We start from the raw sequence: 144,179 nt of genomic DNA on the forward strand, positions 1-144,179 counted from the left end.
GGGTGGGGTGATACAGAGCAGGCAGAGATCACGCCTCAAGCAGGGGACAGCGTTTCTTGGCCAGTTGGCAGTCTGCAGCACATGGTTGATTTCATGCTGCAGTGCCTGAGAAACGACCACCGCATCGCCCACATTCTCAGCACGGCTGATTATTGGGTGTCCACCTTCCTAGATCTTCGCTACCGGGACAACTTACAAAGCCTCATAACACCGTTGAACCGGGAGCGTAAAATGCGGGAGTACCAAGACGCACTGGTGCATTCCATCATGTTCTCCATTCCAACCGAGAGCAGTGCTGCTAGTGCTTTACAAAGCAGCTCAGTGCGTCGAGGCAGTGGAGGAAGCTCTGCACAAAGAGGGAGCAGAAGCAGCGCCTCAGCACAAGGCAAGACCAGTATGGCCGAAATGTGGCAAAGTTTTGTGTCCCCGCCGCCACAAATGTCTACACCATCACAGACGGCTCCAGTCAGCAGGAGGCAACGTTTCCGTCCGATGGTGACAGACTACATGTCTTGCCCTCTTAGTGTACTCCCAGACAGCTCTTCTCCCTTCAAGTTTTGGGTCTGTAAGCTGGATACATGGCCAGAGCTTAGTCAGTATGCATTGGAGGTGCTAGCTTGCCCTGCTGCTAGTGTATTATCGGAACGCGTCTTTAGTGCCGCAGGTGGTGTACTAACAGACTGTCGCATGCGACTATCCTCCGATAACGTTGACCGGCTTACTTTTCTCAAAATGAACAAGGCCTGGATCTCTCATGAATTTGCCAGTCCTCTTCCAGAATAAATAATTGGTTGGCAACAGTATCCAGGTCTCCTGTTGTGTTCATGTTTCTACCACCTGAACTGTAATCCTGAGCTCCAACACCACCAGTTGGCGCTCGGAAGTGCCGTCTGCACAGTCAACACTTGCTGCCGTGTTATTGGGGTTCAGTAACGTCAGCTGTTCCCCTGCTGTGCGGATGGCAATTTCTCCTGCTCTGTCCACCTTCTCACTACTACAGATTTTAAAGTTGCTCCAATTACACCTCTGGCTCCTCTGTTTTCAGTATTATCCCTGAGCTCCAACACCGCCAGTTGGCGCTCGGAAGTGCCGTCTGCACAGTCAACACTTGTGGCCATGTTATTGGGGTTCAGTAACGTCAGCTGATCCCCAGCTGTGTGTCCGGCAAATTCTCCTGTTTTGTCCACATCCACTGTACTACTGATTTAAAACCTCCTCCAAATACACCTCTGGCTCTTCTGTTTTTAGTATTTACCCTGGGCTCCAATACCGCTAGTTGCTGCTCAGAAGTGCCGTCTGCACAGTCAACGCTTGCTCCAGTGTTATTGGGGTTCAGTAACGTCAGCTGATCTCCAGCTGTGTGTCCGGCAAATTCTCCTGCTTTGTCTACATCCACTGTACTACTGATTTAAAACCTCCTCCAAATACACCTCTGGCTCCTCTGTTTTTAGTATTTTCCCTGGGCTCCAATACCGCTACTTGCTGCTCAGAAGTGCCGTCTGCACAGTCAACGCTTGCTCCAGTGTTATTGGGGTTCAGTAACATCAGCTGATCCCCAGCTGTGTGTCCGGCAAATTCTCCTGCTTTGTCCACATCCACTCTACTACTGATTTAAAACCTCCTCCAAATACACCTCTGGCTCCTCTGTTTTTAGTATTTACCCTGGGCTCCAATACCGCTAGTTGCTGCTCAGAAGTGCCGTCTGCACAGTCAACACTTGCTCCAGTGTTATTGGGGTTCAGTAACGTCAGCTGATCCCCAGCTGTGTGTCTGGCAAATTCTCCTGCTTTGTCCACATCTGCTGTACTACTGATTTAAAACCTCCTCCAAATACACCTCTGGCTCCTCTGTTTTTAGTATTTACCCTGGGCTCCAATACCGCTAGTTGCTGCTCAGAAGTGCCGTCTGCACAGTCAACGCTTGCTCCAGTGTTATTGGGGTTCAGTAACGTCAGCTGATCCCCAGCTGTGTGTCCGGCAAATTCTCCTGCTTTGTCCACATCCACTGTACTACTGATTTAAAACCTCCTCCAAATACACCTCTGGCTCCTCTGTTTTTAGTATTAACCCTGGGTTCCAGCACCGCCAGCTGTTTCCCAGCAGTGTCTTTGGCACGGGTACTCCCTCCTGCCCAGCCTGGTTCCAGCACGCCAGCTGTTTCCGGGTAGTGTCAACGTCACTTTGCCTCCAATGCGTTGTCCTGTCGTGTTGCGGTCGGGTTAGCCGACTCTATGGTGCCTGCAGTTTAGGTGACTCCTATGTGGGCTGCGGGATCTGGCAATGAAGGCTGGTTCCATAGTGCCAATAGGACAAGCACCCCCTGTAGGACTGTGGGTTTTGGTAACTGCGGCCGGCTCGCGGCCTTGAAACTTTTTTTTACATGGGTACCTTCTGCTACGCATCCGGGTTCCAGTACCGTCAGCTGGTTCTCGGCAGTGCCTTTGGATTAGGTGCCTCCTTCTCGGTATCCAAGTTCCACCAACGTCTGCTGGTCCTTGGTAGTGCTTTCTGGCACAGGTACCTCCTGCTTAGTAACCGAGTTCCAGTACCGTCAGCTGGTCCTCGTTAGTTCCATTGGCTCTTGTACCTTCTGCTACCCATCCGGGTTCCAGTACCGTCAGCTGGTCCTCGGAAGTTCCATTTGCTCTTGTACCTTCTACTACCCATCCGGTTTCCAGTACCGTCAGCTGGTTCTCGGCAGTGTCTTTGGCACGGGTACTCCCTCCTGCCCAGCCTGGTTCCAGCACGCCAGCTGTTTCCGGGTAGTGTCAATGTCACTTTGCCTCCAATGCGTTGTCCTGTCGTGTTGCGGTCCGGTTAGCCGACTCTATGGTGCCTGCAGTTTAGGTGACTCCTATGTGGGCTGCGGGATCTGGCAATGAAGGCTGGTTCCATAGTGCCAATAGGACAAGCACCCCCTGTAGGACTGTGGGTTTTGGTAACTGCGGCCGGCTCGCGGCCTTGAAACTTTTTTTTACATGGGTACCTTGTGCTACGCATCCGGGTTCCAGTACCGTCAGCTGGTTCTCGGCAGTGCCTTTGGATTAGATGCCTCCTTCTCGGTATCCAAGTTCCACCAACGTCTGCTGGTCCTTGGTAGTGCTTTCTGGCACAGGTACCTCCTGCTTAGTAACCGAGTTCCAGTACCGTCAGCTGGTACTCGGTAGTTCCATTGGCTCTTGTACCTTCTGCTACCCATCCGGGTTCCAGTACCGTCAGCTGGTCCTCGGTAGTTCCATTTGTTTTTGTACCTTCTACTACCCATCTGGGTTCCAGTACTGTCAGCTGGTTCTCGGCAGTGTCTTTGGCATTTGTACTCCCTCCTGCCCAGCCTGGTTCCAGCACGCCAGCTGTTTCCGGGTAGTGTCAACGTCACTTTGCCTCCAATGCGTTGTCCTGTCGTGTTGCGGTCGGGTTAGCCGACTCTATGGTGCCTGCAGTTTAGGTGACTCCTATGTGGGCTGCGGGATCTGGCAATGAAGGCTGGTTCCATAGTGCCAATAGGACAAGCACCCCCTGTAGGACTGTGGGTTTTGGTAACTGCGGCCGGCTCGCAGCCTTGAAACTTTTTTTTACATGGGTACCTTCTGCTACCCATCCGGGTTCCAGTACCGTCAGCTGGTTCTCTTCAGTGCCTTTGGATTAGGTTCCTCCTTCTCGGTATCCAAGTTCCACCAACGTCTGCTGGTCCTTGGTAGTGCTTTCTGGCACAGGTACCTCCTGCTTAGTAACCGAGTTCCAGTACCGTCAGCTGGTCCTCGGTAGTCCCATTGGCTCTTGTACCTTCTGCTACCCATCCGGGTTCCAGTACCGTCAGCTGGTCCTCGGTAGTTCCATTTGCTCTTGTACCTTCTACTACCCATCCGGGTTCCAGTACCGTCAGCTGGTTCTCGGCAGTGTCTTTGGCATGGGTACTCCCTCCTGCCCAGCCTGGTTCCAGCACGCCAGCTGTTTCCGGGTAGTGTCAACGTCACTTTGCCTCCAATGCGTTGTCCTGTCGTGTTGCGGTCGGGTTAGCCGACTCTATGGTGCCTGCAGTTTAGGTGACTCCTATGTGGGCTGCGGGATCTGGCAATGAAGGCTGGTTCCATTGTGCCAATAGGACAAGCACCCCCTGTAGGACTGTGGGTTTTGGTAACTGCGGCCGGCTCGCGGCCTTGAAACTTTCTTTTACATGGGTACCTTCTGCTACCCATCCGGGTTCCAGTACCGTCAGCTGGTTCTCGGCAGTGCCTTTGGATTAGATGCCTCCTTCTCGGTATCCAAGTTCCACCAATGTCTGCTGGTCCTTGGTAGTGCTTTCTGGCACAGGTACCTCCTGCTTAGTAACCGAGTTCCAGTACCATCAACTGGTCCTCGGTAGTTCCATTGGCTCTTGTACCTTCTGCTACCCATCCGGGTTCCAGTACCGTCAGCTGGTCCTCGGTAGTTCCTCAGCCTTCTTGTACCTTCTGCTACATTTCCAAGTTCAAGCTTTTTGAAATGGCTCTTGGTAATCACTCTGGATCTCCCTGACGAGGACCCTGAAGACGAGGACCGTGAAGACCAACCCGAAGAAGACGAGGACCCCGAAGACGATGACCCAGAAGACGAGGACCCTGAAGACCACCCCGAAGAAGACGAGGACCCTGAAGACCACCCCGAAGAAGACAAGGACCCTGAAGACCACCCCGAAGAAGACGAGGACCCCGAAGATGAGGACCCCCGAAGACGAGGACCCCCGAAGAACAACCCGAAGAAGACGAGGACCCCGAAGAAGACGAGGACCCCGAAGACGAGGACCCCCGAAGACGACGACCCTGAAGACTGAAGACCACCCCGAAGAAGACCAAGAAGATGACCCTGAAGAAGTTGATCAAGAGGACAAAGAAGAGAAGACAACCACCAAGATACAGAAGAACAAGAGACAGAAAACCAAGAAGCAGAAGCTGCAGAACAAAAAGCGGAAGAACATTAAGCATAAGACTAAAAATCAGAGCAAAAGATAATATCTAAATTATAAGCAGAAGATGACTAAGCAGTGAATGGGGTTGAGTCCGTTCCTCCTCGTGTTGCCCCTGGAAAAGACCTGCTGCTGCAGGCCAAACTGAACGCGGACAAATCCTGTTGTAAATCTTTTGTGACGGGCAGAACGAAAGGTGTAATGTCCAAACTTTTAAAGATAACAACTACAGGAATGTCTGTCACAAATAAGAATATGATGAAGAAGAAGAATGTGAAGAAGATGAAGAAGTAGAATATGAAGAATGTGAAAAAAAAGAATAATACGAAGAAGTGAAGAAGAAGAAGATGAAGAAGGTGAAGAAGAAGTGGATGAAAAAGATGCTGATGCTGAGGATGATGAAGGAGAAAGTGTGGGAGAAGTAAAAAAGAAGGTGAAGAGCATGGAAGTAGTGAAACATAAATATCTGACAAAATCTAAAAATACTTAACATAGTCAATATTTCCGTAACTCAGAACGTCTTAAAAAAAATATTAATTCCTGCTATTCCATTTGATTGGGCTAAACCTCTATGCCTTTATTGTCTCCCCCACCTCCCCCAATACATTCTACATTATTCTTAGTTGTTTTCCTTCATGTAGAATTAACCTACAAGGAAAGAAAGGGTTTATTTTCATTCCGATATTTCTGTCCCATTGACTTGCATTGGTTTCCGGTATCGGAATCGGCGATATCCGATACTTTTTCGGTATCGGTCCGATCCAATCCGATCCGATATTTCCCGATATCGGAAGGTATCGCTCAACACTAGTAATAGGTGAAAATGGACCCCATAATGTGTTACACAATTTCTCATGAATACAGTGATACCCCAAATGTGGTCAAAAAATAATATTTGAGCACATTGCAACACTCAGAAAGAAAAGAGTGTTAATTCATTTTTGGAATGCCAATTTATATACAATGCTGAATTTGCAGAGCCCCTGAGGTGCCATGAATAGAGAAACATCCACAAACTAAACCCCATAAGGAATTCATCTATTGGTGTGCTGAGCATTTTTAACCCACAAACTACATCACAGGATTTTAGAAGATTGGGTCATGAAAAAGAAAAATGCAGTCTTTTCCACTAAAATGCTACTTTAGCCTAAAAAGTTTTAATTCACGCGAGGGGTAACAGTTGGAAATGGAAATATAACATTTCAAGAAGTAGTTGTCCTGAAGAAGGAGTCGGAGCGTAGACATTTAACCAGCATTCCTTTATCCCATCTTGGTTCATCCTTTGTTCAGCAGCAACAGATACTTTCATCGCCTTTGGCATAATTCAGCATGTGGTCATAACACTGAGGACAGATGCTCACGTCAAGATGTGGCTCAAAATAGTAGGTGCAAGACAATTAATCATAAAGAGCATACTTAAAGGCAATACAGAGGGGTCACATAACAGGCAGAAGAGCAAAATGGCGTCAAAGAGACCTCACCTATCTTAGAAAAAGCATCTGACGCGCGTTTCGCATCAAACTTCATCAAGGGTGTTGGAAAATGTGCAAACAAGGGTTTTTACAAGCTTGAACACCAATCAGGGTATGGATCACACAAGTGGAAATGCTAACGAAATTACAAAATTCACTTGACGGTATGTATTGCCAGTAACGGTATACATCACAGCGCTGTCTGAAAGTCACGTCAGATGCCAAAACCGGTGCATCGCCATCCATATCCTGGTAAGTGGAGGTGGCCGCATGATGGATAAACAACCTCCTGCAGATCAGTCGTGACTGATAACATGATACGGCTGCACAGTAGTCACAAAGGGGCTGGCAGTAGTTAAGAAGACTGCCGAGTCAGATGACTAGGGCGGCCACATCAGTGAGTACCCAGTGATGGGTAGTAATCATGTGTCAATGCATAGGTGGTCATGTGATCAGTGAATGAGAGACCACATAACTTCTGCTCCAGGATGGACTGACCACATGTGATATATGAATGTAAATGAATAAGCCATCATGTGATAAAAACAACATATGTATAAAATACCTACAAGAGGTCATGTGCAAAACGAAAGAGAAATACCCAGAGGTGACCAACATAGATGAACTGAGCACGTTGTCCCAGAAAGGGGGATCAGTCCGAGGAAAACGCAGGTGTTGCGAGGGTACAACATGAATGAAGGAATGTCAAATGGCGTGCCCATTAAATAGTTGAAGACCAACATTACTACTGTATACTGAGCTTTCTTCCTCTGGGAGGGGACAGAACAGGAGGCATTATGAATTGAATCCTCGAGGAACTTTGGGTAGAACAAAGCGACCAAGAACGTAGTTAGTATCCACATACGCTACGTCCCAGATTTACTAAATTTCCTCAACTCTCAAGTTGTACAACCATTGAGATGTACATAAAATTGGTCTATGAAGACCTTAGCCAGATATCAGAGGTGATGACTCATGGTGATCTTACAAAGATTGGCCTTAAATCAAACAAGAGCCTCAAGGGAATAACCATCAAGCCTTCAGACAAAGGAGGCAATGTGGTCATTTTGCCCACTACCATGTATGAATTAGAAATGTACAAACAGCTTAAAGATCAAATGTGTTATAAGAAGCTTCCATATCATCCTCTGTCACAAAATAGGACACAACCGATTGATTTTCTTGAGAAATCCAGAAATTTAATTCTGACTGTTTCCCTAACAAAGTGTGTGCGTCGCAAACATTTCTTTTTCATACCTGTTTTACTAGTCAAATTCTGCATCCATACAAGGCACATCAATAAAATAGAAAAATCTTCACACTCACCTCATTGCTCACCTCTCTGTCCCCTCCGCTACTCCTCACCCAACTGTCTGGACCTCCCTGCGTTTTCTAATCTGCAGAAATCCCCAGGAACCTGTGAGAGTGCGAGAATAGCCTCAGCATCATGACATCCCGATGTGCACGCTGGTCTTAGAGGGCACAGAATCCGCCCGGGGATTCTAACGAAGCAGCGGGGAATCAGAAGATGTAGCGGACTGGACCGTTGGTGGCGAGAAGCAGAGGGGCTGGAGAAATGAGTCGGGAAATTAATATAAGGATTTTTCTTTCTTTTTATGCTTATAATGTTCTTGAGATTCCCAAGAGAAAAATAAGGGACATTAAATTCTCCGCAAATCAAATTTTGCAGGAAAATCTTTGACAACAGTTTACATTGAATTGTGCCTGACCCTCGCGTTTCTACATGCAATGCTTGATTAGAGGGCTGTTTACTAAGGCTGATGCAACTGACCCTATTAAAATTAGGGCTCACGGAGTAGCTAAACCTGAGCACCTGGCAGATGACACCCAAGACAGGATTCATTTATTTCACATGAAGTAAGTCAAGATGGAACCTGTCAACAAGAGGAAATCTCTTTGGGTAAGATTCCTATGGAAACTTGTGTCTGGCTATGCATCACATCAACAGCAGGTCATAACAGCTGGAGCATCTTTACTAAGTACTAATGATGCTTTCTTGAATGGCTGCATCTGCTTCACGGCCGCAGTTGTACAGCACTTTACTATCTGGAGGATTATCCAATGTTATATAGCTTTCTAACCTTATCTATAATGCTGAGTTGTGAGCTCTGACAAGACTTTCACTCTCCTAAAATCGCTCAAAAATGGCTGCTGCATTCCCTGCCTCAGGTTTTATACAGGCTATAGTAATCCCTCTTGATTGGCTGCATTATATCATGTGATAGTATAGCTGTAAGACATCATGGGGAAGCCCACGTGGTCATGTCTGAGGTCATCAAGCATCAGAGGCCCAAGGAAATGGGACCTACATTTACCTCCAAAGCAGCAAGGGCCTTCTATTATAGCAGAGCTATTGGACTGCAAAGAACCCATTAACTCTTGTTACACAGGGGCCATTTTCTGTCTGCATCCGTCACTGGTCACGTCAGTCTTTTGTGAATGATACAATACTCTGCAATGTGTAAAAAGGAGGCATTTTTTAATAACTCACATGCTTTGAATCATGAATTGTTGTCATTTTCAGGGACCTGCTAATTTTTCATAAAATTCAATGAAAATTTGATTTGCATTGAGTTAATTCATTCATCACTAAAATATGTCCTTTGACAGACAGCCATGATATAAGTAATCGAGATTTAGTTACATAATTAATCACCCGAGAACTCGGACAGTTACTGTGCTCCCAAACAAGTGCCTCATTCCTGGTTACCAAATTCTGTAGACTCTTGGATCTGAATAAATGACTTCCCATGATGTCTTCCCATAAGGTCTCATGTGTGGTTGAGTGTTTCCCCAGACAAGGATTTGGGATTCATCAGTACAGTGAATGATTCTTTGAAAAAGTTTTTTTGTGTTTTCCAAGCTTTTTTACAGATGGTTGTAGTCGCACAACCACTAGTCCAGCAGATCTTCACCCAAACATCTAATTTTTTTTACTGCTAACTAAGAGTTCTCGACTATTCCTCTCCGGCCTCAGAAGTATGATGTAACATTTGGGGAGGAAGATGCAGCTCAGAAGTCCAGCGCCGGAAGCCAAGATGGCAAACACCTGCACGGCTACAGTATATTTACCACTGGTGCTCAGATAAGCCGGGATGAACGAGATCCAGACACAGCAGAAGACCAACATGCTGAAAGTGATTAGTTTGGCCTCATTGTAGGTTCCCGGAAGGTTTTTTGCTAAAAAGGCAACAAAGAAACTTATGAAGGCCAAGAAGCCCATAAACCCCAAAGTCATGTAGAAGAACAACTTATGTCCTTCATTACACTCAAATATCATCTTATGATTTTCTATCTCAGTGTTCAGTGAAGGAAAAGGAGGAGACTTGTAAAGCCAAACAGAGCAAATTATAATCTGTAACCCGGAACAAAGTCCTACAACGTGACGTGGGATTACTGGTCCTAACCATTTCCTCAGAGGACTGTTAAGTCTGGTGGCTTTAAATGCCAAGATCACCATAAGGGTCTTTGCCAGGACTGTGGAGATGCTGATGGAGAAGACCACACTAAAGAAAGTTTGCCTCAGTAGGCAGGTGACCTTTGATGGTTGACCTATGAAGACCAAGGAGCAGAGGAAGCAGAGGATGAGAGACCCCAACAAGATGTAGCTGAGCTCCCGGTTGGTGGCTTTGATGATTGGTGTTTCCTGGTGTTTAGCAAACAATATTAAGATGCAGATAGTAAGAGATGAGAAGATGATGACCATGATGACCAACATAATTCCCAATGGTTCCTCATACGTAAGAAATTCTATCACTTTTGGGATGCATTTGTCTTTCTCTTCACCGGACCACTGATCAGGAGGACACTTAACACACTCACTGGCATCTGAAATAAAGTAAGATGCACTTTGAAATGTATGCAAAAATGGCTTCACGGGCTTCATAAATCTAAAAGCTGTTTATGTGGTTGGGTTATCTATGAAAGAACATAAGGGGAAAAATGGATTTTCCTGAAGAGACCCAGCGGTCTAAGAAAATGTATTTGCAGATAATAAATGATGGGAAACAGTATGAAATGTAACTTATCAGCCAAATCAGAGACCACCACAAAACATAGAGATACTGGTACCATGCTCTGTGCCGACAAGGAGCAAGACCTCAAAACATTGTTTTTTTCATTTGGAGTAGTCTTTGGCTTTGCTGATTTACTTTTTTCTCCCTTTAAACATCAATTGTAAATAATTCGCCATTCAGTGCTGGTTATTTTAAGTAAGAGCTACTAATCCCCACCCCGGTTGAGTCTAAAGATGCCATATTAATGCTTTAGCTGTTGACTAAATGCTTCTTCACCCAACGGCAATTTTTCTTCACTATTATAAACCAATGAAACTTTGTTATAACTGAGCTTTCTTCTGTCTGAATCAAGAGTGTGAAGATAGCAGCTGTCAGACACCCGGGTGGTGGAATATCTTCAAGAAAACAAAAATGTTGGACCTTTGATTTAAGATTCATCAACCTGTATTTACTTCTACATCATCTGTTGTGAAGGGTTCGGAGAGACAGAAATTAGATGGACGTCGAACCTGTTAACACCATGTATGGGACCTTTCATCCAACCAGTATCTTTACAAATGAAGGGCAACAACCCTGAAAAATTGCTGTTTGGAGCCTCTAGTTTATCTATTATGGCTTAGTTTGCATACAAGAAGGACATACAACAATTATTTAATTATATCGCTGAATGTCTTCTATTGTTAATATATGCATTTATGCAGTACAGACCAAAAGTTTGGACACACCTTCTCATTTAAAGATTTTTCTGTATTTTCATGACTATGAAAATTGTACATTCCCACTGAAGGCATCAAAATTATGAATTAACACATGTGGAATTATATACTTAACAAAAAAGTGTGAAACAACTGAAAATATGTCTTATATTCTAGGTTCTTCAAAGTAGCCACCTTTTGCTTTGATGACTGCTTTGCACACTCTTGGCATTCTCTTGATGAGCTTCAAGAGGTAGTCACCGGAAATGGTCTTCCAACAATCTTGAAGGAGTTCCCAGAGATGCTTAGCACTTGTTGGCCCTTTTGCCTTCACTCTGCGGTCCAGCTCACTCCAAACCATCTCGACTGGGTTCAGGTCTGGTGACTGTGGAGGCCAGGTCATCTGGCGTAGCCCCCCATCACTCTCCTTTTTGGTCAAATAGCCCTTACACAGCCTGGAGGTGTGTTTGGGGTCATTGTCCTGTTGAAAAATAAATGATGGTCCAACTAAACGCAAACTGGATGGAATAGCATGCCGCTGAAAGATGCTGTTGTAGCCATGCTGGTTCAGTATGCCTTCAATTTTGAATAAATCCCCACTTGTGTCACCAGCAAAGCCCCCCCACACCATCACACCTCCTCCTCCATGCTTCACAGTGGGAACCAGGCATGTAGAGTCCATCCGTTCACCTTTTCTGCGTCGCACAAAGACACGGTGGTTGGAACCAAAGATCTCAAATTTGGACTCATCAGACCAAAGCACAGATTTCCACTGGTCTAATGTCCATTCCTTGTGTTCTTTAGTCCAAACAAGTCTCTTCTGCTTGTTGCCTGTCCTTAGCAGTGGTTTCCTAGCAGCTATTTTACCATGAAGGCCTGCTGCACAAAGTCTCCTCTTAACAATTGTTGTAGAGATGTGTCTGCTGCTAGAACTCTGTGTGGTATTGACCTGGTCTCTAATCTGAGCTGCTGTTAACCTGCGATTTCTGAGGCTGGTGACTCAGATAAACTTATCCTCAGAAGCAGAGGTGACTCTTGGTCTTCCTTTCCTGGGGCGGTCCTCATGTGTGCCAGTTTCTTTGTAGCGCTTGATGGTTTTTGCAACTGCACTTGGGGACACTTTCAAAGTTTGCCCAATTTTTCGGACTGACTGACCTTCATTTCTTAAAGTAATGATGGCCACTCATTTTTCTTTACTTAGCTGCTTTTTTCTTCCCATAATACAAATTCTAACAGTCTATTCAGTAGGACTATCAGCTGTGTATCCACCTGACTTCTGCACAACGCAACTGATGGTCCCAACCCCATTTATAAGGCAAGAAATCTCACTTATTAAACCTGACAGGGCACACCTGTGAAGTGAAGACCATTTCCGGTGACTACCTCTTGAAGCTCATCAAGAGAATGCCAAGAGTGTGCAAAGCAGTCATCAAAGCAAAAGGTGGCTACTGTGAAGACCCTAGAATATAAGACATATTTTCAGTTGTTTCACACTTTTTTGGTAAGTATATAATTCCACATGTGGTAATTCATAGTTTTGATGCCTTCAGTGTGAATGTACAATTTTCATAGTCTTGAAAATACAGAAAAATCTTTAAATGAGAAGGTGTGTCCAAACTTTTGGTCTGTACTGTATATACAGTAATTGAGTGGATAATCTTACCAGTGTCGTTGGACACCTCACCCACAGAACAGGGCAGGCAGTCGTAGCAGCAGACAGGTTGTCCTTGTCGTGGGACCTTCCTGTGCCCAGGAAGACACTGGATGCTGCAGACAGAACTGGGCACCTAGAAACATTAAATCCAACGGGATGATTGGCAGGTACATTTGTCATTTTAAAAGTCAAGATTATGTGGAATCTAGCCAAGAGGCTGTGGAGCTACCAATCAGATCTACAAAAGAGTCACAGGATCTAGAGATCAGATCAACACAAGAGCCTGTGGAGCTACAGATCAGATCTACACAAAAGTCTGTGAAGCTACAGGTCAAATCTGCAGAAGACTCTGAAGATCTATAGATCAGATCTACACAAGAGTCTGGAGCTACCGATCAGATCTACAGAAGAGTCACAGGATCTAGAGATCAGATCAGCACAAGAGTCTATGGAGCTACCGATCAGATTTACATAAGAGTCTGAGGATCTAGACATCAGATCTCACACGAGTATGTGGAGCTACTGATGAGAACTTCACTGTCCTTTACCTACACAATTTGTGAGCTCAACACCTAGCATAATCACAATGGAGGCAATGGTGTCCATTATATTGGAAAGATTAGGATAACACATGGTGGCCATCATCTTGAACTTCACTTTCTATATTGTTAGATTTTTCTGATGCAAAAGCTAAAAACCCAGATTCATATATATATACTATATATAATTAACCTACAAACATACAGCACATATACAATGCACATATAAAAAGCATTACATGCATTACAGACATATACTGTACATACATAACTCATACACATACATACAACGCCTATATACACTAATGAGCAAAAAGGTAATAATGTTTGGAACTTTTGACTTTCAGGCTCCATATCTCACCATCCACCACTGCTTAGAACATGAGACGACCATCATTATGAAGACAATCATCTTGGCTATCTCATACATAAATTTGATTTAGCATATGATTAGTTACGCAGTTTCTTATCATGTCTCTGCATTGTTACTGTTTTGCTCCTAAAAATCTAACTTTTAATTTTTATTATTTTGTTACTATTTTTTAAATCCACCTTTGACATTCAACAAATCTGATCCCAGGTCTCTTCTCCACGTTCCCACAGTTGGTGCATACTGGTCGACTCATCTGTGTATGTATATAGTTTTTTCTTCACCTCTCCCCACAAGTGTTGGATTGGTTTGAGGTCTGGGGACTGTGGGGCCGATCTATCACCTTTACTTCATTGTCATTGAACCATTTCTTTGCCAATCTCGACGTATGCTTTGGGTCGTTGTCCTGCTGGAACATTATGTCGTCCTTTTCATACCCATAGTACTCGAGTGTATGAAGTATCCCATCTTGTAGGATACTCACATATAGTTCACCATTGAGATCACCATCGATAGGGTCAAGTATCCAACGCCTCTGGCTGTGAAACAACCCCATATCATCAGGTTTCCTCCACCAAACTTGACAGTTTCTTAAATTTTTCGATCCATTAGCTCCTTTTTCCCTTGTTTCTTCCAGGCCCATTTGCACCCATCAGAGCCTAGTCTATTGACTTTTGTCTCATTGCTCCAAATCACCCGTTTCCAATCTTCTACTGTCCTCTTTTTCCACCTTTTTGCAAACTTGAGCCGATGCGTCTTATGACGATATTGAAGTCGAGGCTTCTTCACCTTTTTTTCAGGCCAGCATTCCAGACATGTGTAACATGCGTCGCACGGTGCTTGCATGGACGTCTGTGATCTCACTATTACGAAGCATACGAGTCACCTCCACCACCATGTTTGTCGCACCAGAACTGATAGACCTTGTGATGAGCCCATTTGTTGACTCCAATATTTTGCCTGGACGTCCACCTCTTGGCTTTTGAATGGATGGACAGACTTCATTTCATATTCTTCCAACTGTCATGGCTGTCACATGATGCAGTTTGGCAATTTTCTTGGCTGAGAGACCGCTATCAATGAGCTGGATGCTGCTGGGAAATCTTCTTCATGGCAGCTCCACCGAACCCGTGACCTTTGCTTGGTGAATCAGTCTAATAACACACTGAGCTATAAGGGAATGTGAGATCAGGTTGTATTTTCTAGTATACAGGAAGAAAATGATTTCTCCACCACCAGGAGCAAAACGGTAACAATGCAATGACAAGACGAGAATCTGTATAACTAATCATATGCTAAATAGCTGCAAATCAAATTTATTTATGAGATAGCCAAGATGATTGTCTATGAAATGATGGGAGTCTCATGTTTGAAGCAGTGGTGGATGGTGAGATATGGAGCCCGAAAGTCAAAAGTTTTAAACATTGTTACCTTTTGCTCGTCAAAGTACCTACTTACAGTACAAGCATACTTGATGCCCAAACATACAGCGCATATACAATACACACATTATTTACAACCATTCAAGAAATATATTAATAAATACATAAATGAAATGTTCATGGTTCTGTCAGTCAGTAATGATGTTTGCAGTTTTTTTCTGAGCGGATTTGGTGTTAGATCCTAGAATTTCCTGATTTCGGGATCAGGGTGCGGAGGTTAGGCCACCTCTTCATCAGGACAGTATTCGGCAGTCAGTCAGGTGGAATTAACAAGGAGATGTATTCCAGGATGATTAGTGTGAGTCATTGAGAAGCCGCTCTTCGGAGGTGGCGGCTGTGGACTGCGTTTCACATTTACCTGCTGCCTTGTGACCATCGATCCCAGGAGACTCTAATCCTTCTGTCCATGGTGATACCTGCACATTGTAGCTTCTTCTGTAAAGCATATTATTATCTATAAGTCCCAGTCATCCCTCTGTACTCACGTGTGAAAACTGCTCGTTCCACAGAATGGAGCTGATATTCAATGTGATTTTGTCTCCATCCTTTGACTCTGGGTCGACTTTTCCCACTTTCACAAAATTAAATGTGTTCTGGAGAACCTGAACGTTTATGATGTCATAGGAAGCTGTTAGGTCACCATCAGCATTAAATGTTAACTCCTCCCCTGACAAGGTACGGAAACTTGATTTCTTGAGATGATGAAGAACCTGTAGAAGTGGTACATGGTCAGAAAATATCAAAGAATTCACCATAAGACCTTCAGTCCTCACACTGACCACAATGTAAATGTGTTCCATACTCTAAACCGGCCATTCTAGCGCCATGGTCAACATTTGGCCAGGGGCTGACTCATCAAACCGGAACCAATCAAATGGATGGAATCAAATAAATAAAGTTTCAATCATTTGGGCCATATCTGGAGGATTTATAGATCAGGATTCAGAAATTTGTTTTGAATGTTGTGTGACATGCAGAAGTAGTGCTGTTGCAGAGTGTGACATGCAGAAGTAGTGCTGTTGCAGAGTGTGACATGCAGAAGTAGTGCTGTTGTTTTAAAAGCATTCAGCAACTGTCACAAATAACACAAGCACAGCACAGGAGACATGAATTGATGTGCTTCAGAAGCATCCAGCAACTAGAGGGGTTAATACAGTCACAGGAGAAGGGGAGTGTTTTAGCAGAGCCCCAGGGGGATTGTGGGGAAGTTGTTTACTGTCTGGCTGGAGCTGAAGAGAAATGTGGTGTGTGTGTTCTGTATCTCACAGAAGCCCACAGAAGCTCAAGGAACATCAGTGTCAGATTGCACCATCCGTCGTTGTTTGATCCAAAGTGGACTTCATGAGAGACGACCAAGGAGAACATCATTGTTGAAAAAAAAATCATAAAAAAGCCAAACTACATGTTGACAAGCCACAAAGCTTCTGGGAGAATGTCCTATGGACAGATGAGACAAAAATGGAAGTTTTTGGCAAGGCACATCAGCTCTATGTTCACAGACGGAAAAATGAAGCATATTAAGAAAAGAACACTGTCCCTACTGTGAAACATGGAGGAGGCTCTGTCATGTTCTGGGGCTGCTTTGCTGCATCTGGCACAGGGTGTCTTGAATCTGTGCAGAGTACAATGAAATCTCAAGACTATCAACGGATTCTAGAGAGAAATGTGCTGCCCAGTGTCAGAAAGCTTGGTCTCAGTCGCCGGTCATGGGTCTTGCAACTGGATAATGACCCAAAACACACAGCTAAAATCACCCAAGAATGGCTAAGAGGAAAACAGTGGACTATTCTGAAGTGGCCTCCTATGAGCCCTGATCTAAATCCTATTGAGCATCTTTGGAAATTGATGAAACATGCCGTCTGGAAAAGGCAACCTTCACACACGAGACAAGTGGAGCAATTTGCTCATGAGGAGTGGCCAAAATACCTGTCGAGAGATGCAGAAGTCTCATTGATAGTTACAGGAATCGTTTGATTGCAGTGATTGCCTCAAAAGGTTCTTCAACAAAATATTAAGTTAAGAAGAACCATCATTTCTGTCCAGGCCTATTTCATGAGTTTATTTTTTTTTAAATTCTGTGGAAGCAGAAAAGCAATGTCTGACTTTCACTAGTTCATTTTCATAGATTTTAAATTTATCATTACTTTTGTCAGATTCAAGTTATTTCTGTGACCATTGTGGATTTTTCTTTCATTAAACGAGGGGTACCAACAATTTTGACCACGTGTGTATATTTAGAATTGACATAAATGGGTACAATGGCTATACAGAAAGAAGAACATCAAATACGTTGTGCAAAGCTGAGACAAAGACTGATGTGACCTAATCTTACTGAATACCAAGACACAACAGTCCTAACAGAACACGGCGACATGGCATGATTCAAAGTAGATAGAGGCGTCAGACAAGGCTGCATCCTGTCATCATTTTTCTTCAATTCATAAGCAGAAGCTATTTTCAGGAAGGCTGGACTTGCCAAAAAAGAAGGAATCAAAATTGCAAAAAACAATCTTAAATACTCAGATGATACAACAATGATAGCAACAAGCGTATATTGAATGAAGGACTTATTACAGAGTGTCAAAGAGGAAAGCTCGAACATGGGGCAGCTACTCAACTCGAAGAAGATGAAGATATTGACTACTGCCAGGTATGACCGAGACACATTTGAGATGGGCAGAGACAAACTGGAAGTTGTAAAGGACTTCAAACTTCTGAGATTAATGATCAAGGTGAAGCAATGACACCTTAAGTCAATGGGAGAATAGTTATGGTCAAATCAACAATGAAGTCAATGGACAAGGTCTTCAAATTGAGGAACATTTCACTGGCAATGAAGACACGGCTCGTACATAGTTTGGTCTTTCAATGTCTTTGAAATGTTGCACTGGACAAGGATGTTATCAATACCATGGATGGCAATTAGAACAAATAAATCAATTTTGGACCAAATCAAGCCAGATATGTCACTCGAAGCAAGGATCACCAAGCTATGACTGGCCTACTTTGAACACATCATTTGAAGACAGCAATCACCGGAAAAGGACATCATCAAGAATATAAGGAACAAGGCAAAGAGGAAGACCAGCAACCAGATGACGTGATACTATCACTTGATACTATCAAGATAAAGGTGGACATATCTAGGCTTGTACAACATCAATCTTTCTCCAGATTGTTCATCTATCAAGTTCCATTGGCTGGAGATTGAGCAGAAGACAGTAAAAAAAACTAAAGAAAACATTATACATATCATCACGTACCTTCCAAGGTTTTACATCCCTAAATTCATCACAGATTCCATCATAGCATCCAAGAAGCCAGTGCAATGCATGAGCATAGGCATAAACCGCTAAGTATGCATGGTAGGTGTAACTTAGGTCATTGGTCTCGAATAAGAAGGGCATTTTTTCCCCAAGCTCCTCTTTCCCTGTGCAGTGCGCTGTGTCATTTGTATCAAGGAAAGCTGAGCTTTGCAGGTTCCTGTCCTCATCATTCCACTTGCAGTTGAATGCTTTCTCCCAGAAAACTTTGATAAATGGATACGAAGAATGATCAGATGGACATAAGTTGAGAAGAAAGTACTCAAAGCCAGGCATAACTCCTGTTTTTGGAATCAACCCAATGGTGCCATTCAAAACCTTCCAGGTATTTTTAGAATAAAGGCCTGGAGTGATTGCAAAAGAAGCTGAAGTTATGAATATCTTCCCAGTCACACCATCAGCAAACATAGCATCTAGCAGAGCTTTCGTGTGGACCTCAGGACTGTGCAGAACAATCACATTGACCGTGCTTTTCGTAATGACTTGGACCACACTAGAAATTTGTCTGGCTGAATAACTCAGGTGGATTTTCTCCAGGAAGGCTACACAAACTCCAATTCTCTCCATACCGGCTTGGATGACTTGTGCTCCTTGAAGCCCCACATCATTGTCCACCACAAGCATTCCCACCCATGTCCAGCCAAAATGACCAACCAACTGAGAAAGAGCAATGTTCTGAAATGCATTGCTAGGTACAGTGCGGAAGAAGGATGGGAAGTTAATCTTATTACTAAGGCTGGACAGGGTGGCCCCATGGCTAATCTGGAAAAGACACATAATCCATTTCAGAATCAATGAAATTTCCAATGAAATTATATAATAATATAATACAATACATTTACCCTCTGTCAGTCCCTTCACTTACTCCCCATTACCCAAAGACACCTTTTCAAAACCCTAACCATGGCATACAAAGCCATCCACAACCTGTCTCCTCCATACATCTGTGACCTAGTCTCCCGGTACTTACCTGCACACAACCTCCTATCCTCACAAGATCTCCTTCTCTACTCCCCTCTTTTCTCCTCTTCCCACAAGATTTCTCCGGTGCATCCGCTCTACTGTGGAACTCTGTACCCCAACACATCAGACTCTAGCCTACCGTGGAAACCTTCAGAAGGAACCTGAAGATCCACCTCTTCCGACAAGCCTACAACCCGCAGTAACCACCGCTCCATCATATCACTGCGCGACCAGCTCTACCCTCACCTACTGCATCCCCTGTAGATTGTGAGTCCTCGAGGGCAGGGTCCTCTCTCCTCTTGTACTAGTCAATCAATTCTACTGTCTAAGATTATTATACTTGTTTTATTATTTATATACCTTTTCACATGTAAAGCGCCATGGTATAAATGGCGCTATAATAATAAATAATAATAATACAGTTACTGAAATTTGTAACTTTACATAATGAAAGCAAGTGGCAGCTCAATGCATCATAACATGTGAGATGTCTGTACAAATGCATTACCTGGGGGTAATGGAGGACACCAAGGATTCGAGCAATTGGAAGAGACAAAGCTGAGAAAACATCCCCAATGATCCCAGCTTTGACAGACTGGAGATAACAATCATAATCTGGAATGGGGTTAGCAGTTCCGGATAACAAGGACATCACTCCCCTGACTGCTCTCAGTTCAGACATACAAGTATCTATGAGACTGAAGCCCAATGTGATATTAGGCAGGAGGTTCGGAGACCGATTAACTTCATTTAGTGCAAACATGAGGCCAAGAACATCTCGGTAATAACGGATGTGAAACCTGTGAGAACAAGAAGATAATGGAAGATTTATAGTTTATTTTATAATAATCACTCATTAGTCTGCAATATACAGAAGCTACAAGAAACATGAAGAAGACCTCGTCAAGAAACATCAATAAATGGCCAACACGATCTGGAGCAATATGGTCACATCTAATTTCACTTTGACCTATGTGCTTTCTAGTCACCTTTAGGCTTGGCAAAAGCTCAAATTTATTGAGCCGGAACATTGTCACCTGTTAACATGAGGCATTAAAACATTTTTTTCACCAAATTTACCTAGACTGCTGCCTATCTGTAGCATTGGCGTCTCTGCCTCCTGCCAGGCAGAGACGCCGCCCCTCTCACCTCCTCTCTCCCCGCGATCCCCGCTCTCCTTCTCTTCCTGCTGTCGGCACGCGCAGTCCCCCGGGCACTGTGCTTAGGGCGCGCGCGCGCGCTCCCCCCCTCTTAAAGGGGCCACGTGCGCCGTCCTAAGGAGTCCCCGGCCAATAGCCGAGGGTCCTCCCATATATAGGGCACCTCCTCCAAAATGGAGGTGCCCGAGCAAAGTTGTTGCACAGTGTTACTTATCTCTGCTTCAGCCCTCAGGTTCCGCTGCTAGCCTGACTTCTTGTCCTGCCTGCCAGCCTGTTATCTGCTCGTTACCTGCCGAGTCTGCCAGCCCACTCACCTGGGAGCGCTCGCCTGTTACCTGCCTATTACCTTACGTGTCTGTCAGCCCGCTCACCTGGGAGCGCTCGCCTGTTACCTGCCTGATACCTGCCGTGTCTGTCAGCCCGCTCACCTGGGAGCACCCGCCTGTTACCTGCCGTGTCTGTCAGCCCTCTCACCTGGGAGCACCCGCCTGTTACCTTCCGTGTCTGTCAGCCCGCTCACCTGAGAGCGCTCGCCTGTTACCTGCCTGTTACCTTCCGTGTCTGTCAGCCCGCTCACCTGGGAGCGCTCGCCTGTTACCTGCCTGTTACCAGACCGTCCATCTAGAGACTTCTGCCTGTCACTTGCCGTGACCACCTGACAGCCTACCCGGAGGCTCCCGCCTGTCACCTACCGTGTCTACCAGTCCATCCTCCAGGACCACTCGTCAGCCTGCCTGCTGTGTCATCTGCTATACCGGTCAGTCCCAGCCATCTGACCTGTGGGAGTCACCTGCTCTCTTACAAGGTCGTCCCCAGAGTAGCACCTGGTCCCTCTGCTCGGTCCCTCCCTGGTCACGAAATCGTTAGCCGCCGTACGACCAGGGTCGGTCCGGGTTGATACTTTGTCACGCCCCTCTGGGGCCCTCCTTGCACGACAGCACAGAGGTTCCACCACCCGGACCCGTAACAGTTTGCTCGGGCCATGGAACCCGGTGGCAACCAAGCTCCCTCGCTCTCTGACCTATTCCAGGAGGTGTCCCGTCAGAGATCCCAACAGGAAACCATCCTAAACTACCTGCAGAGTGTCAACTCCCGCCTGGACACACTGAATGTTCCACCTGCGTCTGCCGCGAGTCGTACGACTCCCGCTCTGGCAGCGCCGCTGCCCACAAGTGCCATGGCATCCAGCCCTGGTCCCCGGCTTTCTGCACCTCCTCGTTTCGGAGGCGACCCCGCACTAGCTCGGGGTTTCATAAATCAGTGCACCCTGCACTTTGAACTTTTGGCACACCAGTTTCCCTCCGATCGTGCCAAGGTGGCCTTCATCATGTCCCACCTCTCTGGAGAAGCACTGGCATGGCTGAATCCCCTGTGGGAGAGAGGGGATCCCCTGGTGTCCGATCTGTCGTCTTTCCTCGTTGCTTTCCGGAGAGTCTTCGAAGAACCTGGACGTAAATCCTCTTCAGCCTCCTCTCTGCATCGTATCTGCCAAGGGAGTCTCACCGTGGGCCAATATGCCATACGGTTCCGTACCCTCGCTTCTGAGCTTGCCTGGGACAATGAGGCCCTGGTGTCCATCTTCTGGGAGGGCCTTTCCGGTCGGATTAAGGACGCGTTAGCCGGACGGGACATTCCTACCACCCTGGATGACCTGGTGTCGCTAGCTACCCGGATTGATATCCATTTCCTCGAGCGTGCTAAAGAGACTACCCAGGAGTGAAGATTTCCCCGTCTGGCTCCTACCTTCCAGAGACCTGTCTCTCAATCAGCCACTTCCCGGGCACGCTCGCCCGAACCTATGTAGGTCGACTAGACCAAGATGGTCGAATCTCGCCAAGAGTCTCGCCGAGCCGAGGGGAGCTGTTTCTACTGTGACAGTAAGGAGCACTTCATCCGTTCCTGCCCGGTGAGGCCGGGAAACTCCAGTGTCTAGGACCGCTCGGAGAGGTCATCCTAGGCAAAAGTAAATCCTCTGCTTCCCTGACTTTGTCTGTCTCTATCCCCTGGGGAGAGAACCGCTGTTTTGAACTTGCACACCTAGATTCCGGAGCTGATGGGAACCTCATCTCCCAGTCCCTGATAGAGAGATATCACATCCCCACCAAACCTCTGGCTGAACCATTGGCTGTCGCCGCCGTGGATGGAAGACTTCTTCCGGTATCCATCCTGCTCGTCACTGAGCCTATAACCCTGCAGGTGGGAATGCTGCACTCTGAGAGGATCTCCTTCCATGTACTTTCCAGTCTCTCTCACTCCCTATTGCTGGGTCTACCCTGGCTGCAGAGACATGAACCCGTGCTGAATTGGCAATCCGGCGAGGTTCTCTGTTGGGGGCAGGAGTGCCATGGGACCTGCCTGGTCCCAGTCCGCCCGATTCGCCCTCCGCTCACCCCGCCTAATCTACCCAGTTTACCGGCACCTTACTGGTCCTATGCAGATGTCTTCGATAAAAAGGAAGCAGAGACACTGCCACCTCTAGGTCATATGATTGCCCGATCGACCTGGTACCCGGAGCCACTCCGCCCCGTGGGCGTATTTACCCGTTGTCATCGGCCGAAACCCGGGCCATGTCGGAGTACATCGAGGAGAATCTGGCTAGGGGATTCATCCAGAAATCTACCTCCCTGGCCGGAGCCGGATTCTTCTTTGTCAAAAAGAAGGATGGCTCGCTACGTCCCTGTATAGACTATAGAGGACTCAATCAGATCACGGTCAAAAATAAATACCCCCTGCGCTCATCTCCGAGTTGTTTGACCGCCTTAAGGGCGCTAGGATCTTTTCCAAGCTGGATCTACGTGGGGCGTATAACCTGGTCCGAATCCGTCAAGGAGATGAGTGGAAGACGGCATTCAATACCCGGGACGGTCACTACGAATACCGTGTGATGCCCTTCGGTCTCTGCAATGCTCCCGCCATCTTCCCAGAATTGGTCAACGACATCTTCCGTGATCTTCTTTACTCCTGCGTGGTGGTGTACCTGGACGATATCTTGGTCTTCTCTCCGGATCTTCCCACACACCAGAGGGATGTTCGTCAGGTCCTGCTTAGGCTCAGGCAGAATCACCTCTATGCAAAATACGAGAAGTGCCTCTTCAAAGCAGACCTCTCTTCCATTCCTGGGCTATGTTATCTCCCAGACAGGCTTGCGAATGGATACCGAGAAACTCTCTGCTGTCCTAAAGTGGCTCCGTCCGGAGGGGTTGAAGGCGATTCAGCGATTCCTAGGCTTTGCCAACTACTATCGTCTCTTCATCCCGCACTTCTCTTCCCGGTCAGCTCCCATATCTGCGCTCACCCGTAAAGGAGCAAATCCCAAGGTATGGTCGCCCGAAGCTGAGGAGGCCTTCCTTTCCTTAAAGCAAGCCTTCTCCTCTGCCCCAGTACTGCACCGTCCGGACTGCAACAAACAATTCTACCTGGAGGTTGATGCTTCCTCCTCCGGAGCCGGAGCGGTGCTCACTCAAAAGTCTTCATCCGGGAGAATGGTAACCTGCGGTTTCTTCTCCAAACTCTTCTCCTCGTCTGAGCGCAACTACTCCATTGGAGATCGAGAACTGTTAGCCATTAAATTGGCGCTGGAGGAGTGGCGCTATCTGCTTGAAGGGGCTCTATACCCGGTGATCATCTATACGGATCACAAAAATCTGGCATATCTCCAAAATGCCCAAAGACTCAATCCGCGTCAGGCCCGGTGGTCTTTGTTCTTCGCCCGCTTCGACTTCGTCCTACATTTCCGCCTGGCGGACAAGAATGTCAAACCCGACGCCTTGTCCCGATCCTTCCTGTCCTCCGATCAAGAGGAGGAGCCTATGCACATCATTGACCCCTCCAAAGTGATGCATGTGGCCCCCTTGGATCTTACTCGTCTTCCGCCCGGTAAGACGTTTGTAGCAGTACCAGATCGTGAGAAGGTTCTTCACTGGGGTCATTCATCTAAACTAGCCGGCCATGCAGGGCAAAAGAAGACCTTCCTGCTCATTACCAGGCATTACTGGTGGCCTACCCTGCGCAAGGATGTGGTAGACTTTGTCTCGGCCTGTTCATCCTGTGCCCGCAACAAAGTTCCCAGACATCTTTCAGCCGGTCGCCTCCTGCCTCTTCCTGTTCCTGCTGCCCCGTGGCAGCACATTGCCATGGACTTTATTACTGATCTACCAGCTTCTGCCGGTTGTACAGTCATTTGGGTGGTTGCCGACCGCTTCTCTAAAATGGCCCACTTCATCCCTCTACCTGGTCTCCCGTCTGCATCTCAGTTGGCCAAGGATTTCTTCTGTCATATCTTCCGTCTCCATGGTCTACCTCTCCACATTGTGTCGGATCGAGGGGTTCAGTTCACCTCACGTTTCTGGAGAGCTACCTGTAAGTTACTGGTTGTCACCCTGGATTTCTCCTCCGCCTACCATCCACAGTCCAATGGCCAAGTGGAGCGAATCAACCAAATCCTTACGAGCTACCTCCGGCACTTTGTTAATGCTCACCATACCGACTGGGTGGAGCTCCTACCATGGGCCGAATTCTCCTACAACAACCATGAGAGAGAATCCACTTCGAAATCCCCGTTCTTCGTGGTCTACGGTCAACTTCCTCGGATTACATTTCCCATCTCCGCCTCGGTGGACAACCCTGCCGCGGAGGCTCTTGTCAGCGAATTCTCCACCATTTGGGAGAATACCAGAACCGCACTTCTTCAGTCATCCGAGCGGATGAAGAAACATGCTGACAAGAGACGTCTGGAGCCGCCTCAATTCCGCCTGGGAGATAAGGTCTGGCTCTCTTCCAAACATGTCCGACTCAAAATACCCTCCTATAAGTTGGGCCCTCGGTTCATCGGTCCATTCAAAATTCTCAAACAGATCAATCCAGTGGCATACAAGTTAAAACTCCCGGCCACCTTATGGATTCCCAACTCCTTCCATGTATCTCTCCTCAAACCAGTTGTGTTTAACTCTTTTTCCAACAATCCAGGTACTCCTCCTGCTCCGGTTTCCGCTGAGGACATTTTTGAGGTAGAGAACATTCTGGCCACTAAGAGTGTAAGAGGAAAGACCTTTTTTCTTGTGGATTGGAAGGGGTTTGGCCCAGAGGAGAGAACTTGGGAACCCAGGGAGAACATTCATGCCCCGCTTCTCCTTGAAAAATTCCTTTCTGGCCTAAAAAAGAGGGGCCGTATAGGGGGGGTACTGTAGTATCGGTGTCTCTGCCTCCTGCCAGGCAGAGACGCCGTCCCTCTCACCTCCTCTCTCCCCGCGCTCCCCGCTCTCCTTCTCTTCCTGCTGTCGGCGCGTGCAGTCCCCCGGGCACTGTGCTTAGGGCGCGTGTGCTCCCACCCTCTTAAAGGGGCCGTGCGCGCCGTCCTAAGGAGTCCCCGGCCAATAGCCAAGGGTCCTCCCATATATAGGGCACCACCTCCAAAATGGAGGTGCCCGAGCAAAGTTGTTGCACAGTGTTACTTATCTCTGCTTCAGCCCTCAGGTTCCGCTGCTAGCCTGACTTCTCGTCCTGCCTGCCAGCCTGTTATCTGCCCGTTACCTGCCGAGTCTGCCAGCCTGCTCACCTGGGAGCGCTTGCCTGTTACCTGCCTGTTACCTTACGTGTCTGTCAGCTCGCTCACCTGGGAGCGCTCGCCTGTTACCTGCCTGATACCTGCCGTGTCTGTCAGCTCGCTCACCTGGGAGCGCTCGCCTGTTACCTGCCTGATACCTGCCGTGTCTGTCAGCCCGCTCTCCTGGGAGCACCCGCCTGTTACCTTCCGTGTCTGTCAGCCCGCTCACCTGGGAGCGCTCACCAGTTACTTGCCTGTTACCTTCCCTGTCTGTCAGCCCGCTCACCTGGGAGTGCTCGCTTGTTACCTGCCTGTTACCAGACCGTCCATCTAGAGACTTCTGCCTGTCACTTGCCGTGACCACCTGACAGCCTACCTGGAGGCTCCCGCCTGTCACCTACCGTGTCTACCAGTCCATCCTCCAGGACCACTCGTCAGCCTGCCTGCTGTGTCATCTGCTATACCGGTCAGTCCCAGACTTCTGACCCGTGGGAGTCACCTGCTCTCTTACAAGGTCGTCCCCAGGATAGCACCTGGTCCCTCTGCTCGGTCCCTCCCTGGTCAAGGAGTCGTTAGCCGCCGTACGACCAGGGTCGGTCCGGGTTGATACTTAGTCACGCCCCTCTGGGGCCCTCCTTGCACCACAGCACAGAGGTTCCACCACCCGGACCCGTAACACTATCTTCTTTAGGTTTGTAGAAAAAGTGGATGATGGGTGACAACCAGCCGGTTGACATCCACCTTTGTAATAGACTTACACTACTTTATTTTATTCTGTTAACCTGTGGGACCAGACACCATTCTTGCAGAAATAAAAGAAGCATCGAAAGAAGAAAGGATTAGCTCACCCTTACCTGGTGCACGAGACTGGTTTTGGCAGCTCATGGAAAGTTGGTGGTTTGAAGTCAAAGCCAGAGTGAACAACGAAGGTTCCTCCAATTAGAATATCTCCAGTCTGGAGGAAGGAATCCATTGCCCATCCCTGAAGGTTGCAGCCAATCTGGGACTGTTCTTCACTCAGTGAAGACAGAAGAAGTAGGAGTATTTGAAGAATTCTTCTCATGGAGGCGGAATAGTCGTTTAAGATGTATCGAGACTGTATGCCAAGTCAAGCAACTGGAACTGAAGCAAAATTATGCAAAGTTTGCTAAACCATCATTTTTAAGCTAACTTTGATGTTAAATCATAATTATATATTTAATATGTTTAAAAAAAAAGCTCATAGATGGGAAAGGTTAAAATGAGGAACTATGTACACCTACAATGCATGATCCAGTCCGAACCAAAAAGCTCATCTTTTCCTCCTGGTCCCAGTTGTGGATCCACTGAAATAACCACTCAGAAAAGACCTTAACACATGAACATGATATATTATTTACTTCTAAAAAAGCATCCAAACCTTTTTTGAAACCATCAATGGTTCCCACTGTGAGCAGCTCCTGAGGTAGATTATTCCACATATTAATAATTCCTGTGGTGAAAAAACCTTTATTTCTCCAGGCAGAGGCTGTGCCCCCTTGTCTTTTCTGGGGGTTTTATATGAAACTACTTTTTACCACAATTTTTTTAAGGGTCATTTCTGTACTTGTATAAACAATCATGACACCCTTAGACATCTCATCTCAACTACATTTTAATCCTGTATTCTTTCCTCATAACTAGACTCCTCCTCCTCAAGACTGCTGACTTGACAGATGTCCAGAAGGCAGTCATTGACACGCTCCACAAGGTCCCAGAGTCTGGAGGAAGAGTGGAGAGGCCACAATCCAAGCTGCTGGAGGTCTAGTGTGAAGTCTCCAAAATCAGTGATGGTTTGGGGGGCCATGTCATCTGCTGGTGTAGGCCCACTGTGTTTTATCAACACCAAAGTCAGCGCAGCCGTCTATCAGGACATTTTACAGCACTTCATGATTCCCTCTGACGACAAGCTTTATGGAGATGAAAATGTCCTTCTTCAGCAGGACTTGGCCCCTGTCCACACGGCCAAAAGTACCAATACCTGGTTTACACACAACAGGATCACTGTGCTTGATTGGCAGCAAACTCGCCTGACCTTAACCCCATAGAGAATCTATTATAGAGAATCTATGGGGTATTGTCAAGAGGAAGATGAGAGACCCCAGAGCCAACAATGCAGACGAGCTGAAGGCGGCTATCAAAGCCACCTGGCTTCCATAACACCTCAGCAGGGCCACAGGCTGATCCCTCCATGCCACAGGCTGATCCCTCCATGCCACAGGCTGATCACCTCCATGCCACATTGCCGCATTGATGCAGGAATTGATGCAAAAGGAGCCCGACCAAGTATTGAGGGCTTTTACTGAACAGACATTTCAGATTTTAAAAACATTGTTCAAGCCGTTGTTATAAAGTATTCTAATTTACTGAGATAATGACTTTTGTGTTTTCATTGGCTGTAATCCATAATCATCAACATTAACAGAAATAAACCCGTGAAATAGATCCCTCTGTGTGTAATGACTCTATATAATAGATCCCTCTGTGTGTAATGACTCTATATAATAGATCCCTCTGTGTGTAATGACTCTATATAATAGATCCCTCTGTGTGTAATGACTCTATATAATATATGAGCTTCACTTTTTGTGTTGAAAAACTGAAATAAATTAACTTTTTGATGATATTCTAATTTTGTGAGAAGCACCTGTATGTGGCAGATTGCAATGCATATAGTGCAAGAGGGTCCATTGCACATTCTGACTGCTGCTGCTGCGACAGATATTTGTAGACATAGTCCCAGGTATCAGGGGCCAGGGCCAATTTTTTTTTTTTTATCGTAATCATGGTTATTTGCTTGAAAACCAATCCAGAGTACACCGTTTATCTGCGCCATTTGCTTGTTGGCACTGCAGAATAAAACAGCCAGATCTGTTCCATATTACAATGATAAAAAGACAGAAATTTGTAGTGAACGTGGAAAATATTGGCCTCCATTTCTATTTTGTTGCAGTGTGTCAGTGAAGCTATTCACATGAGGTTGCTGTGAAGAATAGTATTAGTAAACTGCAGGACTGCATATTAAAACCGTGGTTCTCCTTCAGACGTATCACATATAATTGCGTTCCAAATTCAGCCATTTCTGGTTTCCAGTTACATTTTGCTGCAGTGTGTCAGTGAAGCTATTCACACGTGGTCGCTGTGAAGAATAGTAACCTACAGGCCCACTATTTAAAACCGTGATTTTCCGTCAGACATATCACATATAACTGCGTTTGAAATCCAGGCATTTGTACTGAACGTGGAAAATATTTAAAATGGGCAAGGTGCGTGGCAAGGGACAGGAAAGTGGACATGATAATGGTGGTGCATGCAGAGGATGAAGCCAAGGCCGTGGGCAAGCTGAAATTGTGCCACAACAAACACCGACATCTTGTCGCTCGGCCTTCCTGTCCCAATTACTATGGGATCACGGAAAACCACTATTTAACACAGAGCGGTGTCAAAAGGTTGTTGGTTGGATAGCAGATAATGTTTCCAGTCATTTAGCCACCAGCACCACCCTGTCTTCCACACGGTCAAGTCTCAGTAGCCGTAAGTCTGGACTGCATATTCCTCACCCTGATCCTCCTTCCTCCCACCATGCCGAGTGCCCGGAGACAACTGATCCCACACTTGGACATTCAGACGAGCTGTTCACTTTTCCATTTGTAGATTCGGGCCTCTCGCCCAGCCACCTTCAAGTGAGTCAAGAGGAGAACGTGTGTAGCGATGCCCAAATATTTGAGCAGCCACGGTCTCACGAAGGCAATGATGGGAAAGTGCAATAGGTGGATGATGATGAGACACAATTGCCAGAAAGTCAGGAGGAGGACAAGACTGCGGAAGTGGAAGATGAGGTGGTGAATGATATAGTAACTGACCCAAACTGGCAGGGGGACATACAGAGCGAGGACAGCAGCACACAGGAGGAGGGAGGCATAGCACCATAATAGGCAGGATGAAGCAGTGTGGTGGCCGCAGACACAAGGCGGGAATGCGTTTCCCATAACGCAAACACAACGGAAGTTGCAAGTACACCTCTTAGGTCTTCCCGAGTCTGCTTTTTTTTATTAAAGACTCTGCAGATAACCTCAAAAAGGCCATTTGCACCACCTGCCATGCCAGCATCAGCAGGAGTAGCAAAACTAGCAGCCTGACAATCACCAGCATGATCAGGCACATGGCAGCAAAGCACCTGACTTAGTGGGCTGAACTCTAGGGTCCAGAAACAGTGTCTGTGGGTGACACCACAGTTTCTTCTGCTGTTGTGCATGCACACCAATCCCACATCCATGGCGCATGCGATGATGCCTCCCGCCCTGCACCTGTCATTGCACACTTCAACTAGCACCATCGGCAAGCACGTCCACGTACTTATCCCAGTGCAGCATTCAATTGTCCCTACCACAGTCCTTGGAACGCAAGCGCAAATACGCAGCCAACGCCCCACAGGCCACACTACTAAATTCAGATATTTTGCGAATGCTTGCGTTCAAAATGTTGCTTTTTAGGCTCGTGGAGACGGAAGCTTTCCGCAACCCGATGGCAGCAGCCGTCCCTTGGTACTCGGTCCCCAGCCGCTACTATTTCTCCCGGTGTGCCGTCCCCGCATTACATGAGCACGTGTCCCACAACATTAGTCGTGCCCTCAACAGCACAGTTACTGGGAAAATCCAGCTAACCACGGACACATGGACAAGTGCTTGTGGGCAGGGAGGGTACATCTCGCTGACAGCATACTGGGTTAATATTGTGGAAGCCGGGACCCAGTCGGACCTTGGGACGGAATACATCCTCACGACGCCGAGGATTGCGGGCCCTGGGTCAATCACGGTTTCCCCCACATTCTACAGCTCCTGCACCTCCTCCTCCTCTTCAGCTTCCATCTCCGAAATTACCACATAAGACAGAAGCTGGAAGCACTGCAGCACTGCCTCGGCCAAGCAGCAACAGGCTGTGCTGAAGCTAATATGCTTAGGTGACAATCCACACAATGCTGAAGAGTTGTGGACAGCTCTGAAAGAGCAGGCAGATCTGTGGCTGACATCGCTGACCCTAAAGCCAGGCATGGTCATGTGTGACATTGGCCGGAACCTGGTGGCGGCTCTGAAGCAAGGCGAGCTCACACACGTACCATGCCTGGCCCATGTGCTTAACCAGGTGGTTCAGTGGTTTCTCAAAACCTACCCAGATCTGCTTGTCAAAGTACATCACGTGTGTGCCCATTTTAGAAAGTCAGGTACAGTTTCCTCTGCACTTGCCGTGCTTCAGCAGCATTTGCAGCTTTCAGCTCACCGACTGATCTGCGATGTCCCCACACGCTGGAACTCTACATTGCAGATGTTTGGAAGGATTTGTGAGCAGAAGAGGGCAGTTGTTGACTACCACCATCAACATGGCAGTCTGTATTCAGGTCAGACTCCGCACATAAGACCTCAGGAGTGGACATGGATGTCAGCCATCTGTATCATTCTCCAAAACTTTGAGGACTCCACCAAGATGATGAGCGGCAATGACGCCATAATTAGCATCACCATCCCATTTCTCTGTCTTCTGAAATGCTCTCTGCTCGCAATCAAAGAGGATGCATTGCAGGCAGAGCACGATGAGATGGAGCAAGGAACCATACAGGGTCATTCCACACAGCCCAGCCTCATCTCAACTTGGATTGGGTGACAATGAGGAAGATGAGGAGGAAGAACAGGGACTAGTTTCCTGCACTATAGACGGTACTACCTGCACAACTGTCATACAATCTGTTCAGCGTGGATGGCCTGAGGACAGGGAGGAGGATGAGGAGGAGAGCATGGTCAGTCGTCCTCTTGATGAGGACACGAAATTCTTGCCTGTCAGCAATCTGGCATGCATGGCTGAGTTTATGTTACACTAATTGGTGACATTTCTAGACCCACGCCATAAGAAGAACTTTCTGTCTCTTATTCCCATGCCGGACAGGCCTAATAAAATGGTGCAGTACCAGAAGGCCTTTTTGAGGAATTATTAAAAAAATTCCCATCTGAAAATGCTAGCAACAGAGATCACAGTTTGTTGGACAACCAAGGAGTACAGGCGAGAAAGACACAAATCCAATTTAGCAGAGGATGGGGAACACTGTCAAAGTTCTGGGACAGTTTTCTCAGACCCTCCCATCACACAGTCCCTGAAGAGCGGGGTACTCTTACAATAAGGGAAAAGTTTCGGAAGATGTTGAGGGAGTACCTTGCCGACCATACCAAAGTCCTCCGTGATTCCTCTGTGCTTTATAATTATTGGGTATCCAAGCTGGACACGTTGCATGAACTGGCTCTCTACGCCTTGGAGGTCCTGGCCTGCTTTGCCGCTAGAGTTTTGTCAGAGTGGGTTTTCAGTGCCGCTGGTGGAATTATAAGCAATAGGCGCATCCGCCTGTCAGCTGAAAATGCTGACAAGCTGACTCTTAGAAAAATGAACAAGGGCTGGATTAGGCCAGACTTCTCAACATCACCGAAGGATAGCAGCGTAACATAAACTCCAATCCAGTGTCTTTTTTTGGGAGGTCTAACTCTATTCCCATGCACCTCTGTCTTCACACCCAGACATGGGTATATGCTTCCTGATTTCGTCTATTTATTCTTGTCCTCCTCCTCCTCATCCTCATCCTCCACCACCATATCACCACCATAACTTCCATATCACCATATCTACGTCTCTTGCAAGGGGTATTGGAGTGCCTCCAAATTTTTGGTAGCCGTTGCATTCACTCCATAGGCAAGAACAGTATGGGAGACCCGCTCTTTTCTAATGTGAACATGTCCTTACTGTGGCCCTGCTCTGTGTGTCTTTAAATTGTTATTGGGGTTTTTCCTAAATTTTGGCAGCCGTTGGACTCACTGCCTACCCTCTAACTGTACAGCAAACCCACTCCTTTCTAATGGGAACATGTCGTTACTGTGGCCCACCTCTATGTGTCTTTTTTTTGTTTTTGTATGTTTTATTGTGAGTCCGTAAAAGTGGCGTAATATTCTGACAACTTTATTGACAGCAGTGACCTGGGAGTCAGAAATGCTTCCCGGGGTCTTCCCCATGCTGTTCCCATGTCATTTGAGCACTGTTCCCATCGATTTGGGCAATTTTTAGGCCCTCTGCAGACCACCGGGGGGAGCCGCCGTAAAAATGCTCGAGTTTCCCATAGACTAACATTGGGCTCGTTACTTGGACTGAGCAGTCGAGTATTCTAATTTGCTCAACCCGAGCAATGAGTACCCGAGCATTTTCGTGCTCGCTCATCACTAATTATCTCATTTAATTAGAATACTTTATAACACCAGCTTGAAAAATGTTTTTAAAATCCGAAATAATGGCCTACTGAAATGTCTGTTCAGTAAACGCCCTCAATACTTGGTCGGACTCCTTTTGCATCAATTACTGCATCAATGCGGCAATGTGGCATGGAGTCGATCAGCCTGTGGCCCTGCTGAGGTGTTATGGAAGCCCAGGTGGCTTTGATAGAAGCCTTCAGCTCGTCTGCATTGTTGGGTCTGGGGTCTCATCTTGACAATACCCATAGATTCTCTATAATAGATCCTCTATGGGGTTAAGGTCAGGCGAGTTTGCTTCCAATCAAGCACAGTGATACTGTTGTGTGTAAACCAGGTATTGGTTCTTTTGGCCGTGTGGACAGGGGCCAAGTCCTGCTGGAGAAGGACATTTCCATCTCCAAAAAGCTTGTCGGCAGAGGGAAGCATGAAGTGCTGTAAAATGTCCTGGTAGACGGCTGCGCTGACTTTGGTCTTGATAAAACACACTGGACCTACACCAGCAGATGACATGGCTCCCCAAACCATCACTTATTGTGGAAACGTCACACTAGACCTCCAGCAGCTTGGATTGTGGCCTCTCCACTCCTCCTCCAGACTCTGGGTCCTTGTGGAGCGTGTCAATGACTGCCTTCTGGACATCTGTCAAGTCAGCCGTCTTCTCCTTGATTGTGGAGCCTACTCAAACAGACTAAGGGACCGTTTTAGACTCTTCGGAAGCCTTTGGGGGTGTTTTTTGCTAATTATTTTAATTTAATGACTTTTGTGTTTTCATTGGCTGTAAGCCATAATCATCAACATTGCCAGAAATAAACACGTGAAATAGATCCCTCTGTGTGTAATGACTCTATATAATATAGGAGCTTCACTTTTTGTATTGAAGAACTGAAATAAATTAACTTTTTGATGATATTTTAATTTTGTGAAAAGCACCTGTATATTGTTGCATCTTGTTATTGACCATGTGCTTAGCATTACAACCCCTGAAGAAGGCAGCGCCAAAATGTGAATTGGGGCTTACACCATTGTTGAGATACTGGTGCATTCTGGTATAAGTTCAGCACCATACACTTTATCTTCCTCTGATTTGGATTTGATTCTACACTCTTATAATATAATATAAATACTGTTGTTCCTATATTGATTCGCAGCACTATATAAGAAATATTTTATTGCTTCCCACTAGAGATTAGCGAATCTTTTGACACTTTAGTTTTCCTGACTCCTTCAATTTTTGAGGCAAATTGACTTGTCACGAATCGGAAGTACTGCGAAGCCATCAATTCTGGGTTGCCAATTGTCCATAAATTTACAGACAGCATGCAAAAAATATTGTTTTTTTCTACTGTCCATAGTGTCCATGATTTTTTTACAGCCCTGAAGTTGAGCCAAAACTGGGAGCAGCTCAGGGGAAGGGAGAACAGAGCTCCATTGGGAGTGTAGAGATGGAGTCATGTGTCCGCTCTTTCTGCAGTCCTTGCAGGAAAGGATGAGAATGTCAACTCACCCAACCCTGGCTGAGCATCCCCCTTAAAGTTTCCTCCAGCCGGCCAGTAGCATCTCCGGGAGGACAGACAGTATGTGCAAGCTCGCCATCTGTCACCATCTGTCTTTTTCTTGGGACCTACATGAGCTGATGTGGCACCCTGCTGCGCATTGGTGCCACAGATCCCAGAGGGATGCATGGACAGATTTATCCACAAGAGGCCCTCATAGCATTCACACACCTCCACCCTACCATCTCAGACCACCAGAGGGAGCCTGGATAGGGATATATATACTGGAGGGTGGAGTTAGGCAATGAGTCTGGAGTCTTCAGTCTGTGAGAAGGTAAGTCTGTTGAGAGGAACTCCTGCAGAAGCTAGCCTGCAGTGGAGCTCAGTCAGTTCAGTCCAGACTCAGAGATCTCGAGTTAGTGAGCCTAGGGCGTGCCGACGTCAAAAGAGCGGTGAAGAGTAGCGAGGCCTACTACCCGTGTGGAGACTAGTGATGGCCCGAGCGTGGCCGAAGGCGAGTGGAGTAAGTAAGCAACCAAAAGGGGGCAGAGGAGCTTAACCAGCTCACCCCAGAGCATATACCAGACACCGGGTCCGCGTCTGCAGGGATCCCTTACACACAGCAGAAACAACCGGAACCCCTGGCGAACTAAATGTCCCAGGAACACCAAAAGCTGACTGTTATACCAGGGTCAGGAGTCACAGAGGCCCAAGAGACCAGGGAGTGTGATCTCCAACAGAAGGCCCTACCACCAGGTCAGCCGGTGCAAGACAGAGACCAAGTTAGGCCTAGTTCCAGGCAGGTCAGAAACTTATCAAGGAAAGGCAAAGAACAGGAGGCCCCACAACCGCTCACTGGGGAGAGTCCTGATATGCACCCTTCACCCTGAAGTACCCTGGACAGTGCCAGAAACACCACCAGTAAAGGTACTGAAGTGAACTGTTGTATGTGTGCCTATCCTTTCTCTGACCCGGCTGGGTCCCCTCTGTCCTGCATCCCTACACTTACGCTGCTCTGAGGCCCCACTCCACCTGTGGGGAGCCGCACCAACTAAGCTGCCTGAACACCGGCCTTAGAGGACTGTCGCAGCGCTGATGATCTTCACCAGACACAACAGGTGGCGTCACAAACATTCCCTATCCCATATAACTTCCCCCCTTTCCTTTTAAGAGTGACCCCAGGGTACGGACCCAGGAGCCGACCACCGCGACATCCCCCAAGGTCAGGCAACAAAAAGGCCCTGGCGCCGAGTCATCCCCATCCCCTGGGCGCGTCACTGACATCGATCAAGAACAGAAGATTCAGAGGAATCTTAAAGTTGTGTGCAATGAAAACATAGGAGTAAGAATGAGATAAAAGAGAACAGAGGATTTAGATTCTCAAAAGATTTGCTCATCTCTACTGTCTCTGCTCGCCTAACAGTTTACATCTTTCCCCATAAGATATGACTCAGAAACAGGTCACACCAGAAAGGTCCATCTAGAGACAGCTGTTTCTCCAGGTCAGTACAGACTTCGGTTCTGGATGGACATGAAGCCATAATATCCACATATAGACACAAGTATCAGGTTTTTGGGCTTGTAGCATCGGAGTCTGGCCAGTGTGTATCACCAATTTAGCTTTAAAATAAATAGACTCTTAACCAAGCACTGGGTATTGAATCTGTTCTTTGACCCGGAGGAGTGCGGAATCATTGGCACTTTCTTGCATCCAAAACTTATGGTACTCGGACCCTTGAGGTTTGGTGTCTCCTGCAGCACTCCACTATACCATCATATGAGTTGTGCATTTCACAACTCACCAAGGTGAGCATCCTTTTTCCTTTATACCACTACTTGTCTGGGTAACAGCGCTATTGGCGCCCCCTCTCCATCTTATTGTGCATCTTGAAACAGCCACACCGCTAGTTTTCAGAGTCCTGAATTTCAGCTGATGTTATTTGTGGGTTTTTCTTTGCATCTCGAACAATTTTCCTTGCAGTTGTGGCCGAAAACTTTGTTGGTATACCTGACCATGGTTTGGTTTTTACGGAGCCCCTGATTTTCCATTTGTTAATCACAGTTTGAATGCTGCTGACTGGCATTATCAATTCCATGCATATCTTTTTGTATCCCTTTCCTGTGTTATACAGTTCAACAACCTTTTCCAGTAGATCCATTGACAATTCTTTTGCTTTCCCCATGACTCACAATCCAGAAACGTCAGTAGCTGGATGAAAGATGCAAGAGTCTGTCTGGATGCCAGAAACTCACTCAGCTTTTATGCACACACACTGATTACATGCAAACAGGTCACAGGTGAGGATGTTACCTTTCATAGCCATTCAAACCCATTTGTTTCAAATTCTGTGATTGTTATCAGGCCAAAATCACCAGGATATGTGAACTTTTGATCAGGGTCATTTGGATGTTTTTGGTTGTCATTAAGATTTAAAAAGAGAAAATACAGTAGTTTGACAATAAATGTCTTCACCCAACCAATAACCATGAGTGGAGGAAAAGGTTTTTGTTATCATTCATATTATCTGAAACAAGGCCAAGAAAGGAAAAATTCTGCCGGGGTATGTAAACTTTTGAGCACAACTGTATATTGTGAAGTCTAAGTCTGGTGATGTAGTCTGACCAGTGTGTATCACAAGTGTGGATCTACAAGTGTGGCATTAAATTAATCCTGAATTTAATACTATGTATGCTGTCTGCATTTTGTCATCTATGATAATCACACTCTAATGAGCATGTCCATTTGTTTATTCTTTTTGCTGGTACGACACCCATCTTTCCATATGTGTGACCTATCTTGCCATTCCTATCTGCACTAACCTGGCATGTCTGTAAGCTGACCACAGCACGACCCCCTGTTCAACACTTTTCTTTTCTTTATGTCCAGCCTGTTTTACTTTGCTTGTGTTATATCCTGCTGTGGCCCAATTTGTAATTCTCTGATAAACCTGGGTCAGAGGCCTCTCCCCTCCATTTAACAGATGAATGCATTTTCTAGCATATATATTGTGAAGACTAAGTCGGGTGACATAGTCTGGCCAGTGTGTATCACCAAGTATGGATCTACAAGTGTGGCATTAAATTAATCCAGAATTGAACTTGAAGGGAACAGAAGGTAACTGGATACCCAGGAAAAGTAAACAATGTTTCTGTTTGTTTTCACTCTTTCCCCTATAGTCTTTCACTTTCTACTAACCCCCCTAATCCCTACACCAAGTAAGGAACTCTTCATCTCTCCCTCCATCCTCCCTATTCATCTCACCTCCTCCTCAGAACTATTCCTCAATATTCACTCCTTTGTCTCCAAACACAAATAGCCACATCACGGCCTCTCCTGTTCCCACTTGCTAACACTTTCCCTGCTCCTTCTGACTGCTGGCAATATCTCTCCAAATCCTGGGCTTCCTCACCACAATCACTTCCACCTCCTATTCACGATCTGTCACAAACTCCCGCAACCTTTCTAACCTTATACCCATAAGCCCAGCCCCCATCTCCCCAGCCCCACTAACAGGAGCTCTATGTGCGACAAACTTTCCTACATCCATGATCTATTCATTATCAACAAACTCTCCTTCCTCAGCATCACTGAAACCTGGCTCACTCCCTCTGACACTGCCTCCTCAGTGGCATTTTTGTACCATTGATTCCGTCTTTTTCACACCCCTCGCTGCAATGGCAAGCATGGTGGAGGAGTAGGTTTTCTCCTGTCAGGCAACTGCTCCTTCACCCATGTCCCACTGCCACCCTCCATTACTCTCCCCTCTTTTAAAATGCACTGTGTGCACATCTACTCCCCCCTCCAACTTCCAACTGGCCATTGTTTACCTCCCCCAAGGACCTGCCAGCACCTTCTTTGACCACTTCATCACCTGGCTGCTTCATTTCCTTTTTGCTGACATCCCCACTATCATCATGGGTGACTTCAACATCCCCATTGACACTTCCCATTCATCTTTCTCCAAGCTTCTATCCCTCACTACCTTCTTCAGCCCTGCTCAATGGTCTTCTGCCCAGACTCACAAAGATGGCCACACACTCGACCTCATCTTCACCCACCTCTGTTCCCTATCTAACCTCTTGCTCACCTCTCCCTCTTTCTGACCACAACCTACTCACATTTGTTTCCCTCTCCTCTCAAGGTGCACAAGCACCACTCCACAAACTTGCACACCCTAGCAAAAATTTCAAGCACCGTGACCTACACTCACTCTCTGAATCCCTTCTACCTCTCACAGGCATAAGTTCATGATGCAAATGCTGTTGCCACTTTATATAACACCACAACAGCTGCAACTCTCAATTCGGTCACCCCCCTCACACATATCAAACACGCCCACTCAACAGGCAACCCTGGCACACCAACCTGACTAAAGAACTGAGACACTCCTCAAGGGTTGCAGAGTGGAAATGGAAAAGATCCCACTCCAACGAGCACTTCATCGCATTCAAACAGTCGCTCACTACCTTCAAGTCCACACTTACTGCAGCAAAACAAACATACTTCTCATCTCTCATATCCTCCCTGTCTCACAACCCTAAGCAGCTATTCAAAACTTTCAATTCTCTTCTCCGTCCCCCAGGGCCTCCTCCCTCTCCTCTCATCTCAGCCAAAGACTTTGCCTCATTCTTCAAGCAGAAGATTGACACCATCAGACAAAGCTTTTGCCTAAAGTCCCCACAACCCCTCCTCATAACTACTCAACCATCCTCCTCTAAAACCAGCTTCTTTACCATTACAGATGATCATCTCTCCTCTTTACTTTCCAAATCACACCTCACCACCTGCGAACTTGACCCAATTCCGTCCCACCTCATCCCTAACCTCATCTGGCTTCCGACCACACCACTCCACTGAAACTGCCCTGATTAAAGTCACCAACGACCTAACTGCCAAATCCAAGCGACACTACTCTGTACTTCTCCTCCTGGACCTGTCATATGCCTTTGAAATAGTGGACAATTCCCTCTTACTACAGACCCTCTCTTTTCTTGGCATCAAAGACTTGGCCCTATCTTGGATCACCTCATTCTTAACAGACAGGACATTCAGCGTCTCCCACTCACCTCCTCAACTCGCCCCCTATCTGTTGGTGTCCCCCAAGGTTCAGTCCTAGGACCACTGCTCTTCTCCATTTACACCTTCGGCCTGGGACAGCTCGCAGAGTCCCATGGCTTTCAGTATCACCTCTATGCTGATGACACACAGATCTACCTCTCTGGACTCGATATCTCCTCCCTACTAACCAAAATCCCACAATGTCTATCTCATCCTTCTTCTCGGACAGATTTCTAAAACTTACAGTGGGTACGGAAAGTACTCAGACCCCTTGAAATTTTTCACTCTTTGTTTCATTGCAGCAATTTGGTAAATTCTAAAAAGTTCATTTTTTTTCTCATTAAGGTACACTCTGCACCCCATCTTAACTGAAAAAAAAACAGAATTGTAGAAATTTTTGCAAATTTATTAAAAAAGAAAAACTGAAATATCACATGATCATAAGTATTCAAACCCTTTGCTCAGACACTCATATTTAAGTCACATGCTGTCCATTTCCATATGATCCTCCTTGATATGGTTCTACTCCTTCATTGGAGTCCAGCTGTGCTTAATTAAACTGATAGGACTTGATTTGGAAAGGCACACACCTGTCTATATAAGACCTCACAGCTCACAGTGCATGTCAGACAAAATGAGAATCATGAGCTAAAAGGAACTGCCCAAGGAGCTCAGAGACAGAATTGTGGCAAGGCACAGATCTGGCCAAGGTTATAAAAGAATTTCTGCATTACTCAAGGTTCCTAAGAGCACAGTTGCCTCCATAATCCTAAAATGGAAGAAGTTTGGGACCACCAAAAGCCTTCCTAGACCTGGCCGTCCAGCCAAACTGAGCAATCGTGGGAGAAGAGCCTTGGTGAGAGAGGTAAAGAAGAACCCCAAGATCACTGCAGCTGAGCTCCAGAGATGCAGTAGGGCGATGGGAGAAAGTTCCATAAAGCCTTTATGACAGAGTGGCCCGACGGAAGCCTCTCCTCAGTGCAAGACATATGAAAGCCCACATAGAGTTTGCTCAAAAACACATGAAAGACTCCCAGACTATGAGAAATAAGATTCTTTGGTCTAATTAGATTAAGATAGAACTTTTTGGTGATAATTCTAAGTGTTATGTGTGGAGAAAACCAGGCACTGCTCATCACCTGCCCAATACAATCCCAACAGTGAAACATGGTGGTGGCAGCAGTATGCTATGGGGATGTTTTTCAGCTGCAGGGACAGGACATCTGGTTGCAAATGAAGGAAACATAAATGCGGTCAAGTACAGAGATATCCTGGATGAAAACCTCTTCCAGAGTGCTCTGGACCTCAGACTTGGCCGAAGGTTCAGCTTCCAACAAGACAATGACCCAGAGCACACAGCTACAATAACAAAGTAGTGGCTTCAGAACAACTCTGTGACCATTCTTGACTGGTTCAGCCAGAGCCCTGACCTAAACCAAATTGAGCATCTCTGGAGAGACCTGAAAATGGCTGTCCACCATCTGCAAGGAAGAATGGCAGAGGATCCCCAAATCAAGGTGAGAAAAACTTGTTGCATTCCCAAGAAGACTCATGGCTGTACAAGCTCAAAAGGGTGCTTCTACTCAATACTGAGCAAAGGGTCTGAATACTTATGACCATGTGATATTTCAGTTTTTCTTTTTTAATAAATCTGCAAAAATTTCTTCATTTGTCGTTTTTTTTTTACTCAAGATGGGGTGCAGAGTGTACTTTATTGAGAAAAAAAATGAAGTTTTTAGAATTTACCAAACGGCTGCAGTGAAACAGAGCGAAATATGTAAAGGGGTCTGAATACTTTCCATACCCACTGTAACATGGATAAAACTGAATTCATAATCTTTCCACCATATCACTCAACCCCCCAACTAACCTATTCATCAAAGTCAATGGCTTCCCAATCTCCCCAGTCAAGCAATCCCGCTGCCTTGGCGTAACCCTGGACTCTAACCTCTCCTTCAAACCATGTATCCAAATGGGACATGCAGAAGTAGTGCGTTGCTTCAAAAGCATCCAGCAACTATTAGAAATAACACAAGCACAGCACAGGAGACAGGAAGTGTTGTGCTTCAGAAGCATCCAGCAACTAGAGGGCTTAACACAGTAACAGGAGACAGGGAGTGTTTAAGCAGAGTCCCAGAGGGATTGTGGGGAACTTGTTATGGTAGTCTGGCTGAAGCCGAAGAGAAAAGTGGTGTGTTATCTGGATCTGACAAAAGGCAACTGAACAGGATTCAGATCAGGAGAGAAATTAAACACAGGTCAGATAAACTCCCTGAACTAACAGTGAATATTATCAGGCAGGAAGATAAGGACTAGAAGGAATTGTGTCACATGGATCATCTCCCTCATCAAACCCTCCCCCCTCCTTCTCCATGCAGGATAAAGAATGCTGTGTACTATTGTGTCTTTGTGAAGGAAAAGCCTGTGGTTGTGTATGCGTAGAAGTGTGCTGCTAAGAGATCTTATCTGTGCTGTATTATGCTACTAAAGAGACTGTAATACTGTGCTTTGTGAAGAAACTACTATATTGTTACTGGAGCCGCTTGCTCAAGAAACTCAGACTGTACTGTAATGAAGATTGTTGCTATAATATCCCAGAATTGCACTGGCGGTGCTTCAGATAAATTCCACTGTTAAAACGTTGAAAAAGACTCTGACTCAGATGTGTATGGGCAGCAACTGAATCTATCGTGTGCCTGAGAGAAGCTGCAGCTCATGGTCTATGGTCGCCCTGAGTAACAGTTCCCCCAGGATTCTAAAAAATTCATGAAACCCTTCTTTCCCTATCTGAACCTAGCGGCGTGCGTGAAACACAACCCTTTCCACTTCCTGCCTACTCCAACTCATCAAATATCTCCCGGATCCACATATTCCTCAACCACGAATCTGAAAAAACACTAGTGCATGCCCTCATCATCTCCTGCCTCGACTACTACAACCTCCTGCTCTGTGGCCTCCCTTCTACCACTTTCGCACTCTTCCAATCTATCCTAAACTCTGCTGCCCGACTAGTCCACCTGTCCCCCCGCTATTCCCCGGCCTCTCCTCTCTGTCAATCTCTTCACTGGATACATTTCCTCTCTGTCAATTCCTTCACTTACTCCCCATTACCCAAAGACTCCTTTTCAAAACTCTAACCATGGCATACAAAGCCATCCACAACCTGTCTCCTCCATACATCTGTGACCTAGTCTCCCGAGTACTTACCCGCACGCAACCTCCAAGATCTCCTTCTCTACTCCCCTCTTATCTCCTCTTCCGACAATCGTATACAATATTGGATCCCGTGCATCCCCCCTACTCTGGAACTCTCTACCCCAACATATCAGACTCTTGTCCACCATGGAAACCTTCAAAAAGAACCTGAAGACCTACCTCTTCCGACAAGCCTACAACCAGCAGTGACCATCGCTCCACCATACCGCTGCATGACCAGCTCTACCCTCACCTACTGTATCCTCACCCATCCCCTGTAGACTGTAAGCCCTCGCGGGCAGGGTCCTTGCTCCTCCTGTACCAGTCGCCGACTTGTATTGTTCAAAATTTATTATAATTGTTTGTGCTATGTATACCCCTTTCACATGTAAAGCGCCATGGAATGAATGGTGCTATAATAATAAATAATAATAATAATAATAATAATCACCCTGTAGTGATGGATACAGTATAATCCTCGTTGTTCCATCTCACTGGTGACTCAGGGACATTATAAGCAGATTACAGACCTGAAGCCTCAGATTGATATCATCAATGATTATACAGAGAGCAGCCTATGGGTCAGTCCAGGTCCAGCACATACCTGCTTTATGGAGTCATGTCTGTCACACAAAAGATGTCATATCGAGATTGTCTTCATCAGTCCACAAGTTTCTACACATTTCTTAAAGTTTTAAATGCTCTTACTTCAGATTCAGATGGATCTGTGTATAGGGTGTATACATGTGATATATATGATATATGAGGCTGCATATGACTCAGTGAGGTATATATATGGATATGATTTCAGGACTGATATATGTCTGATATACGGTGGTGTATATGTCATTGAGATGGGGAAATGTATATATCTGAGGTTATATATAACATGGGGTCAGAGTATATATTCTGACCCAAGGATCGCTATATAGAGATGGTTGTATATTCTGTCGGTAGATGACGTGGGGGTGGATATATGTATATAGTAGGGAGGTGAACCTGTCAGTATTTATAGCTATGATCATCTGACTCCTAGGACACAGATTCACAATAATTATAGATTTGTTCCTGTGAAGGTCTCCAGGGTTTCGGCACCTCGCTGTCAGCAGAAGCTGATGATAATGAAGGGCTTGCTGATTACAGGGTCAGATAATGATGGCTTCTCAGGTCGTAATCTGAGGATTGTGATGGGATCCGTTCACTGTGGGATACTTGGATCTGGGGAATATCAAGGAACATTAACAATATCAACTCTTATGTATGACCAGTGCTTTATACCATATAGAAGAAGCCCACTGACATCCATTATAGGGGGCTCTACATAAATGAGGGTGAAAGGAAACATATATGGGGTTTGTAATGATTGCCATACTTGACAATGTAATAATTTCTAGTATCATGGATAGTGATTGATTAATGTCTGACCAAGAGTAGACAGCACAGGCCCTCTGTAACTGACACAGGCCCTCTGTAACTGACATGTGCCCTCTGCAACTGACACAGGCCCTCAAACTAACCTATGCCCTCTGTAACTGACACAGGTGCTCTGCAACTGAAACAGGCACTCTGCAACTGATACAGGCCCTCTGCAACTGACACAGGCCCTCTGCAACTGATACAAGCCCTCTGCAACTGATACAGGCCATCTGCATCTGATACAGGCCCTCTGCAACGGATACAGGCCCACTGTAACTGACATAGACCCCGAGTAACTGACACAGGCCCTCTGCAACTGATACAGGCCCACTGTAACTGACATAGACCCTTAGTATCTGACACAGGCCCTCTGCAACTGGTACAGGCCCTCTGCAACTGATACAGGCCATCTGCAACTGACACAGGCCCTCTGCAACTGACACAGGCCCTCTGCAACTGACACAGGCCCACTGTAATTGACATAGACACCTAGTAACTGACACAGGCCCTCTGCAACTGATACAGGCCCTCTGCAACTGATACAGGCCCTCTGCAACTAATACAGGCTCTCTGCAACTGACACAGGCCCTCTGCAACTGATACAGGCCCTCTCCAACTGACACTGGCCCCCTCCAACTGACACAGGCCCCCTGCAAATGATACAGGCCCACTGTAATTGACATAGACCCCTAGTAAATGACACAGACCCCCTGCAACTGATACAGGCCCCCTGCAACTGATACAGGCCCACTGTTACTGACATAGACCCCTAGCAACTGACACAGGCCCTCTGCAACTGGTATAGGCCCTCTGCAACTGACACAGGCCCTCTGCAACTGACACAGGCCCTCTGCAACTGACACAGGCCCACTGTAATTGACATAGACACCTAGTAACTGACACAGGCCCTCTGCAACTGATACAGGCCCTCTGCAACTGATACAGGCCCTCTGCAACTGACACAGGCCCTCTGCAACTAATACAGGCTCTCTGCAACTGACACAGGCCCTCTGCAACTGATACAGGCCCTCTCCAACTGACACAGGACCCCTGCAACTGACACAAGCCCCCTTCAACTGATACAGGCCCACTGTAATTGACATAGACCCCTAGTAAATGACACAGACCCCCTGCAACTCATACATGCCCTCTGCGACTGACAGAGGCCCTCTGCAACTGATACAGGCCTTCTGCAACTAATACAGGCTCTCTGTAACTGACACAGGCCCTCTGCAACTGATACAGGCCCTCTCCAACTGACACAGGTCCCCTACAACTGACACAAGCCCCCTGCAACTGATACTGGCCCACTGTAATTGACATAGACCCCTAGTAACTGACACAGGACCCCTGCAACTGATACAGGCCCACTGTAACTGACATAGACCCCTAGTAACTGACACAGGCCCTCTGCAACTGATACAGGCCCTCTCCAACTGACACAGGCCCCCTGCAACTGACACAGGCCCCCTGCAACTGATCCAGGCCCTCTGCTACTGATACAGGCCCACTGTAGCTGACATAGACCCTTAGTAACTGACACAGGCCCCCTGCAACTGATACAGGCCCACTGTAACTGACATAGACCCCAAGTAACTGACACAGGCCCTCTGCAACTGATACAGGCCCCCTGCAACTGATACAGGCCCTCTGCAACTCATACAGGCCCTCTGCAACTCATATTGGCCCTCTGCTACTGACAAAGGCCCCCTGCAACTGATACAAGCCCTCTACAACTGATACAGGCCCTCTGCAACTGATACAGGCCCACTGTAACTGACACAGGCCCTCTGCAACTGATAAAGGCCCTGTGCAACTGATAAAGGCCCTCTGCAACTGATACAGGCCCTCTGCAACTGATACAGGCCCTCTGCAACTGATACAGGCCCTCTGCTACTGACACAGGCCCTTTGCAACTGATAAAGGCCCTCTGCAACTGACACAGGCCCTCTGTAACTGACATAGACCCTCTGTACCTGACAGAGGCCTTCTGAAACTAACACAAACCTTATACAACTGACACAGACCCTCTACAACTGACTCAGACCCTCTACAACTGACATAGGCTTCTGTAACTGACACAGACCCTCTACAACTGACCTTGGTACTCTGCAACTGACACAAGCCCTCTGTAACCGACATAGACCCCCCGAACTGACACAGGCCCTCTGTAACTGACACAGGCTTCTGTAACTGACATAAACCCTCTGTACCTTACAGAGGCCTTCTGCAACTGACACAGGCCCTCTGCAACTGACACAGACCTTATACAGCTGACACAGACCCTCTACAACTGACACAGGCCCTCTGTAACTGACACAGACCTTATACAGCTGACACAGACCCTCTACAACTGACACAAGCCCTCTGTAACTGCCACAAGCCTTTTGTACCTGACTTAGCACCTCCATAACTTAGAAACCAGAACCTAGATAAACCTTGTCTTTCATTTATATTATCTTCCCTGTCTTTCTTAGCATCCTGGAGAACAGGCTCATGACTCTGTATCTGCTGCAGCATTAGTCTAACTCGCCATTGCCCACAGAGACAAAGCACACCCAGAAGGCATTGCTGGAACTGATCAGGCAATTAAAACATACAGTGCAAAAGAACAATGTAAAATCATAGTGTCAATATGTCCAACATAATAATAACTACCTAATTGATAAGTGGATGACCTATATACAAGTGTAATGATGGGGTTGGCAAAACTATTTTGCTCATCCGGGGTCATTTTTGCCGCTGAGATGTTCTTAGTGAATTTTTAATCATCCTGATGCATGTTTGCACAATTAACATTTTGGGTGTCCTTAGATGAGCGAATGAAGTCCACATAACTTTTACAAAAATCAGCATTCGCCAAAATATGGATTTTTTTGTAGTTTGCTTCCGCACAATTTTGCTTAACTGTGAATGACCATCAAAAGGTAAAAATAATAAAATTTTATAAAAAAAATTAAAAAATCTTTCTACTTACCTCACTACTCACATCTCCAGCCCTTCACTGTCACCTGTCCGATCCTCGTTGCATCTTCTGATCCCTCCCGCTCTCCTTGAAATCCACCAAGTCGTGATCTTCAGCACAGCGGCGTCGGACCGTCTCAGGCCTCATCAGAGCTGGAAGTGGCCGCTGAGTGCGGGAAGACCGGACAGATGATGGCTAGGAGCGGAGGGGCCGGAGAGGTGAGCCAGAAGGTGGCTATCAGGAAGGCCGGACAGATGATGGCTAGGAGCGGAGGGGCCGGAGAGGTGAGCCAGAAGGTGACTATCAGGAAGGCCGGACAGATGATGGCTAGGAGCGGAGGGGCCGGAGGAGTGAGCCAGAAGGTGACTATCAGGAAGGCCGGACAGATGATGGCTTGGAGCGGAGGGGCCGGGGAGGTGAGCCAGAAGGTGACTATCAGGAAGGCCGGACAGATGATGGCTAGGAGTGGAGGGGCCGGAGAGGTGAGCCAGAAGGTGATTATCAGGAAGGCCGGACAGATGATGGCTTGGAGCGGAGGGGCCGGTGAGGTGAGCCAGAAGGTGACTATCAGGAAGGCCGGACAGATGATGGCTAGGAGCGGAGGGGCCGGAGAGTTGGGCCAGAAGGTGACTATCAGGAAGGCCGGACAGATGATGGCTTGGAGCGGAGGGGCCGGAGAGGTGAGCCAGAAGGTGACTATCAGGAAGGCCGGACAGATGATGGCTAGGAGCGTAGGGGCCGGAGAGGTGAGCCAGAAGGTGACTATCAGGAAGGCCGGACAGATGATGGCTAGGAGCGGAGGGGCCGGAGAGGTGAGCCAGAAGGTGACTATCAGGAAGGCCGGACAGATGATGGCTAGGAGCGGAGGGGCCGGAGAGATGAGCCAGAAGGTGACTACCAGGACTTTTCCATATCACATATTTTTTATATATTATATTATTATTATGTTCTGGGGTCTGGAGATTGTTGCAATGCTTCTCCTCACATTACATTCTCCAGGACAGAAAGCACAAACAGGTGACGGCTGATCTCAACTGATGACAGATCCGCCATGTGATAGAGGAATGAGATTAACAATTATTTATCTAATAGGTTAATTAAGACGAAGCAGCCTGTAGTGCCACAAGAAAGGCATTAAAGGGTGCAAGCTTATTATACTGTATGGAGGGGGCTTGTGAAAGTATATATCTAAAGGGCATTTATTATAGAGATTGGGAGGACAAATGAGTAGAATAGCATAGAGAAAACTTTATTGTATAATCATTAAAAGACAGTACATCACTTAAGTAACATTGACATATAGATAGGACAAGCGGACATGTAGTCCCTCACATTGCTTATAAATCAGTCTGAACAGAAGGTTCACCCCAAGGGTCAGAAAGTTGTGCTGAAGTTAAGACAGGGAAAGTGACATATAATCAAAATATTTAGGAATCGCTCCCCTGTGGATTATATTATCCAAACAATCCCAAAATTCTGGTTGCACCAGACTCACCCGGATACAGAGGGACCCCAGACCTGCAAAAGGTGGTGCAGGGACAGGACACAAGGTTAGAAAAAGCCTCGACGCGCGTTTCGCCGGTGTTAGGACCTGGCTTTGTCAAGAGGCAGATGACAGATCCGCCATGTGATAGAGGAATGAGATAAACAATTATTTATCTAATAGGTTAATTAAGACGAAGCAGCCTGTAGTGCCACAAGAAAGGCATTAAAGGGTGCAAACTTATTATACTGTATGGAGGGGGCTTGTGAAAGTATATATCTACAGGGCATTTATTAAGTATCTATTATCTAGTATCTATTTATTATCTATCTATGTATATCTATCTTTATCTTTAGAAAATATTGCTTTATTAGTTTGTAAACTGTCTTTAAATGACCTAGAGACTACAGTATGTAAAAGATGATGTTAATAACACATGGCATACAGATGTCATACAGATAGTAGGTGAGATCAATCGCATTGTACCCACATGACACTGGTCCTTCTTTTCTGGATCAGCATCTGAGTGTTTTTTCCGCAGTGAGCGTGGCCATAGGGAGATGTATTTGCATCACTTGTGACAGTATAAATACAGTGGGTACGGAAAGTCTTCAGACCCCTTTAAATTTTTCACTCTTTGTTTCATTGCAGCCATTTAGTAAATTCTAAAAAGTTCATTTTTTTCCCATTAATGTACACTCTGCAGCCCATAATGACTGAAAAAAAACAGAAATGTAGAAATTTTTGCAAATTTATTAAAAAAGAAAAACTGAAATATCACATGGTCATAAGTATTCAGACCCTTTGCTCAGACACTCATATTTAAGTCACATGCTGTCCATTTCCTTGTGATCCTCCTTGAGATGGTTCTTCTCCTTCATTGGAGTCCAGCTGTGTTTAATTAAACTGATAGGACTTGATTTGGAAAGGCGCACACCTGTCTATATAAGACCTCACAGCTCACAGTGCATGTCAGACCAAACGAGAATCATGAGCTCAAAGGAACTGCCCAAGGAGCTCAGAGACAGAATTGTGGCAAGGCACAGATCTGGCCAAGGTTACAAAAGAATTTCTGCAGTACTCAAGGTTCCTAAGAGCACACTGGCCTCCATAATCCTTAAATGGAAGAAGTTTGGTACCACCAGAAGTCTTCCTAGGCCTGGCCGTCCAGCTAAACTGAGCAATCGTGAGAGAAGAGCCTTGGTGAGAGAGGTAAAGAAGAACCCCAAGATCACTGTGACTGTGACTGAGCTCCAAAGATGCAGTAGGGAGATGGTAGAATGTTCCTCAAAGTCAACTATCACTGCAGCCCTGCACCAGTCAGGCCTTTATGGCAGAGTGGCGCGACGGAAGCCTCTACTCAGTGCAAGACATATGAAAGCCTGCATAGAGTTTGCTCAAAAACACATGAAGGACTCCCAGACTATAAGAAATAAGATTCTCTGGTCTGATGAGACGAAGATAGAACTTTTTGGTGATAATTCTAAGCGGTATGTGTGGAGAAAACCAGGCACTGCTCATTACCTGCCCAATACAATCCCAACAGTGAAACATGGTGGTGGCAGCATCATGCTATGGGGGTGTTTTTCAGCTGCAGGGACAGGACGACTGGTTGCAATTGAAGGAAACATGAATGCAGCCAAGTACAGAGATATCCTGGATGAAAATCTCTTCCAGAGTGCTCTGGACTTCAGACTTGGCCGAAGGTTCACCTTCCAACAAGACAATGACCTTAAGCACACAGCTAAAATAACAAAGGAGTGGCTTCAGAAAAACTCTGTGACCATTCTTGACAGAGCCCTGACCTAAACCCAAGTGAGCATCTCTGGAGAGACCAGAAAATGGCTGTCCACCAACGTTCACCATCCAACCTGACGGAACTGGAGAGGATCTGCAAGGAAGAATGGCAGAGGATCCCCAAATCCTAGTGTGAAAAAATTGTTGCATCATTCCCAAGAAGACTCATGGCTGTATTAGCTCAAAAGGGAGCTTCTACTCAATATTGAGCAAAGGGTCTGAATACTTATGACCATGTGATATTTCAGTTTTTCTTTTTTAATAAATTTGCAAAAATTTCTACATTTCTGTTTTTTTTTCAGTCAAGATGGGGTGCAGAGTGTAATTTAATGAGAAAAAAATGAACTTTTTAGAATTTACCAAATGGCTGCTATGAAACTGTTAGAACCTTGCTGTTAGGTTTTTTTTCCTTTGCTGGTCACATGACCTTGTTGGCCTATTTAATCCTGCTCCGCCCTTCTGGCTTTGCTGGACTTCATTGTATATCTACTTTCTAGCTAGCCTGTGCTCTGTATCTAACTCTGTTAGTTTGCTTGGTCTACGGACCTCTATGTTCTTTATATTTTGTTTGTTCGTCTGTCTGCTACTATTTCTGTTAGGAGGTGTCCCATATTCCTCCCAGTCCTTAGTACTTGTAGGGATTCCCTCCCCACATCTATAGGTCTCCGTACAGACTAGATTAGGACTTTAGCAGGTCTGATCGCAGGATCAGGTTCCCTGTTACATCGTAGGGATTCAGCTGAGTCCTATAGTAGGGACAGATCTCCTCTCTTTCCTTAGCTTTGGTAGCAGAGCATAACAGTAAGTCCAGCCTGCAAATTCTCTAAGGAAAGATTTTTTTTTTTTTTTTTTGTTCCATCATGGTGTCGGTTCAGGATTTGGCTAAACACCTGCAGGGACTCTCTCTGGAAGTGGCCGAGCTCCGTCAGCACGTGAGTAACTGTCCTGGAGCATATTTCTTGGAGCCTAAGGTATGTTTGCCGGATTTATTTTTTGGTGAACATCGAGAATTTTTTTCATTTAAAAATGCTTGCTTATTGTATTTTCGTTTGAGACCCAAGTCCTCTGGGGATGAATCCCAGCGCGTAGGGTTCATAATGTCACTTTTGCGCAAAGAGCCTCAGGAGTGGGCCTTTTCTTTGCAACCTAGTGATACATGCTTCAGATCAGTGGATAGTTTTTTTTCTGCTTTAGGACTATTATATGATGATCCTGACCGTGTGGCATCAGCTGAGACTGAGTTGAGACGTTTAAAACAAGGATCAGGTAATGTCGAAAAATATTGTACTCATTTTCGTCGTTGGTCCACTCAAACAGGGTGGAACTATTCTGCTCTGAAAAGTCTATTTCTTGCTGGGCTCAGTGAAAGGGTTAAAGACCTGCTAATTGCTTATCCTACACCTGAGGATTTGCAACAGGCTATGCAATTAGCTATACGGGTGGATAGAAGACTGCGTGCTAGGGTTAATGAGAGCAAATCCTCTGCTATGTCAGTTTCTGGTTATGATAATGTGTGTACTAACAGTGGTGAACCGATGGAGATTGGATCGGTGGCACCTCGCTCTCAAGAAAAAGACCGTCGTTTTTCGGAAGGCTTGTGTTTCTATTGCGGAAAATCTGGTCATTTGATTAAAGGCTGTGAGCTTCGTATGAAGAAAGAAAAAAAAATGGTCAGTCACGCCCGTATTGCCTGTTTAAATTCCAAGGGTGTATTTTTAGCTGCTTCCACGATTGCTCAGGAAAAATTAATGGAATTTCGGGTGTTTGTTGATTGCGGGTCTACACTGAATGTAATTGATGGGGGATTCGTGGAAAAACTCAATTTAAAACCTGAACCTTTATCATCCCCCATTGCTGTGGTTTCTGTGGATGGCTCCCCTTTGAAGAATATTACTCTCAAGGTCAGTGAATTTCCTCTCACTATTAATGGTGTTCACCATGAGAAATTGGATTTGGTAGTGTTGAATAACTTGCCTTCTCCAGTAATATTGGGGTTGCCCTGGTTAAAATTTCACAATCCTGTACTGGATTGGTCTACCAGTGAAATTAAATCCTGGAGCCATAAATGTTATGACAAGTGTTGTAACGGGCGTATTGCAGCTTTGGATAGGGGAGAATTGCCTGTTCCTATTCAGGATTTTTGGAGAGTTTTTTCTGAGAAGGAATCGCAGGTTTTGCCTCCCCATAGAGACTATGATTGTTCTATTGAATTTGTCCCTGGAGCGACTCTTCCTAAAAGTCGTTTATTTAACCTTACTATTCCTGAGAGGAAGGCTTTGGAGGAATACATACAGACAAGTTTGGCCGCCGGTCACATTAGGCCCTCTAAGTCTCCTGTGGCGGTTGGATTTTTTTTTGTAAAAAAAAAGGACGGCGGTTTACGTCCTTGTCTGGATTTTCGTGAGATTAACAAAATTACGGTACGCAATCCTTACCCACTGCCATTGATTCCTGATCTGTTTAACCAGTTATTGGGGGCCAAGTGGTTCTCTAAAATTGACCTTAAGGGGGCATACAATCTGTTGCGCATGAAGGAGGGTGATGAATGGAAGACTGCTTTTAACACTCCTGTGGGTCATTTTGAGAATCTGGTTATGCCTTTTGGTCTTACTAATGCTCCTGCATTTTTTCAGAATCTGATTAATGACATCCTTAGACCTTTGATCGGTAAAAATGTGGTTGTGTATTTGGATGACATTTTGATTTATTCGCCAGATCTGGAGTCTCATTGGCGGAGCGTGCGTGAGGTATTACAGTTATTAATGGACAATTCGCTTTTTGCTAAGTTGGAGAAATGTGAGTTCGCTGTACAGAGAATTAGTTTTTTGGGCTACATTATCTCCAGCAAAGGTTTTGAGATGGATCCGGTTAAGGTTCAGGCTGTGCAGGAATGGCCTAGGCCTATTGGTTTGAAATCGATACAGAGGTTTTTGGGTTTCGCCAATTACTACAGAAAATTCATAAAAAATTTTTCTAGTATTGTCAAACCTCTGACTGATCTCACCAGGAAAGGTGCTGATGCGGTTCAGTGGTCTTCTGAGGCCATTGAAGCTTTTGTGTATCTCAAGGAGAGGTTCACCTCTGCTCCCATCCTTATGCAGCCTGATGTTACTAGGCCGTTTTTGGTTGAGGTTGATGCTTCCTCTGTGGGGGTTGGCGCAGTATTGTCTCAGGATAACGGGGATGGATTACATCCCTGTGCCTTTTTTTCAAAAAAATTTTCGGAGACTGAACTGAATTACGATATTGGTAATCGGGAATTATTGGCTATTAAACTCGCATTTGAACACTGGCGCCACTTCTTGGAAGGTGCGGAATTTCCCGTTCAGGTTCTTACGGATCATAAAAATCTGATATATCTTGATGCTGCCAAGCGCCTGAATGCCCGTCAGGCTAGGTGGGCACTGTTTTTCTCGCGGTTTAATTTCTCCGTTACTTACATCCCTGGTACTAAGAATGTTAAGGCGGATGCCTTGTCTCGCAGTTTTTCTCCCATAGTCGGTGCTGAGAAAGAGGAAAACATTTTACAAGAAGGTGTTGTGATAGCTGCTTTAGACTCCGTTTTGGAAGATGAGATTCTTAAAGCTCAGGAGAATGCCCCATCTAACACTCCTCATGGGAGGTTGTTTGTGCCTGGGACCTTTAGGAGAGATTTGTTTGTTGAGTGTCACGAATCTCGGTTGGCAGGTCATCCCGGAATCTCTGAGACTAAGAGACTGGTGGGTCGCAGTTTTTGGTGGCCTGGATGGCAGAAGGAAGTCATTAAGTGGGTGCGCCAATGTACTATATGTGCTAGATCTAAGTCCTCACATACTCCTGCTGCGGGGTTGCTTTGTCCTTTGGAGGTCCCCAGTGCTCCTTGGACACATTTGGCTATGGACTTTATAACTGACCTTCCCCCCCTCTGAGGGTTTTACTGTCATCTGGGTGGTCGTGGACCGTTTTAGCAAGATGTGTCACTTGGTTCCCTTCGTCAAACTGCCCTGCGCTAAAACTCTCGCTAAGGCCTTTGTCAAGGAAATTGTCAGACTTCATGGCGTTCCTACTGACATTGTTTCTGATAGGGGTCCTCAGTTCGTGGCTCGTTTTTGGCGTGCCTTTTGTGACAGGTTGGGAATTCATTTGTCGTTTTCGTCCGGATATCATCCTGAATCTAATGGCCAGACAGAAAGGAAAAACCAGGATGTTGAGCAGTTCTTGCGTTGTTTTGTGGCAGACAATCAAGAGGGGTGGTCTGAGTTTCTGCCACTTGCCGAATTTGCTCTGAACAATCATACATCTTCTTCTGCTGGTTGTTCGCCTTTTTTTTGTTGTTCTGGGAGACATCCGTCGTTTGGGTCGTTCTCCAAGTTGGGATCTGCCGTGCCTGAGGAGGAGAATTTTTCCGGTGATTTGGAAAGAGTTTGGACGGATGTGCGTGGTAATCTTCAGGAGGCCAACAGAAAATCTAAAGACTACTTTGATAGGAAACGACAGGAGGTTTTGTTCGCTGTTGGTGACATGGTTTGGTTGTCCTCTAGGAATCTGCGGTTGAGGATTCCTTCTAAGAAATTGGGTCCCAAGTTTGTAGGGCCCTTTAAGGTGCTTCAGGTTGTCAACCAATCTGCTGTTAGGTTGGAGGTTCCTACCTCCTGGAGAATTAATCCGGTCTTTCATGTCTCTCTGTTAAAAAAAAGCTGTTGTGTCGGATGGTGACGCCTCTGCCTCTGTTCCTCCGGTGGTGGAGGACGGGGAATATGAAATTTCTCGCATCCTTGACTCTAGACGGTATAGAGGTAGTTTGCAGTATCTTGTGGCCTGGAAAGGTTTCGGACCCGAGGATAACTCTTGGGTGAGGTCAGATGATGTTTCCGCGTCCAGACTTATCAGAGCGTTTCACAGGAGATTTCCTGATAAGCCTGGTCCTAGGGGATCCGGAGGATCCTCTTAGAAGGGGGGGTACTGTTAGAACCTTGCTGTTAGGTTTTTTTTCCTTTGCTGGTCACATGACCTTGTTGGCCTATTTAATCCTGCTCCGCCCTTCTGGCTTTGCTGGACTTCATTGTATATCTACTTTCTAGCTAGCCTGTGCTCTGTATCTAACTCTTTTAGTTTGCTTGGTCTACGGACCTCTATGTTCTATCTATTTTGTTTGTTCGTCTGTCTGCTACTATTTCTGTTAGGAGGTGTCCCATATTCCTCCCAGTCCTTAGTACTTGTAGGGATTCCCTCCCCACATCTATAGGTCTCCGTACAGACTAGATTAGGACTTTAGCAGGTCTGATCGCAGGATCAGGTTCCCTGTTACATCGTAGGGATTCAGCTGAGTCCTATAGTAGGGACAGATCTCCTCTCTTTCCTTAGCTTTGGTAGCAGAACATAACAGAAACAAAGAGTGAAAAATTTAAAGGGGTCTGAATACTTTCCGTACCCACTGTATACTAGAACGCTGCACGGCTGATTGCATTAGGAGAGGTGGACTGGATAATGCAATGTAATGAGGTGCAGGCGGGATTACAAGAGGGATCATTATAGAGATGAGCCAATCGTGTAACTTTCGAACTCTCCAGCTTTCACAGATTTTCCCCAAAAATCTGATCTGCAGTGAATTTATGAGATAATCGTGATAGTGAAAAGCCTCGAATTGCCCAGAAAACACGTATAACCCTCTGAGGTCTTCTAGGACTGTAATGAACATGTTTTGATCTGTATAATGAAACACAGCCTTATTAATGCCCAGGTGACCTCAACCTATTGGGCTACGGGAAATCAGTGGTAGCCAGAAGCCTATGTAACCACGAACTGCAGTATCAGACTTGTTAGGCCACTGAAATTGTAAAAATGGTCCAAAATCCTCTTATTTGGGGGCAGACTGCTGCCTTGCTGGTGTCTATACTTGAATCTTTGGATTAGTATTCACAGACTCAGACTATCACTCCCGTTTTCAATCTGGTCAGCCCTGCAGTTTCACACCACAATCAGATTAGGCCTTTTTCTCTCCCTAGGTGGAATGAGCTGTGCTCTGACCTCCTATCTCTACCAAGTACCACTTGAGCACCACTTGTGCACTCGACCCCATCCCATCTCCTCCCCAACCTCACTACCATACTTATCCCGGCCCTAACCCACCTCTTAAACCTATCATTAACCTCTGGTACCTTCCCTACTGCTTTCAAACATGCCACAACCACGTCTATTCTCAAAAAGCCATCCCTTGACCCAATTGCTATGTCAAGCTATCGCCCCATATTGCTGCTCCCATTTGCTTCTAAACTCCTTGAGCAATATGTTCACGCTAAACTTTCTTCCCATCACCCATCTAACTTTCTCTCCAACAACCTAAAATCTGGTTCCGTCCCTACCATTCCACTGGAACTGCCCTTACCAAAATTATTAATGACCTACTTACAGCCAAAGCTAACAGACAATTCTATATACTCCTCTTTCTAGACCTGTCCTCTGCCTTTGACACAGTTGACCACTGCCTCCTACTATAGATCCTCTCTTCCTTTGGTTTCAAAGAGCTTGCCCTATCCTGGATCTCCTCATACCTTTCCAACCGCACATTTAGTGTCTCCCACTCCCACACTACCACCGTATCCCACCCTCTCTCTGTTGGAGTCCCTCAAGGCTCAGTCCTAGGACCCCTACTCTACTCCATCTATACCCTTGGCCTTGGACAACTCATAAATTCACATGGCTTCCAGTATAACCTATACATTGATGACACTCAAATCTACCTCTCTGGCCAAGATGTCACCTCTCTGCTGTCCAGAGTCCCAGAGTGTCTCTCAGCCATATCCTCCTTCTTCTCTTCTCACTTCCTCAAACTCAATATGGACAAAACTGAACTCATCATCATTCCTCCATCTCATGTATCTTCCCTACCTGATCTATCTATCACAATAAATGACATCACGCTTTCCCCTGTACCAGACATTCGCTGCCTCGGAGTAACCCTCGACTCTGCCCTGTCCTTCAAACCGCACATCCAAGCTCTTTCCACCTCCTGTTGCCTCCAGCTCAAAAATATTTCCAGAATCAGTCCTTTCCTCAACCCTCAATCTACTAAAATGCTTGTGCATACCCTCATCATCTCCCGCATTGACTACGGCAATATCCTCCTCTGTGGCCTAACGGTTAACACTCTCGCACCCCTCCAGTCCATTCTTAACTCTGCTGCGCGACTGGTCCATCTCTCTCCTCGCTACTCCCCTGCTACCCGCCTCTGCAAATCCCTTCACTGGCTCCCATTTTTAACCTTTCTCCTCTGTACATCTCTGAACTATTCTACCAATATTTTCCCTCACGTAATATCTGGTCCTCCCAAGACCTCCTTCTCTCCTCCACACCCTCTCCCGAATATCCCCCATCCTCTGGAATTCTGTGCCCTAACACGTCCGACTATCTACCACACATGGATCCTTCAGAAAGAACATGAAAACCCATCTCTTTAAGAAATCTTACAGCCTGCTATGAACTCGCTACCTCCTCAACACCACTGGATTTTTTGCCCTACCAACAAAGGACCTGTGCCACACCAACACCGGAGCTGCTGCAACCCCCCACCTACTGTCTACTTCCACACCATCCTGTAGAATGTAAGCAAGCAGGGGCAGGGTCCTCTTCCCTCTGTACCAGTCTATAATTGTTTATTTGTTACTGTAAGTGATATCTGTATTTGGTATGTAACCCCATTCTCATGTACAGCACCATGGAATCAATGGTGCCCAAAATGGCACTGTTTGGCCGGCCTTTGTCTTGTATACTGGCTGTGATTGCCCTCTGATTTGCTGCTCTGGACCATGTGATGTGATAGCTGCAGGGCATTATGGGAAAGCCCACACACTTACACCTGGTATAGGTTGCTCACTTTTTAACTCTTCTGGAGTGCATGAAATGGCGCCGGGCTATTTCCTTTGGCCGATACTTGTGAATTGAATCACAGAGAGTTTGAATTCATGGGGACCTATGAATTCAGGATATTCGACTCGTGGTTTTTCCACCACAGATTGATCCGCTCATCTCTAGTTCATTGAGATACTAATTTACACAGAATGATTTTGATTAGTATATTTTGTGTCTCCTGTGTGTCATTTGGGCAGTTGTGTGGGACTCCACGATGTGAGATCTAGGTCTCCGGCTGAGTCATACGGTAGAGAGTTGATGAAACGAGTTGAGACAGTGATGGATTTATGTGATTCATTAGATCAAATCTAGAGGCACCAATCTGTGTGAGGTTTTCTGAAGAGCGTATTATTCTGCTGGATGAATCCAGAAAATGAACATGACAGGGCTTGTTAGGACATGAATTACAGCAGAGCAATATATACAGTATTTTGAGTCTTTTTATGATTGATATGATAAAAGCTAAGTTTTATGTTAAATAATCAATTACTTAGTGAAGCCATGTTAAGGTCCTGCCCGGTTTGAGGCTCAATGAGTCACTCCAAAGTGTCATGAGTCCTCCTATCGGTGTGTTTGCATGCAGTGAGTGGCAGTTCAGCCGTCCAATCTAGGGCAGGGGGGTGCTGACCTGTCAGTATGGTGATGGTCAGCTTAATCATCCAATCAGAGGTTGGGGCGTGCTGAACTGTCAGTGTGATTGAATGACAGCCCAGCTGCTGAATCAGGGCCAAGGCATTTAGGGATTTATCCATATATCTCCTGTGTTCGGACTGATTACTTAGCTATTTAGCTGGCTCTCTGCCTCCAATTAGTGGCAGTTGTACCTTTAAGCTTGATGGAGTCTGCACGCCTTTTATTCCTGTGCTCAGTCTCGAATCCATTGTTTACTGACCTTTAACTTTGCTGCTCACCATCTATTTGTCTATCCCCTTTATCTTCATCCCCTACCTCCTTGGAATTCTGACCTCAAACCATTACCTGACTACGCCTTTGTCTTACCCCTTTGTTTAGGACGAACTCTCTTGGTATCTGACCCCGGACCTCTCGTTTGCCGACCCTCACAGCTTGTCAGTGAGTGGACACTGTTACGGATCCAGGTGGTGGAACCTCTGTGCTGCGGTGCAAGGATGGACCAGAGGGGCGTAACTAGGTATCAACTCGGACCGACCAAGGCCGTACGGCTGCTCAATCGACTCTGTGACCAGGGAAGGACCGAGCAGAGGGACCAGGTGCTACTCTGGGGACCAACCTTGTATGAGAGCAGGTGACTCCCACTGGTCAGAAGGTAGGGACTGACCGGTACAGCAGATGGGCACGGCAGGCAGGCTGACGGGTGATCCGGGCAGATGGACTGGCAGGCACGGCAGGTACCAAGCAGGAGCCTCCAGGTAGGCAGGCTGGTGGGCACGGCTGGTAACAGGCAGGAGCCTCCTGGTAGGCTGGCTAGTAGGCACGGCAGGTAACAGTCAGGAGCCTCCAGGTAGGCTGGCTGGTAGGCACGGCAGGTAACAGGCAGGTGCTTCCAGGTAAGCAGGCGGACAGAGCCCATAGACAGACTGGCGGACTGGATTGTAGACAGACTGTCGGGCTGGAGAGTAGACAAGCAGGCAGACTGGACTAGTAGTCAGGCTGGCGGACTGGACTTGTAGTCAGGCTGGCGGGCTGGACTCGTAGTCTGGCTGGCGGGCTGGACTTGTAGTCAGGCTAGCAGCGGGACCTGAGGGCTGAAGCAGAGTATCACACACAAAGCTACCACCTTGCATGGGCACCTCCATATTGGAGGAGGTGCCTTTTATAGGGGAAGTCCTCCGGCCATTGGCCGGGGACTTTTTAGGACGGCGCGCGCGGCCCCTTTAAGAGGGAGGGAGCGCGCGCACCCTAAGCACAGAGCCGGGGAAGCTACGTGCACCAGCAGCAGCTGCAGGGAAGCCAGAAGACGCCAGAGCAGGACCGCGGCGGTAAGGGGGGCGGCGTCTCTGCCAGGCAGGAGGCAGAGACGCCGATGCTACAGACACTAGAGTCTTTACAAAGTTTTCATCATAATATCCAGATCTTCCTTCTATTCCCTATTCTGGGTGGATAGTATTATATCCTCCCAATGAGTATATATGAACATCACACATCTCTGATTCCCTTTCTTATGTTCTAGGAGTAATTATAGGTCTTTTTAATAGGAAAATCAACAATGAAGTCACTGGACAAGGTCTTCAAATAAAGAAACAAGACAGAAGAAGAATCATCGTCTTTGAATTGTGCTGCTGGAGAAGGATGTTATCATTACCATGGATGGCAAGAAGAACAAACAAATTAATCTTGGAATAAATCAATACAGACATGTCACTCAAAGCAAGGATCACCAAGCTATGACTTGCCTCTTGTGGATTGGCCCTTAGTTATAGAGTGATGTCTCCACTCCAGGAAAGTGAAAGGATGCTGATGTACAACTTTAACAACTTTACTCACAGTGAGGCAGCGAGCTTGATAGTTACAGTCCTACATAAGGTAGAAATTCCTCTTGATCAGAGACAGTTGCAGTAGGATAACAGGCTGACACTGGAGATAATTTACTAATATGAGGAACAGTCTGCAGGCAGTTTCCACACAATACCCACGGCGGGTCAGCACAGTACATGCTCACAGCACTGGTCATTGTCTTTCTCATGGTCACGGTCCCTTCTCATTGTCATGGTCCCATTTTATGGTAAAGGTCCCCTCTCATGGTCATGGCTCCGTTTCATGGTGGAGGTCCCTTCTCACGGTCATGGACCCCTCTCATGGTCATGGCTTCTTGTCATGGTCATGGCCACTTCTTATGGTCATGGTCTCTTTTCATGGTGAAGATCCTTTCTCATGGTCATGGCCTCTTTCCTTGGTCACGGCTCGGGTCCCCTCCCTGCATGTTTGGCGCTCTTTACTAGAGATGAGCGTTGTTCTACTCGAACTGTTCGCCAATCTCAAATTCGAGCTGTTTTGGGCGGTGTTCGAGCCGTTCGGCGAACACGAACAATTTGAGAAAAATTCGGCTGTTCGAGGTTATGTTCGATAACTGTTCGTGCACCAAAATCATAACTGGATTTTTTCTCAGTAATGATGAAAATTAATGTTAATCCGCAGTTTGAGTGTACAGCGCGGTGGGGGGATGAGCAGGGGATGGATCTCTGCAGGAATAATGAAGATCTCCATTTTTTTTCTCTTTCCCGCATTTACAGTGGGGAGGTGCAGTCTGTCAGCCTATCAGCAGCGCACACACGGAGCGAAGTGCTTTTTTTCACACAAGCAAGGGCATGTGTCATTGGCAGTGTATGTCACATGTCCTTGCCCTATAAGACCAAGTCATTTTCCCCGTCGCCACCATTTTCTCACTGCTGCAGCTGCGTGTTAGACGGCACCGCTGTTGCTGTGTGCGCTATACCTTGTTAATTTCAAGCCAATTTTCGCACAAATCTACAGATAGCTTGGGAGTAGGGAATAGTTGTGATTGCAGTCCTTTTAAGGACTAGGTTACAGCATTTCCTACGACTTTTATCAGGCAGGTCTGTGCTCTTAAATAGATAGATTGTGGGAGTAAAGACTAATTGTAATTGGAGTCCTTTTCAGGACTAGGTTACATCAGTTCCTATCAGTTTTTGCCAGGCAGGTCTGTGCCAGTGCTGTGCAAGTTTTTTTCACAGCATTTGGCTGAATCTAGCAAAGCTAATCCTTTTTGGCCTATTGCAGAGTGTGTTAGTCAGTGGAGTAGCCTATCTGTGTTGCAAGATATACCACCTGTGTATAGAATACCAATTTTTTTACTGCACCTAGTGAAGTAAAATCTTTTGGGCATAGCATCATTCTATTAGTCCATCTATACTGACCTCCATCAGGTTGCAAATTAAAACTAATTTTTATCTGCATCTACAGTACCTCTGAAAAAATATTTGGGCTTCTAGCAGTGTGTGGGACTTGTTCTATTAGTCCATCTATACTGACCTCCATCAGGTTGCAAATTAAAACTAATTTTTATCTGCATCTACAGTACCTCTGAAAAAATATTTGGGCTTCTAGCTGTGTGTGGGACTTGTTGTATTAGTCCATCTATACTGACCTCCATCAGGTTGCAAACTGAATATATTTTTTTCTGCATCTACCTCTGAAAAAATATTTGGCCTTCTAGTAGTGTGTCGGACTTTCTCTATTAGTCCATCTATACTGACCTCCATCAGGTTGCAAATTAAAACTAATTTTTATCTGCATCTACAGTACCTCTGAAAAAATATTTGGGCTTCTAGCTGTGTGTGGGACTTGTTGTATTAGTCCATCTATACTGACCTCCATCAGGTTGCAAATTCAAAATAATTTTTTTCTGCATCTAACCCAGCCAATAGTTTTGGCCTAATACCACAGTTTGGCCACTCAGCTCTGCTCGGTTACCATCCATTGTTTTTTTGTGCAAACAACTCCAGAGTTGTGAATTAGTTAATCACCAAAATGAGTGGAAAAAGGCCTGCTGCTGGTGGAAAGGGGAATAGGCGTGTTGGGAAGGGGAAAAAAGGTTGTGTCCGTGGGGTAGGTGTTAAAGCAACAGTAACATCTGCAGAAGAAAGACCATCTTCCAGCCAAACTAAAATGTCTACTTCTTTTAGCGGACAATGTGATAAGATCCCTTTCTTACGGCCACGCCAATCGCTACAAATTCCAGATGAGGCACAAAAACAGCAGGTGCTTCAACGGATATCAAGTGCTCCTTTAAGTGGGCTCTCCTCCACATCAACTTCAACATCACAAATACTCCAGTCCTCAAAGGTGTCACCCAAATCGCACTTGCCTCCTCACAGCTCCCAAATCTCCAGCTGCCCGTCTGAGTATGAGGTAGAACAGATGGTTGAGTCTGCAGAGCTGTTTACTCATACTATAGCCTGGGAATCAGAGGTCGACTCCAGCGCTTCTGTGAATCCAGACGAGGAAATGATCTGCACTGATGCCCAGAATCTTTATGAGTCGGATCCAGGACCAGACGCAGAAGGATCTGACCATAATGTAGACCCTCATTCCCAAACTGTAACTCCTGTTGGTGGAGACAATGAGGAAGACGATGATAAGACTCAAATACCTGATTGGAGCGACAACTTTAGTTTTTTGTCAGGGCAGGAACAGGTTGGCTCTGAGGACGACGGGTGTGATAACGCACAGGGTGATGATGATGAGGTCGGAGATCCCACTTACTGTCAACCCACAGTCAGCCAAGAGATGAGGTCAGCAGAGGAGGTGGAGGAAGATGCTAGTGACGACGAGGTCAGGTTGCGCCTTCCTGGACAGAGACGTAGTACTGGAAGCACGTCAACAACTGCATCCTCAAACACAACTCTGCCTCTCACCACAAGTCGTGGTGGCTCTTCAGGTCGCATGGGTGCTAAGCCTTGCATAGCCTGGGCATTTTTTCAGATCGATAAAGATGACCCAACTCGTGTTATCTGTAACATTTGTCAGCAAAAGCTAAGTAGAGGCCAAAAAATACATAGTTTGAGTACTTCATGCATGAACCGGCACATGGACATGAAGCATAAGTTGCAGTGGGAAGCTCAGTGTGCTACAATGCGGCCTAGCCGGCCGGGCCAACCACCGTCTGCCATATCTTGTGCATCCGCGGCCTCTTCATCCTCTGTGACTGGGGGGACAGCAGTCACACCTGTTTTGGGGCGCAGACCTGCCACCTCTTTACCCGCAACAGCCAGCGTGATTGGCAGGTCATCATTTTCTTTGGAGGTGGGAACACCAGCTGGTGTTGAGCGCTGTCCGACATCGATAGCACCACCTTTGGATGAAGGCAACCTAACATGTCCGCCTGCATCTTCCTCACAGACCGGCAGTTTGCCGGGGACACCCTTATCAACCCCGTCTAAGCACAATAGCCAGCCCTCGGTCCCTCAGATGTGGACAAGTAAAAGACCATTTCCTCCTAGCCATGAGAAAGCTAAGAGGTTGAATTTCACCATCTGCAAGCTCTTGGCTACAGAAATGCTGCCTTTCCGCCTGGTGGACACAGAGGATTTTCGAGACCTTATGTCCGTCGCAGTGCCCCAGTACCAGATGCCCAGTCGGCACTACTTCTCAAAGAAAGGTGTGCCTGCGCTCCACCAGCATGTCGCACACAACATCACCGCTTCTTTGAGAAACTCTGTGTGTGACAGGGTGCATTTCACCACAGACACTTGGACGAGTAGGCATGGACAGGGGCGTTACATGTCGCTGACTGGGCACTGGGTAACTATGGTGACAGCAGGACAAGGGGCTGCTGTCCAAGTCTTGCCGTCCCCACGAGTTGTGCGTCAATCCTCTTTATGTCAAAGTTCCTCCACTGCTTCTGCCTCCTCAACCTCCTCTCGGTCTTCCACCTGCACCCAAAGCCTGTCTGGTCATGCCACAAGCTTTCTAACTGCGCAGAAGGGATCCTGCACACCTCCTTACTATGCTGGCAGTAGGGCTCAACGTCATCAGGCGGTTTTTACATTGAAATGTCTGGGAAATGTGAGTCACACAGCTGAGGAGTTGTGGTCAGCTCTGGAGAACCAATTTCATGAATGGTTGTCTCCACTGGACCTGAAACCAGGGAAGGCCGTGTGCGACAATGCTGCAAACCTGGGTGCGGCCCTTCGCCGGGGCAATGTCACACACGTGCCTTGTATGGCTCACGTGTTGAACCTGGTTGTCCAGCAATTTTTAGCCCACTATCCCAGACTAGATGGTCTTCTGCAGAGGGCACGGTCGCTGTGTGCTCACTTCCGCCGTTCGCATCCCACAGCTCAGCGACTTACATCTCTACAGAAGTCGTTGGGCCTGCCACTTCACCGGCTAAAATGCGATGTGCCTACCCGGTGGAATTCAACTCTGCACATGTTGCAGCGACTGTGGCAGCACCGACAAGCCCTGGTGCAATTCGTTCTGACCTATAGCCTGGGCCAACGAGATTCAGAGGTGGGGCAAATCACGCTGGAGGAGTGGTCTCAGATCAGGGACCTATGCACCCTTCTGCACAGTTTTGAAATGGCGACGAAGATGTTTAGTGCTGACGATGCCATTATCAGCATGACTATTCCGGTGATTTACATGCTGGAGCACATGTTAAACAGAATTCGGAGTCAGGTGGTGGCACAAGAGGAGGTGGAGGAAGTAGAGGAGGAGGAGTTGTATGCGGAAGGGCTAACATCTGCAAGGTCCAGAAGGTCGGCAGCACCAAGGCGGCAGGCATGTGAGGGTGGGGGAGATGGTTTTACCAGGGCGCATGGTAGCAGCCAAACTAGTGAGGAAGGTGCAGGAGCCCAGGAAGAAGTGGAGGACGAACTGATGGAAGACTCATCAGATGAGGGAGACCTTGATCACATTTCTGTTGTGCGAGGTTGGGGGGAGAGGACAGAGGAAGGAAGCATGATTGTTACCTCGCCACCAACACAACAGGGACTTGGTGCTCCTGGATGCGCAACACACATGAGTGCCTTCTTGCTGCACTACCTGCAACATGACCCTCGAATTGTGAGAATTAGAAATAATCCTGACTACTGGGTTGCCACACTGTTATATCCCCGGTACAAAAGTAAATTTGCAGAAATTATTCCTGCCATAGAAAGGGATGCACGCATGCAGGAGTATCAGCAGAGACTGTTGCAGAATCTTACATGTGCTTTTCCACAAAATACCAGTGGTGCACGTAGTGAATCTCATAGTTCCAACTTGCCAACCGTGGGACCGTCAAGTGTTCAGCACTCAAACCGTAACAGAACCACAGTATCTGCTGGTAACATCAATTTTGCGGAATCATTTCACCACTTTTTTAGCCCATCCTTTGCAAGGCCACAGGAGACAAGAAGTCTGACACATAGTCAACGCCTAGAGACGATCTTACAGGAGTATCTCCAAGTAAACATTGAAGCCACGACTGTGTCACTGGACCCTTGCTCTTTTTTGGCTTCCAATCTGGATAAATGGCCGGAGCTAGCCACTTACGCCTTGGAGATCTTGTCATGCCCCGCAGCCAGCGTTCTGTCTGAACGTGTGTTCAGCGCTGCTGGTGGTGTGCTGACAGATAAGCGCACGCGGCTCTCCACTGATAATGTAGACAGACTCACGTTCATAAAGATGAACAAATCATGGATCCGAAACGACTTTTCTACCCCTGTGTCATCCTGGGGAGAGTAAAAGCTTGATGATTGGTTAAAATCACCCTACCAAACGTTTTAAGCTTTCAAATTACTAATCATGTTTATCTGTATCTTGACTGGAAAATAATTTGGGCTTTGTAGCAGTGTGCAGCACTGATCCTATTAGGCCATCTATAATAAGCTCCACCAGATTTAAAATTAAAAATAATTTTTAGCTGCATCTAGCCCGGAAAATAATTTTGGGGCTCCGAGATGCGCAAGACACATAAGTGCCTTCTTGCTGCACTACCTGCAGCATGACCCTCATATTGTCAGAATTCGAAGTAATCATGACTACTGGGTTGCCACACTCTTAGATCCCCCAAACTTTTCGATCAACCTTTTCATTTTAATAAAGACCAAAAAAATGGTCATTTTTGAAATTCTATGCATTAGCAGGTTGTTAGAAACTGAAATCAAACAGTTTTCAACTCAAAACTTTATTCTAGGTGATGTTACATTTTCACATAGGACCCCTTGTTCGAAAGGAGCTTCTGAACTCTCTCGTCCATTGAATTTGTCAGGTTTTGGATGGTTTCTGCTTCAATTGTTTTGCATGAGGACAGAATACCCTCCCAGAGCTGTTGCTTAGATGTGAACTGCCTCCCGCCATCATAGACACTCCTTTTAATGATGCTCCAAAGGTTCTGAATGGGGTAGAGGTCAGGGGAGCATGGGGGTCACACCATAAGTTTGTCCCCTTTTATGCCCATATCAGCCAGAGATGCAGATGTTTTATGTGCAGCATGAGATGGTGCATTATCATGCAGAAAAATGATCTTGCTGTGAAATACACGGTTCTTCTTCTTGAACCATGGCAGGAAGTGCTGTTTGAGAAAATCCACATACATTATGGAGTTCATCTTTAGCGCCTTCAGGGATCCTAAAGGGGCCGACAATCTCTCTCCCCATGATTCCAGCCCAAAACATTACTCCACCTCCTCCTTGTTGGCGCTGTAGCCGTGTTTGCGTGGGGTGTCCATCAACCAGCCATCCTCCACTCCATCCATCTGGACCATCGAGCGCTGCACGGCACTCATCCGTGAACAAAACAGTTTTGAAATCAGTCTTCATGTAATGTTTGGCCCACTGGAGCCGTTTCTGCTTGTGTGAAGTGGATAGAGGAGGTCGACAGGATGGCGTATGCACAGCTGCAAACCTCTGAAGGACCCTGCATCTTGTTGTTCGGGGGACGTTGGAGGCACAAGCAGCTTCAAAAACTTGTCTGCTGCTATGACAAGGCTTTTTTGCCGCTGCTCTTTCAACCTGACGTAATTGCCTGTAGGAAAGAGTCCTCAATTTGCCCTTATCAGCACGCACACGTGTGTACTGTGAATCAGCTACATACTTCTTGATTGCCAAGACACTTCATCCTGATCATCGCACAATGTTGATTGTAGTCATGCCTTGACCTAAACACTCCACAATTTGTTGCTTCTCAGCAGCCGACACATCCTTTTTCTTTCCCATTTTGGCAGAAAATGTAGGCTGCTTAATAATGTGGGACAGCCTTCTTAAGTAGTCTTGCCATTCATTGGACACATCTGCCAAACTAATTAGCACAGGTGTCTGCAATTGCTTACAGTGATATAAAGAGCCCTGACACACATCACCATCAATGAGTTTAACTGACAAACAAACAAATTCTTCCCTTATCACTCCTAAACACTTTTTGCATAATAATTTGGAACGCGGTGTACATGTGCTTTTCCACAAAATACCAGTGGTGCACGTAGTGAATCTCACAGTTCCAACTTGCCAACCGTGGTCTGTATGGAGTTGTTCAATAAAGGGCCCAAAATTAAGATAACATAGATGGGAGAGGTCTCTATGAATAGGAATTCCTAAGTATTTGATACCCTGTGAGGGCCAGGCAAAGGGAAAGTTGGACTGGATGGAATCCTATATGGATTTGGGGAGGGAGACATCGAGGGCCTCAGACTTCGCTGCATTGATTTTAAAATTTTACCATGTAACAAAGTGATCTATTTCAGCCATAACAGCATGGATGGATATATGTGATTGAGTGATATATACTAGGACATCATCAGCAAATAGAGAGCACTTGTACTCGGTGCCTCCCACCTCAATCCACCTAATATTGGGGTTATGGCGAATTGATGAGAGCAGGTGCTCCGTCACTAGGATGTATAAGAGAGGGGACAGAGGACATCCCTGCCTTGTCCCATTGGTGATTGTGAAAGGTGATGAAAATGTTCTGACGCACCCCCTGGGCCTTGGGACACCCGGAGCCGGACCCTTTTTGGTGGATGCTGGTGGTTGTAGTCTTCGTGGCGGCGACCCGGTTCCGTGGCTCAGGGCGGTCAAACCAGTGGCGGAACTATTTATGTGGTTTTGATGTTTAAATGTCCGACTACGCCACCCGTGGATTGCGGTCAGAGTGAACCGCCGCTACAGGGCAGACCGCTGAGGCTGGTGTTGTGGGTGCAGCAGAGCGTAGCATAACTCCCCACGGGAGGAGTATAGCCTCAGAGCAGTGTATGCGGAGGATGGGGGTGATGGTGCAGGGCAGCAGCAGTAACGACACGGAGTCAGTGATGCAGTCCAGGGCCTTTACTCACAGTTCTTATTATCCAGACCACGTCTGCAGGTAACGGCTGCCCACGTCGTACTGTGCTCACCAGGTGAGGGGCTCAGACAACTCCCAGATAACTTTGGAGCACTTCACAGGACCCCCTTTGTGTGTCCTTTGTCTGGCCTTTCTTACCAACACTTCTGTCTGGCTGCCTCGGGCCTCCTCTTGGTAAACTTGGCGCCAGTTTCCCTGACCCTATGTGGTGCCTTCCTAGCGGGTGTAGCGAGGGGCTGCGCCACATAAAATGTCAGAGCCTCCGGTTTCTAGTTGTGGGTCCTTTCCTGCCTCCACTAGTTCGGGGACCGGTCTCCCCCTTTGGCCTGACCCATCCACGCAGGTGGATTCGGGCGTGCGGTGGCGACTCGCCCGTCCGCACCCCTGGGATCCCTTCATTCCTCGTTCCTGGAGCCTTCTCCGCTCCTCTTCCTTCCTTCTCCCTCTTCCAGGCCTGGGCCTCTGTTACTAGGCCCACCTCCGGAGCAGAGCTCATGCAGAGCCCCTGCTCCCTGCCACTTCTGCTCAGACTTCTCTGCACTGAACTAAGATGGTGCCCACCTTTTATACTCCCTTCTCAATGCACCCAGGAACTGCTTCCTCCCTGCTCCTGCACTACAGGGTTCCCCTTCCTCAGTGTTCCCTCCCCCCACTCCAGCCAGGGACAGGGACTGTCGTGCCCATCTCAGGGGCATATTGGTCGCCCTGCCCCACGGCAATGTGGTGTAATGCATGCAGGTGTCGGGTCCTGATCCACACTCCATCCTTACCTGAGAGTGAGATATCACACCTCTGGGTGAGGTGCAATACATCTGTAGCAACCGAGCCCTCAGGGTGCTACAGTTCCATGTATCTTCAGCCTAGGTGACGTATTGCGATACAGGGCCGTGATTTTGGCTATAAAAGGGTCCCCTAGACCCCTACCCCAAGCTTTTTAAGAGAATCATATATGGCGTGCCAGGAGACTCTATGGAATGCTTTCTCAGCATCCAACGAGAGTATCTAATTACAAATTTTTAACTGCATCTAGCCCAGGAAATACTTTGTGCCTAGTAGCAGTGTCTGCTAGTCAGCGGATTATCCCGGCTGTTAAGCAAGCTACACCACCTGTAGTTTAGACACTTAATTTTTTCAAAGGAAATGCTTCGGGACCATGGGATACTCAGTGAAGAGCGTCAGGAGGCACCCCAAGGCATAGGGGCTGGGACTGGCAGTAGGATGCCTTGCGGTGGACAGCCGAGCTCGATCCTTATAAAAGCTTTTTAACTGCAGCAGCTTTAGTGGACGCTACTGGAGCTGGAATTACGCGGTTGCTGGCATGAGACTTGCCCTCCAATAGATCCTTGTAAATGGATTTAAAGTGTATTCATTCAAATTAGAGAGACAATTTAAATTAAAAAGCTTAGAGCTGCCTCCACCACAGGGGGGCTCGCTCGACCCACCAGCGGACAGGCACCAGTATTGGGAGAGGGGGGCTGGCCATCAGGGTTCACCACGGCTCTGGCACAAACCCGGCGACACGGAGGTGGCACGGGCAGGAGCGGACTGGCCGTGTCGGCTTCTCACTTTTTGGATTTTAGAAGGGCATGACATGCCTATATCTGTGTCTCCCCCTCCTTTTACTCCTCCACCTCTTTTATTTTCGCATGACTATATGTACTTGTCACTTTTCCATGTGTTAGTTGTGTCTTCTGAGCAGTTTGTCAGCTTTTGGACACCTTTGAAGGTGTTTTCTATGTGTTTCTATGTGTTTTTGTTTGCCTGCCATTGGTTTTAACGGTGTTCGAAGGTGTTCGACGAACAGTTCGACGAACAGTTCGGCGAACACACGGGTGTTCGACGAACCGAACCGAACTCGAACACTACGGGGGTGGCTCAACACTACTCTTTACAGAGCCAATGAACATGCAGGGATTGCCTGCCATGCACTGTAATGCTGTAGCCATGTTGGTTGTGACATTACAGTGATTGGCTGGCCGCACAGCGTTATCAGGTCTATATCAGACCTGGTGCCGCCATGCTCGTCACTGTCATTCCGGATCAGACAGTGTAGGGAGAGGTACTGCTGAGCTAGGGAGACATTTGCTTGTGTATTAGGTAGTGTAGGGAGAAAAAACGTACTTTACACATATCCATCTTAACAAACAGCCCTTCTGAGGACTAATCCATCTGCAGAGATATCAGGTAGGCAGTGTATATAGGCAGGCAGGGTATATAGGCAGCCAGGCAGGGTATATAGAAGACTGCAGTGTATATAGCACAATATGCTCCATTCCAGTTCTGCCTTCTGCTGCTGTTAGATATTTCTATACAAAGGCCCAGGTCTCAGGGGCCAGGAATACTTTTTTTTGGATCTTAATCCTCATTATTTGCTTAAAAAGCAATCCAGAGAACACCGTTTTTCTGCGCCATTTGCTTGTTGGCACTGCAGAATACAGCCAGGTCCTTTCCATATTACAGCGCTAAAAGTCCAGCTAACTGTGTTTTCTCCGTCACACGGATCACATATACTTTGTCAGAAAATACCACCATTTCTGGCCTCCATTAAAAATTTCCTTCAGTGTGTCATTGAAGCAATTCACAGCAGTTTGCTGTTCAAACTACTTACCTACAGGCCAGCTATTTAAAACTCTGTTTTCTCCGTAACACGGATCACATATAACTTCGCTCCAAACTCAGTCATTTGTAGTGAGCGTGGAAAATACTGTCCTGCATTTAAAACAGGCAAGGCACGTGGCAAGGGACGGGGAACTGGACATGATGGTAATGGTGCATGCAGAGGCCGAGGACAAGGCCGTGGGCAAGCCGAAATTGTGCCACAACAAACACCCACAACTTCTCGCCTGACCTTCCTGTCCCAATTTCTAGGGGACCGCAGCACACCACTATTGAACCCAGAGTAGAGTCAAAAGATTGTTGGTTGGATAGCGGATAATGCTTCCAGTCACTTAGCCACCATCACCACCCTGTCTTCCACACGGTCAAGTCTCGGTAGCTGTGAGTCTGGACCGCATATTCCTCAACCTAATCCTCCTTCCTCCCACCATGCCGAGTACCAAGAGACAACTGATACCACACTTGGACACGCTGAAGAGCTGTTCACTTTTCCATTTATAGATTCGGGCCTCTCGCCCGATCAACTTGAAGTGGGGCAAGAGGAGATCACATGTAGCGATGCCCAAATATTTGAGCAGCCACGGTCACACGAAGGCGACGGTGGGAAAGTGTCACAAGAGGTTGATGATGATGAGACACAATTGCCAGAAAGTCAGTAGGAGGCCCAGGGTGCGGAAGTGGAAGACGAGGTGGAGGATGATATAGTAACTGACCCAACCTGGCAGGAGGACATGCAGAGCGAGGACAGCAGCACACAGGGGGAGGGAGGCAGAGCACCCCAACAGGCAGGAAGAAGCAGTGTGGTGGCCACAGACAGAAGGCAGGCAACTGCTCCCCGTAGCACCAACATGAAGGAAGTTGCCAGTGCAACGGTTAGGTCTTCCCGAGTCTAGTTGTTTTTTAAAGACTCTGCCGATAACCCCAAAAAGGCCATTTGCAATACCTGCCAGGCCAGCATCAGCAGGGGTGGCAAAACGACCAGCCTGACCACCACCAGCATGATCAGGCATATGGCAGCAAAGCACCCGACTTTGTGTGCCGAACCCCAGGTTCCAGGAACAGTGTCTGCGGGTGGCACCATTGCTTCTTCCGCTGTTGTACATTTAAGCCAATCCCCTGTTTATTGTGCATGCGAAGATGCCTCCTGCCCTGCACCTGTCGTTGCACACTGTCAAGTAGCAGCATCAGGAAGCACATCCATGACCTTGTCCCACCGCAGCGTTCAGTTGTCCCTACCACAGTCCTTGGAACGCAAGCACAAATATGCAGCCAATGCCCCACAGGCCACACTACTAAATTCTCACATTTCAAGACTGTTTGCGCTCGAAATGTTGCCTTTTAGGCTCATGGAGACGGAAGCATTCTGCAACCTGATGGCGGCGGCTGTCCCTCTGCACTTGGTCCCCAGCCGCCACTATTTCTCCCGGTGTGCCGTCCCCACATTACACAAGCACGTGTCCCAAAACATTAGCTGTGCTCTCAACAACGCAGTTACCGGTAAAGTCCACCTAACCACGGACACGTGAACAAGTGCTTGTGGGCAGGGACGGTACATCTCGCTGACGGCACACTGGGTTAACATAGTGGAAGCCGGGACCCAGTCGGACCTTGGGACGGAACACGTCCCCCCGACGCCAAGGATTGCGGGCCCTAGGTCAATCAGGGTTGCCCCCACGGTCTACATCTCCTGCAACTCATCCTCCTCAGCCTCCCCCTCCTCTTCAGCCTCCATCTCCAAAATGACCACATCACTCACAAGCTGGAAGCACTGCAGCACTGCCTCGGCCAAGCGGCAACAGGCTGTGCTGAAGCTAATATGCTTAGGTGGCAAACCACACAGTGCTGAAGAGTTGTGGACAGCTCTGAAAGAGCAGGCAGATCTGTGGCTCACACCGCTGAACCTACAGCCAGGCATGGTCATGTGTGACAATGGCCGGAACCGGGTGGCGGCTCTGAGGCGAAGCAAGCTCATACACGTACCATGCCTCGCCCATGTGCTTAACCTCGTACCGCGGGGTACTCTCACAAGGAGTGCAAAGTTTGGGAAGATGCTGAGGGAGTACCTTGCCGACCGTACCAACATCCTCCGTGATTCCACTGTGCCTTATAATTATTGGGTATCCAAGCTGGATACGTGGAATGAACTGCCTCTCTATGCCTTGGAGGTCCTGGCCTGCCTTGCCGCCAGCGTTTTATCAGAGCGGGTTTTAAGTGCCGCTGGTTGAATTATAACTGATAAGCGCATCCGCCTGTCAACTGAAAATGCTGACTGGCTGACTCTTATAAAAATGAACAAGGGCTGGATTGGGCCAGACTTCTCAACACCACCGAATGATAGCAGGGTAACAAACTTAAATCCAGTGTCTTTTCTTGGGAGGTGTATTCCCATGCACCTTTTCACACCCACACATGGGTATATGCTTCCTGATTTTGGCTATTTGCTCTTGTCCTCCTCATTCTCCTCATCCTCCTCATCCTCCATCACCATATCACCAGGGTGACCGTGGTCCGTTATGCAACACCCACGTAATTTTTTTAAAGGGTGTTTATGATGCCCATAAAATAAAATTTTTATACAGTATGTTCATGTATACCCCCCAGGGGTAAATGTTTGTCAGCCCATACACTTAGTGCATGGGCATTCCAAGTATAGGAGGCGAGCTCCTTTCTAATGGGAACATTTTTTTATGAGGCCCGCCTCCACGTCTCTTCCAAGGGGCATTGAAGTGCCTCCAAATTTTTCGCAGCCCTTGCATTCACTGCATAGGCCAACACTATGAGAGACTCTCCTTTCTAATGGGAATTTGTCGTTACTGTGGCCCTGCTCTGTGTGTATTTAAATTCTTAGTGGGGTTTTTCCTAAAATTGGTCAGCCGTTGGACTCACTGCATACCCTATAACTGTATAGCAGACTCTCTTCTTTCTAATGGTAATTTGTCGTTACTGTGGCCCTGCTCTATGTGTCTTTAAATTCTTATTGGGGTTTTTCCGAAATTTTGGCAGCCCTTGCAGTCACAGCATGGGCATTACCACTATAGGAGACCCACTCCTTTATAATGGGAACATTTTTTTTACTGAGACCCTCCTCTATGTCTCTTCAAAGGGGTATTGGGTTGCATCCAAATTTTTGGCAGCCCTTGCAGTCACTAGATACGCAATAACAGTATAGGAGACCCACTTGTTAATAATGGGAACAACAAAGCATAGCCGGCTGATGGCTCTCTAACAATAGCTAGGGCTGACTGCTGGCCTTTTAAGAATAGTAAGGGCCATCTGATGTCCCTATAAAAATAGGCTTTATGACTTTCAGAGTCCCTCCATCATAAATAAAACATGATGTGTCTGATGATGTGTCACACACCATATTGCCAGATAAGGTTGTAAAATGTGAAAATGACATTTCCCGGTGAATGAATTTGTCTTAAAAAATAACGTAAAAAACCCCAAACAATAGGATCTTTCTTTAGTATAAAAAACAGCGTCACCAATTTAAACTTAATGTAATCACATTGTTCAGCTCATGCACCTCCTCCTCCATCTCCGAAATGACCACATCAGTCACAAGCTGACAGCACTGCAGCACTGCCTTGGCCAAGCGGCAACAGCCTGTGCTGAAGATAACATGCTTAATGCTTAGATGACAAACCGCCCAGCGCTGCAGAGTTGTTGAAAGCTGTAACACAGCAGCCTGATCTGTGGCTCTCACCGCTGAACATACAGCCAGGCATGGTCGTGTGTGACAATGGGCGGAACCTGGTGACGGAGAAATGACAGCTGGAGTAGATACGGTTTCCCTCTATGCCAGTACTTTCACCGAGCTAAATACAACTCTCAGCAAAAAAAGTTGTGGACTGGCTCCGTACCATCCCTGGCCACATGTTTGTGGTTAGACGGTCCTTCCCAGTAAGTGCACTGGGGAGGGCACAGGTAATGTTTTGGGACCCGTGCTTGTGGAAGGCGGAGGCGACACCAGCAGAAACAGTGGCGGCTGGGGACCGAGTATGTGACTCGACCAGGGGGATATGGGGAACTTGGTACCCGGACCTTTACCTACTTGGGATGTCATGGCGGTTGGCTCCCGGGCCCGTACCCTGGGGTCACTCTTGAAAGGGGTTGTTTCTTGAAGGGATGATAAACGATTTTGTCTCGTGATGCCACCTGTGGTTCCTGGTAATGGGTACCAGCGCTGCTGCAGACCTCCAGGGGGTAATGGGATGGCAGCTGAGATGTTTCTGCTCCCCACAGGCAGAGCAGGCCCCCGGGGCAGGGTTGATGGAAGGGATGCAGATGAGAGGTGGCCCAGTCGGGTCAGGGGGAATGACGGACACGCACACAGGGGATTCGCTTCAGTACCTTTACTGGTGTAAACAGCAGGTATGGTCCAGGGTACTTAGTAGGAAGGGTGCACTTCTGGACTCTCCCCAGTGAGCGGGTAGTAGGCCTCCTGATACGTTTCTTCCTCTCTCTCTCTCTCTCTCTGAAGCTCCTGGCCAGCCTGGAACTAGGTCTAGCTTCTGTACTGTTTCACTCTCTCACCTGTCTGCTTGGTAGTAATAACTTTTCTCTGGCTACCACTATCCCTGGACGCTGGGGCCTTCGTGGTTCCTAGTTCTGTAGATGATTGTAGCTTCAGGTTGACCAGGGGTCTGGAATCCTCCTGGTATACCAGTTATTCCTACTGGGCGTAGAGGATCCTGTAGGCGCGAACCCGGTGTCTGGCTTGTGTTCTGGGGTGAGCTTAAGATGCTCCTCTTCCCCCTTAACTCCTCTCCTTGCCTCCGGCCATGCTCTAGGCCCTCAGGCTTCAGCACGTGCTTTCGGCCTTGGTTTGCCCTCAGTGTTATGATCTGCTACAAGCACTAAGGAAAGAAAGGAGATCTGTCCCTACAATAGAACTAAGCTAGATCCCTACGATGTAACGGGGAACCTGATCCTGCGATCAGACCCGCTAAAGTCCTCGGCTAGTCTGTATGAAGACCTATAGATGCAAGGGAGGGATCCCTACAAGAACTAGCGACTGGGATAAAGTTGGACACCTCCTAGCAGAGATTGTAGCAGTAAAAGACAAACACACAACATAGAACATAAAGGTCCGAAGACCTAGCTAAACTGACTGAGAAAGGTAACTAAGCACCAGACTAGCTTAAAAATAGAAATTACAATGAAGTCCAGCAAGGCCAGGAGGGCGGAGCAGGATTAAATAGGCAAAAAAGGTCATGTGACCAGCAAGATATAAAAAACCTAACAGGAGAGTTCTAACAGTACCCCCTCTTCTATGAGGATCCTCCGGATTCCCTAGGCCCAGGCTTATCAGGAAACCTCTTGTGAAACGCTCTGACAAGTCTGGAAGCAGAAACATCATCCGCCCTCACCCATGAGTTATCCTCGGGTCCGAAACCCTTCCAAGCGACGAGATACTGCAAACTCCCTCTATACCATCTAGAATTTAGGATGCGGGAAATTTCGTATTCCCCGTCCTCCACCACCGGAGGAACAGTGGCAGAGGCGTCTCCATCCGACACATAAACTCTTTTCAACAGAGAAACATGAAACACCGGATTAATCTTCCAGGAGGTAGGAACCTCTAACCTAACAGCAGATTGGTTAACTACCTGAAGCACCTTAAAGGGCCCTACAAACTTGGGACCCAATTTTTTAGAAGGAATCCTCAGCCGCAGATTCTTAGAGGACAACCAAACCATGTCACCAATAGCAAACAAAACCTCTTGCCGTTTCCTATCAAAGTACCTCTTAGATTTTTTGTTAGCCTCCTGAAGATTACCACGCACATCCGTCCAAACTCTCTCCAAATCACCGGAAAAACTCTCCTCCTCAGGCACAGCCGATACCAATTTGGAGAATGACCCAAAAGACGGATGTCTCCCAGAACAACAAAAAAAGGTGAACAACCAGCAGAAGAGGATGTATGGTTGTTAAGAGCAAACTCAGCAAGTGGCAGAAACTCAGACCACCCCTCCTGATTGTCTGCCACAAAACAACGCAAGTACTGCTCAACATCCTGATTCTTCCTTTCTGTCTGGCCATTAGACTCAGGATGATATCCGGATGAAAACGACAAATGAACTCCCAACCTGTCACAAAAAGCACGCCAAAAACGAGCCACGAACTGAGGTCCCCTATCCGAAACAATGTCAGTAGGAACGCCATGTAGTCTGACAATTTCCTTGACAAAGGCCTTAGCGAGTGTCTTAGCACAGGGCAGTTTGATGAAAGGAACCAAATGGCGCTTGGCAGAAAAAACATTCCACACCATACTTTGGGAACATAGTTCCATACTAGCTGCCATTGTGCAGTAGCACAGCTTTCAGACTTTTTTTTGGATGAATCAATAAAGAGTCTCCACTCGCTCACATTGTACTCAATGTCAATTTTTTCCATCAACCCAGGAACATCACTGCAATACACTAGAGCACTGTCTTGAGAAAAGTATGGAAGGAATTCCTTTTCTCTACTTCTATACCATGAAACACTGGTATCAGGAATGAGCAGGTTATTTTCCTTTAGTCTAGAGCCTAAAAGTTCTGCAGAAGTTTAGGAAGATCTTAGTCCCTAACTAAATCATTTAATTTGAGCTGTGAAAAAAGCTTTGGCTCCTTGGGACCAGCGTGAAAGTCTTTGTCAGCATCCTTCTCTTCATGTTCTAAATCTTCTGAATCAGGCTGATCTTCAAGTTTCTCTGGAGGTGAAGGGACCGTGGACCTGGACCGTGAGGCACAGGTGGAATCGCTGATAGGAGATCTGAGTATATAATTAACTTCTTATTTTTAGAGTTGAATCTCTCCACGATGCACATGCAGATTTCAGTTCATATAGTGCTCAGGTTAAATGAAAGCTATGCTATGATTGGATGCTGTGGACACCACCACACTGTTTGGAAGCTGGTTAAGAAAATCTTCTCTGCCCTCATCAGCCAATCACATCCATTAATTTCTTACCAATCTAATGAAACCATAATCATCCACCAAAGGTCACGCAAAGGGGTCAAAGTGCGGTGCAAAAAAAAGCCTATGGAGTCAGTGTTTGTGAAAAAATTGTAAGTTTTGCTGAGTTCAGCGATTGAAAGTATAAAAAATTCACCACTTACCGTTCAAGCAATTTTACGCTTTCAGATCCGTGTTATAAGTTCTGAAGGATAATTCTGGCGCAGAAGACTCCAGACTTCTGATGTCCGTGATGACATCTTATCTATATAATGATGATATATACAGTCATGGCCAAAAGTGTTGTCACCCTTTGGTGAAAGAGAACAGAACTGTCTGAGGACTTGAGAACCAGAATTGTTGAAAAATATCAACAATCTCAAGGATACAAGTCCATCTCCAGAGACCTTGATGTCCACTGTGTGCATTATAATCAAGAAGTTCACAACCCATGGCGCTGTAGCTAATCTTCCTGGATGTGGACGGCAGAGAAAAATTGAAGAAAGTTTGCAACGCGGGATTGTCCGGATGGTGGATAAGCAGCCCCAATCAAGAACCAAAGAAATTCAAGCTGTCCTTCAGGCTCAGGGGGCATCAGTGTCAGCGTGAACTATCAGTCCACATTTGAATGAAATGAAACGCTATGGTAGAAGACCCAGGAGGACCCCACTGCTGACACAGTAAGTGAAGTCCTCCAATAGTAAATGAAGAGAACTGTGCTCCAGCCGCCCTGAGAGGTCTGAAACCTGCTGCTTCACAAGGAAATGAGACCTTCGCTCATACACAAACGTATACAGGCAGAACCCGACTTATGAACATTAGACTTATGTACAACTCGTAGATACGAACGTCGGATGTAAAAAAAAAAATAATACTCAGCGCTCATCTCTCCAGCTTGTCCGCTGCTCGCTGGCCGCCTTCTGGTCTTCTTTTCACCATCACACACCGAATCTCCAGGCTCTTCTCTATAGGCCAAGGCTTCAAGTCACTTCCATGCCTCAAAAGTCACTCCGCGCCATAAGGGCTTGACGTCGGGTGGCCTGAGAGGTCAGCGATGATGATGTATTTATTTTTCTGGCCCTGCTCCAACCTACATACAAATTTGGGTTAACAACAAACCTACCGTCCCTTTCTAGTTTGTAACCTGGGGACTGCCTGTAAAGGATCTGTGAACTACATGATCTGTCTCTTTAAGAGAGGCTGTAACCTGTTATTCTCTTCAGTAAAGAAGTGTCATGTCTACATGTTCACATCTGATTGTTTCCTGCTGCACTTACACCACGGGCGCTCCAACGCCTGCACCCAGACATCAACTCAACAGCAGCACCACCCCAAGGGGGCCTATAGCAAAAGTGCCATTGCCCACTACTGACAATTGCTGTTCACGCGAGGAAAGTGTTTAGGGGTCCAAGAGCCCACTACAGCTACCATGATATTAACATCTGCTGCCAGTGGAAATACATGACCCAACTGGTCTCTGCAACATCCTTCTCTCCTCCACTGTCGTATGTTGCTCACCCAATCACCTCCAGGATATTTCTCGGACATCCACCATCCACTGACATTCAGTGCCTCTACATGTCTGATTGTCTCCTGCAATAGGAATCTTCAGACGTAACCTGAAAACTCATCTCTTCTGGAAATCCTACAGCCTGAGATAAACCGGCTGTCACCGGAGCTGCTGCAATCCACAACCTGCTGACCCCCTCCCTGTTACCCTGTAGAATATAAGCCTACGAGGGTCCTCTCTGTACCTGGATGTCACCAGAGCTTCTACAACCCCTAACTTCTGTCTCCTTCCCCATTATACTGTAGACTATAAGCCCAGGAAGGGTCCTCACTGTACCCAGCTGTCACTGGACCTGCTGTAACCCCCCAACCTCTGTCTCCTTTCCCGTTATCCTGTAGATTATAAGCCTATGAAGGTCCTCCCTGTATCCAGCTGTCACTGGACCTGCTGTAACCCCCCAACCTCTATCTCCTTCCCTGTTATCCTGTAGATTATGAGCCTATGAAGGTCCTCCCTGTATCCAGCTGTCACTGGACCTGCTGTAACCCCCCAACCTCTGTCTCCTTTCCCGTTATCCTGTAGATTATGAGCCTATGAAGGTCCTCCCTGTATCCAGCTGTCACTGGACCTGCTGCAACCCCCCAACCTCTATCTCCTTCCCTGTTATCCTGTAAATTATAAGCTTGCGAAGGTCCTCCCTGTACCCGGCTATTACCGGACCTGCTGCAATCCCTCAACCTCTGTCTCCTTCCCCTTTATCCTGTAGATTATGAGCCTACGAGGGTCCTCACTGTACCCAGCTGTCACCGGACCTGCTGCAACCCCCCAACCTCTGTCTCCTTCCCCTTTATTCTGTAGTCTATAAGCCTACGAGGGTCCTCACTGTACCTGGCTGTCAACAGAGCTGCTGCAACCCCCAACCTCTGTTTCCTTCCCCTTTATCCTGTATACTATAAGCCTATGAGGGTCCTCCCTGTACCCAGCTGTCACTGGACCTGCTGCAACCCCCCAACCTCTCTCTCCTTCCACTTTATCCTGTAGACTATAAGCCTACAAGGGTCCTCACTGTACCCAGCTGTCAACAGAGCTGCAACCCCCCAACCTCTGTCTCCTTCCCCATTATCCCGTAGATTATAAGCCTACGAAGGTCCTCACTGTACCCTGCTGTCACCGGACCTGCTGCAACCCCCCAACCTCTGTCTCCTTCCGCATTATCCTGTAGACTATCAGCCCACGAGGGTCTTCTCCCTTCTGTACCAGTCTGTCTATTTGTTTATTTTCAATGTCTCATGTATGTTATGTCTATGATATATGTATTCAATCCTTTCTCATGTTCCGCACCATGGAATTAACGTAGCTTTAAACAAAAGTAAATGAGAAGCAACTTCAAGAAAAAGGACATTGTCACACACAGGGACCCTCGTCACTGGTATTAGGGGCAATAACTACACATTTCGAGCCATGTGACCCTTACAAGGGAGGAATTATTTGGGCAACCCAGTTGTTATATTAGCAGTTTTCATATATTTATATTGTTGTTTCATTGTTTTATTGCAAACAGTAGAAGGTGTGTACATGTTACTCATAAACTGAGTTTGGGGGGATACTTTTGATTGCATGCTTGGCTTGTGACACATCAATGGAGGCTGCAGACATGTGTATATTGATCCATAGGAAACTCATCCATGATCGGAGCCGTCCATCGGACCTCGTAGACTCGCACCTCTATGGAGTAGAGCGCCATATTGTACGTCACAATCAGGAGTATTGCATGCAGTAATATGGATTAAAATTAAAAATGAAAAGAAGGGTTTAAATCATCCCAATTTTTAAAATAAAAACATTGAACAAACATAAAAAGGTGTCACCAAAAGTCTGGTCAATAAAAATAATAAAAAAAAAAATAAAGTAAAATAATGAAACTGTACATTTAAATTAAAAAGTCTCCACATAGTTCCATCAACAACAAAAAAAAAATTCAATGTTACAGGTCTCAGAAAATGGTAACACAAAACAATTTTTTTTTTCTAAATTCTGGATTTTTTTTTACCACCAAAATATATAAAAAAAAAAAACTATATTAGTTTTACATCGTACTGACCTGAAAAGTCATTATACAGCACAATGAACGCCGTGAAAACTAAAAACTCCAAAAAAAAAATGGCGGAATTGCAATTTTTTTTTTTTACAGTTTTACAGCCCATCATACGGTAAAATGAATGGGTTCACAAAAAAAAAAAATCAACTTTTTTCCAGGAAGAACAAGCCTTATAAAGGTATAACGATGGGAAGTGTAAGAAAGTTATGTCTCTGGGAATAATCTGTATGGCGAGTCCTCCCCTTCACAGAGCAGTGAGTCCTCCCCGCCGTTGAAGAATTCCTCGAGATTAACCATCATGGATTCCTCAGGTTGTGTATGGCCTCTCAGACACCCGTTCTTCATGAATGTCTTCTATCCAACTTATTCAGGCTAGAACACGTACCCATTACAGTCTATGGGGCTGTTCAGATACTCATGTTTGTCTTCAGACCAAGTGTCAACAAAATAATCCTAGAGATGCCTATGAATGATCTGATTCATGGATCAAAATCATAGATATAATTTTTTTTTTGTATTTATGAGAAAATCACTGATGAAAAAAACAGACACAATGACCAATCACTGATGAAAATCCAATTCAAAACACTGAAAAAACTCAGACCATACAGTGGTGGCCAAAAGTATTGGCACCCCTGCAATTCTGTCAGATAATACTCTGTTTCTTGCAATCACAAATTCTTTGGTATTATTATCTTCATTTAATTTGTCTTCAATGAAAAAAACACAAAAAGAATTGTCCTAAAGCCAAATTGGATATAATTCCACACCAAACCTAAACAAGGGGGTGGACAAAAGTATTGGCACCCTATGAAAAATCATGTGATGCTTTTCTAATTCGTGTAATTAACAGCGCCTGTAACTTACCTGTGGCACCTAACAGGTGTTGACAATAACTAAATCACACTTGCAGCCAGTTAACATGGATTAAAGTTGCCTCAACCTCTGTCCTGTGTCCTTGTGTGTACCACATTGAGCATGGAGAAAAGAAAGAAGACCAAAGAACTGTCTGAGGACTTGAGAAACCAAATTGTGAGGAAGCATGAGCAATCTCAAGGCTACAAGTCCATCTCCAAAGACCTGAATGTTCCTGTGTCAACAAGAAGTGTAAAGCCCATGGCACTGTGGCTAACCTCCCTAGATGTGGACGGAAAAGAAAAATTGACGAGAGATTTCAACGCAAGATTGGGCGGATGGTGGATAAAGAACCTCGACTAACATCCAAACAAGTTCAAGCTGCCCTGCAGTCCGAGGGTACAACAGTGTCAACCCGTACTATCCGTCGGCGTCTGAATGAAAAGGGACTGTATGGTAGGATACCCAGGAAGACCCCACTTCTTACCCCGAGACATAAAAAAGCCAGGCTGGAGTTTGCCAAAACTTACCTGAGAAAGCCTAAAACGTTTTGGAAGAATGTTCTCTGGTCAGATGAGACAAAAGTAGAGCTTTTTGGGAAAAAGCATCAACATAGAGTGTACAGGAAAAAAAAGAGAGGCATTCAAAGAAAAGAACACGGTCCCTACAGTCAAACATGGCGGAGGTTCCCTGATGTTTTGGGGTTGCTTTGCTGCCTCTGGCACAGGACTGCTTGACCGTGTGCATGGCATTATGAAGTCTGAAGACTACCAACAAATTTTGCAGCATAATGTAGGGCCCAGTGTGAGAAAGCTGGGTCTCCCTCAGAGGTCATGGGTCTTCCAGTAGGGCAATGACCCAAAACACACTTTCAAAAGCACTATAAAATGGTTTCAGAGAAAGCACTGGAGACTTCTAAGGTGGCCAGCAATGAGTCCAGACCTGAATCCCATAGAACACCTGTGGAGAGATCTCAAAATGGCAGTTTGGAGAAGGCACCCTTCAAATATCAGGGACCTGGAGCAGTTTGCCAAAGAAGAATGGTCTACAATTCCAGCAGAGCATTGTAAGAAACTCATTGATGGTTACCGGAAGCGGTTGTTCGCAGTTATTTTGGCTAAAGGTTGTGCAACCAAGTATTAGGCTGAGGGTGCCAATACTTTTGCCCGGCCCATTTTTGGAGTTTTGTGTGAAATGATCAATGATTTGATTTTTGCTTCATTCTCTTTTGTGTTTTTTCCTTGCAAGCAAATTAAATGAAGAGAATAAGACCAAAGAATTTGTGATTGCAAGAAACTGAGTATTATCTGACAGAATTGCAGGGGTGCCAATACTTTTGGCCACCACTGTATATTTTTTACATAAGTGGAAAAAAGGACATCTGAATGAGGCCTTACTCTAGTTTATAGCCTTCAGGCCATTCCCTGGCATCCATTTTGTCATATTTTGCTAAGTATGCTGGATATAAGAGACTGCTTCTGCGAAGAAATAGTTTAAGTCAAGAATAACTGTATTTCAAGGTTCAGACACAGTGTAACTAAGAGAGATTTATTTACATGATCAATCACCCCAGTCCTCAGACCGGCCCAGTGCTCCCCATTGAGTGCCTCCTCCCTGGTGACTGTGTTTTGTAGACTCTCAACTCTACATAGACAATGTCTTCCCATGATGTCTCTCGTGTGGCTGAATTCAGGGCATCTGCGGCGCATCATACACCAGTAATATTACTTTCTGACTTTTCGCAGGTGAAATTGACCCATAAGTCCTCCAAAAAGTGTAAGAATTCAAGTATTTTTGTCTCTGGGACAAGGTTTTTGGATTATTGTCATGTATGAACAATTTTTGGTAACAATTTTTGTGTTTTCCGAGCTTTTTACAACTAGTTGTATCTGCCCTCCAGTCCAGCAGATCTTCACCCAAACATCTAATTTCTTTTACTGCTTACTAAAAGCTCTCGACTATTCCTCTCCGGCCTCAGAAGTATGATGTAACATTTGGGGAGGAAGATGCAGCTTAGAAGTCCAGCGCCGGAGGACAAGATGGCAAACACCTGCACGGCTACAGTATATTTACCACTGGTGCTCAGATAAGCCGGGATGAATGAGATCCAGACACAGCAGAAGACCAACATGCTGAAAGTGATTAGTTTGGCCTCATTGTAGGTTCCTGGAAGGTTCCTTGCTAGAAAAGCTACAAAAAAACTTATCAAGGCCAAGAAGCCCATGAACCCCAAAGTCATGTAGAAGAACAACTTATGTCCTTCATTACACTCAAATATTATCTTATGATTTTCTATCTCAGTGTTCAGTGAAGGAAAAGGAGGAGACTTGTAAAGCCAAACAAAGCAAATTACAATCTGCAACCCGGAACAAAGTCCTAAAACGTGACGTGGGATTACGGGTCCTAACCATTTCCTCAGAGGACTATTAAGTCTGGTGGCTTTGAATGCCAAGATCACCATGATGGTCTTGGCCAGGACTGTGGAGATGCTGATGGAAAAGACCACACTAAAGAAAGTTTGCCTCAGTAGGCAGGTGACCTTTGATGGTTGACCTATGAAGACCAAGCAGCAGAGGAAGCAGAGGATGAGAGACACCAACAAGATGTAGCTGAGCTCCCGGTTGGTGGCTTTGATGATTGGTGTTTCCTGGTGTTTGGCAAACAATATTAAGATGAAGACAGTAAAAGCTGAGAATATGATGACCATCATGACCACCATTATTCCTAATGGCTCCTCATACGCAAGAAATTCTATCACTTTTGGGATGCATTTGTCTTTCTCTTCACTGGACCACTGATCAGGAGGACACTTAAGACACTCACTGGCATCTGAAATATAAGAAGATGTCTTTTGAGATGTAGGTAAAATGCTGTGGTATGGACCTGCTAGAGTGGGTATATCTATGGAAGAAAATAGTTCAGCAGCTTACTGGCTTTCATTGAAGAGACCTAACAGAAGGTAAAAACTTCATTTACAGGTAATGCTACAAGGCAAGACGTATGCAAAATAACTTAAATCAGTGAAAGAAAGTCCTCCAAAAGAGAGAATGGTGCTGTGCTCTGAGTTTAGGAGGAGAAGGAACCCCAAAACATTGGTGTCTATGTTTGTTTTGGAATAGTCTCTAGTTTTGTTGATATATTGGAATACTAGATTGCATTTTGTTTTTTTTCCTATTAAACATTGTCTACATTTTTCACGGGATCTTTTCAATGAAAGTTAGTACCACACCCGCCCGTTGAGTCTACAGATGGACATACACAGGCTTCTCTGGTTTAGATAATATGAGCATTTTGCATACAAGGGAACATATAACAATGTCCATGTTTAATTGGGTGATGGATCTTACCGGTGTTGTTGGCCACCTCACCCACAGAACAGGGCAGGCAGTGGTAGCAGCACACAGGCTTTCCTTGTTGTGGAACCTTCCTGTACCCGGGAAGACACTGGACGCTGCAGACAGAACTGGGTATCTACAAGAAGTAAAGCGAAGAAGACCATTGGATGGTAAAACCATGGATGGATCATACTTATACTTATTATATTTAGGAATTTTTGAGGCTTAATTTAGGGGCTCTACAGACAAGAGTCTGTGGATCTACAGATCAGATCTACAAGAGAGTTCGTGGAGCTACAGATCAGATCTACGCAATAATCTGTGGAGCTACAGATCAGATCTCAGATCTACACAAGAGTCTATAGCGCTACAGTTCAAAACTACACAAGAGGCTGTGAAGCTACAGATACGATCTACACCGGAGTCTGGAGCTACAGATCAGATCTACAAGAGAGTCTGAGGAGCCACAGATCAGATCTACTCAAGAGTCTAACCAACTACTGATCAGATCTACACAAAAGTCTGAGGAGCTACAGATCAGATCTACAAGAAAGTCTGAGGTGCCACAGATCAAACCTACACAAGAGTCTAAGGAGCTACTGATTAGATCTACCCAAAGTCTGTGGAGCTACAAATCAGATCTACAAGAGAGTCTGAGGAACCACAGATCAGATCTACACAAGAGTCTGAGGAGCCACAGATCAGATCTACACAAGAGTCTATGGAGCTACTGATTAGATCTACCCAAAGTCTGTGGAGCTACAGGTCAGATCTACAAGAGAGTCTGAGGAGCCACAGATCAGATCTACTCAAGAGTCTGAGGAGCCACAGAACAGATCCACACAAGAGTCTAAGGTGCTACTGATTAGATCTACACAAAAGTCTGAGGAGCTACAGATGAGATCTACAAGAGAGTCTGAGGTGCCACAGATCAGACCTACACAAGAGTCTAAGGAGCTACTGATTAGATCTACACAAAGTCTGTGGAGCTACAAATCAGATCTACAAGAGAGTCTGAGGAGCCACAGATCAGATCTACACAAGAATCTAAGGAGCTACAGATCAGATCTACACAAGAGTCTGAGGAGCTACAGATCAGATCTACACAAGAGTCTGAGGAGCTACAGATCGGATCTACATGAGAGTCTGAGGAGCTACAGATCAGATCTACACAAGAATCTAAGGAGCTACAGATCAGATCTACACAAGAGTTTAAGGATCTACCGATCAGATCTACACAAGAGTCTGAGGAGCTACAGATCAGATCTACATGAGAGTCTGAGGAGCCACAGATCAGATCTACACAAGAATCTAAGGAGCTACAGATCATAGCTACACAAGAGTCTGTGATCTACCGATCAGATCTACAAAAAAGCTTGTGGAGCTACCGATCAAATCTACAGCATCCTCTAGCTCAATCATGTGTGAACTCAGCATTCAACATATTCACAACGGAGGCCGTGTTGTCTATTATTTTGGACCGGTGATGATCATAAGTGGCCCTCATCATGTCCATCTCTTTCCATGACGTTCACTAATCTTTATTTTAAAGTTAAAAATGGAACAAAGTTAAACTAGTAAAGCTAAATGCATTAGAAAGAGATGTAATGAATCGATTAAAAATATGCACATCCATTACCTAAAAAACATACAGCATATATACTATACATCCATTACTAACAAACTTATACCATACATAAATACATTCATAGTGTATGCATGTGGGTAAGAATAATCAAATGTTCATGGTTCTGTCAGTAAGTAAATAATTTTGCAATTTTTTTTCTGAGTGGATTTGGTGTTAGATCCTAGACTTTCCTGATTTCTGGAGCAGGGTGCGGAGGGGAGGCCAACTCTCCATCAGGACAGTATTCGGCAGTCAGTCAGGTGGAATTAACAAGGAGATGTATTCCAGGATGATTAGTGTGAGTCATTGAGGAGCTGCTCTCTAGACGTGGCGGCTGTGGACTGCGTTTCACATTTACCTGCTGCCTTGTGACCATCGATCCCAGGAGACTCTAATCCTTCTGCCCCATGGTGATACCTGCACAATGTAGCTTCTTCTGTAAAGCATATTATTATCTATAAGTCCCAGTCTCCTCTGTACTCACGTGTGAAAACTGGTCATTCCACAGAATGGAGCTGATATTCAATGTGATTTTGTCTCCATCCTTTGACTCTGGGTCGACTTTTCCCACTTTCACCAGATTAAAGCTGTTGTGGAGAACCTGAACGTTTATGATGTCATAGGAAGCTGTGAGGTCACCATCAGCATTAAATGTTAACACCTCCCCGGACAACGTACGGAAACTTGATTTCTTGAGGTGATGAAGAACCTGTAGAAGTGGTACATGGTCAGTAAATATCAAAGAACCCACCATAAGACCTTCAGTCCTCGCACTGGCCACAATGTAAATGAGGTTCATGCTCCCAAGCTCCATGGTCAACATTTGGCCATGTGATGGCTCTTCAATCAGTTACCAGTCAAGTGGCTGGAAACTATTCAGATTTTAATCAATTGGATCATTTCCTGAGGATTTATCTGATGGTGAATAAACAATCTCAGAGAATTTTATGGATCGGGATTATCACTATTGACTATTAGGGAATTCTGATCCATGAAATTTGTTTAGAATGCTGTTCAAAAATTAAGTGAACCCATGGTTTCTTCATGGTAGAGTTGAGTTACATATCTGCTCCACTGTTGACATAAATGGTACAAGTTGGTGGAAATTTTCCAACTTATTGTTTGAGGGCACAATGGCTACACAATAGGGTGATAAATTGTTCTACGTTAGGACACAGTCAGAAGTTACATAATTTCACTGAATATATTATTATTATTATTATTTATTATTATAGCGCCATTAATTTCATGGCTCTTTACATGTGAAAAAGGGGTATACATGATAGAAACAATTACAATAATCTTGAACAAAAAGTGATGGCGACTGGTACAGGAGGAGTAAGGACCCTCACAGTCTACAAGGAATGGGTGAGGATACAGTAGGTGAGGGCATAAATGATTTATATAAATCATCACGTACCTTCCAAGGTTTTACATCACTAAATTCCTTGCAGATTCGATCATGACATCCAAGAAGCGAATGCAATGCGTGAGCATAGGCATAAAGCGCTAAGTATGCATGGTAGGTGTAACTCAGGTCATTGATCTCGAATAACAATTGCATTTTTTCTCCAAGCTGCTCTTCCCCTGTGCAGTGCACTGTGTCATTTATATTAAAGACATCTGAGGTTTGCCGTTCCCTGTCCCTATCAGTCCACTCGCAGTTGAATGCTTTCTCCCAGAAAACTCTGATAAATGGGTACGAAGAATGTTCAGATGGACTCAAGTTGAGAAGAAAGCTCTCGAAGCCAGGCATAACTCCTGTTTTTGGAATCAACCCAATGGTGCCGTTCAAGACCTTCCAGGTATTTTTAGAATAAAGGCCTGGAGTGATTGCAAAAGAAGCTGAAGTTATGAATATCTTCCCAGTCACACCCTCAGCAAACATAGCATCTAGCAGAGCTTTCGTGTGGACCTCAGGACTGTGCAGAACAATCACATTGACAGTGCTTTTCTTAATGACTTGGACCACACTAGAAATTTGTCTGGCTGAATAACTCAGGTGGATTTTCTCCAGGAAGGCTACACAAACTCCAATTCTCTCTATACCGGCTTGGATGACTTGTGCTCCTTGTAGCCCCACATCATTGTCCACCACAAGCATTCCCACCCAGGTCCAGCCAAACTGGCCAACCAACTGAGAAAGAGCAATGTTCTGAAACGCGTTGCTAGGTACAGTGCGGAAGAAGGATGGGAAGTTAATCTTATTACTAAGGCTGGACAGGGTGGCCCCATGGCTGATCTGGAAAAGACACATAATCCATTTCAGAATCCATGATATTTCCAATAAAATAATTGATGCGGAATTTTTAACTTTGCATAATGAGAGCAAAGAGCAAAATAAAATTTGTCATGAGGGATGAGATGACTCTACAATGCATTACCTGGGGGTACTGGAGGACACCAAGGATGCGAGCTATCGGAAGAGATAAAGCAGATAAAAGATCCCCCACAATCCCAGCTTTGACAGACTGGAGGTAACAATCATAATTTGGAATCGGGTTATCAGCCACAGATAACAAGGATATGACTCCCCTGATTGCTCTGATTTCAGACATACAAGTGTCTACAAGGCTGAAGCCCAATGTGATATTAGGCAGGAGGTTCGGAGACTCATTAACTTCATTTATTGCAAACATGAGGCCAAGAACATCTCGGTAATAACGGATGTGAAACCTGTGAGAACAAGAAGATAATGGAAGCTTCATAGTTTATTTTATAATTAGTCACTTGTTAATTTGCAATATACAGAGACTACAAGAAACATGAAGAAGACCTCGTCAAGAAAGATCAATAAATGGCTGACGCGATCTAGAGCAATATGGTCACATCTAATTTCACTGTGACCTATGTGCTTTCTAGTGACCTGTAGGCTTCACAAAAGACTCAAATGTATTGAGGCAAAACATTGTCACCTGTTCACATTGGCTATTAAAACATTATTTGGACCAAATTTACTTAGACTGCTCCCAACTGTAACATACCTGGCGGCGTCCTTGCATGGTGGTCCATCTCCCACTGTGCAAGAGCGCGCACTTGATCTCCAGTCCAGAATGTCTCTCTGGCTTCCCTCCTTGCTGTCTGTTTGTCTGTTTCTGCTGCTTAAGGGCGGCGCCCGATCACTTCCTGCTTTTTGTACCTGCTGTGGGTCACACCCCTTGTGCGTCCTCAGCCTATTGCTGTCTGTCACCTGGTATATAGCTCAGCTGCTCCCATCTATCCCTGCCTGAGCATAGTGTTTCATTCAGTGTGTGCTTGCACTCTGAAGGTGCCAGGTCCTGTTCTATGTCTCCTGCCTTGCGGTATCAGTTCCCGTGGCTGAACTGAGTCCTGTCTGTGTACTCTTGCCTGCTGCCTCTCCTGGAGGCTGTATTTCCAGGCCTGTCTGAACACGCTCCTTGCCTGTTCCTCCCGCCTTCTAGGGGCCGATTACCTAGACCCGCTCTTGTATCTTGTCTGTCCTGTCTGAACACGCTCCTTGCCTGTTCGTCCTGCCTCTCTGGGGGCCGTATTCCCAGACCCTCTCCTGTATCCCGCTGCAGTGTCGGTCTCCTCCGTACACTCAGTTCAAGTCTGAACTCTCTCCTATCCTTTACCTGTTTTGCCTCTATGTCCGTTCCCTTCCTTTCTCTGCAGAGTCTGAACTCGTACCTAACTCCTGCTTGTTGTCTCTGTACTCCCGTTTGTGAGTTTGTGGTCCACTCGCTACTTCACTGCTAGTACCCTGTGGGTATCTGGCTCTGCCTTTCTCTTCCTGTCTGTTCCGTGTGAACAAAGCCCTGTCCCCCCTGCTCCTGCCTTCCTTGCCGCTCCGGCGGTTTCCGCTCTGCTCCTGCCTTGTTTGCCGCTCTGCGGTTTCCGCTCGGCTCCTGCCTTGTTTGCCGCTCTGCGGTTTCCGCTCTGCTCCTGCCTTCTTAGCCGCTCTGCGGTTTCCGCTCTGCTCCTGCCTTGTTTACCGCTCTGCGGTTTCCGCTCTGCTCCTGCTTAGCTTGCCGCTCTCGCGGTTTCTGCTCTGCTCCTGCCTTGCTTGCCGCTCCTGCGGTTTCTGCTCTGCTCCTGCCTTGCTTGCCGCTCCTGCGGTTTCTGCTCTGCTCCTGCCTTGTTTGCCGCTCTGCGGTTTCCGCTCTGCTCCTGCCTTGTTTGCCGCTCTGCGGTTTCTGTTCTGCTCCTGCCTTCTTAGCCGCTCTGCGGTTTCTGCTCTGCTCCTGCCTTGTTTACCGCTCTGCGGTTTCCGCTCTGCTCCTGCCTTGTTTACCGCTCTGCGGTTTCCGCTCTGCTCCTGCCTTGTTTACCGCTCTGCGGTTTCCGCTCTGCTCCTGCCTTGTTTACCGCTCTGCGGTTTCCACTCTGCTCCTGCTTAGCTTGCCGCTCTTGCGGTTTCCACTCTGCTCTTGCCTTGCTTGCCGCTCCTGCGGTTTCTGCTTTGCATCTGCTCGCTGCTCCGGCAGTCTTGTCCTGCTCTGCTTCTGCTCGCTGCTCCGGCAGCCCCGTCCTGCTCTTCATCTGCTAGCTGCTCCGGCAGTCCTGTCCTGCTCTGCTTGTGCTCGCTGCTCCGGCAGTCCCGTCCTGTTCTGCTCTTGCCCACCGCTTCGGGCGTTCCCTCTCTGCTGTGTTTGGCTACCGCATCTGCGGTTCTGTTTCTGTGACCCCGTCTGTACTGGGTCTTGTCCTCTCTGTGCTCCAGCCCGTCCTTTCGGCCAGTACCTCCCTGCCTGCATACTCGCCTGTATCCACCCGTCTGCATACCTGCCGTGTTCGCTTATATCCACCAGTCTGTGCCAGCCTAACCTGCCTGTTCCAGTAATCCCTGTGTGGGTCAACCCCCATGTCCGGAGTTTGACATGGAGTAGCACCTGGTCCCTCTGCCCGGTTTCTCCCTGGTGCACTGGCGTCGTATGCCGTCGTGCCACCTTGGTCGGATCGGCCAGATACTTAGTCACGCCCCTCCAGGCACTCTCCGGTTCATGGTCTAGTGGAACCACTACTCCCGCACACACCAGTCAGTCCGGGCGTGTGCATAACAGCATGCTCAGGCCATGGTTCCCGTTGAGCCCCACGGCCTTCGCTCTCTGAGAAGTTTTCCAGCGAATACATGCATTAAAAATAAATAAATAATTTTTTTTTTTTCTCTCAGCTGAGTTCCAGGCGAATTACGCACCCGTCCAGATGGATCTATCTGCTCTCGTTCCTGCGGATCCGCCACGTTACTATGGGGATCCAAGACAAAGTCGTGCATTTGTGGAGCAATGCATGCTACACTTCAAGTTCTACCTTCTATGTTTTCCCACCGATCGGGTTAAGGTGGCATTCATTATGTCTTACCTGGCGGGTGATGCCTTGGAATGGATCAACCCCCTATATGAAACACAGGATCCGATCCTCCTGGACCTAATGGCCTTCCTGGTGGCCTTTCTAATGGTCTTCGATGATCCTAACCCGGAGGCTCCTGCTGAAGCTTCACCTCCCAATATCCCGGAGCAGCCCCGATGGGTAATGTGTGTGGGTAGCACAATAGTCCTCCAGCCCAATGAGACTACTGCCCACCCAGAATCCTCACAGGGTGACTACGCTTCCCGGAATACTTCTCCCAACCTCAAGAGGCAGTCCAGACGTGCTAGACGTAGAGGCAAGCCGTCACGCCAGGGTCTGTCCTCCCTGAGACCTCCTGACCCCAACCTTGAAGTCCCTACTGAAGCTTCATCTCCCTGTATCCCGGAGAAGCCCCAACGGGTAATGTGCGTGGGTAGTGCACCTGTTCTCCTGCCCGAAGAGACTGCTGCCCATCCAGACTCCACACAGGAGAACTTCCTGCACCCGGCATCAGATGCTTCACCCACTTTAACCGGTGTGCATGTCCAAGGATGCTCCAAAGCTGTGGTTACCTCTGAGTCTGTGCACCTCTACTACCTGGCGGAGGACCCCCTGTTGCCTCCTGAATCCTCCGGGATACCACTCGATGACAAATTGAGAGAGACTTCTCTACACTCGGTACTCGATACTTTGTCCGCTTCGTCCTGTGAGCCTGACAATGGGTACCCCAAAGTGGTAGTTACCCCCGAGTCTCTACACCCCTCCGACCAGGCGGAGGACCTCCAGTTGTCTCCAGAACCCTTCGGGGTGCTACCTGGTAGCGAAAGGACAGAGACTCTCCTATACTTTGTACCTGATACCTCGCTCGCTTCGTCCAGTGAGTCCAACCTAGTGTACTCTGAAGCAGAGGTTACTCCCGAGTCTCTACACCCCTCCGACCAGGCGGAGGACCTCCAGTCGTCTCCAGAACCCTACGGGGTGCTACCTGATAGCGAAAGGACAGAGACTCTCCTATACTCTGTACCTGATACCTCGCTCGCTTCGTCCAGTGAGTCCAACCTAGTGTACTCCGAAGCAGAGGTCACTCCCGAGTCTCTACACCCCTCCGACCAGGCGGAGGACGTCCAGTTGTCTCCAGAACCCTTCGGGGTGCCACCTGGTGGTGAATGGACAGAGACTTTCCTATATCCTGGATCTGATAACTCGCCTGCTTCGTTCAGTGAGTTCGACCTTGTGTACTCTGAAGCAGAGGTTACCCATGAGTCTCTACACTCCTCTGACCAGGCGGAGTACCCCCAGTTGTCTCCAGAACCCTTTGGGGTGCCACTTGGTGGTGAATGGACAGAGACTTTCCTATACTCGGTACCCGATACCTCGCCTGCTTCCTCCAGTGAGTCCGACCTAGTGTACTCTGAAGCAGATGTTTTCTCTGAGCCTCTGCACTCTTCTGACCCAGCGGAGGACCTCCAGTTGTTTCCTGAATTCTCCGGGGTACCACCAGATAACAAAGAGACAGTGACTTTTCATCATTATGTACCTGATAACCCATCTATTTCTTCCTGTGAGCTTGACAAGATGTACCTCGAAGCAGAGATTACCCCCAAGTCTCTGTCCCCCTCCAACCCGGTGAAGGACTTCCAGTTGTCTCCTGTACCCTCTGGGGTGCCACCTGAAAATATGTGGAGAGAGACTTCCTTGTGTGCTGTTCCTGATACTCCACCCGTTTCGTCTGTTGCCAAGGATGGCTGGATAGGAGGTAGCATCCTAGCTAACCAGATGAGATCAATTTTTCCTGTGGACAGTGGAAGTGATCTCCTTGAAGTGAACGACTGGTCCTCGAATTCCCTGAGGAAGATTCTGGCAGGCCTGAAGAAGAGGGGGCGTAAGGGGGGGGGTACTGTAACATACCTGGCGGCGTCCTTGCATGGTGGTCCATCTCCCACTGTGCAAGAGCGCGCACTTGATCTCCAGTCCAGAATGTCTCTCTGGCTTCCCTCCTTGCTGTCTGTTTGTCTGTTTCTGCTGCTTAAGGGCGGCGCCCGATCACTTCCTGCTTTTTGTACCTGCTGTGGGTCACACCCCTTGTGCGTCCTCAGCCTATTGCTGTCTGTCACCTGGTATATAGCTCAGCTGCTCCCATCTATCCCTGCCTGAGCATAGTGTTTCATTCAGTGTGTGCTTGCACTCTGAAGGTGCCAGGTCCCGTTCTATGTCTCCTGCCTTGCGGTATCAGTTCCCGTGGCTGAACTGAGTCCTGTCTGTGTACTCTTGCCTGCTGCCTCTCCTGGAGGCTGTATTTCCAGGCCTGTCTGAACACGCTCCTTGCCTGTTCCTCCCGCCTTCTAGGGGCCGATTACCTAGACCCGCTCCTGTATCTTGTCTGTCCTGTCTGAACACACTCCTTGCCTGTTCGTCCCGCCTCTCTGGGGGCCGTATTCCAGGACCCGCTCCTGTATCCCGCTGCAGTGTCGGTCTCCTCCGTACACTCAGTTCCAGTCTGAACTCTCTCCTATCCTTTACCTGTTTTGCCTCTATGTCCGTTCCCTTCCTTTCTCTGCAGAGTCTGAACTCGTACCTAACTCCTGCTTGCTGTCTCTGTACTCCCGTTTGTGAGTTTGTGGTCCACTCGCTACTTCACTGCTAGTACCCTGTGGGTATCTGGCTCTGCCTTTCTCTTCCTGTCTGTTCCGTGTGAACAAAGCCCTGTCCCCCCTGCTCCTGCCTTCCTTGCCGCTCTGGCGGTTTCCGCTCTGCTCCTGCCTTGTTTGCCGCTCTGCGGTTTCCGCTCGGCTCCTGCCTTGTTTGCCGCTCTGCGGTTTCCGCTCTGCTCCTGCCTTCTTAGCCGCTCTGCGGTTTCCGCTCTGCTCCTGCCTTGTTTACCGCTCTGCGGTTTCCGCTCTGCTCCTGATTAGCTTGCCGCTCTCACGGTTTCTGCTCTGCTCCTGCCTTGCTTGCCGCTCCTGCGGTTTCTGCTCTGCTCCTGCCTTGCTTGCCGCTCCTGCGGTTTCTGCTCTGCTCCTGCCTTGCTTGCCGCTCCTGCGGTTTCTGCTCTGCTCCTGCCTTGTTTGCCGCTCTGCGGTTTCCGCTCTGCTCCTACCTTGTTTGCCGCTCTGCGGTTTCCGCTCTGCTCCTGCCTTCTTAGCCGCTCTGCGGTTTCCGCTCTGCTCCTGCCTTGTTTACCGCTCTGCGGTTTCCGGTCTGCTCCTGCCTTGTTTACCGCTCTGCGGTTTCCGCTCTGCTCCTGCCTTGTTTACCGCTCTGCGGTTTCCGCTCTGCTCCTGCTTAGCTTGCCGCTCTTGCGGTTTCCACTCTGCTCTTGCCTTGCTTGCCGCTCCTGCGGTTTCTGCTCTGCATGTGCTCGCTGCTCCGACAGTCCTGTCCTGCTCTGCTTCTGCTCGCTGCTCCGGCAGCCCTGTCCTGCTCTGCATCTGCTCGCTGCTCCGGCAGTCCTGTCCTGCTCTGCTTGTGCTCGCTGCTCCGGCAGTCCATTCCTGTTCTGCTCTTGCCCACCGCTTCGGGCGTTCCCTCTCTGCTGTGTTTGGCTACCGCATCTGCGGTTCTGTTTCTGTGACCCCGTCTGTACTGGGTCTTGTCCTCTCTGTGCTCCAGCCCGTCCTTTCGGCCAGTACCTCCCTGCCTGCATACTCGCCTGTATCCACCCGTCTGCATACCTGCCGTGTTCGCTTATATCCACCAGTCTGTGCCAGCCTAACCTGCCTATTCCAGTAATCCCTGTGTGGGTCAACCCCCGTGTCCGGAGTTTGACCTGGAGTAGCACCTGGTCCCTCTGCCCGGTTTCTCCCTGGTGCACTGGCGTCGTATGCCGTCGTGCCACCTTGGTCGGATCGGCCAGATACTTAGTCACGCCCCTCCAGGCACTCTCCGGTTCATGGTCTAGTGGAACCACTACTCCCGCACACGCCAGTCAGTCCGGGCGTGTGCATAACACCAACCTCCTTTAGGTTTGTACATAAAGAGATTGTTGGGTGATAACCAGCCGGTTGAAACTAATCTTTATATTAGACATACTCTGCTTTATTTTCTCTGCTTACCTGGAGGACAACACTCTATTCCTGCTGTAACGTTAGAAACATCAAAAGAAGAAAATGACTACCCCACCCTTACCTGGTGCACAATACTGGTTTTGGCAGCTCCTGGAAAGTTGGTGACATCTAATTTCACTTTGTCCTGTATGCTTTATAGTGACTTGTGGCTTCACAAAGGCTCTGATGTATTGAGCCGAAACATTGCCACCTGTTCATATGGACTATGATAAAATTTAATGTGCCCTTAATTTACCTAGAGTGCAGTCCATCTTCTTTAGAGTTGTACATAAGGTGGCTGTTTGCCGACATCCAGTCGGTTGGAAACTGTCTCTCTATTGGACTTGTGCTGCTCCATTTTATTCTGTTGATCTGTAGGACCAGACTGAAGTCCTACTGGAACTTGAAAAGCATGAAAAGAAGTAAGGATGAACCAACACTTACTTAGTACATGATACTGGTTTTGGCAGCTCCTGGAAAGTTGGTTGTTGGAAGTCAAAGCCAGAGTGAACAACGAAGGTTCCTCCAATTAGAATATCTCCATTCTGGAGGAAGGAATCCATTGCCCATCCCCGAAGGCCACAGCCAATCTGGGATTGTTCTTCACTTAGTGAAGACAAAAGAAGAAGCACTTGAAGAATTCTCCTCATGGAGGTGGAATGGTCGTCTTAGATGAACCAAAGGAATAAGGCAGGCCTGAAATCAGATGAGACTATAATTGAAGCAAAATAAAAGCAAATTTCACCGAGCCCTCACTTTAGGCTATTTAGTTTTAACCTCCAAAACCCTTGTTCCTCTTTAGTGTTTATAATGTGATGAAGAAGTTCAGACTGAATATTTAGCCTGGTGGGAGGAATAATTGGTAAGTTAAAAAAATAATATTTAATGGTTCTCATTCATTTCAATGGTTTTCTTAGATATACAAAATATTTAATGACAAAGGTACACAGCCGGCGGGGGTCACGCAGAACCCACCACTGTTACCACTTTGCCATAGATGATACCAGAGAGGTCACACAGATCACACCGCTGCCACCATTTGTCAAGGGAACGCAACTCCCCTGCTTCCAATTGTCAGGACAATTGCGCAATTGGCTGACAAATGAGGACGAGGCCGCGGCTGCTTCCACTACTAGGTTGGTTATTGGGGAACTAACAGTGAGCGTATGGTATATACACCTCTGATTCCAACGCATGGAATATAAGTTTATACCTGCCGTACGGTCACTTCCAGCTCTGCTATAACAAAAAGAACTACTGGCTTCTACCACCAATCATTTATACAGGCCGATTGTACACCCTTAAATATACAAGATGATACAAAATGGTAACAAAACAATATAATATATCCAATTACATAAAATAAAAAAAATTACAAAAGAAACTTACTAACCCTGATGTCAAGGATATAGCTCATAGCTTAGCGGATGGAGGCACTCCAATTGGAAAACGGACAGAACCTACAGAGAACTGTGCTTTGACAAGGACCCAAATCCAATTTCTGCTTTTTATTAGCTCTAAGTTATATTCGCACACCACCCCTGATGACCTCATATAGGGGCTGTTTGTGGGATATTCTCAGCCAATCAGAGTTTTATGAGATCTCCAACTTACAGAATATCTTTGCCTCTGAAGGTCCCAGGTGTTAGATATTGACATTATCTTTTTTATAGTGATTTTACCTTTACAAAGTAACCAAATATGACCTGTTTTGCATCATTTATCAGACCCTTATTAAGTTGGAGAAGTTCTAGTGGCCCCACGGCAATGTGAGTGAATGCATTCCATTCGTCCCTTTGCTACGATGCCAGAAATCTATATCCTATATATATATCGGACTGATACAAACCACAGTATTCATTACTGACCACCGGCATCGGCTGGTCTGCAATTTGTGCTTTATGGAAGGAAGCCCTATGCCTGGAAAAGCATAATTCTCCTCCAATAGTATACAAATTTCAACCTGGTTGTCATTCTCCCAGAACAGATCTTCCTTTTTAATTACCTTGTCACTGCAGGGGGCAGCTGCTTCAAAGGGTGCCTGAAGCTTGAGTTTCCCATGTTTTAATTAGTATTTCTTACTTCCCCATATGTTCAATGTGAAGACCTACTTCACAAGGTTGAATTATCAGCTCTTCTCCTTTCTCTGGAGATGTCTGTATGGAATTAAATTTTTACTCTAGGGCATTTAATTTGAGAGCAAAGTGCACCATAGTATTTTAGTAATACCTACCACCATATTGTGAATGAGCAGTAGAGGGAAAAGCTGAAAGAAGACATTTGGCCACAATTTGAAAAACTTTTTTGCCATGTTGTTCCAGGCTGCTATATGTGGAGTTGGGTAGGAATTTTCCCCTTTTCCTTGTATGGGACAATTTTCATCAATCTCATAGGGTTTTTGCGATCCTCTGGAACAACATATTAGGTGTAGGTTGAACTTGATGGATTTGTGTCTTTTTACAACCTTAAAACTATGAAAAATTGTCTTCATGGCTGTGGTTCTGCCTATTTGCCAATGAACAGCTTTTGGTATCCATTACATAAATAACATTTATTGTGATTGACTACATATTTTCGATTTCCCAGAACTCACAATTTATTTACCCTTCAATTCAACATCTATTGGGATTTTTTTTATTCTTTGTGCATTTATGGAACAATAACGTTAATTGTATCTGTGTGTTCTCCTATATGAGGCAGCAGGTAGGAGAGCGGCCATAGCTCCTATATAAGAGGGAGCAGGTAGGAGAGCGGCCATAGCTCCTATATAAGAGGGAGCAGGTAGGAGAGCAGCCATAGCTCCTATATATGAGGGAGCAGGTAGGAGAGCGGCCATAGCTCCTATATAAGAGGGAGCAGGTAGGAGAGCGGCCATAGCTCCTATATATGAGGGAGAAGGTAGGAGAGCAGCCATAGCTCCTATATATGAGGGAGCAGCTAGAAGAGCGGCCATAGCTCCTATATATGAGGGAGCAGGTAGGAGAGCGGCCATAGCTCCTATATATGAGGGAGAAGGTAGGAGAGCAGCCATAGCTCCTATATATGAGGGAGCAGCTAGAAGAGCGGCCATAGCTCCTATATATGAGGGAGCAGGTAGTAGAGCAGCCACAGCTCCTATATATGAGGGAGAAGGTAGGAGAGCAGCCACAGCTCCTATATATGAGGGAGTAGGTAGGAGAGCGGCAATAGCTCCTATATATGAGGGAGCAGGTAGGAGAGCGGCCATAGCTCCTATATATGAGGGAGCAGGTAGGAGAGCCACCATAGCTCTTATATATGAGGGAGAAGGTAGGAGAGCAGCCACAGCTCCTATATATGAGGGAGTAGGTAGGAGAGCGGCAATAGCTCCTATATATGAGGGAGCAGGTAGGAGAGCGGCCATAGCTCCTATATATGAGGGAGAAGGTAGGAGAGCAGCCACAGCTCCTATATATGAGGGAGCAGGTAGGAGAGCAGCCACAGCTCCTATATATGAGGGAGTAGGTAGGAGAGCGGCCATAGCTCCTATATAAGAGGGAGCAGGTAGGAGAGCGGCCATAGCTCCTATATATGAGGGAGAAGGTAGGAGAGCAGCCATAGCTCCTATATATGAGGGAGCAGCTAGAAGAGCGGCCATAGCTCCTATATATGAGGGAGCAGGTAGGAGAGCAGCCACAGCTCCTATATATGAGGGAGAAGGTAGGAGAGCAGCCACAGCTCCTATATATGAGGGAGCAGGTAGGAGAGCAGCCACAGCTCCTATATATGAGGGAGTAGGTAGGAGAGCGGCAATAGCTCCTATATATGAGGGAGCAGGTAGGAGAGCGGCCATAGCTCCTATATATGAGGGAGCAGGTAGGAGAGCCACCATAGCTCTTATATATGAGGGAGAAGGTAGGAGAGCAGCCACAGCTCCTATATATGAGGGAGTAGGTAGGAGAGCGGCAATAGCTCCTATATATGAGGGAGCAGGTAGGAGAGCGGCCATAGCTCCTATATATGAGGGAGAAGGTAGGAGAGCGGCCATAGCCCCTATATATGAGGGAGAAGGTAGGAGAGAAGCCACAGCTCCTATATATGAGGGAGTAGGTAGGAGAGCGGCAATAGCTCCTATATATGAGGGAGCAGGTAGGAGAGCGGCCATAGCTCCTATATATGAGGGAGCAGGTAGGAGAGAAGCCACAGCTCCTATATATGAGGGAGTAGGTAGGAGAGCGGTAATAGCTCCTATATATGAGGGAGCAGGTAGGAGAGCGGCCATAGCTCCTATATATGAGGGAGCAGGTAGGAGAGCAGCCATAGCTCCTATATATGAGGGAGCAGGTAGGAGAGCGGCCATAGCTCCTATATATGAGGGAGAAGGTAGGAGAGCGGCCATAGCTCTTATATATGAGGGAGCAGGTAGGAGAGCAGCCACAGCTCCTATATATGAGGGAGCAGGTAGGAGAGCAGCCACAGCTCCTATATATGAGGGAGTAGGTAGGAGAGCGGCAATAGCTCCTATATATGAGGGAGCAGGTAGGAGAGCGGCCATAGCTCCTATATATGAGGGAGAAGGTAGGAGAGCGGCCATAGCTCCTATATATGAGGGAGCAGGTAGGAGAGCGGCCATAGCTCCTATATATGAGGGAGTAGGTAGGAGAGCGGCCATAGCTCCTATATATGAGGGAGCAGGTAGGAGAGCAGCCACAGCTCCTATATATGAGGGAGTAGGCAGGAGAGCCACCATAGCTCCTATATATGAGGGAGAAGGAAGGAGAGCGGCCATAGCTCCTATATATGAGGGAGCAGGTAGGAGAGCAGCCATAGCTCCTATATATGAGGGAGAAGGTAGGAGAGCGGCCATAGCTCCTATATATGAGGGAGCAGGTAGGAGAGCAGCCACAGCTCCTATATATGAGGGAGTAGGTAGGAGAGCCACCATAGCTCCTATATATGAGGGAGTAGGTAGGAGAGCGGCCATAGCTCCTATATATGAGGGAGCAGGTAGGAGAGCAGCCACAGCTCCTATATATGAGGGAGTAGGTAGGAGAGCCACCATAGCTCCTATATATGAGGGAGAAGGTAGGAGAGCGGCCATAGTTCCTGTATATGAGGGAGAAGGTAGGAGAGCGGCCATAGCTCCTACATATGAGGGAGTAGGAAGGAGAGCGGCCATAGCTCCTATATATGGGGGAGAAGGTAGGAGAGCGGTCATAGCTCCTATATATGAGGGAGTAGGTAGGAGAGCGGCCATAGCTCCTATATATGAGGGAGAAGGTAGGGGAGCGGCCATAGCTCCTACATATGAGGGAGTTGGAAGGAGAGCGGCCATAGCTCCTATATATGAGGGAGAAGGTAGGAGAGCGGTCATAGCTCCTATATATGAGGGAGAAGGTAGGAGAGCGGCCATAGCTCCTATATATGAGGGAGCAGGTAGGAGAGCAGTCATAGCTCCTATATGAGGCAGCAGGTAGGAGAGCGGCCATAGCTCCTATATAAGAGGGAGCAGGTAGGAGAGCAGCCACAGCTCCTATATATGAGGGAGTAGGTAGGAGAGCGGTCATAGCTCCTATATATGAGGGAGTAGGTAGGAGAGCGGCTATAGCTCCTATATATGAGGGAGCAGGTAGGAGAGCAGCCATAGCTTCTATATATGAGGGAGCAGGTAGGAGAGCGGCCATAGCTCCTATATATGAGGGAGCAGGTAGGAGAGCGGCCATAGCCCCTATATATGAGGGAGCAGGTAAGAGAGCAGCTATAGCTGCTATAAGTGAGGGAGCAGGTAGGAGAGCGGCCATAGCTCCTATATATGAGGGAGAAGGTAGGAGAGCAGCCATAGCTCCTATATATGAGGCAGCAGGTAGGAGAGCAGCCATAGCTCCAATATAAGAGGGAGCATGTAGGAGAGTGGCCATAGCTGCTATAAGTGAGGGAGCAGGTAGGAGAGCGGCCATAGCTCCTATATATGAGGGAGAAGGTAGGAGAGCAGCCATAGCTCCTATATATGAGGCAGCAGGTAGGAGAGCAGCCATAGCTCCAATATAAGAGGGAGCAGGTAGGAGAGCGGCCATAGCTGCTATAAGTGAGGGAGCAGTTAGGAGAGCGGCCATAGCCCCTATATATGAGGGAGCAGGTAGGAGAGCGGCCATAGCTCCTATATATGAGGGAGCAGGTAGGAGAGCGGCCATAGCTCCTATATATGAGGGAGAAGGTAGGAGAGCAGCCATAGCTCCTATATATGAGGCAGCAGGTAGGAGAGCAGCCATAGCTCCAATATAAGAGGGAGCAGGTATGAGAGTGGCCATAGCTGCTATAAGTGAGGGAGCAGTTAGGAGAGCGGCCATAGCTCCTATATATGAGGGAGCAGGTAGGAGAGCGGCCGTAGCTCCTGTGTATGAGGGAGAAGGTAGGAGAGCAGCCATAGCTCCTATATATGAGAGCAGGTAGAACAGCAGCCATAGCCCCTGTATATGAGGGAGCAGGTAGGAGAGCGGCCATAGCTCCTATATACAGTGCCTACAAGTAGTATTCAACCCCCTGCAGATTTAGCTGGTTGACACATGCGGAATTAACTTGGCATTGTGACATTTGTACTGTAGATCAGCCTGGAAGTGGGAAATGCTCTGCAGCAAATTTTTTATTTTTTTTTTTAAAACGTTAAAAGTTAATTCAGAGTGTCATTTATTATTCAACCCCTCAAATCACAAGAATTCTGTTTGGTCCCCCTAAAGTATTAAGAAGTAGTTCAGGTACCAAGAATAACGAGCTTCACATGTGTGGATTAAAGATCTCTTTTGCCAGCCTTTTCTGACTATTTAAGACCCTCCCCAAACTTGTGAACACCACTCAGACATGGTCAACATGGGAAAGACAAAGGAGCATTCCAAGGCCATCAGAGACAAGATCGTGGAGGGTCACAAGGCTGGCAAGGGGTACAAAACCCTTTCCAAGGAGTTGGGCCTACCTGTCTCCACTGTTGGGAGCATCATCCGTAAGTGGAAGGCTTATGGAACTACTGTTAGCCTTCCACGGCCAGGACAGCCTTTGAAAGTGTCCTCCCGTGCCGAGGCCAGGCTAGTCCGAAGAGTCAAGGCTAACCCAAGGACAACAAGGAAGGAGCTCCGGGAAGATCTCATGGCAGTGGGGACATTGGTTTCAGTCAATACCATAAGTAACGTACTCCACCGCAATGGTCTCCGTTCCAGACGAGCCCGTAAGGTACCTTTACTTTCAAAGCGTCATGTCAAGGCTCGTCTACAGTTTGCTCATGATCACTTGGAGGACTCTGAGACAGACTGGTTCAAGGTTCTATGGTCTGATGAGACCAAGATCGAGATCTTTGGTGCCAACCACACACGTGACGTTTGGAGACTGGATGGCACTGCATATGACCCCAAGAATACCATCCCTACAGTCAAGCATGGTGGTAGCAGCATCATGCTGTGGGGCTGTTTCTCTGCCAAGGGGCCTGGCCATCTGGTCCGCATCCATGGGAAGATGGATAGCACGGCCTACCTGGAGATTTTGGCCAAGAACCTCCGCTCCTCCATCAAGGATCTTAAGATGGGTCGTAATTTCATCTTCCAACAAGACAACGACCCAAAGCACACAGCCAAGAAAACCAAGGCCTGGTTCAATAGGGAAAAAGTCAAGGTGTTGGAGTGGCCTCGTCAGTCTCCTGACCTTAACCCAATTGAAAACTTGTGGAAGGAGCTCAAGAATAAAGTCCACATGAGACACCCAAAGAACCTAGATAACTTGGAGAAGATCTGCATGGAGGAGTGGGCCAAGATAACTCCACAGACCTGTGCCGGCTTGATCAGGTCTTATAAAAGACGATTATTAGCTGTAATTGCAAACAAGGGTTATTCCACAAAATATTAAACATAGGGGTTGTATAATAATTGACCCACACTTTTATGTTTAAAATTTAATAAAATTCAACTGAGCAACATAACTTTTTGGTTTGTAAGATTTATGCTTCTGTTCATAAAACCTACTCTCGTTTGCAGTTTGAAGGCTCTAACTTATTTGCATCTTATCAAACCAGCTAAATCTGCAGGGGGTTGAATACTACTTGTAGGCACTGTATGAGGGAGCAGGTAGGAGAGCGACCATAGCTCCTATATATGAGGGAGCAGGTAGGAGAGCAGCCATAGCTCCTATATATGAGGGAGCAGGTAGGAGAGCAGCCATAGCCCCTGTATATGAGGGAGCAGGTAGGAGAGCGGCCATAGCTCCTATATATGAGGGAGCAGGTGTTAGAACCTTGCTCTTAGGTTTTTTCCTTTGCTGGTCACATGACCTTGTTGGCCTATTTAATCCTGCTCCGCCCTTCTGGCTTTGCTGGACTTCATTGTATAACTACTTTCTAGCTAGCCTGTGCTCTGTATCTAACTCTGTTAGTTTGCTTGGTCTACGGACCTCTGTGTTCTTTATATTTTGTTTGTTCGTCTGTCTGCTACTATTTCTGTTAGGAGGTGTCCCATTTTCCTCCCAGTCCTTAGTACTTGTAGGGATTCCTTCCCCACATCTATAGGTCTCCGTACAGACTAGCTTAGGACTTTAGCAGGTCTGATCGCAGGATCAGGTTCCCTGTTACATCGTAGGGATCAAGCTGAGTTCTATCGTAGGGACAGATCTCCTCTCTTTCCTTAGCTCTGGTAGCAGAACATAACAGTAAGTCCAGCCTGCAAATTCTCTAAGGAAAGATTTTTCTGCTCCATCATGGTGTCGGTTCAGGATTTGGCTCATCGCCTGCAGGGACTCTCTCTGGAGGTGGCCGAGCTCCGTCAGCACGTGAGTAACTGTCCTGGAGCACATTTCTTGGAGCCTAAGGTATGTTTGCCGGATTTATTTTTTGGTGAACACCGAGAATTTTTTTCATTTAAAAATGCTTGCTTATTGTATTTTCGTTTGAGACCCAAGTCCTCTGGGGATGAATCCCAGCGCATAGGGTTCATAATGTCACTTTTGCGCAAAGAGCCTCAGGAGTGGGCCTTTTCTTTGCAACCTAGTGATACATGCTTCAGATCAGTGGATAGTTTTTTTTTCTGCTTTGGGGCTATTATATGATGATCCTGACCGTGTCTCATCAGCTGAGACTGAGTTAAGACGTTTGAGACAGGGATCAGGTAATGTGGAAAAATATTGTACACATTTCCGTCGTTGGTCTACTCAAACAGGGTGGAACGATTCTGCTCTGAAAAGTCTATTTCTTGCTGGGCTCAATGAAAGGGTTAAAGCCCTATTAATTGCTTATCCTACACCTGAAGATTTGCAACAGGCTATGCAATTAGCTATACGGGTGGATAGGAGACTGCGTGCAAGGGTTAATGAGAGCAAATCCTCTGCTATGTCAGTTTCTGGTTATGAGAATGTGTGTACTAACAGTGGTGAACCGATGGAGATTGGATCGGTGGCACCTCGCTCTCAAGAAAAAGACCGTAGATTTTCTGAAGGCTTGTGTTTCTATTGCGGAAAATCTGGTCATTTGATTAAAGGCTGTGAGCTTCGTATGAAGAAAGAAAAAAAAATGGTCAGTCATGCCCGTATTGCCTGTTTAAATTCCAAGGGTGTATTTTTAGCTGCTTCCACGATTGCTCAGGAAAAATTAATGGAATTTCGGGTGTTTGTTGATTGTGGGTCTACTCTGAATGTAATTGATGGGGGATTCTTGGAAAGACTCAATTTAAAACCTGAACCTTTATCATCCCCCATTGCTGTGGTTTCTGTGGATGGTTCACCTTTGAAGAATATTACTCTCAAGGTCTGTGAATTTCCTCTCACTATTAATGGTGTTCACCATGAGAAATTGGATTTGGTAGTTTTGAATAACTTGCCTTCTCCAGTAATAGTGGGATTGCCCTGGTTAAAATTGCACAATCCTGTACTGGATTGGTCTACCAGTGAAATTAAATCCTGGAGCCATAAATGTTATGACAAGTGTTGTAACGGGCGTATTGCAGCTTTGGATAGGGGAGAATTGCCTGTTCCTATTCAGGATTTTTGGAGAGTTTTTTCTGAGAAGGAATCGCAGGTTTTGCCTCCCCATAGAGACTATGATTGTTCTATTGAATTTGTCCCTGGAGCGACTCTTCCTAAAAGTCGTTTATTTAACCTTACTATTCCTGAGAGGAAGGCTTTGGAGGAATACATACAGACAAGTTTGGCCACCGGTCACATTAGGCCCTCTAAGTCACCTGTGGCTGTTGGATTTTTTTTTGTAAAAAAAAAGGACGGCGGTTTACGTCCTTGTCTGGATTTTCGTGAGATTAACAAAATTACTGTACGCAATCCTTACCGACTGCCATTGATTCCTGATCTGTTTAACCAGTTAATGGGGGCCAAGTGGTTCTCTAAAATTGACCTTAAGGGGGCATACAATCTGTTGCGCATGGAGGGTGACGAATGGAAGACTGCTTTTAACACTCCTGTGGGTCATTTTGAGAATCTGGTTATGCCTTTTGGTCTCACTAATGCTCCTGCATTTTTTCAGAATCTTATTAATGACATCCTTAGACCTTTGATCGGCAAAAATGTGGTTGTGTATTTGGATGACATTTTGATTTATTCGCCTGATCTGGAGTCTCATTGGCGGAGCGTACGTGAGGTATTACAGTTATTAATGGACAATTCGCTTTTTGCTAAGCTGGAGAAATGTGAGTTCGCTGTACAGAGAATTAGTTTTTTGGGTTACATTATCTCCAGCGAAGGTTTTGAGATGGACCCGGTTAAAGTTCAAGCTGTACAGGAATGGCCTAGGCCTATTGGTTTGAAATCGATACAGAGGTTTTTAGGTTTCGCCAATTATTGCAGAAAATTTATAAAAAAATTTTCTAGTATTGTCAAACCTCTGACCGATCTCACCAGGAAAGGTGCTGATGCGGTTCAGTGGTCTTCTGAGGCCATTGAAGCTTTTGTGTATCTCAAGGAGAGGTTCACCTCTGCTCCCATCCTTATGCAGCCTGATGTGACTAAGCCGTTTTTGGTTGAGGTTGATGCTTCCTCTGTGGGGGTTGGCGCAGTATTGTCTCAGGATAACGGGGATGGATTACATCCCTGTGCCTTTTTTTCAAAAAAATTTTCGGAGACTGAACTGAATTACGATATTGGTAATCGGGAATTATTGGCTATTAAACTCGCATTTGAACACTGGCGCCACTTCTTGGAAGGTGCGGAATTTCCCGTTCAGGTTCTTACGGATCATAAAAATCTGATATATCTTGATGCTGCCAAGCGCCTGAATGCCCGTCAGGCTAGGTGGGCACTGTTTTTCTCGCGGTTTAATTTTTCCGTTACTTACATCCCTGGTACTAAAAATGTTAAGGCGGATGCCTTGTCTCGCAGTTTTTCTCCCATAGTCGGTGCTGAGAAAGAGGAGAACATTTTACAAGAAGGTGTTGTGATAGCTGCTTTGGACTCCATTTTGGAAGATGAAATTCTTAAAGCACAGGAGAGTGCCCCATCTAACACTCCTCATGGGAGGTTGTTTGTGCCTGGGACCTTTAGGAGAGATTTGTTTGTTGAGTGTCACGAATCTCGGTTGGCAGGTCATCCCGGAATCTCTGAGACCAAGAGACTGGTGGGTCGCAGTTTTTGGTGGCCTGGATGGCAGAAGGAAGTCATTAAGTGGGTGCGTCAATGTACTATATGTGCTAGATCTAAGTCCTCACATACTCCTGCTGCGGGGTTGCTTTGTCCTTTGGAGGTTCCCAGTGCTCCTTGGACACATTTGGCTATGGACTTTATAACTGACCTTCCCCCTTCTGAGGGTTTTACTGTCATCTGGGTGGTCGTGGACCGTTTTAGCAAGATGTGTCACTTGGTTCCCTTCATCAAACTGCCCTGCGCTAAAACTCTCGCTAAGGCCTTTGTCAAGGAAATTGTCAGACTTCATGGCGTTCCTACTGACATTGTTTCTGATAGGGGTCCTCAGTTCGTGGCTCGTTTTTGGCGCGCCTTTTGTGACAGGTTGGGAGTTCATTTGTCGTTCTCGTCCGGATATCATCCTGAATCTAATGGCCAGACAGAAAGGAAAAACCAGGATGTTGAGCAGTTCTTGCGTTGTTTTGTGGCAGACAATCAAGAGGGGTGGTCTGAGTTTCTGCCACTTGCTGAATTTGCTCTGAACAATCATACATCTTCTTCTGCTGGTTGTTCGCCTTTTTTTTGTTGTTCTGGGAGACATCCGTCGTTTGGGTCGTTCTCCAAGTTGGGATCTGCCGTGCCTGAGGAGGAGAATTTTTCCGGTGATTTGGAGAGAGTTTGGACGGATGTGCGTGGTAATCTTCAGGAGGCCAACAGAAAATCTAAAGACTACTTTGATAGGAAACGACAGGAGGTTTTGTTCGCTGTTGGTGACATGGTTTGGTTGTCCTCTAGGTATCTGCGGTTGAGGATTCCTTCTAAGAAATTGGGTCCCAAGTTTGTAGGGCCCTTTAAGGTGCTTCAGGTTGTCAACCAATCTGCTGTTAGGTTGGAGGTTCCTACCTCCTGGAGAATTAATCCGGTATTTCATGTCTCTCTGTTGAAAAAAGCTGTTGTATCGGATTGTGACGCCTCTGCCTCTGTTCCTCCGGTGGTGGAGGACGGGAAATATGAAATTTCTCGCATCCTTAACTCTAGACGGTATAGAGGTAGTTTGCAGTATCTTGTGGCCTGGAAAGGTTTCGGACCCGAGGATAACTCTTGGGTGAGGTCAGATGATGTTTCCGCGTCCAGACTTGTCAGAGCGTTTCACAGGAGATTTCCTGATATGCCTGGTCCTAGGGGATCCGGAAGATCCTCTTAGAAGGGGAGGTACTGTTAGAATCTTGCTCTTAGGTTTTCTCCTTTGCTGGTCACATGACCTTGTTGGCCTATTTAATCCTGCTCCGCCCTTCTGGCTTTGCTGGACTTCATTGTATAGCTACTTTCTAGCTAGCCTGTGCTCTGTATCTAACTCTGTTAGTTTGCTTGGTCTACGGACCTCTGTGTTCTATATATTTTGTTTGTTCGTTTGTCTGCTACTATTTCTGTTAGGAGGTGTCCCATTTTCCTCCCAGTCCTTAGTACTTATAGGGATTCCTTCCCCACATCTATAGGTCTCCGTACAGACTAGCTTAGGACTTTAGCAGGTCTGATCGCAGGATCAGGTCCCCTGTTACATCGCAGGGATTAAGCTGAGTTCTATCGTAGGGACAGATCTCCTCTCTTTCCTTAGCTCTGGTAGCAGAACATAACAGCAGGTAGGAGAGCAGCCATAGCTCCTATATATGAGGGAGCAGGTAGGAGAGCGGCCATAGCTCCTATATATGAGGGAGAAGGTAGGAGAGCAGCCATAGCTCCTATATATGAGGGAGCAGGTAGGAGAGCAACCATAGCTCCTATATATGAGGGAGAAGGTAGGAGAGCAGCCACAGCTCCTATATATGAGAGCAGGTAGAACAGCAGCCATAGCCCCTGTATATGAGGGAGCAGGTAGGAGAGCAGCCATAGCTCCTGTATATGAGGCAGGAGGTGGGATAGCGGTCATAGCTCCTATATATGAGGGAGAAGGTAGGAGAGCAGCCATAGCTCCTATATATGAGGGAGAAGGTAGGAGAGCAGCCATAGCTCCTATATATGAGGGAGAAGGTAGGAGAGCAGCCATAGCTCCTATATATGAGGGAGCAGGTAGGAGAGCAGCCATAGCTCCTATATATGAGGGAGAAGGTAGGAGAGCAGCCATAGCCCCTATATATGAGGGAGCATTTAGGAGAGCATCCATAGCTTCTATATATGAGGGAGAAGGTAGGAGAGCAGCCATAGCTCCTATATATGAGGGAGAAGGTAGGAGAGCAGCCATAGCTCCTATATAAGAGGGAGCAGGTAGGAGAGCGGCCATAGCTCCTATATATGAGGGAGCAGGTAGGAGAGCGGCCATAGCTCCTGTATATGAGGGAGAAGGTAGAAGAGCAGCCATAGCTCCTATATATGAGGGAGCAGGTAGGAGAGCAGCCATAGCTCCTATATATGAGGGAGCAGGTAGGAGAGCGGCCATAGCTCCTATACATGAGGGAGCAGGTAGGAGAGCGGCCATAGCCCCTATATAAGAAGGAGCAGGTAGGAGAGCGGCCATAGCTGCTATAAGTGAGGGAGCAGTTAGGAGAGCGGCCATAGCCCCTATATATGAGGGAGCAGGTAGGAGAGCGGCCATAGCTCCTATATATGAAGGAGCAGGTAGGAGAGCGGCCGTAGCGCCTATATATGAGGGAGCAGGTAGGAGAGCAGCCACAGCTCCTATATATGAGGCAGCAGGTAGGAGAGCGGCCATAGCTGCTATAAGTGAGGGAGCAGTTAGGAGAGCAGCCATAGCTCCTATATATGAGGGAGCAGTTAGGAGAGCGGCCATAGCCCCTATATATGAGGGAGCAGGTAAGAGAGCAGCTATAGCTGCTATAAGTGAGGGAGCAGGTAGGAGAGCGGCCACAGCTCCTATATATGAGGGAGAAGGTAGGAGAGCAGCCATAGCTCCTATATATGAGGGAGAAGGTAGGAGAGCAGCCATAGCTCCTATATATGAGGGAGAAGGTAGGAGAGCAGCCATAGCTCCTATATATGAGGCAGCAGGTAGGAGAGCAGCCATAGCTCCAATATAAGAGGGAGCAGGTAGGAGAGTGGCCATAGCTGCTATAGGTGAGGGAGCAGGTAGGAGAGCGGCCGTAGTTCCTATATATGAGGGAGCAGGTAGGAGAGCGGCCATAGCTCCTATATATGAGGGAGAAGGTAGGAGAGCGGCCATAGCTCCTATATATGAGGGAGCAGGTAAGAGAGCGGCCATAGCTCCTATATATGAGGGAGAAGGTAGAAGAGCAGCCATAGCTCCTATATATGAGGGAGAAGGAAGGAGAGTGGCCATAGCTCCTATATATGAGGGAGAAGGTAGGAGAGCAGCCATAGCTCCTATATATGAGGGAGAAGGTAGGAGAGCGGCCATAGCTCCTATATATGAGGGAGCAGGTAGGAGAGCGGCCATAGCTCCTATATATGAGGGAGAAGGTAGAAGAGCAGCCATAGCTCCTATATATGAGGGAGCAGGTAGGAGAGCGGCCATAGCTCCTGTATATGAGGGAGAATGTAGGAGAGCAGCCATAGCTCCTTTTTATGAGGGAGAAGGTAGGAGCTCCTATATATGAGGGAGAAGGTACGAGAGCGGCCATAGCTCCTACATATGAGGGAGAAGGTAGGAGAGCAGCCATAGCCCCTATATATGAGGGAGAAGGTAGGAGAGCGGCCATAGCTCCTATATATGAGGGAGAAGGTAGGAGAGCGGCCATAGCTCCTATATATGAGGGAGAAGGTAGGAGAGCGGCCATAGCTCCTATATATGAGGGAGAAGGTAGGAGAGCAGCCATAGCTCCTATATATGAGGGAGAAGGTAGGAGAGCAGCCATAGCTCCTATATATGAGGGAGTAGGTAGGAGAGCGGCCATAGCTCCTATATATGAGGGAGCAGGTAGGAGAGCGGCCATAGCTCCTATATATGAGGGAGCAGGTAGGAGAGCAGCCATAGCTCCTATATATGAGGGAGCAGATAGGAGAGCGGCCATAGCTCCTACATATGAGGGAGGAGGTAGGAGAGCAGCCATAGCTCCTATATATGAGGGAGTAGGTAGGAGAGCGGCCATAGCTCCTATATATGAGGGAGCAGGTAGGAGAGCGGCCATAGCTCCTATATATGAGGGAGTAGGTAGGAGAGCGGCCGTAGCCCCTATATATGAGGGAGAAGGTAGGAGAGCGGCCATAGCTCCTATATATGAGGGAGAAGGTAGGAGAGCAGCCATAGCTCCCATATATGAGATGAAGTAGAACAGCAGCCATAGCCCCTGTATATGAGGGAGCAGGTAGGAGAGCAGCCATAGCTCCTGTATATGAGGCAGGAGGTGGGATAGCGGTCATAGCTCCTATATATGAGGGAGAAGGTAGGAGAGTAGCCACAGCTCCTATATATGAGGGAGAAGGTAGGAGAGCGGCCATAGCTCCTATATATGAGGGAGAAGGTAGGAGAGCAGCCATAGCTCCTGTATATGAGGGAGAATGTAGGAGAGCAGCCATAGCTCCTTTTTATGAGGGAGAAGGTAGGAGCTCCTATATATGTGGGATAAGGTACGAGAGCGGCCATAGCTCCTACATATGAGGGAGAAGGTAGGAGAGCAGCCATAGCCCCTATATATGAGGGAGAAGGTAGGAGAGCGGCCATAGCTCCTATATATGAGGGAGAAGGTAGGAGAGCGGCCATAGCTCCTATATATGAGGGAGAAGGTAGGAGAGCGGCCATAGCTCCTATATATGAGGGAGAAGGTAGGAGAGCAGCCATAGCTCCTATATATGAGGGAGTAGGTAGGAGAGCGGCCATAGCTCCTATATATGAGGGAGCAGGTAGGAGAGCGGCCATAGCTCCTATATATGAGGGAGTAGGTAGGAGAGCGGCCGTAGCCCCTATATATGAGGGAGAAGGTAGGAGAGCGGCCATAGCTCCTATATATGAGGGAGAAGGTAGGAGAGCAGCCATAGCTCCCATATATGAGATGAAGTAGAACAGCAGCCATAGCCCCTGTATATGAGGGAGCAGTTAGGAGAGCAGCCATAGCTCCTGTATATGAGGCAGGAGGTGGGATAGCGGTCATAGCTCCTATATATGAGGGAGAAGGTAGGAGAGTAGCCATAGCTCCTATATATGAGGGAGAAGGTAGGAGAGCGGCCATAGCTCCTATATATGAGGGAGAAGGTAGGAGAGCAGCCATAGCTCCTGTATATGAGGGAGAAGGTAGGAGAGCGGCCATAGCTCCTATATATGAGGGAGAAGGTAGGAGAGCGGCCATAGCTCCTATATATGAGGGAGAAGGTAGGAGAGCAGCCATAGCTCCTATATATGAGGGAGAAGGTAGGAGAGCGGCCATAGCTCCTATATATGAGGGAGAAGGTAGGAGAGCGGCCATAGCTCCTATATATGAGGGAGAAGGTAGGAGAGCGGCCATAGCTCCTATATATGAGGGAGCAGATAGGAGAGCGGCCATAGCTCCTATATATGAGGCAGCAGGTAGGAGAGCAGCCATAGCTCCTATATAAGAGGGGGCAGGTAGGAGAGCGGCCAAAACTGCTATAAGTGAGGGAGCAGTTAGGAGAGCGGCCATAGCCCCTATATATGAGGGAGCAGGTAGGAGAGCGGCCGTAGCTCCTGTATATGAGGGAGAAGGTAGAAGAGCAGCTATAGCTCCTATATATGAGGGAGCAGGTAGGAGAGCGGCCATAGCTCCTATATATGAGGGAGCAGGTACGAGAGCGGCCATAGCTCCTGTATATGAGGGAGAATGTAGGAGCTCCTATATATGAGGGAGCAGGTAGGAGAGTGGCCATACCTTCTATATATGAGGGAGAAGGTAGGAGATCGGCCATAGCTCCGATATATGAGGGAGCAGGAGGTGGGATAGCAGCCATAACTCCAATATATGAGGGAGAAGGTAGGAGAGCGGCCATAGCACTTATATATGAGGGAGAAGGTAGGAGAGCAGCCATAGCTCCTATATATGAGGGAGCAGGTACGAGAGCAGCCATAGCTCCTATATATAAGGGAGAAGGTAGGAGAGCAGCCATAGCTCCTATATATGAGGGAGAAGGTAGGAGAGCGGCCATAGCTCCTATATATGAGGGAGAAGGTAGGAGAGCAGCCATAGCTCCTATATATGAGGGAGAAGGTAGGAGAGCTGCCATAGCTCCTATATATGAGGGAGAAGATAGGAGAGCGGCCATAGCACTTATATATGAGGGAGAAGGTAGGAGAGCAGCCATAGCTCCTATATATGAGGGAGCAGGTACGAGAGCAGCCATAGCTCCTATATATGAGGGAGAAGGTAGGAGAGCTGCCATAGCTCCTATATATGAGGGAGAAGATAGGAGAGCGGCCATAGCACTTATATATGAGGGAGAAGGTAGGAGAGCGGCCATAGCTCCTATATATGAGGGAGAAGGTAGGAGAGCGGCCATAACTCCTATATATGAGGGAGAAGGTAGGAGAGCGGCCATAGCTCCTATATATGAGGGAGAAGGTAGGAGAGCAGCCACAGCTCCTATATATGAGGGAGAAGGTAGGAGAGCAGCCATAGCTTCTATATATGAGGGAGCAGGTACGAGAGCAGCCATAGCTCCTATATATGAGGGAGAAGGTAGGAGAGCAGCCACAGCTGCTATATATGAGGGAGCAGGTAGGAGAGCGGCCATAGCTCCTATATATGAGGGAGAAGGTAGGAGAGCAGCCATAGCTCCTATATATGAGGGAGCAGGTAGGAGAGCGGCCATAGTTCCTGTATATGAGGGAGAAGGTAGGAGAGCCACCATAGCTCCTATATATGAGGGAGAAGGTAGGAGAGCAGCCATATCTCCTGTATATGAGGGAGAAGGTAGAAGAGCGGCCATAGCTCCTATATATGAGGGAGAAGGTAGGAGAGCAGCCAAAGCTCCTGTATATGAGAGCAGGTAGAACAGCAACCATAGCCCCTGTATATGAGGGAGCAGGTAGGAGAGCAGCCATAGCTCCTATATATGAGGGAGAATGTAGGAGAGCGGCCATAGCTCCTATATATGAGGGAGCAGGTAGGAGAGCAGCCATAGCTCCTATATATGAGGGAGCAGGTAGGAGAGCAGCCATAGCTCCTATATATGAGGGAGAAGGTAGGAGAGCTGCCATAGCTCCTATATATGAGGGAGCAGGTAGGAGAGCAGCCATAGCTCCTATATAAGAGGGAGCAGGTATGAGAGCGGTCATAGCTCCTATATATGAGGGAGCAGGTAGGAGAGCAGCCATAGCTCCTATATATGAGGGAGTAGGTAGGAGAGCGGCCATATCTGCTATATATGATGGAGCAGGTAGGAGAGCAGCCATAGCTCCTCTATATGAGGGAGCAGGTAGGAGAGCAGCCATAGCTCCGATATATGAGGGAGAAGGTAGGAGAGCAGCCATAGCTCTTATATACGAGGGAGCAGGTAGGAGAGCGGCCTAGCTCCTATATATGAGGGAGAAGGTAGGAGAGCGGCCATAGCTCCTATATATGAGAGCAGGTAGAACAGCAGCCAAAGCCCCTATATATGAGGGAGCAGGTAGGAGAGCCACCATAGCTCCTATATATGAGGGAGCAGGTAGGAGAGCAGCCATAGCTCCTATATATGAGGGAGAAGGTAGGAGTGCGGCCATAGCTCCTATATATGAGGGAGAAGGTAGGAGAGCAGCCATAGCTCCTATATATGAGGGAGCAGGTAGGAGAGCAGCCATAGCTCCTATATATGAGGGAGAAGGTAGGAGAGCTGCCATAGCTCCTATATATGAGGGAGCAGGTAGGAGAGCAGCCATAGCTCCTATATAAGAGGGAGCAGGTATGAGAGCGGTCATAGCTCCTATATATGAGGGAGCAGGTAGGAGAGCAGCCATAGCTCCTATATATGAGGGAGTAGGTAGGAGAGCGGCCATATCTGCTATATATGATGGAGCAGGTAGGAGAGCAGCCATAGCTCCTCTATATGAGGGAGCAGGTAGGAGAGCAGCCATAGCTCCGATATATGAGGGAGAAGGTAGGAGAGCAGCCATAGCTCTTATATACGAGGGAGCAGGTAGGAGAGCGGCCTAGCTCCTATATATGAGGGAGAAGGTAGGAGAGCAGCCATAGCTCCTATATATGAGAGCAGGTAGAACAGCAGCCAAAGCCCCTATATATGAGGGAGCAGGTAGGAGAGCAGCCATAGCTCCTATATATGAGGGAGCAGGTAGGAGAGCAGCCATAGCTCCTATATATGAGGGAGAAGGTAGGAGTGCGGCCATAGCTCCTATATATGAGGGAGAAGGTAGGATAGCGGCCATAGCTCCTATATATGAGGGAGAAGGTAGGAGAGCAGCCATAGCTCTTATATATGAGGGAGCAGGTAGAAGAGCAGCCATAGCTCCTATATATGAGGGAGCAGGTAGGAGAGCGGCCATAGCTCCTATATATGAGGGAGAAGGTAGGAGAGCGGCCATAGCTCCTATATATGAGGGAGCAGATAGGAGAGCAGCCATAGCTCCTATATATGAGGGAGAAGGTAGGAGAGCGGCCATAGCTCCTATATATGAGGGAGAAGGTAGGAGAGCGGCCATAGCTCCTGTATATGAGGGAGCAGGTAGGAGAGCAGCCATAGCTCTTATATATGAGGGAGCAAGGAGGAGAGCGGCCATAGCTCCTATATATGAGGGAGAAGGTAGGAGAGCAGCCATAGCTCCTATATATGAGGGAGAAGGTAGGAGAGCGGCCATAGATCCTATATATGAGAGAGAAGGTAGGAGAGCAGCCACAGCTCCTATATATGAGGCAGATGGTAGGAGAGCGACCATAGCTCCTATAAATGAGGGAGAAGGTAGGAGAGCAGCCATAGCTCCTATATATGAGGGAGAAGGTAGCAGAGCAGCCATAGCTCCTACATATGAGGGAGCAGGTAGGAGAGCAGCCATAGCTCCTATATATGAGGGAGAAGGTAGGAGAGCAGCCATAGCTCCTATATTCTGCTAATGGCCATACTTAAGGTAATGGCCACAGACTTTAGTCTGTGGCCATTACCTTAAGTATGGCCATTAGCTGAAGTATGAGAAATTTGCATTAATCCTGATTAATATGATGCATGCAGACTGTACCTTACCTGCCACCACCGCACTCTAATCAACATCTGTTTATCCATTCCTCTTACAGGTATGTGACCCAGCTTTCCCATCCCTAATCCCTGCACCTAGTAAGGAACTCTTCATCTCTCCCTCCATTCTCCCCACCCACCTCACCTCCTCCTCAGAGCTATTCCTCAACATACAATCCTTTGTCTCCAAACACAGACAGCCATCTCATGCCCTCTCCTGCTCCCACCTACTAACGCTTTCTCTGCTCCTCCTTACTGCTGGCGACATCTCTCCTAATCCTGGCCCTCCTCACCACATCCCTACAATCACTTCCACCTCCTATTCACGATCTACCCCAAACTCTCGTAACCCTTCTAACCTTATACCTATACGCCCAGCCCCTGCTTTCCCAGTCCCACTATCAGGAGCTCTATGGAACGCTCGCTCTGTCTGCAACAAACTTTCCTACATTCACGACCTCTACATCACTAACAAGCTTTCCTTCCTCGGCATCACTGAAATCTGGCTCACCCCCTCTGACACGGCCTCTCCTGCTGCACTTTCGTACGGCGGATTCCACCTCTCCCATACCCCCCGCCCCACCGGCAAGCACGGTGGAGGAATAGGTTTCCTCCTCTCAGATAACTGCTCCTTCACCCATATCCCACTGCCACCCTCAATTACTCTCCCCTCTTTTGAAGTGCACTGTGTGCGCGTCTACTCCCCCTCCAACCTCCAACTGGCTGTCATCTACCGCCCCCCAGGATCAACCACCACTTTCTTTGACCACTTCACCACTTGGCTACTTAATTTCCTCTCCGTTGACATCTCCACTATCCTCATGGGTGACTTTAACATCCCCATTGACACTTCCCTCTCAGCTGCCTCTAAGCTTCTATCCCTCACTTCCTCCTTCGGTCTAACCCAATGGTCTTCCACACCCACCCACAAAGACGGCCACACGCTGGACCTCATCTTCACCCGCCTCTGTTCCCTATCTAACCTCTCTAACTCACCTCTCCCTCTCTCTGACCACAACCTACTTACATTCTCTACCCTCTCCTCTCCAGGTCAACAATCCCCACTCCACAAACTTGCACACCCTCGTAGAAATCTCAGACACCTTGACCTACACTCACTCTCTGAATCCCTTCTCCCTCTTACAGACATTAGTTCCTTACATGATGCAGATGTTGCTGCCACTTTATACAATACCACAACAGCTGCAGCTCTCGATTCGGTCGCCCCCCTCACACATACCAAAGCTTGCACAAACAACAGACAACCCTGGCACACCAGCCTAACTAAAGAACTGCGACGGGCCTCCAGGGTTTCCGAGCGTAGATGGAAAAAGTCCCACTCCAATGAGCACTTCATTGCATTCAAACAATCCCTCACTACCTTCAAGTCCACACTCACTGCAGCAAAACAAACATACTTCGCATCCCTCATATCCTCCCTGTCTCACAACCCCAAACAACTATTCAACACCTTCAATTCTCTCCTCCGTCCCGCAGTGCCTCCTCCCTCTCCTCTTATTTCAGCCGAAGACGTTGCTTCATTCTTCAAGCAGAAGATTGACACCATCAGACAAAGCTTTTGCCTAAAGCCCCCAAAGCCCCTCCCCACACCTACTCAACCCTCTTCCTCCAAAACCACTTTTTCCAACATTTCTGAAGATCAACTTTCCTCTTTACTCTCCAAATCACTCCTCACGACCTGTAAACTTGACCCAATCCCGTCCCACCTCATCCCAAACCTTACCACTATCTTCATCCCAGCCCTAGCCCACCTCTTCAACCTGTCAATAACAACTGGTGTCTTCCCCTCATGCTTCAAACATGCCTCAATCACACCCATCCTCAAAAAGCCCTCCCTTGACCCATCCTCTCTGACTAGCTATCGCCCCATATCACTTCTCCCCTATGCCTCAAAACTACTGGAACAACACGTCCATTCTGAACTGTCCTCCCACCTCTCCTCCTGCTCCCTCTTCGACCACCTACAATCTGGTTTCCGACCGCACCATTCTACTGAAACTGCCCTGACTAAAGTCACCAACGACCTACTAACTGCGAAATCCAAGCGACACTACTCTGTCCTCCTCCTCCTAGACCTGTCATCTGCCTTCGACACAGTGGACCATTCCCTCTTACTACAAACTCTCTCATCTCTCGGCATCACAGAGAGATGGCCCTATCCTGGATCTCCTCATACCTAACAGACAGGACATTCAGTGTCTCCCACTCACGCAGCACCTCCTCATCTCGCCCCCTATCTGTCGGTGTCCCCTAAGGTACAGTCCTAGGACCTCTGCTCTTCTCCATCTACACCTTAGGCCTGGGGCAGCTCATAGAATCCCATGGCTTTCATTATCACCTCTATGCTGATGACACACAGATCTACCTCTCTGGACCCGATATCACCTCCTTACTAACCAAAATCCCACAATGTCTGTCCGCCATTTCATCCTTCTTCTCTGATAGATTTCTAAAACTTAACATGGACAAAACAGAATTCATCATCTTTCTGCCATCCCATTCACCCCCCCACAACTGACCTACAGTTAGGTCCATATATATTTGGACACAGACAACATTTTTCTAATTTTGGTTCTAGACATTACCACAATGAATTTTAAACAAAACAATTCAGATGCCGTTGAAGTTCAGACTTTCAGCTTTCATTTGAGGGTATCCACATTAAAATTGGATGAAGGGTTTAGGAGTTTCAGCTCCTTAACATGTGCCACCCTGTTTTTAAAGGGACCAAAAGTAATTGGACAATTGACTCCAAGGCTATTTCATGGACAGGTGTGGGCAATCCCTTCATTATGTCATTCGCAATTAAGCAGATAAAAGGCCTGGAGTTGATTTGAGATGTGGTGCTTGCATTTGGAAGGTTTTGCTGCGAAGTAAACATTCGGTCAAAGGACCTCTCCATGCAGGTGAAACAAGCCATCCTTAAGCTGCAAAAACAGAAAAAACCCATCCGAGAAATTGCTACAATATTAGGAGTGGCAAAATCTACAGTTTGGTACATCCTGAGAAAGAAAGAAAGCACTGGTGAACTCATCAATGCAAAAAGACCTGGGCGCCCACGGAAGACAACAGTGGTGGATGATCGCAGAATAATCTCCATGGTGAAGAGAAACCCCTTCAGAACAGCCAACCAAGTGACCACCACTCTCCAGGAGGTAGGCGTATCAATATCCAAATCTACCATAAAGAGAAGACTGCATGAAAGTAACTACAGAGGGTTCACTGCACAGTGCAAGCCACTCATAAGCATCAAGAATAAAAAGACTAGACTGGACTTTGCTAAAAAACATCTAAAAAAGCCAGCACAGTTCTGGAAGAACATTCTATGGACAGATGAAATCAAGATCAACCTCTACCAGAATGATGCAAAGAGAAAAGTATGGCTAAGGCGTGGTACAGCTCATGATCCAAAGCATACCACATCATCTGTAAAACACGGTGGAGGCAGTGTGATGGCTTGGGCATGCATGGCTGCCAGTGGCACTGAGTCACAAGTGTTTATTGATGATGTGGCACAGGACAGAAGCAGCCGAATGAATTCTGATGTATTCAGAGCCATACTGTGTGCTCAGATCCAGCCAAATGCAGCCAAACTGATTGGTCGTCGTTTCATACTACAGATGGACAATGACCCAAAACATAAAGCCAAAGCAACCCAGGAGTTTATTAAAGCAAAGAAGTGGAATATTCTTGAATGATCAAGTCAGTCACCTGATCTCAACCCAATTGAGCAGCATTTCACTTGTTAAAGACTAAACTTCAGACAGAAAGGCCCACAAACAAACAGTAACTGAAAACCACCACAGTGAAGGCCTGGCAGAGCATCAAAAAGGAGGAAACACAGCATCTGGTGATGTCCATGAGTTCAAGTCTTCCGGCAGTCATTGCCAACAAAGGGTTTTCAACCAAGTACTAGAAATGAACATTTTATTTACAATTATTTAATCTTTCCAATTACTTTTGGTCCCTTTAAAAACAGGGTGGCACATGTTAAGGAGCTGAAACTCCTAAACCTTTCATCAAATTTTAATGTGGATACCCTCAAATGAAAGCTGAAAGTTTGAACTTCAAGTGCATCTGAATTGTTTTGTTTAAAATTCATTGTTGTAATGTCTAGAACCAAAATTAGAAAAATGTTGTCTGTGTCCAAATATATATGGACCTAACTGTATCTATCAATGTCAATGGCTGTCCACTCTCCCTAGTCCCCCAAGCTCGCTGCCTTGGAGTAACCCTGGACTCTGAACTCTCCTTCAAACCACATATCCAAGCCCTTTCCACTTCCTGCCGACTCCAACTCAAAAATATCTCCCGGATGCTCACATTCCTCAACCATGAATCTGAAAAAACACTAGTGCATGCCCTCATCATCTCCCGACTCGACTACTGCAACCTCCTGCTCTGTGGCCTCCCTTCTACCACTCTTGCACCCCTCCAATCTATCCTAAACTCTGCTGCCCAACTAATCCACCTGTCTCCCCGCTATTCCCCGGCCTCTCCTCTATGTCAATCTCTTCACTGGCTCCCCATTGCTCAGAGACTCCAGTTCAAAACCCTAACCATGGCATACAAAGCCATTCACAACCTGTCTCCTCCATATATCTCTGACCTAGTCTCCCGTTACATACCCGCACGCAACCTCCGATCCTCACAAGATCTCCTTCTCTACTCCCCTCTTATCTCCTCCTCCCACAATCGCATACAAGATTTCTCCCGTGCTTCCCCCCTACTCTGGAACTCTCTACCCCAACACATCAGACTCTCGTCGACCGTGGAAACCCTCAAAAGGAGCCTGAAGACCCACCTCTTCTGACAAGCCTACAACCTGCAGTAACCACCGCTGCATGACCAGCTCTACCCTCACCTAATGTATCCTCACCCGTCCCTAATAGATTGTGAGCCCTCGCGGGCAGGGTCCTCGCTCCTCCTGTACCAGTCGCTGTCACATTGTGTTCAAGAATATTGTACTTGTTTTTGCTATGAATACCCCTTTTCACATGTAAAGCGCCATGGAATAAATGGCGCTATAGCAATAAATAATAATAAGAAGAAGGAGCAGATAGGAGAATGGCCATAGCTCCTATATGAGGGAGCAGGTAGGATAGCGGCCATAGCTCCTACATATGAGGGAGAAGGTAGGAGAGCAGCCATAGCTCCTACATATGAGGGATAAGGTAGGAGAGCAGCCATAGCTCCTATATATGAGGGAGAAGGCAGGAGAGTGACCATAGGTCCTTTATACAAGGGAGCAGATAGGAGAGCGACCATAGCTCCTATATATGAGGCAGTAGGTAGGGGAGCGGCCATAGCTCCTATATATGAGGGAGCAGGTAGGAGAGCGACCATAGCTCCTATATATGAGGGAGCAGGTAGGAGAGCAGCCATAGCTCCTGTATATGAGGGAGAAGGTAGGAGAGCGACCATAGCTCCTATATATGAGGCAGTAGGTAGGGGAGCGGCCATAGCTCCTATATATGAGGGAGCAGGTAGGAGAGCGACCATAGCTCCTATATATGAGGGAGCAGGTAGGAGAGCAGCCATAGCTCCTATATATGAGGGAGAAGGTAGGAGAGCGGCCATATCTGCTATATATGAGGGAGCAGGTAGGAGAGCAGCCATAGCTCCTATATATGAGGGAGCAGGTAGGAGAGCGGCCATAGCTCCTATATATGAGGCAGTAGGTAGGAGAGCGGCCATAGCTCCTATATATGAGGGAGCAGGTAGGAGAGCGGCCATAGCTCCTGTATATGAGGCAGTAGGTAGGGGAGCGGCCATAGCTCCTATATATGAGGGAGCAGGTAGGAGAGCGGCCATAGCTCCTATATATGAGGCAGTAGGTAGGGGAGCGGCCATAGCTCCTATATATGAGGGAGCAGGTAGGAGAGCGGCCATACCTCCTATAAATGAGGGAGCAGTTAGGGTTCTTATTTGATCATACCTGATCTGAGGTGTCCGAGGTATTCTTTAAATAGAAAAGAACTGTCTATGCTACCCTAAAGGTCAACATCTAACCCCTTACAATGACTCAGAAGCTAGCCGCACCAGAGATGCCTATGCAGAGTCAGCTGTTTCGTTGACGTTGCTCCAAGTGAGTGGAGAGTTAATTTCTGGATGGACATGAGGGCATAATCTTCACATCTGACATAACAGTCCTCATGGACATTATAAGCAGATTACAGACCTGAAGCCTCGGATTTATATCACCAGCAATCATTTAGAGACGAGAATATGGGTCGGTACAGGTCTAACACATACCTGCTTTATGGTGCAATGTCTGTTACATAAAGAAGATCATCCAGATGTCAAATCGAGGGCGTCTTCATCAGGGGGATTCTTAAAGGTTCAAATGGTTTTCCATAAAATTTCATTGATGGGTTAAGAGACTTGGGATTCATCAGACAGAATCAGGTTATAGTGGCCTGTCCACAGACTGATATATCCAGAGGAAATCTGATAACACTACCGAAGAAATGTCACAGCCACTGACCTGATGTTTCTGTAGACATGTGGGTGATATGAGGGTGTATAAGTATACAGTGATGAGCATATACCTATGACATGGGGATGATAGGAGAAGAATATACGAGTATACGATGTTCCTTATATGTCTATAGTATTCATATGCCTTTGTGTTTGTTTTGTATAAGGTGAATATATGTAGGAATAAATTTATGGATGTATAGAATGTACTGTCTGTATAGGACATGAAGATGGGCATAAGAATATGGTGGGTTAGTCTATCTGTCATTATTTATAGCTATGATGAATTGATGATAACAATTAGTTCTGGATTCTCATCTGGGATACTCTTATTCTTATGACTCAGATTTGCTATAATTATAGATTTGTTCCTGTGAAGGTCTCCAGGGTTTCGGCACCTCTCCGTCAGCAGAAGCTGATGATAATGAAGGGTTTGATGATTACAGGGTCAGATAATGACGGCTTCTCAGGGTGTAATCTGAGGATTGTGATGGGATCTGTTTAGTGAGGCATCTATGGATCTGGGGAATAGTATGGTACAATGATAATATCTAATCTTGTATTTGACCATTGTGCTATGCCATATTAAAGCCCACATATGTCCATGAATAAAGAGGGCAGTAGACAAATCGTAGTAGGCGTAATTATATTTCTAAAAACGAAAAAAAGACTTTGTAATAGTGCAATTTAATAAAGATCATCACACTTAATGATCATACTATGGCTAATGAATACCATGTATGCTTGAGCAAGAGTAAACAGAACAAGGGCGTCTGGGCTAACGTTTTTCCACAAATTTGATGGAGGAAGGTTGATAGTTGATTACTTGCTCCTTACTGGCCTGTATTGACTTTAAAACATGGCCATAAATGTTCAATGCCATTGGGGAAGGAACAATGTTCTTTCCGAGAACATGCTTTGAAAAAAAGATCTTCATGAGTGACACATATCTGTTTAGGGACTTAATACATAGTCCCAAATTCCCAGGTTCCCGATGCGTTAAAAGATATTTTGGACTGCCGATGGTTGATACTATCCAGGTCATGATTGATTTCTTCATAAAGGTAAAATCGTGATAAAAAATATGACAACGATATCTAATGACTGGGACCTCCAGGGGCAAAGATATACTGACCATTGGGGATTTCATAAAATCCTGAAGGGCTGAGCACATTACACAATCAGCCCCATATGAGCTCATCAAGGGGAGAAATTTGAAAGTAGCATTGAGCAGTATTTTGGTTTGGGTCTTTGTTCATTCTGGAACTCTTAAGTTCACTGTGAGAGTATTCCATTTTCCCAATCGGAGTGCTTCCCTCCACAAAGATAAGAAATATTCCTGCAACATCAGGCTTGGTAATTCTCTTTCATTATTCCTTTTTATTTTATATAATTATTAGTGATGAGTGAGCACTAAAATGCTCGGGTACTCGTTGTTTGGGTCGAGCAAATTAGAATGATCGAGTGCTCGGTCCGAGTAAAGAGCCCTATGTAAGTCTATGGGAAACTCGAGCATTTTTCTGGCAGCTCCCCCCTGCGGTCTGCAGAGGGCCTAAAAATTGCCTAAATCGATTGGAACAGTCCTCAAATGACATGAGAACAGCATGGGGAAGACCCCTGGAAGGATTTCTGACTCCCAGGTCACTGCTGTCAACAACATTGTCAGAGTATTACGCCACTTTTACGGACTCACAATAAAACATACAAAAACAAAACCATAATGGATTTTCCTGGGAACTATTTAAAGGAACATCCTTTCCAGGGTAATGACTTGTATATAAGGCAAAATAAATAACCAAAAACAAAAAGACTCCTCCACACCTTGGGCTATGTTCACACGTGGCGTTTTTGATGCATTTTTGCACTTTCGCATTGCTTTCAACCAAGACAAATGCTTTCACTAGGAAATGTCATTTGAACATTTTACAACCTTATCTGCCCATGTGGTGTGTGAGACATCATCAGACACATCGTGTTTCATTTAAGAAGGAGGGATTGTGAAACTTACAAACACTATTTTTGCAGCCTTACTATTCTTAAAGGGCCAGCAGTCATCCCTAGCTATTGTTAGAGAGCCATCAGCCTGCTATGCTTTGTTGTTCCCATTATTAATGAGTGGGTCTCCTATACTATTATTGAGTATGCAGAGACTGCAAGGGCTGCCAAAAATTTGGACGTAACCCAATACCCCTTTGAAGAGACATAGAGGAGTGTCTCAATAAAAACAATATTCCCAATATAAAGGAGCGGGTCTCCTATAGTGGTAATACCCATGCTGTGACTGCAAGGGCTGCCAAAATTTGGGAAAAACCCCACTAACAATTTAAAGACACATAGAGCGGGGCCACAGTAATGACATATTCCCATTAGAAAGGAGCAGGTCTGCTATACAGTTATAGGGTATGCAGTGAGTCCAACGGCTGACAAAATTTAGGAAAAACCCCACTAACAATTTAAAGACACATGAAGCTGGGCTACAGTAACGAGTACGACATGTTCCCATTAAAAAGGAGTGGGTCTAATATACTGTTTGCCTATGGAGTGAATGCAATGCCTGCCAAAAATTTGGAGAAACTCCAATGTCCCTTGCAAGAAACCTAGAGGTCGGAGGGCCTCCTAAAAACAATGTTCAAATTATTAGGAAGTGGGTCTCACATACTGTTAGCCTATGCTGTGAATGCAATTGCTGCAAAAAATTTGGACGAACTCCAATGCCCCTTGCAAGAGATGTAGATATGGTGATATGGTATATATGGTGGTGATATGGAGGAGGATGTGGAGGATGATGATGAGGAGAAGGAAGAGGACAAGAGCAAAAACACAAAATTAGGAAACGTATATCCATGTCTGGGTGTGAAGACAGACGTGCATGGGAATAGAGTTTGACCTCCCCAAAAAAATCCACTATATTTGAGTTTATGTTACTCTGCTATCCTTCAGTGGTGTTGAGAAGTCTAGCCCAATCCAGCCCTTGTTCATTTTTATAAGAGTCAGCCTGTCAGCATTTTCAGTTGACAGGCGGATGCGCTTATCAGTTATAATTCCACCAGCAGCACTAAAAACCCGCTATGACAAAACACTAGCGGCAGGGCAGGCCAGGACCTCCAAGGCATAGAGGTCCAGTTCATGCCACATGTCCAGCTTGGATTCCCAATAATTATAAGGCACAGAGGAATCATAGAGGACGTTGGTATGGTCAACAAGGTACTCCCTCCCCATCTTCCAAAACGTTTCCCTCCTTGGGAGAGTACCCTGCACCTCAGGGACTGTGCGATGGGAGGGTCTGAGAAAACTGTCCCAGAACTTTCACAGTGTTCCCCTGTCTCTGCTGGATTGCATTTGTGTCTCTGTTGCCTGTAATCCTTGGTTGTCCAACAAACTGTGACCTCTGCCGCCAGCGTTTTCAGATGGGAGCTTTTTCAATAATTCCGCAACAAGGGCCTTCTCGTATGGCCATATTTTATTAGGCCTGTCCTGCGCGGTAACAAGAGACAGAAATTTCTCCTTGTAACATGAGTCTAGAAGTGTCACCAACCAGAAATAACTGACACCCAAAATTTGGACAACGTGAGGATCACGGGAAAGGCAAAGTAACATAAACTCAGCCATGTGTGCCAGATTGCAAAGAGGCAAGACTTCCATGTCCTCACCAAGAGGACGACTGACCATGCTCTCCTCCTCATCCTCCTCTTCTTCCTCCTCCTCCCTGTCCTCAAGCCATCCACGCTGAACAGACGGTATGACAGTTGTGCAGGTAGTACCGTCTATAGCGCAGGAAACTAGCTCCTGTTCTTCCTCCTCCTCCTCTTCCTCATTGTCACCCAATCCACGTTGCAATGAGATGAGGCTGGGCTATGTGGAATCACCCTGTGTGGTTCCATGCTCCATCTTATCGTGCTCTGCCTGCAATGCAACCTCTTTAATTGTGAGCAGAGAGAGTTTCAGAAGACAGAGAAGCAGGATGGTGATGATAATTATGGCAGCATCGCTGCTCACCATCTTGGTGGAGTCCTCAAAGTTTTGGAGGATGGTACATATATCTGACATCCATGTCCACTACTGAGGTCTTATGTGTGGAGTCTGAACTGAATACCGACGGCCTTGTTGATGCTGGTAGTCAACAACTGCCCTCTTCTACTCACAAATCCTTCCCAACATCTGCAATGTAGAGTTTCAATGCGTGGGGACATCGCAGATCAGTCAGTGAGATGAAAGCTTCAAATGCTGATGAAGCACAGCAAGGGCGGCAGAAGCTGTAGCTGACTTTCTAAAATGGGCTCACAGGCAGTGTACTTTGACAAGCAGATCCGCCACCAGGTTACAGCCATTGTCATACACAACCATGCCTGGCTGTAGGGTCAGCGGTGTCAGCCACAGATCTGTCTGCTCTTTCAGAGCTGTCCACAACTCTTCAGCATTGTGCGGTTTGTCACCCAAGCATTTTAGCTTCAGCACAGCCTGTTGCCGCTTGGCCGAGGTAGTGCTGCAGTGCTTCCAGCTTGCAACTGATGTGGTCATTTTGGAGATGGAGGCTGAAGAGGAGGAGGTGCAGGAGCTTTAGAATGTGAGGGCAACCCTAATTCACCCAGGGCCTGCAATTCTCTGCATCGGGAGGATGTGTTCTGTCCCAAGGTCGGACTCGGTCCCGACTTTCACTATGTTAACCCAGTGAGCCGTCTGCAAGATGTACTGTCCCTGCCCACAAGCACTTGTCCACGTGTCTGTGGTTAGGTGGACTTTCCCAGTAACTGCATTGTTGAGGGCACGGCTAATGTTGTGGGACACGTGCTCGTGTAATGCGGGGACAGCACAACGGGAGAAATAGTGGTGGCTAGGGACCGAGTACTGAGAGATGGCCACCGCCATCAGGTTGCGGGAAGCTTTCGTCTCCATGAGCCTAAAAGGCAACATTTAGAGCGCAAGCATTCGCAAAATGTGTGAATTTAGTAGTGTGGCCTGTGGGGCGTTGTCTGCGTATTTGCACTTGTGTTCCGAGGACTGGGATAGGGACAACTGAACGCTGAGCTGGGACAAGGACGTGGACGTGCTTGCTGATGGTGCTGGTTGAGAGTGTGGAACGACACGTGCAGGTTGGGAGGCATCTTGGCATGCACCATGGACAGGGGATTGGCGTGCACGCACAACAGCGGAAGATGCAGTGGTGTCACCCGCAGACACTGTTTCTGGACCCTGGGGTTCAGCCCACTTAGTTGAGTGCTTTGCTGCCAGTGGCCTGATCATGTTGGTGGTGGTCAGGCTGCTAGTTTTGCTACCCCTGCTGATGCTGGCCTGGCAGGTGGTGCAAATGGCCTTTTTGGGATTATAGGCAGAGTCTTTAAAAAACAACCAGACTCGGGAAGACCTAACAGTTGTACTAACAACTTCCGTCTTGTTGGCGTTATGAGTTACGCTTTCCCGCCTTGTATCTGTGGCCACAGCACTGCTTCTTCCTGCCTGTTGTGGTGCTATGCCTCCCTCCCCTTGTGTGATGCTGTTCTCGCTCTGTATGTCCCCCTGCCAGGTTCGGTCAGTTACTTTATCATCCACCATCTCATCTTCCACTTCTGCACCCTGGTCTTCCTCCTGACTTTCTGGCAATTGTGACTCATCATCATCAACATCCACCACTTGCGACAGTAATTGTACTTTCCCCCCATTGCCTTCATGTGACCCTGGCTGCTCCAATATTTGGACATCGCTACACGCGTTCTCCTCTTGACTTACTTGAAGCTGGCTGGGCGAGAGGCCCGAATCTACAAATAGAAAAGTGACCAGCTCATCTAAGTGTCCAAGAGTGGGATCAGTTGTCTCCGGGCAGTCGGCATGGTGGGAGGAAGGAGGATCAGGGTGAGGAATATGTGGTACAGACTCACAGCTACTGAGACTTGACCCTGTGGAAGACAGGGTGGAGGTGGTGGTGGCAAAGTGACTGGAAGCATTATCAGCTATCCAACCAACAACTTTTTGACACTGCTCTGGGTTCAATAGTGGTGTGCTGCGGTCCCCTAGAAAATGGGATAGGAAGGTCGAGCGACAAGATGTGGGTGTTTGTTATGGCACAATTTCAGCTTGTCCTCGGTCTCGGCCTTTGCATGCACCATCACACCCAGTTCCTCGTTCCTTGCCACGTACCTTGCCCATTTTTACTGGAGGACAATATTTTCCATGTTCACGAGAAACGGCTGATTTTGAAATGCAGTTATATGTGATACGTCTGACAGAGAACCACAATTTTAAATAGCAAGCCTGTAATTTACTAATATTATTCTACACAGAGACCTAGTGTGAATAGCTTCACCGACACACTGCAACAGAATGGAAAAGAAGGCCAATATTTTCCACGTTCGGTTCAAATTTCTGGATTTTTATCGCTGTAACAGGGAACAGATCTGGCTGTATTCTGCAGTGCTAACAAGTAAATGGAACAGAGAAATGGTGTTCTCTTGATTGCTTTTTAAGCAAATAACCAGGATTAAGATAAAAAATAAATTTGCCCTTGCCCCTGATATCTGGCGCTATGTCTACAAATATCTATAATTATTACAGCAGCAGCAGACAGGACGTTCAATGGACCCTCTTGCGCTATATGCACTGCAGTCAGCCACATACACTGCCTGCCTAACTCCTGCTATCCTGCTAGGATACATCCCACTTCCTGGAATGTCTCAAAAGTGTTGGACTAATTCCTCCTTAATGTTTACTTGTAACACTGGATGTTAATAATTTATACACCAGTATTAATCATGAGAAGGGAATCTCCGCAATCAAACTTTTTTTGGAAAATACCAATTTTTCCCCTTCCCAACAGGAGTTTTGTTCATTCTGACAAAAAAACCTTGAGGATCAATATTACGTCCAGAAAACCGGCACAGCGATGGGCTCAAATATGGCACCCCCATCTGCTAATATCTTTATGGCGCATTTTGAGTATCTGTATATATATAGCAATGCACTTTTCCAGAGATATGCAATATCATGGAAAAGGTATATAGATGATGTATTTCTTACTTGGAAGGGAGACGAGTCATCACTTACCACCTTTGTCCAAGAGATTAATAATTGCACATCTGAAATCACTTTCACTATGCATTGCAGTGAAACGATGATTAGTTTCTTGGACACAAATGTCATCAAAGATAAGACCGGTTTTCTCTCTACTGACTTATATGTCAAACCTACAGACCAAAATAGCTTACTGCATTACACCAGTAGTCACCCCAGGCATAATAAGAAATCCTTACCTTATTCTCAACTTTGCCGAATCGGTCGGATTGTCAGTGAGTGGCCCATCCGTAATACAAGATTGGAGGAAATGAGGAACAAATTTAGGAAACTGGGAAATCCAGAACATTTACTTCAAAATACGTGGCCCTTGTCCTCAATTGGTTCCCAGAAACCACCTAGGATCTCTTTTGTTAATACTCATCATCCTTTAATGAGTCTCGTTCATCAGGCTATTAAAAAACATTGGTCTTTATTGAGATATTCTTATCCGGATGTTCCTGAATTTTTGACATTTTCTCTTATTTGCCATAAAAGATCCTCAAACAGAGGGTCTCCGCTCTGCATGTTTGGCGCTCTTTACAGAGCCAATGAACATGCAGGGATTGCCAGCCAGTCACTGTAATGCCGCAGTCATGTTGCTTGTGGGCATTACAGTGATTGGCTGGCCCCAAAGCGTCACCTCGAGTATTTAAAACCGGGCGCCGCCATCTTGGACACAGTCGCTCCGGATCAGACAGTGTAGGGTCAGTGCTGCTGAGTTAGGGAGAGATTTATACTGCGAAATAGGTAGTGTAGGGTCTCTAAAGCCTGCCAGATCAAACAAACAGTCCTTCTCAGGACTAATATCCATCCCAGTTATCAGGCAGGCAGGCAGGCTGTATAGGAGACGTAGTGGTTATACCAGCAAATACTGCATTACAGTCCTGTGTGCTACCGCTGCTCAAATTGCTAGACTTAGCCCCAGGTCTCAGGGGCCAGGAAAAATCCTTTTTTTTCAGCTAAATCCTCTTTTCTTTTTATTTTTCCTCAGTCAGGCTGTACAAATACCCATCTTATTAACCTTTTGGTATTCCCCCCCCCCCCCAAAAAAAAAAAAATTGAGTGTGTCTGTGAGTGTTTAGACACAAATATATCTGTTTAAAAGAGTCTGGTGTAGGCCACATAACTAGAACTGTGGTTTTCCTCTTCCACGGTTCAAATCTCCTTTTTATTACCCTTTTGTCATTGATAGTGCAAGTGTAAGTTATTTTACTTCATTTACAATGGGCAAGGCGCGTGGCAAGGGACGTGGAACTGGACGTTCTGGTGATGGTGCGTGCAGAGGATGGGGCCGTGGCCAAGGTGAAAATGTGCTACAACCAACAGCCACATCTTCTCGCTCCCAGTTCTTGACCGAATTACTAGGCAAGCACACAACAGCACCACTATTGCGAACTGATCAGTGTGAACAAGTTAGTAATTGGATAGCAGATAATACTTCCAGTCACCTGGGCACCACCACCTCCGGTCTGTCTTCCACATGGTCAAGTGTTAGTAGCCGTGAGTCTCGACTGCATACTCCTCCTCTCCCTGATGCTCCTTCCTCCCACCATGCTGAGTGTCGTCAGACAGCAATTAATCCCACAGTTGGACACTCTGAAGAGCTGTTCACTGGTCCATTTCCATATTTGGGCCCCTCGCCTGCTCCACTTGAAGTGGTGGAAGAAGAGATCCCATGTAGCGATGGCCAAATATTTGTACAGCCATGGCCACAGGAAGGTGACGCTGGCAATTTGTCACAAGAGGTGGACGATGACAAGACACAATTGCCACGAAGTGAGGAGGAGAACCGTGGTGCGGAAGTGGAAGAGGAGGAGGTGGTGGATGATCTAGTAACTGACCCAATGTGGCAGGAGGACATGCAGAGCGAGGCCAGCAGCACACAGGGGGAGGGAGGCAGAGTACCCCAACAGGCAGGAAGAAGCAGTGTGGTGGCTGCAGACAGAAGGCGGGCAACTGTTCCCCATAACACCAACATGAGGGACATTGCCAATACAACCGGTAGGTCTTCCAGAGTCTGGAATTTTTTTAAAGACTCTGCTGATAACCCCAAAAAGGCCATTTGTACCACCTGCCAGGCCAGCATCAGCAGGGGTAACAAAACTACCAGCTTGACCACCACCAGCATGATCAGGCACATGTCAGCAAAGCACCCGACTTTGTGGGGCGAACCCCAGGGTCCACGAGCAGTGTCAGCGGGTGTCACTACTGCTTCTTCCGCTGTTGTGCGTGTAAGAGAACCCCCTGTTGTGTGTGCAAGACAATCCCCTGTCCATACTGCATGCAAACATGCCCCCTCCTTTCAGTCTTCACTTGTTATGGCAGTTTCTCAAGAAACAGCATCAACGTCCATGTTCACGTGCCAACGTAGCGTTCAATTGTCCATATCCCAGACATTTGAATGAAAGTGCAAATTCGCAGCCTCCGCCCCACAGGCCACAGTCCTAAATTCGCACATTTCATGACTGCTTGCATTGGAAATGCTGCCCTTTAGGCTGGTGGAGACGGAATCCTTCCGCAACCTTATGGCGGTGGCCGTCCCTCGATACTCGGTCCCCAGCCGACACTATTTTGCCTGGTGTGCCACCCCGTACTACACAAGCACGTGTCCCAAAACATCTGCCGTGCCCTCAACAATGCAGTTACTGGGAGAGTCCACCTGACAACGGACATGTGGACAAGTGCTTTTGGCCAGGGACGGTACATCTCCCTGACGGCACACTGGGTAAACATAGTGGAAACCAGGACCCAGTCAGACCTTGGGACGGAACACGTCCTCCCCACACCAAGGATTGCGGGCCCTATGTCAGTCAGAGTTACCCCCACAGTGTATAGCTCCTGCGCATAATCCTCCTCCTCATGTTCAGCCTCCATCTCAGATATCACAACATCAGTTACAAGCTGGAAGCACTGCAGTACTGCCTCAGCCAAGCGGCAACAGGCTGTGCTGAAACTCTTAAGCTTAGGTGATAAACCTCACACTGCTTGTGAGTTGTGGACAGCTGTGAAAGAGCCTGCAGATCTGTGGCTGAGACCGCTGATCCAGGCATGGTAGTGTGTGACAATGGCCATAACCTGGTGGCGGCTCTGAGGCGAGGCAAGATCACACACGTACCATGCCTGGCTCATGTGCTTAACCTCGTGGTTCAGAGGTTTCTTAAATCGTACCCCAAGTTGCCAGATCTGCTCGTCAAAGTACGCCGCCTGTCAGCTCATTTTCGGAAGTCGGCTACAGCTTCCGCCGCCCTTGCTGTTTTGCAGCAGCATTTGCAGCTTCCGGCACACTGACTGGTGTGTGATGTCCCCACATGTTGGAACTCTACCCTCCACATGTTGCAAAGGATTTGTGAGCAGAAGAGAGCAGTTGTGGAGAACCAGCTGCAACAAGGCCGTCGATATTCTGGTCAGACTCCACACATAAGACCTCAGGAGTGGACCTGGAGGTCTGACATATGTACCATCCTGACAAACTTTGAGGAGTCCACCAAGATGGTGAGTGGCCATTACGCCATCATTAGCATCAGCATCCCACTTGTCTGTCTTTTGCAACGCTCTCTGCAGAGAATTAAAGAGGATGAATTGCATCCAGAGTATGATGAGATGGATCAAGAAGCCGTAGCGGGCGATTACACACATCGAAACGTGCATTGGGGGACAATGAGGGAGAGGAGGAGGAGGTGGAGGAGGAATAAGAGGAGCTGGTATCATGCGCTGTAGACGGTAGTACCTGTACAACTGTCATACCGTCGGGTCAGCGTGGGTGGCCTGAGGACAGGGGGGAGGAGGAGGAGGAGAGCATAGTCAGTCGTCATCTTGGTGAGGACACGGAAGTCTTGCCCGTTACCAGTCTGGCACGCATGGCTGACTTTATGTTGCGCTGCCTTAACCGTGACCCTCACGTTGTCAAAATGTTGGGTGACAGTCATTACTGGTTGGTGACACTTTTAGACCCCCGCTACAAGGAGAACTTTCACTCTCTTATTCCTGAGGTGGAGAGGTCTACAAAAATGGGGCAGTACCAGAAGGCCCTTGCTGCAGAACTGTTAAAAAAATTCCCATCTGAACACGCTAGCGGCAGAGGTCACAGTTCGTTGCCCAACCAAGGCGTACATGCGAGAGAGACGCAACTCCAATCCAGCAGAGGCAGGGGAACACTGTCAACGTTCTGGGACAGTTTTCTGAGACCCGCCCAGCTTACAGGCCCTGAGGCGCGGGGTACTCTCACAAGGAGTGGAAAGTTTCAAAAGATGGAGAGGGAATACCTTGCCGACCGTACCAGCATCCTCCGTGATTCCTCTGTGCCTTTTAATTATTGGGTATCCAAGCTGGACACTTGGAATGAACTCGCTCTGTACGCCTTGGAGGTCCTGGCCTGCCCTGCCGCTAGCGTGTTATCGGAGCGTGTTTATAGTGCAGCTGGGGGAATTATAAATGATAAGCGCACTCGCCTGTCAACTGACAATGCTGACAAGCTGACCCTTATCAAAATGAGCAAGGGCTGGTTTGGGCCAGACTTCTCATCACCACCAAATGACAGCAAAGTAACATAAAGTCAAATCCACTGTGTTATTTCGGGAGGTGTATTCCCATGCACCGCTTCACACCCACACATGGGTATACGCTTCCTCATTTCAGCTGTTTTTTGTTATTCTCCTTATCCTCAGCCTCCACCACCACTATACCACCAGGGTGACCGTGGTCCGTGTTGCCAGCATTGCAAGTTCCTTCGTCCTGATTTTTGGCAGCTTTTGCTTGGAAGGCATAAGCAAAGACTATGGGAGATGTACTCCCCAATAATGGGAATAATGTTTTTAATATGCTGTACTGCATGGGTCTTGTAAGGGGCATTAAAACCGTCTTGTTAAGCTACTGTGACCTCCATGTCTCTTCCAAGGGGCATTAAACCCGTATTGTTAAACCACTCTGAACTCCACGTCTCTTCCAAGGGGCATTAAAATCGTCTTGTTAAGCTACTGTGACCTCCACGTCTCTTCCAAGGGGCATTAAACCCGTATTGTTAAACCACTCTGACCTCCACGTCTCTTCCAAGGGGCAATAAAACCATCTTGTTAAACCACTCTGACCTCCACGTCTCTTCCAAGGGGCATTAAAACCGTCTTGTTAAGCTACTGTGACCTCCACGTCTCTTCCAAGGGGCATTAAAACCGTCTAGTTAAACCACTCTGACCTCCACGTCTCTTCCAAGGGGCATTAAAACAGTCTTGTTAAACCACTCTGAAATCCATGACTCTTCCAAGGGGCATTAAAACAGTCTTGATAAACCACTCTGACCTCCACGTCTCTTCCAAGGGGCATTAAAACCGTCTTGTTAAACGACTCTGAACTCCACGTCTCTTCCAAGGGGCATTAAAACCGTCTTGTTAAACCACTCAGAACTCCACGTCTCTTCCAAGGGGCATTAAAACTGTCTTGTTAAGCTACTGTGACCTCTACGTCTCCTCCAAGGGGCATTAAAATCGTCTTTTTAAAACACTCTGACATCCACGTCTCTTCCAAGGGGCATTAAAACCATCTTGTTAAGCTACTGGGACCTCCACGTCTCTTCCAAGGGGTATTAAAACCATCTTGTTAAACCACTCTGACCTCCACATCTCTTCCAAGGGGCATTAAAACAGTCTTGTTAAACCACTCTGAAATCCATGACTCTTCCAAGGGGCATTAAAACAGTCTTGATAAACCACTCTGACCTCCACGTCTCTTCCAAGGGGCATTAAAACCGTCTTGTTAAACGACTCTGAACTCCACGTCTCTTGCAAGGGGCATTAAAACCGTCTTGTTAAACCACTCTGAACTCCACGTCTCTTCCAAGGGGCATTAAAACTGTCTTGTTAAGCTACTGTGACCTCTACGTCTCCTCCAAGGGGCATTAAAATCGTCTTGTTAAAACACTCTGACCTCCACGTCTCTTCCAAGGGGCATTAAAACTGTCTTGTTAAATCACTCTGATCTCCATGTCTCTTCCAAGGGGTATTAAAACCGTCTTGTTAAGCTACTGTGACCTCCACGTCTCCTCCAAGGGGCATTAAAGCCAGATAGTTAAACCACTCTGACCTCCATTAAAACCGTCTTGTTAAGCTACTGCGACCTCCACCACTTTTCCGAGGGGCATTAAAACCATCTTGTTAAGCTACTGTGACCTCCACGTCTTTTCAAAGGGGCATTAAAACTATCTTGTTACACCACTCTGACCTCCACATCTCTTCCAAGGGGCATTAAAACCATCTTGTTAAACCACTCTGAACTCCACAGCTCTTCCAAGGAGAATTGAAATTTTGTTTTTAATTACCTCTAACCTCCACGACTCTTCCAACAGGCATTGCATTTCCTCCCAATTTTAGTCAGCTTTTGCTTTTCAATGCATAGGCAAACACTAAGGGAGACCCACTCCCCAATAATGGGTAGAAGGTTTTTAGTACGTTGTAATCCACGTCTGTTTTAAGGGGCATTGCAGTTCCTCATAATTTTTGGAAAGTCTTCCATTCACTGCTTAGGCCAACATTGTACAGGAGACCCAGTTGCTATAAATGGAAAAAACGGTTTAGTTAAGGCCCTCTGACCTCCATGTCACTTCCAAGGGGTATTGGAGCGCCTCAAAAATGCTCGAGTCTCCCACAGACTAACATTGGGCTCGTTGCTCGGGTCGAGCACCCGAGTATCAAGGTGAGCTCGGCCCGAGCTTCGAGCACCCTAGCATTTTAGTGCTCGCTCAACACTATTTTTTAGAGCCGACATTGGGTCTCGGGCAGAGTTTATCCCCAAACCTTCCTGGCAACTCGTAAGAAAGGTACATTTCCCTGTCTCCATTGTCCCCAATGCTCTAACATTACCAAGGGCAAATATTTCACACATCTGAGATCTGGAAACAAATTCAGGATCAATGGTTTTCACACTTGTGATTCTACATTTGTGGTTTATTTGATTAAATGTCCGCGCGGTCTCTGATATGTTGGGGAGACCACCCAGCATGTCCGAGACCGCATCTCACATCACAAGTCTACAATAAGATGCAAAACTACGTTTTTGCCGATTCCTGCCCATTTCATCACAGCAGGACATAACGCTTCGCAGCTCTATTTTCACTCCCCGCCGCGGCGGTGTACGATACAGGATCGAGTTTCTTTCACAAACCACTGCCACCTGTGGCTTCTTTTTTATCCCTCTCTCCCCCTCCTTCCCTGGGCATATATAATATGGAACAGGTGTTCCATTCACAGGAATGGCGAGCGGGCACGGCAGGTTGCTGGCAGGTGCTCCGAGTAGGCAGGCTGGCGGGCACAGCAGGTAACAAGCACGCGTGGCCCCTTTAAGAGGGAGGGAGCACGCGCCCTAAGCACAGTACCCGGGAAGCTACGCGCAGTGCGCGCCACAGTAGCAGTAGGGGAGCAGGAAGACGCCGGACCGGGACCGCGGAGGTGAGAGGAACGGCGTCTCTGCCCGGCAGGAGGCATCGACGCTGATGCTACAGTACCCCCCCCCTTTATGCTCCCTCTTCTTTAGGCCCGCAAGAAATTTTTTAAGAAGACGAGGGCCATGAATGTTCTCTCTGGGTTCCCAAGACCTCTCCTCCGGGCCAAACCCCTTCCAATCCACAAGAAGGAAGGTCTTTCCTCTTACCCTCTTGGTGGCCAAAATGTTTTCTACCTCAAAGACGTCCTCCACGGAGACTGGAGCTGGGGTGGTACCTGGATCATCAGAGAAAGAATTAAGGACAACTGGTTTGAGGAGAGATACATGAAAGGAGTTGGGGATCTGTAAGGTGACCGGGAGTTTCAGCTTGTAAGCCACAGGATTAATTTGGCTCAGAACCTCAAACAGACCGATGAACCGCGGACCCAACTTATAAGAAGGTATCTTGAGACGGACATAATTGGAGGAAAGCCAGACCTTGTCTCCCGGACGGAATTGAGGCGGATCCAGATGACTCTTATCAGCATGTTTCATTATCTGCTCAGAGGACTGAAGAAGCGCAGCTCTAGTGTCTTCCCAAAAAGCCGAAAATTCACTGACGAGAGACTCCGCAGCAGGATTGTCCACAGAAGAGGAGACGGGAAACTGAATCCCGGCGTATCGACAGTAGACCACAAAAAATGGGGATTTAGTAGAAGCCTCGCTCTCATGGTTGTTATAGGAAAACTCGGCCCAGGGCAGGAGCTCAACCCAATTGCTATGGTGAGCGTTGACAAAGTGCCAAAGAAAGCTGATAAGGATCTGGTTGATACGTTCCACTTGACAATTGGACTGAGGATGATAAGCAGAGGAGAAATCCAAAGAGACATCCAGCAGCTTGCACGTGGCTCTCCAGAAGCGCAAAGTGAATTGAACTCCTCCATCCAAAACAATGTGGAGGGGTAGGCCATGAAGACAGAAGATGTGATGGATGAAGTCCCTTAGCCAGCACAGATGCAGACGGAAGACCAGGCAGAGGGATGAAGTGGCCCATCTTTGAAAGGCGGTCGGCGACCACCCAAATGACAGTACAACCGGCAGAAACATGGAGATCCGTGATGAAGTCCATTGCAATGTGTTGCCATGGAGTGGAAGGCACGGGAAGAGGAAGGAGATGGCCAGCTGGAAGGTGCCTGGGAACCTTGTTACGGACACAAGAGGAACAAGCCGCTACAAAGTCCTCAACATCCTTGCACAGGGAAGGCCACCAGTAATGTCGGACAATGAGCAGAAAGGTCTTCCTCTGGCCAGCATGACTGGCTAGTTTGGATGAATGGCCCCAGAGTAGAACCCTCTTCCGATACGGAATCGCTACAAAGGTCTTACCGGGTGGAAGATAGGTCAAACGGAGCAACAGTCATTACTTTGGAGGGATCAATGATATGCAGAGGCTCCTCCTCTTGGTCAGAAGACAGGAATGAGCGGGATAGAGTGTCAGCTTTAATGTTCTTGTCCGCCGGGCGGTAGTGCAGAGTGAAGCAGAATCAGGCAAAGAATAGAAACCACCTGACCTGACGCGGATTTAGTCTTTGGGCGTTCTGCAAATAAGCTAGGTTTCTGTGGTCAGTGTAGATGACCACCGGGTGCAGGGCTCCCTCCAGCAAGTAGCGCCACTCCTCCAGCTCTAATTTGATGGCAGCAGCTCACGATCTTCTATGGAGTAGTAGCTAGTGTTGAGCATTCCGATACTGAAATATCGGGTATCGGCCGATATTCGCGGTATCGGAATTCCGATACTTAATTCCGATTCTTTTGCAATATCGTATACCGGAATCGGAAGTTCCCATAATGCAATGAGCCATTTTCATTTTATTCAGCCAATGAGGATCCTAAGAAGTGTGGGCACATCCTGTTAGGCATGTAGGCATCTTAACTAATGGAATGGCTGTGATTGGCTGCTGAAATGATGTCATGATGCACTATAAAAGCCGCCGCCGCCATTTTGAGCTCACTCTGCTGTGAATTCAGTTAGGGATAGGACGCTGCTGTTCTGAGGGACAGTTTTAGCTACCTATTTGGTCTATTCTGCTTTACCCAAGCTACTTTATAAATCGCTGTGCCTTGCAGCGCTAGTGCACAGTTCTCTGTGCTGTTCACCGCTTTCTGCAAGGTCTCTGTGTGTGAGTGCAGCTCACCCTGTAGTGTGTGCTTCAACCACGTCTGGTTGTAGTGCACTCAGTGTGTGTCACTGCCTCATACATTGTCCTTTTTTGCCAATTCATAATTTTTCCTGATATCTCCTATTAGTGTGGTGGTTCCATCCGTATTCAGCTAAATTGGTTCCAAACACACTATATAGGAGTAGTTAGAGGAGCCTTTCTGCAGCATTGGGCCCTGCAGCCCCAGCCAGATTAGTATTAGCCTATTTTTTGTAGCCTCATCTATTGCATTGTAGGTTACCTTCCTACATTGTAATAGCTGCAAAAAGTTTGTGATACTATCGTTATTACATCTTTAGGCACATCCAGTGTCTTTTTGTGACAAAAAAAACCTAAATAAAGTTCACCAAACCCTCCACTTTACAGTTGTGTAGGCCACATTAGCTCATATTAAAGTCTAGTCCACACTTTATAAAATTAGTGTTTCTTATACCTGTTAGCAGCTGTTCAGGAATAAGCACACTAAGCCCTTAGTACTTTTCTGCCTATCTTTATCAGTCTACCAAGATGAAGAAGGCAGGGAGTAAGGCATGTGGTCGTGGTCGTGGGCGTGGGCGTGGAGTTTTTGCAGGGAGAGGACGTGAGGATTCTGTGCCTGCAGGGAGAGGACGTGGGGATTCTGTGCCTGCTGTGGGCACCAGTGACTCAGCATCCCCCAGTTTTACCAGGGAACAGTCCTTTATGCGCAGCTTTGTAGGAGCTAGCCGTACCTCACTGTTGCGGGAGGACCAAATTGAAGCCGTTGTCAGATGGATGGCAGGTAACGCATCGACTTCAATTAGTTCCAGATCCTCTCAGGTCCTGAGCACTGAAGAGCATCCATCTGTCTCGTCACCACCTGCCAAATTGCCCAGGCAGTCAGAGAGCCCTGGACAGGAGCCATCTCTACTTCTGTTCTCTGAATCTCTTGGCTTGGAAAGAGGGGGCCAGCCAAGCAGACCTAGAGAATTTGAAGAAGAGGTAGTATGCAGTGATGCGCAACCGTTTTGTCTCTCTGAATCTGAAGAGGCGGGTGGGCCAGTGCCTATGGTCAGCAGCACACCTCAGTATGCATCTCATGATGATGAGACTCAGGTGCCACTTTATGGTGCGTACTGTGCTGTCGAGACTACCCAGGAGAAGCAGTTGTTTGAAGAGGGTGGTGTAGATGATGAGGTCCTTGACCCATCATGGCGTGAGGGACAGGAAGGTGGTGGGAGCAGCTCTGAGGAAGAGATTCCCCGAACAGCCCAAAAAGGAGGGAGAGGGAGGGGGCAGACTTGGTTGCCTGTAGCCTCCACTTCGGCACCCATTAGGAGCATGGCTCTTCCAAATTCCAAAGCGGGCGCTCCCAAGACTTGCAGTGCCTGGTCCTTTTTTGACACAGTTGCAGATGACATTTGCTTTGTCAAATGCAAGCTGTGTAATCAAAAGGTGAAAAGAGGGAAAAGTGTCAGCAACCTCAATACCACAAATATGTGGAAACATGTGCGGACCAAGCACGTGGTGGAGTTACAAAATCACACTGAAGACCAAGGCCAACCTACAGCGCCACCTACCACCTCTTCAGCTCGTGTTGTAGCCTCTTCCTCCAGCTCACACACAGCTGGTTCGGCTTCCTCACAGGATCGCCATGGAAGAATCTCTGGCACTGTTGTACAGAGACACAGTGTAATTCCACCCACAGCACCACTTTCCCAGTCATCCTCACACTCCCAGGCCAGTCTACAGCCATCGTTAGCACAGGCATGGGAGAAAAGGCACCCATACTCGGCAAACCACCCCCGAGCACAGGCTCTGAATGCTGGCATTGCTAAACTACTGGCCCTTGAAATGCTATCATTCAGGCTGGTGGAGACTGACACATTCCGTAACTTTATGGCATTGGCAGTCCCACAATACAACGTGCCCAGCCGCTTTTATTTCAGCAGGCAAGTTGTCCCTGCCCTGCAACGTCACGTGGAGGGAAAAATTAAACATGCGCTACAAAACGCCGTCAGTAGCAAGGTCCACCTGACCACCGATGTGTGGACCAGTAAGCATGGACAGGGACGATACCTTTCCCTCACTGCCCATTGGGTAAATGTTGTGGAGCCAGGTACAGATCTTGAGAGTGGCGCTGTACGTGTTCTGCCAACTCCAAGGATTGCAGGAATCCAGACTGTACACATTGACTCCTCCTCATACTCCAGTTCCTCTGAATCAGCGCTGCAGGAGCCATCACGGTCTACCTCCACATCGACCCGTGAACGGTTACCTGTTATGGTGACCAATATGAGCACAGCCGTGGCCAAACCTCAACAGGTCGTATTAAAATTAATTTCTTTGGGGAATCGAAGCCACACAGTGCAGGAGCTCTGGAATGCCATCAAGCAGCAGAGCGACGTGTGGTTTGTGCCAGCGAATCTCCAGCCAGGCATGGTAGTGTGTGACAATGGCCGAAATCTGGTGGCAGCTCTGGGCCTAGGCAACCTCACTCACATCCCATGTCTGGCACATGTGCTCAACTTGGTCGTGCAGAGTTTTTTGAGGGACTATCCGGATCTTGATGCACTGCTTAACAAGGTCCGC

General features: G+C 47.1%; 2 protein-coding genes across 2 annotated transcripts; both read right to left on the minus strand.

Moving 5' to 3' along the window:
• Positions 1–9,357: 9,357 nt before the first annotated feature.
• Positions 9,358–27,111, minus strand: LOC141257865 (extracellular calcium-sensing receptor-like). The gene is made up of 6 exons (XM_073672875.1): positions 26,993–27,111; positions 19,945–20,236; positions 18,414–19,235; positions 15,636–15,860; positions 12,809–12,932; positions 9,358–10,262 (listed from the first exon to the last, which is right to left on the minus strand). The coding sequence occupies exons 1-6, from the start codon at positions 27,109–27,111 to the stop codon at positions 9,358–9,360; spliced, it is 2,487 nt and encodes an 828-aa protein (XP_073528976.1).
• Positions 27,112–47,700: 20,589 nt separating this feature from the next.
• Positions 47,701–98,390, minus strand: LOC141257866 (vomeronasal type-2 receptor 26-like). The gene is made up of 7 exons (XM_073672876.1): positions 98,272–98,390; positions 90,859–91,150; positions 89,895–90,716; positions 88,959–89,183; positions 86,860–86,983; positions 85,451–86,341; positions 47,701–48,419 (listed from the first exon to the last, which is right to left on the minus strand). Exons 1-7 carry the CDS (start codon positions 98,388–98,390, stop codon positions 47,701–47,703), a joined length of 3,192 nt encoding a protein of 1,063 aa, XP_073528977.1.
• Between the last annotated feature and the right edge of the window lie 45,789 nt (positions 98,391–144,179).

Source organism: Phyllobates terribilis, unplaced genomic scaffold (assembly GCF_046119375.1).
Source record: "Phyllobates terribilis strain yellow unplaced genomic scaffold, ASM4611937v1 Scaffold_3__8_contigs__length_932513732, whole genome shotgun sequence".
NCBI lineage: Eukaryota > Metazoa > Chordata > Amphibia > Anura > Dendrobatidae > Phyllobates > Phyllobates terribilis.

Bases quoted from the DNA above. Each gene is read 5' to 3' on its own strand.
- LOC141257865 (XM_073672875.1), bottom strand. From the start codon at position 27,111: ATGGATTCCTTCCTCCAGACTGGAGATATTCTAATTGGAGGAACCTTC. The intron at 19,236-19,944 runs GTAATGCATTTG...TGTCTTTTCCAG, and splicing joins GTGTCCTCCATTACCCCCAG to ATTAGCCATGGGGCCACCCT. The intron at 15,861-18,413 runs GTACGTGATGAT...CCACTTCTACAG, and splicing joins GGGATGTAAAACCTTGGAAG to GTTCTTCATCATCTCAAGAA.
- LOC141257866 (XM_073672876.1), bottom strand. From the start codon at position 98,390: ATGGATTCCTTCCTCCAGAATGGAGATATTCTAATTGGAGGAACCTTC. The intron at 90,717-90,858 runs GTAATGCATTGT...TGTCTTTTCCAG, and splicing joins GTGTCCTCCAGTACCCCCAG to ATCAGCCATGGGGCCACCCT. The intron at 48,420-85,450 runs GTAAAAGAAATT...CTCCGCTCCTAG, and splicing joins TCGAGAGCTTTTAGTAAGCA to CCATCATCTGTCCGGCCTTC.